This window comes from Crotalus tigris, unplaced genomic scaffold (assembly GCF_016545835.1).
Source record: "Crotalus tigris isolate CLP2741 ecotype Arizona unplaced genomic scaffold, ASM1654583v1 scf7180000018055.714482, whole genome shotgun sequence".
Lineage (NCBI taxonomy): Eukaryota > Metazoa > Chordata > Lepidosauria > Squamata > Viperidae > Crotalus > Crotalus tigris.
Genome location: NW_024096798.1, coordinates 559,498 through 702,251, shown reverse-complemented (window position 1 = coordinate 702,251; position 142,754 = coordinate 559,498). Strand labels below are relative to the sequence as shown.

Genomic DNA, 142,754 nt, shown 5'->3' with positions numbered 1-142,754 from the left:
ACTGGTGCAGCACCATTTGCAGAAGGGGACTTTTGGCGGGCTCAGCAGGGCAGAGACAGCCTGGACCATTCCTATTGGCTTTGGAAAGCCAATAGAATTAGACTCTATTCAAGAGAGTCTATTCTATTGGCTTTCAAAAGCCAATAGAATAAAAGGGAGTAGCACAGCTAAGGAAAAGGGGAAAAAAATGGTGAACTGCATTGTTTGGTGACCCCCGTGAAATGGTCGTTCGACCCCAAATGGGGTCCCGACCCACAGGTCGAGAACCACTGAACTAGGCCAAGCAGAATGGGCATGCTGCAGATACCATCAGCCAGAATTATATAGAATGAGTTAGAAGGGACCTTGTCGTTCATCTTCTAGTCCAACCCCCTGCTCAAGGAGGAGACACTACACCATTTCTGACAAGTCCAGTCTCTTCTTGAAAACTACTGGTGATAAAGCCCCTATAAGTTCTGAAGGCAAGCTGTTCCATTGGTTGATTGTTCTCATTGTCAGAAAATTTCTCCTTATTTCTAGGTTCAATCTCTCCTTGATCAGTTCCCATCCATTGTTCCTTGTCTGGCCTTCAGGTGCTTTGGAAAATAGATTGACCCCCATAGTCTGCTTCTTGGTGCTTCTGTAGTTGTTGTATTCATTTCTCCATTCTTGTTCTGCAGACAAAAAACCAACCCAAATCACCTTATGATGAAAAGACCCTGGTTCAGAACATTTTTGATCTCTTTGTGGGAGGAACAGAGACACCGGGCACCACTCTCTACTGGGCACTTCTCTGTGACAGCACCTCACTTATTGGAACACTGCTATCATGTCTCCCCTGGTCCTTCTCTTCACTAAACTAGCCATGCCCAGTTCTTGTAACCATTCTTCATATGTTTTAGCCTGTAGTCCCCTAATCATCTTTGTTGCTCTTCTCTGCACTGATGATTCTTTTCTCACCTTGAATGTCAGGATAAAGCACCATATACACCGAGTACCAAACATAACAATTATCCTTTACACCACACCAGACATGTGATCACACTTTGGGAGCTCAGCAATTAGGCCACATCAGCATCCCACATGGCCTTTTACGATGTTTTTGCTAAAAAAAAAACCCCAGCATTTACTTCTATTTTTTGGGCAAAATCATGCCCAAATTGAACCATTGCTTTGCTTAATGTTGCTAGCGTTTGCTTTAATGATGGTGGAATTGGTTAATGATTGCCACAAAAAATAGTGTAAAATCGTGTGGCCGACCCGTTTTATAACTAACACAAGTTATGACCATGATGGGTCAGCACCATTCTGGTCGTAACTGTTAGGATCCTTACCGGAACCGCGAGGAGCCGCGAGGCACGAAGAACACAAAGACGCTTCTTACTTGGGTACAACGGTTTAATCAGCGCTGTTCAAATACATTTTCAGCTTCACCCCACCCTTCACCCAATTATCCACTAATTACAACCTCACCTAGTGATTTCCAATCCCACCCATTCACCCTCCTAGACCTCGCCTACTACCACCCAACCAGCACTCTCCCCCACTTAATGGTTACTCTCTTCCGTCTTTTCTCCATGAACACCCTAAAGTCCTCCTGCAACACTCTGAAATCTTTGGCTTCCTCCTGTCAGCTGAGTGTCAGATAGCCGCCAAACAGCTGCTTGGCAGTTCAAAATTCTTCTGCGCATGCACTTCCTTCGTTTGTCACAGGCAAAGCGTCTCAGCTCTTTAGAACTGCCCGTTCCTCTTTACTGGCAGGACGCCCGTCGGAGGATCTCCGGCTTGTATTCCCAAGACAGTAAGCCTTGACTTCATGCTGGTTCCCCCCTCTTCATGTGTCAAGCCCAGAAGGGCTTGACATGCAGCCCCCCTACCAGGTGTCCTCCTGGAAGTGGGTAAAACATATAGTTAGCTGGGTGTTGTGGCTGGTGGTATACCTCCCCTTCCCCCTGACTTATTGGGATACTTGCGATGGTATCTACATATTAACCGAGGGACATTCACATCTGCCTCCCCTACTCATGATGCCTCAGACACTGGGTAGCCCCTCCACTGCACTAGGTATTGCAATCGAGTCTGCCTATACCGTGAATCAAGTATCTTTCGTATTTCATAATGACTCCCTATTATCGGACCCTGAGGTTGTTGTGCCTGCCTAAATGATGGTTTCGTTACCGGTTTTAGTAAACTGCTATGGAAGACCGGCTACACTTTACCAAGGTTGCAAGGGAGTTGTAGTCGTACAGTTACTGATTGATGACTCGTTCAATTTTGAATGGCCTGATATATTTTGGACTCAACTTTTTACATGGTCTACGTAATTTTAAATATTTTGTGGATAGGTAGACTTTGTCGCCAATCTGGAACGGTTTTTGTGGATTCCGTTTCTTGTCTGCTTGTCTTTTTGAAGTCTGTTCTGTTTTTACCAATGCTTTCTTTACTGTTTTCCATATATCTTTGAACTGAAGCATCCATTCGTGGGGTTGGTGTGGTCTATTATCCTCCTGAGGGCATTCGGGTATAGGAACGAATTCCATTCCATGTACGACTTGGAAGGGAGTAAACCCAGTGCTACTATGGACGGTGTTATTATATGCCATCTCAGCAAACGGTATCAACTCCGCCCAATTCATCTGTTGGTAATTGACGTAACACCGTAGGTACCGTTCGATCATGCCATTGGCGCGTTCAGCTGCTCCATTGGTGCTGGGATGAAATGCAGAACTAAGACCTTGTGAAGAGCCAATTGATGTGATGAACTCCTTCCAGAACCTAGCAGTGAACTGTACACCCCTATCAGATATTATACGTCGGGGTACTCCATGTAGCCTGTAAACATGGGTTATAAATAATTTGGCTAGTCGCCGAAGGTAACCCCTTGCAGGGTATAAAGCGTGCTTGTTTGGAGAATAAATCTATTACTGTCCATATGACGGTATTTCCATGACTTGCTGGTAAATCAACTATGAAATCCATACCGATTTTTTCCCATGGACATGAGGGGTCTGATACTTGTTGTAGTAAACCAGATGGCCTTCCTACTTGGGGTTTTGTCGTGGCACAGACGGAACATTCTCAAACATAAATTTCTACGTCTTTTTTCATACCTGGCCACCAGAATTGCCTTTTTACCAGGTGTAGAGTTTTCAGGAATCCATAATGACCAGCCATCTTCACATCATGGCCTCTCCGAAGCACCTCTACCCGTACAGATGATGGGACATATATCCTACTACCCTTCCATACTAATTCATCTCTCATAGTCAAAACATGGGGATGGGCTATTAACCAAGGATCCGCTATAAGTGCGCCTTGTAAATTATGTACCAGGTCTTCCATAGGCCGTATTATCGCAGTTATATCTTTTGATTGTTCAGGGGAAGGTATTAGGGCTTGTACCACCTCCTCCCGTTTGCTGTTATATTGAGGTTTTCGTGACAACACATCTGCAAGGAAATTCCTCCCCCTGGTACGTATTTCAATCAGAAGTGGAACCGCTGAAAATACAATGCCCACCGTACATGTTTTGGCGCTAATCGCCAAGGGGTTTGTAATGCTTCAAGGTTTTTGTGGTCTGTCCACATCTTGAAAACCTCTTTTGCTCCCTCTAAAAAATGGCGCCATGTGCTTAATGCCCACTTCACAGCAAACGCCTCCTTCTCCCAAACCGCCCACCTACATTCGGCAGTTGTAAACTTACGTGAGGTGAACGCACATGGTTATAATGTCCCCTTTTCACTTCTTTGTAAGAGCATCGCTCCTACTGCCACATCACTAGCATCTGTCTGCACTATGAAGGGGTCCTCTGGATTTGGATGTCTTAGAATTGGTTCCCTTGAAAATAACACTTTTAAAGCTTCAAATGCCTTTTGGCATTGCAGTGACCAGGGTAACAGTTGGTGTGGTTGTGGTTTGTTGCCCGTCAATTTAGTATGAAGTAACTCAGTTAAACACAAAGCTATCTCAGCAAAAGATGGGACAAATTGCCTATAAAAATTTGCAAAACCGAGAAAGCTTTGCAACTGACGTCGTGTTCATGGTGCTTGCCAATCTAGTACAGCCTGTACTTTTGCAGGATCCATTTCCACACCCTCTCCAGATATCCTGTACCCAAGATAGTCCAATTTGGCTTGATGGAAAGCGCATTTTGATAATCTTACGTATAACCGAGCCTTGAGAAGTTTTTGTAGCACTTGCTGCACTAATTGTACATGATCTTCTTCGTTTGCAAAATAAATGAGAATGTCATCCAGGTACACAAGGACTCCTTTGTACAGATGTTCATGCAACACCTCATTTATAAGCTACATGAACACAGCAGGAGCCCCCTTTACCCAAATGGCATTACTTTATACTGGAAACTCCCTAATGGACTATTAAATGTGGTCTTCCATTCATCCCCTTTTTTTAATACGTACTCTATAATAGGCTTCCACAAATCAAGTTTGGTAAATATTTACCCTTGAGTTAAATGGGCCAAGAGGTCCTCATAAGGGAAAGGGGATATAACTTTTCTACACATATCCCATTCAGGCCCCAAAAGTCCACACAGAGACGTAACCCTCCATCTTTTTTTTCTTTAAATAACACAGGGGCAGCGACCTGTGACCGGGCAGGTTGGATAAAACCCCTTGCCAGATTTTTGTCAATGTACCTCCTCAGTTCATTCATTTTGTTTGGGGTCATGGCATACATTCGGGGTTTCGGGAGTTTTGCCCCTTCCATTATCTTGATGGCACAATCAGTTGACTGATGAGGTGATAACATATTGCATTCATGCTCATCAAATACCTCTGTGAGGTCAACATACTCCATTGGAATGACCACATCCCCCTCCTCCCTGGTTTGTTGGGTTGTCTCACTCTCTTTTCCTAATTTGCTCTGTTCATGGGATGGTGGCTGGGGACCCACACTGATACGTACTCTTCTATACCCTCCTTCCCACCAAATTGTTGACCCCATTTGTCTAACCAGGCCAACCCCAAAATTATGGCTTCCGTCATGGATGGTATCACCACAAACTGTATCATTTCCCAATGATCCCCTAACTCCATCCGTACTGGCTCAGTAATATATGTGGCAGGCACACCTCCTAGTAGGGACCCGTCCACTTGCTCAAACCGTACTGGAGTATGCAAGGGCTTTACTTTAATGCCCGCTTGCCGCACCACCTGCTCACTGATTAAACATCGCGTACATCCTGTGTCTATGAGAGCATTATATTCATTCCTACACACCGAATGTGAATCAGTGATTTCTATAGGTAGGATAAATAGGTGAATGGGCTCACTTACCATAGGATCCTCCGCCGTTTCTTTGTCGCAGATTACCAACTGGATCCTTGTACTGGGTTTTCCCTCCTCAGGTTCCGTCCCTTCTCCTTGGATCTTAGGCCCCTTAGTCTTTTGTTGTACCGCTCGGGATTTCTCCAAGGGTTTCCTTGGTACACTTTTATCAGAGAGTTCTGGCCTTCCTTTAGGGAGGAGTTCAGGACATTCAGCAGCCCGATGACCCAGTTGATTACACCGGAAGCAGCGAAACACAGGACGGACTGCCCTGACAGGCAGATGAGGTGCTGGACCTGGGGTCGTCTGTCGTTCAAAATTCCTTTGTGGAGCCAACGGACCATCAGGTTTTGGATGCAATTCTTGCAATCCTGCGTCCAGATCTACGACCATCTGGTACCACTCTTGCAGTTTAATAGGCATACCTCAGTAAATGCATGCTTATCTAAGATCTTTATCTAATCCAGTTCTAAACTGATGTATTAACAGGCGTTCTGGCCATGTTCTTAATTTATTGGCCACCCGCCGGAACTCCCGAACATAATCTGCAGCCGTCCTGCCTCTCTGTTTGAGCTCTAGCATGTCTCCCTCAGCTTGCCTAATTCTTGACACGTCTTCAAACCGAGTATGAAGGGCACCCAAAAATGTTCCTATATTGGCCAGTTCTCGGGCATGATCAGTGTGAAGATCAGCTACCCACTCTAGGGCCTCTCCCTGTAGGGCCACTGTTACAGCCCCTACCATCGCCCACTGGGATGGATAGAGCTGGCCATACCTATCCATATGGCCTATAGTTTGGCTAAGGAACAGAGCTAACCGATCTGAGTTTCCGTCAAACATGACACTAAGGGGTGGAGGACCCCAAACTGGTCTCTGGCCCCATGGTCCTGTACTCCATCCTGCCCCAGATGGAGGACCTATCAAAGCCCTTGTCCCAGAGGCTGTCATATCCTGTCCTCTCGCCAGTTGAGTCCCAACCCCCACTCCAGATCCCCTCGAATGAACTGTCAGCGAAGCAGCTGAAGGCTTCCCAGTATCTCCTAGTTATGGTTTATCCATATGATGACTAGGATCCTGACTCCCACCCTTTCTCTGATAAACAACTCCCCCACAGTTAGGGTCCAACTTTAACTTTGGACTCGCCAATCTGAACCTTCCTGTTGTTGACTGAGCCAAGGAGGAACGCCCTGTGACCAGGCTGTTGATTCCACACCCTGATCCCAACGTTGCCAGGATGAAGAGTCTTGATAAGCTCCTTCCCCGAACTGCTCCTGCAACAAGTCCATAGTAGTTTGCCCAGGGGCGGTGGCATAACTCCAGTCTTCATCATCCTCCTCGGTGACACGTCGCTCTCACCATTGAGACGAAGTTCGCCCTTCCTTCACAAACCCAGACCCATATCCTTCTCACATGCCAGTAATTGCAGGACTATGCCACCATTCTCCAGACAAGGTGTTTCCACTAGTTGTTATTCCCTGGGATCCCACAATGTCCCCTGGCAGTCCACCTAGCTGGCCTCAATCACTTTAGGGTGTACTACTGGCTGGTCCAGACAGAAGGGTCTGGTTCTACTGCTTCTGCTTCTACTTGAGGTTCCTCTGACTCTGAGAACACAGGGACCACCTCCTTAGTACCTCCTGCCATATTCCAATAATAGTCCAACCAATGTCCAGAATATCTTGCAAACCAAGCCCAAGGAGAAGCCAAATCCAACTTAACCACCAAACCAAAAGAACTCTTTAGATGAAAAGGTGAAGCGCAAACATTCTGTTAGGATCCTTACCAGAACCGCGAGGAGCCGCAAGGCACGAAGAACACAAGGACGCTTCTTACTCGGGTACAACGATGCCTGTCTTTAAGATTCGGGGCCTAGACTGCTGACTATTTTATTTTATTTTCATTCAAATAAAATGAAATGAAATGAAAAGGCAGTTCTCAAGGCAAGGCAAGGCAAAAGGCGAAAGGCACAAGTCAAAGCTGGCGGAGTGTAAGCCAAAACGAACAGTTGTTCCTGGAAAAGACTAACTCCCCACGGCTTCTCCTTAACTCACTCCGCTCCAGATGTTCCTTGTGAGGAGTGGTGGGGCGACCTCCTCCCGAGTAGCCTTGTAGCCCTTCTCTAAGTTTGCCTCCGCTCCGCTCTCCGTGCCCTTGGATCGAGCGGGGGAGGCAGCTGTTCCTCATCAGAGGGGATCTGCTGCCTATCAGCCCTACAGCCTGTCAGCAGCCGATCCTCCCCTGCATCTATGAGGGCAGGCAGATCTCCGTCTGGACAACCATCTCTCCCAATGCCTGAGGATCTGGGAGACCATCTTTCTTGGCCCTTGGCCTCTCCAAACAGGCCAAGGGAGACATGCCATCCCTGTCGGACAGTCCCAGTTCCAACTCCTCCTTCGAACCGGGCTCCGATGGGGCCATGACAACTTATGACAGTTGCAGCATCCCCATGGTGATACGAACAAAATTCAAACACTTGGCCCTTGTCTCCTATTTATGATGGTTGCAGTGTCCTGGGATCGTGTGATCCCCTTTTGCGACCTTCTGACAAGCAAGGTCAAGTACTGGGTCCTAATTTTAGCCAATCCTTCTTGATTTTAAGGTTTTTTTAAAAAAAAATTTTTTAACGTTTTCCATTCTTGCTTCTATCCTGTTGTGAGACACCCCAGAGTCACACTAATAGTGAAAGGGGCAGCATATTCATTTAATAAATAAATAAGTTAAGCAGATATTCAAAGATCTTAAAAATACGGAGGATCAGAGATGCAAGTTGGGGAAATTATTTTTTTTTATTCATTCATTCATTCACTTGTTCATTTGTTCATTCAATTCCTCCCTCTCAAACCCATTACTCTAGGGCAGGGGTAAACAACCTTGGCTCTTTTATGACTAGTAGACTTCAACTCCCAGAATTCCTGAGCCAGCCATGCTGAGGAGAAAGAGAGAGGTTTCCAAGCTGAGCCATGCTGGCTCAGGAATTCTGGGAGTTGAAGTCCACAAGTCATGAAGGGGCCAAGGTTGCCTACCCCTGGTTTAGGTCTGTATTTCTCAACCTTGGCCACTTGGAAATGGGTGGACTTCAACTCCCAGAATTCCTGAGCCAGCATGGGGGAATTATGGTCCACTTTATGACTCATGGACTTCAACTCCCAGAATTCCTGAGCCAGCATGGGGGAACTATGGCCCCTTCGTGACTCGTGGACTTCAACTCCCAGAATTCCTGAGCCAGCATGGCTCAGCTTGAAAACCTCTCCCTTTCCTCTCAGCATGGCTGGCTCAGGAATTCTGGGAGTTGAAGTCATGAGTCATAAAAGGGCCAAGGTGGTCTAGGGCATGGGGGTCTCCAATTTCAATTCCCAGAGACTGCTGAGGAATTCTGGGAGTTGAAGTCCACAAATCTCAGAGTTGTCAAGTTTGGAGACACACACACACACCCCGCTCTAGGGTGCTAACAAGGAATAAAACCCAGTAGAAACATCCCAAAAGAACAACAAAACCTATAGCAAGCAACAACAACAAACAACACCCGACACTATCAGCATAGTCATGATACAGCTATTTGTGTCCCTCGAATCAAGTTCAACTCTAGATAACATCCGTGTTGTGGTTTTTTGGCAACAGGGGAGAGAGTTTGGCCCTGTCTCTCGCAAAAACTGATCACATGATCCTGGCGCACTGTAACCGTCATAAAGTATGAACCAGTTGCCAAGCGTCTGAATTTTGATCACATGACCTTGGGGATGCTGTAATGATCGCAAGTTTGAAAAACATAAGTCAGTGGTTCTCAACCTGTGGGTCAGGACCCCATTTGGGATCGAACAACCATTTCATGGGGGTCGCCAAACAATGCAGTCCGCCATTTTTTTCCCCTTTTCCTTAACTATGCTACTCCCTTTTATTCTATTGGCTTTTGAAAGCCATTAGAATAGACTCTCTTGAATAGAGTCTAATTCTATTGGCTTTCAAAAGCCAATAGGAATTGTCCAGGCTGTCTCTGTCCTGCTGAGCCCGCCAAAAGTCCCATTCTGCAAACGGTGCTGCACCAGTTGAGTAGTCCTCGACTTACGACCGGTTGAGTAGTCCTCGACTTACGACCGGTTGGGGGGTCACGGCACTAAAAAGGTTGAGAACCACTGACATAAGTCTCTTTTTTCATTGCCATTGTAACTTTAGAAGGTCACTAAATGGACTGTTGTAAGTCGAGGACTTCCTTTATCAAGCAATCTGATCAGAAAAAAATAAGGTTTTTCTAGCAGCTTCTAAGTTTGGCAAACCTATCTCACTCATCTCTGCCTGGTTACCGAGAGACTCACACATTAAGGTCTTTGGAATTTTTTTCTGATTTCTTTCTATTGCCTAAGTTTAGACCTACCAATCTGAAGTTTCCACAAATCTTCCAATTATTTTGCTAATCGCCATTCCACTTACCTCCAGACTGATTACTTCTGAGAATTTTCACATTGTTCCTCAAGAATGAACATTTTTATGCATTCCGTATTAGAGTACATGCTGCACATGTTCCAGTGTACAAAATCCTTGACCAGAGATATTGTTGTTGGAAGAGCTAAAAATGTATTTATTTATTTATTTTGTTATTATTGGGTAATGTGTTATCAAGAAAGATCAACATTTGTCCAATTAGAAGACATGGTGAGCACAAACAATAGGTCTTACAAAAACAAAGAAAGATTTGACCGCAAAAATCTTTGGCCATGCAAAAGCCACAATGTCACTTAGCAATATTCTCCAAAGCAGTAGAAGGCAGGACAAGAAGCAATAGACGGAAACTAATCAAAGAGAGAAGCAACCTAGAATAAAGGAGAGACTTCCTAACAGTGAGAACAATTAACCAGTGGAACAACCTGCCTCCAGAAGTTGTGAATGCTCCAAAGCTGGAAGTTTTAAGAAGAGATTGGACAACCATTTATCTGAAATGGTACAGGGTTTCCTGCCTGAGCAGTGGGTTATAAAAGATCCCTTCCAACTCTCGTATTGTATTGTATTGTATTGTATTGTATTGTATTGTATTGTACTGTACTGTACTGTACTGTACTATACTGTATTGTATTATACTGTATTATACTGTTGTTGTTAATTGCGAAGTTGTGTCCGACCCATCACGACCCCATGGACAACATTCCTCCAGGTCTTCCTGTCCTCTACCATCTTCTGGAGTCCATTTAAGTTCACACCTACTGCTTCAGTGACTCCATCCAGCCATCTCATTCTCTGTCGTCCCCTTCTTCTATTGCCCTCAATCTTTCCCAGTATTAGGCCCTTCTCTAGTGAGTCCTTCCTTCTCATTAGGTGGCCAAAGTACTTGAGTTTCAACTTCAGGATCTGGCCTTTTAAAGAGCAGTCGGGGTTGATCTCTTTATTGTACTGTATTGTACTGTGTTGTACTGCATTGTACTGTATTGAATTCTATTCTATTCTATTCTATTCTATTCTATTCTATTCTATTCTATTCTATTCTATTCTATTCATTATCTGTGCATCTCTCCAAATAATAATTTGTTCTTTGATCCGTGTCAATCAGCTGATGAAAGGGATAGAAAACTCATACCTCATTCAAGTGTTCCCGGTTTAGTCGAAGAAATTTGAGGCGCCATAAGCATCCGATGAAAGGCAGAGGTGTTGGCCCTGGTGGATAGCGCCTTCTTTGAAACTGCAGCCTCACCAGTTGGACAACCAGGAGGCAGAGCACAAGCGAGAAGAAAATGAAGCTTAGCTCCAACATTTCTGTGCAGCTTCTCAAAAGAGTGTGCTGGGACTTTGCTTGCAGAATCCCTTTTGTTCTTCTGAGTTTGTTCCCATGGGCGGGATCCTACACAGAGGATTTCAATCTGCCCTCCTTCTTTGGCAAGTCTGCTTCCAGTTCCACCTCTCTGCTTCAGGGCATTTGTGTCTTTGGATCCCATTTAGAAAATTATGTTATAAGGTTAATGGAAGGAATGACGTGCCTAGCTGAGTGACTTCCCTTACAGTGGTGCGGCTTGTGTGAAAGATTAAGCTGGCATGGCCTGGTAGTCTTTGACTTACAAGCACAATGGAGCCCAATATTTCTGTTGTTAAGCGAGAAAAGCTATTAAGTGAGTTTTGCCCCAATTTACGACCTTCCTTGAACCCATGGACTTTCTTGTTTTTTCTTTGAAGATGTTTCGCTTCTCATCCCAGGAGCTTCTTCCGCTCTGACTGGATGGTGGGGAATGGAAAGATTTATACTCCTTTCAGACAGCTGGTCATTTGCCTTCTTTTAGAGAGTTGTTGAGGCCACTTGGAGGTTTATTTATTGAGGAAACAAAACAACCACTTCATATACGGATGGCACAACATAGAAGAACAAGCCCATCAGGATCAGATTCAGCCGTCCATCTGCATTTAATTTAAAAGACAAAGGCTGCTCTTTTGAAGACAGCAAAGTTCACATTTTGGACAGAGAAGATGGCTGGTTTGAAAGAGGGGTCAAAAAGGCTATCTATGTCAAAATTGAACAGAGGGGGTGGGATACGAAACCATCTATCTCCAGTCTACAACACACAGTCCTTTCAGCGGTCCCAAGAAGGCTCTACACCCATTTGCAACACTCACGTGACCCTGAGGACACAGACAAGCCTCCAGGTAGCTTTAACGACTCTCTGAAAGAAGGCAAATGACCAGCTATCCGTAAGGATTATAAATCCTTCCATTTCCCCACCATCCAGTCAGAGCTGAAGAAGCTTCTTGAATGAGAAGCGAAACGTCTTCAAAGAAAAAGCAAGAAAGTCCAGTTGCCTGGTGAAAAAGCATCTTTGAGGCTCAAATACTTTGGCCACCTCATGAAAAGCGAACACTCCTTGAAAAAGACCCTGATTTAAGATTTAAGGAAAAAGGAGAATGGCAAGAGGATGAGATGGGTAGATAGTGTCATCGACACAAAGAACATGAATTTGGGGAAGGTCCAGGAGACAATGGAGGACAGGAGGGACTGGCGTGCAGTGGCCCACACAGTCGCGAAGAATCAGACACGACTTAGTGACTGAACAACAGACAACAATAAATAGGTTAAGCATAAAGAACAGTAATAAAATGAAAAAAAATCTATAATTCCCAGTATTCGTATATGGGTAGTCCTTGACTTACAACCGTTCATTTAGTGACTGTTCAGAAGTTGTGGGTGCTCCATCACGGGAGGTTTTTAAGAAGAAACTAGACAGCCATGTCTGAAATGGTTAATAGGGTCTCCTGTTTGAGCAGGGGGCTGGACTAGAGGACCTTAAGAGGGAATTAAGCTATTCTCCAAAGCCCCTGAAGGCAGGACAAGAAGCAATGGATGGAAACTAACCAAGGAGAGAAGCAACCTAGAACTAAGGAGAAATTTCCTGACAGTGAGAACAATTAACCAGTGGAACAAACTGCCTCCAGAAGCAGTAAATGCTCCAACACTGGAAGTTTTTAAGAAGAGACTGGACAGCCGTTTGTCCGAAATGGTGTAGGGTTTCCTGTCTGAGCAGGGGGTTGGACTAGATGACCTCCAAGGTCCCTTCCAACTTTACTACTATTACTATTACCTCCAAGGTCCCTTCCAGCTCTACTCTGATTGGTAGATTAATAGAGAAAAATGCAAAGATCTTCATTTAGGCAAAAGAAATAAAATGACGGGTTTCCTAAGATGGCTTGTGAGAAAGGTCTTGGAATGTAGGTGGTGATAAATGAAATACAAGCCAGCAATTTGCTATTGCTGCAGAAATGACACGTCCTATTTTTACATTGCATCATCAGGAATATATTTTCCAAATCATGGCAATTAGTGGGAGAAGCGGTATATCGTATGTCTGATGCACACATGTAAAAAATAAAAAAAAAGCCAAGGGAAGGGTTTGATCGCACTGTTGCAGCAGCCACATGATTTTAATTAATCAACCCTGTGGACATTCTTGGCAATGGCTTGGACCTACCTTGAATATTTGGGCCATCAAGGACTCAAACAGGAACAGCTTTGGAGAAAAACAACAAGGAGTAAAATAGGACTCCGCCTGCTTCGATAATGGCGCAGAGACGATGCTTCGCGCTTGCACAGCGCCAACACAGCCTGAAAGTGACTTCTGGCTTGCTATGACCTGAAGCTGCCTTTCAGGACCCATCCTCTTGAATGAACTCCATGTCCGTCCTAGTCCACTGCTACAACATCCTAAGACCATCCTCAGATATCCTGGTTTGGGAATATTTGTTCTCCTTCTTCACTATATTCAAGGCTGCCCATCCCAACATTGTAACAAGGTGAAGAACCTGGTGGGGATGACCATCTGGGCAAAGGGATCCATCTCGGCTCCAAACTTGGCCTAAGGCTCAGGCAAGCTTGTGTTGTCCCCAACTCAGGGGATGAAGAACACCAGACACAAGGTGCAGGTTTTATTGAAGCACTTCAGCAAAAGGGGCCCCGGCCCTCAAAATGCCAGGACCCAGAACAAAGGATTCAACAAGCTTTTCTACAGGTTTTCAAGGCGGGATAAAGAAGCGTGGTCTAATAGGCATTCTGAAAGTTATCTAAAGCAGGGGTGTCAAATTGTCGGCCCGCGGGCCGGATGCATCATAGCAAAACTGCGCCCACCCCATTGGCGGCAATGGCAAACAAAAGTCGTGATATGTCGCAACATATCAAGTGACGTTTCGAGTTTGACACCCCTGATTATAGGATCTTCTATTGGCGCCATCCCTATTTCTAAGTCTTAACTCTTAAACATTTCAAAAGTTATCTAACAAGTCTTCTGTTGGCTCTAATTCAGTCCTATTCCTAAAAGTTAACTACGGTAATAGGCATCCTGGAAGACATTTAGCAGGTCTTCCATTGACTCTGCCTTAGTCCTATTCTTTATCTTCGCAATATGTCTCCTATGATGTGCCTGACAGTCAACTCCTGTTTTCTACACTGAAAGGGGCCTCACCTGTCCACACTCCCTTTTCCTTTATCTGTGTTATACAGGCCTTGCAGACACACACCTCCTCCCTTCCTTCTGAGTTCAAGCCACAACTTTGCATTTTTACAGCAAACGGCCCATCACCTATCACATGGAAACAACCAATGATTTACACTCAACACTGGCAGACAGCCTTGAATTAACCTTGGATGGCCTTGAATTTCTGTCCTTAATCGTTCAGTAACATGGCCGCTTTCAACAGCGCAGGCCTCAAATGGGATCCTGTCTTCGCCTTGATCTTCCTTTGCTCCCGGAGGGGCAGGGAAACGGGTCTCGGACAACTCTTGGCTGCCAACTCACCACAGTAAAGTTCTACATTTAGGCAAGAAAAACCAAATGAACAGGTATAGTATAGGTGGTACCTTGCTCGATAGTAGCAACTGTGAGAGGGATCTCAGAGTCCTGGTGGACAATCACTTAGACATGAGCCAGCTGTGTGCTGCAGCTGCCAAAAAAGCCAACACAGTGATAGGCTGCATTAACAGAGGGACAGAATCAAGATCACATGAAGTTTCTAAAGTATGCGGTTTAAAAAAAGGATGCTTTTTTTCCCTAATTTACTTCTGCAAAATCTTTTGCTTCAAGACCTTGCCTCATCTTCAAGGTGGGACAAGTTACTCTTCAAATGTGTGTTTGTGTATTTTTAGTTCCATATTCGGGGCTAACTGCTCAAAAAAAAAAAAAAGCTGCCAGAGCAATTTGTAAGATTGCACAATCAGCTGGGTAAGAGTAAAGTTGCAATTGTGAGATGACACCAATGCACAGAACAGCGATGGTATGAAATTTTTCCAGCTTTAATTATTACTAATTTATAGAACTACAAATCATTATGCAATAAAGATCTGAATGCTTTATTTCTTCAGAGTCGTTTTAAAGTCTGGCTGTATATTCTCATGTCACAGACAAAATCTTGCAAAAGGTTGCAAAGAGTAAGAAACATATTGATGGCACAATATAAATTACAGAATTGGAAGGGACCTTGGAGGTCATCTAGTCCAACCCCCTGCTCAAGCCAGAAACCCTATACCTTTTCAGACAAATGGTTGTCCAGTCTCTTCTTTAAAACTTCCAGGGTTGGAGCATTCACAACTTCTGGAGGCAGGTTGTTCCACTGGTTAATTGTTCTAACTGTCAGGAAGTTTCTCCTTAGTTCTAAGTTGCTTCTCTCCTTGATTGGTTTCCATCCGTTGCTTCTTATCCGGCCTTCAGGTACTTTGGCGAACAGGTTGACCCCTTCTTGTTTGTGGCAAGATGTTGGAACTTTGCTATCTTGTGAACCCTAATCCTTCTTTTTATTAAACTAGACATACCCAATTCCAGCAACCGCTATTGCAGAGAAAATTTGACACTGATGGGAATTTTTTTCCTATAAAACTCCAATCAATCTAGGAAGGACAAGATTTTTAGTTGGGCTACGACTTGAGATCTGAAGGATCAGTTTTCATGCTGTACAATGCAGTCAGAGTTATAATTAATCAAGGAACACCTTCTCCCTAATTATTCTGCATTATAAGACACGCTATGCAACTCAAATATACGCTCACCTATAACTACAGGTTTCACCCTGAAATTCAAGGTTGGAAATCAATCCTAGCCGAGCAGATTTAGGAGATAATTATTGCTTAGGAGCAGAAATCAGTTCAGAAAAGCCAACAATGACAAAAGGGAAAAATATCCTGGATTAAAAGGTTCAGATTTATGTCGTTATCCCTGAGAATGGAAACCAGCTCATCAGTTTAGCAAAACTTTTCTTTGCAAGATGCATTAGGCTCCATCTCCAGCGTCTCCAGAAGACTTTTTGAAATTCTGTGAACATGGCCACAAAGCCAGCACACCAGTGGTGGGATTCAAATAGGTGAACAACCAGTTCTCTGTGTGGATGCCGCTTCCGGAAGTCCATTCTTGTCCTGGGCAACAAAAAATTAGCTACCGGTTCTGCCGAAGTAGTGCGAACCAGCTGAATCCCACCACTGTTCCTTTTCTTTATTCCCATTCTTATTTTATTTTCTTTTTGCTTATGATGAAAAGAAAAAATCTGCTGTCTTGTGCACCACACTTACCTTGGTGACCTGCTCTGTGGGTTTTGTTCAACACTGATACGTCAATAAAACAATGGAGCTGAAAAACCTCAAAAATCAGACCTACGACATTCTAATTAATACTAACCATGCTTAGTACACAATGCGAATGCCTCTGTCCAGATTTTACCTGACAATCTGAGTATATTGTGACTGGAGAAACGCAACTTTGGCGACAAAGGCCTCAGTTTGATAGATTTTTCTACTGGGCTGGGTGAAAGGTCTCCGTTCCATGACATTTGACTCACATAAATCCTCTTTTACTGGAGCTGTTTACAAAAAAAAAAAAGATCGGTTATCGCATCATCTTACATCTGGATAAGGGCAGAATCCAAACCAGGAAAGGCAGCAGAAACCCAAAAAATTGCGGTCTCCCAATGTGAAGTGGAACATGAGATCTTTTAAAGGCAGAAAAAAAAAATATAGACCACCAGGTGAATATCTGCTGGGAGGAGAGAAAAAGACATTTTAATAACCTTGATGGATCATTCACCCAACCGTTGTTTTATTAGCAGACATTCAATCACTCTTTGAAGAAAAGCAGCATTAAATAGCCTTAGTAGCACTGTATTAAATATCTGTCCTTGGGGAGGCGTAAGATTAAAGACTGCTCTGAGGGAAATGTAAAATTTTAAGCTGGCTTCTAAACAAGAAACAGTTCCAGAAAGCTGTTTGTTGAAAGCTTTAGATGTATGCAATTGCTTTTCTTTTTACAGTACTAGCTTCTTCTCTGGGACGGTATCGGTAGTTCAAAATTGGCCCCCAAATTTCCACTGCTAAACGAGACCATTGTTAAGTGAGTCTTGTCCCATTTTATGACCTGGCTTGCCACAGTTGTTAAGTGAGTCACTGAAATTGCTATGTTAGTAACATAGTTGTTAAGTGAATCTGGCTTCCCCATTGATTGTAAGAGGGTCACAAAAGAGGATTACATGACCCCCGGGACACTGCAACCGTCATAAATATGAGCCGGTTGCCAAGCGTCTGAATTTTGATCCTGTGACCATGGAGACGTGCAATGGCCGTTAAGTATGAAAAATGGTCAGTTTTTTCAGTACCATTGTGTTGAAGGAAAAGTCTTCATCATGGTTCAGTCCAAGCTGGGAATAAACAACATGGCGACTGCTTTAGAAAGAAGGTTGCAGTTTATTGAAGAGGGGAGCCAGACAGAAAGATGGCTCTGGAAGAAAAGAGAGAGAGCACATGTAGGGAGTGGGTTTTTATACCCTCTGGAGCCTTTTGTTTGGAGTTGTTTCCTGTTCCTGTTTGAGGCTTTGAATTTCCTGTGTCATGTATTCTGACCCGAGTCTGGGTATGCCCTTTGGCATCTGTGAGTTAATCCTATTATGTCCTGTCTTAGATTTTGGGTGTCTTTGTCTTCTTAATCTTCTAGCTGGGGGCTTCCAACCTTCCTGGATGGTTTACATCTGCATAGAGTTGGTTTCAGCTTGGGGGAGGGAGACTTGGGGCTATTAAGAAATCTGGGCCATTAAAACTAAATACTCTTAGAAAACTTAAAGTAAATACATATTTCCTTCAATCTTCATAATCTTCTCACCTATCCAAAAAAAAAAAAAAAAAAAAACTTAAAAATCCTAAACAAATCTAGACACATTTAGTTAAACAAATTATTTTCTCTTAAAAATATTAATAATAATATTTAAAAGCTTGAAACACTTTTAAATCCTAAACAAATCTAAATACAATCATCATTCTATATAAACTTTCTCCAAAAAAACAGATTTAAGCATTACTTTCTTTCCTAAACAAATCTAGACATTTAATTAAGCAAATTATTTTCTCTTAGAAATATTAATAATAATATTTAAAAACCAAATTTAAGCATTACTTAAAACTTAAACAAATTATACTCCCTTCGAAACACAAATTTATTAGAATCCCCTCACTGAAATAAACAAATTATAATCCCTTCAAAACACAGGTTTAAACAATATTATCATTAAAGGTTTAAAACTTAAAACTAAAATATATTATTATCCCAAAACACATATTTAGACATTACATAAGACTTTTTCCAAAAACGATATAAGTTTTACTTCTCCCACAATCTCAATAGTAAACTTCTTGTCTAAAGTTCAGTTGCATCTACTATAAGCACAATCCATATCGGTCTCTCTTGCCCGCAAGCATCGAAAAAAATGCGTGGAATTCTGCCCTTGAAGATCGCTCCAAAGAGTTTGTAAGTCCTGGTTGACCCACCAGCTCAGGAATCAGTACCTGTGAAACTTCCTCAACCTCCTTCTTCTGTTGGTCTTTCTCTTTACATTTATATGTTACTTTTTCTTTACATTTATATGTTGCACAAGTCTCAGGGACCAATACCTGTAAAACTTCCTCAGTGAATTCCTCCTTGTGTTGATCTTCACAGTTGTAAATTGTACAAGTTATCCTCTGCCCGTTCCTCTCTTGTTGGTGCCCCTCAAACTGAAATTTCCCAATTTCCATTTCAGGCAGCAATTCCACCCTTGAAGATTGATCCAAAGACTTTGTAGGTCTAACTTCTCCCAGAGCCACCCTTGAAGATTGCTCCAAAGACTTTGTAGGTCCAACATCTCCCAGAGATTCAGAGACCGTACAACAAAGGTTTATATGTTTATTTTTTTGTATTAGGATAAAGAAAGAGGGAGAAATTAGATTTTACATTATAGCTATAGATATTCAAAGAAAGTAATGTTTAAATTTGCGTTTTTGGAGGGAGTTTATATAGAATGATGATTGTATTTAAATTTGTTTAGGTTTTAAAAGTGTTTTAAGTTTTTTTCTCAATTAAGCCTGTACTCAGCTCTGGGAAGTCTAGGGGAGGGTTTGGGAGGTTGGGGAGGAGGGGGGTGAGGTAGGGTTGGGGGGGGTATGGGAAGGGGATTTGTTTTTGTAAAAATTTAAAAATTTTCAATAAAAAAATAAATAAATAAATAAATAAAATAAAATAAAAAAAAGAAATCTGGGCATGCTTTTCTGCTTCTTTAATATTTCCTTCTCGGGGAGAGGGGCCTGACTTCCCACAATTGTAAACTTTGAAAGGTCACTAAACAAACCGTTGTAAGTCAAGGACTACATGAATTGTCCCCAGGCTTGGAGGTGAGATGGAAATGTGACATCTCTCCTTTCTCCTAAGATGGCCGTCGAAGTTCAGTGGTGAGGGAAGAACTGTGAATTTAATTTTTAAACTGGTGTTTAGTTTTGCCTTTTAATGCATATAGTAAGGCACAGATCCTCAAGCCTGGTTTACACATGACACAAAGTTAGCATGTTGTTTAACTCTGGCTTAGCAGGCTGCCCAAGCCCAGGCTGTGGTTAGTAAACCAACATTTGACGCTTCACACACTTCCAGCGCAATGAATGGAATTAACAAATCCTATTTAAAAAAAATAAAAATATGATGTAATAATTTGAGGTGAAACTAAAGTCCACCCATCTTAAACTTGCCAAATTTGAAAAACAAACAAATTGTGGAATGGCTTGCTTCATCCAACACGGTATAATAACAGAATAGTAGAGTTGGAAGGGACTCTGGAGGTCTTCTAGTCCACCCCACTGCTCAAGCAGGAAGCCCTATACCATTCCAATCTGGACTGGCTGTCCAATCTCTCCTTAAAAGCCTCCAGTGTTGGAGCACCCACAACTTCTGGAGGCAAGTAGTTCCACTGGTTAATTATTCTTCTTGTCAGGAAATTTCTCCTTAGTTCTAGGTTGTTTTTCTCCTTCATAAGTTGCCATCTGTTGCTTCTTGTCCTGCCTTCTGATGCTTTGGAGAATAGATGCACACACACCCCTTCTTTGTGGCAGCCTCTCAAATACTGAAAGACTGCTATCATGTCACCCCAATCCTCCTTTTCATTAAACCAGTGGTTCTCAACCTTTTTAATGCTGCGACCCCCAACCGGTCGTAAGTCGAGGACTACTCAACCGGTCGTAAGTCAAGGACTACTCAACTGGTGCAGCACCATTTGCAGAATGGGACTTTTGGCGGACTCAGCAGGGCAGAGACAGCCTAGACAATTCCTACTGGCTTTTGAAAGCCAATAGAATTAGACTCTATTCAAGAGAGTCTATTCTATTGGCTTTCAAAAGCCAATAGAATAAAAGGGAGTAGCACAGCTAAGGAAAAGGGGAAAAAATGGCGGACTGCGTTGTTTGGCCACCCCCGTGAAATGGTCGTTCGACCCCAAATGGGGTCCTGACCCACAGGTTGAGAACCACTGCACTAAACAGTCCTTTGCATTCAGTAATAGCACAGGTTTACTTCTGCAACAAACTGAATCAGATAACAAAATATTTAAACCCACTTTATCCTTGTCTAGAGTATTGCAGTTCTAAATCCCATGAGACTTAAAGTCTGAGTACTGTAGACAGATTCCGGCTTACAATCCCAGACTGGGTTGGATGAGCACATCTTTTACTCATTAGATATCAGTCAGACAAGCAGAGAAGAGAAAGAAAAGATTACGGGAGCCACATTTTAAATAAAATAAAATAAAATAATCAATTACAGGTCGTTCTCAATTTACAACAGTTCATTTAGTGACTGTTTGAAGCTTCAACGGCATTGAAAAAAAGGGACTTATGACCATTTTCACACTTACGACCACTGCATGGTCACATGATCCAAATTCAGACACTTAGTAATAGTAATAGTAGTAAAGTTGGAAGGGACCTTGGAGGTCATCTAGTCCAACCCCCTGCTCGTATTTACGACAGTTGTAGCATCATAAATGACCACTTTTTGTGACCTTATGACAAGCGAAGACCATGGGGAAGCCGGATTCACTTAACAACCGTGGGACGAATTTAACAACTGCAGCGATTCGCTTAGCGACGGTGGCAAGAAAAGTCGTCAACTGGGGCAAAAGTCACGTAACCTATGTCTCACTTAGCAACAGAAATGTTGGGCTCAACTGTGGTCATAAGTCAAGGACTACCTGTATTAATCCAGTCCTCCACTTACAATCGAAAATGGGACGGGCGCTTCCTTAGCTGAGCAAAGCAGCAATTAAGAGAGTTGTGCCAAATTTTATGAGCTTTTCTTCCTGTGGTCATTAAGAGAATCACCAGGGTTGTTAAGTGACTCCCCCAGTTATCAACTTTCCCCATTGACTTGTTGGAAGCCAGCTGGGAAGATCTCAAATGCGGATCATATGACCCCGGGATGCTGCAACTGTCGTAAGTTCATGCCAGTTTCCAAGCATCCAGAATTTTGATCACATGAATACAGAGATGCTGCAACAGTTATACTTGCAAGGATCAATTATAAGTGCAGGGACCAGATTTTCTTTCAGCTCTGGTGTAACTTTGAGCAGTTGCTAAACAAATGGTCATAAATTGAGGACTACCTACTTAAATGGCCCCTGATTTTGGAGGCATCTTTCTATGCCTCCAAGCAAAGCAGTGCAGCGTTTGCAACGAGCCTTGGTGGGCAACGAACATGAAAATGCAGACGAGTATAGTAATAACCAATCAAACTGTATTCGTACGGGTAGTCCTCAACTTACGACAGTTCATTTAGTGACTGTTCAAAGTTACAACGGCACTGAAAAAGGGACTTGTGACCCTCTTTCCCAGTTATCACCCTTGAAGCATCCCCATAGTCGCGTGATCCAAATTCAGACACTTGGCCACTGACTCTTATTTATGACGGTTGCAGTGTTCCAGGGATCACGTGGATTCATTTAACACCCTTGTGACTAGCTTAACAACTGCAATGATCCACTTAACAATTGTGGTATGAAAGTTATCAAACGGGGCAAAATTCACTTGACATATGTCTCGCTTAGCAACAACAGTTGTGGTCATAAGCTGAGGACCTACCTGTAATCACTGATTAAATTTCAAGGGAATATTTTATTTATTTATTTATTTCTAAAATTTATATGCCGCCCAATCCCAAGGGACTCAGGGTGGCGTACAAAATTAAAACAATAATATGACAATAAAACAATAAAATAAATACATTCATACAGCGTGTCTGATCATATCCTGCCCCCCCCCCCGGGGACATCAGCCCCAGGCCTGCCGGAACAGGAGAGTTTTAATGGCTTTCTTAAAGGCCGGCAGGGTGGGAGTAGTTCGAACCTCGGGGGGAAGTTGATTCCACCAGGTCGGAGCCACCACAGAAAAGGCCCTTCCCCGAGGGCTCGCCAACTGACATTGTCTGGCCGACGGGACCTGAAGGAGGCCCAATCTGTGGGACCTCACCGGTCTCTGGGAACTGTGCGGCAGTATGCGGTCCTGTAAGTAACCTGGCCCTATGCCATGAAGGGCTTTAAAGGTGATAACCAACACCTTGAATTGCATCCGGAGACCCACAGGAAGCCAGTGCAGCTCGCGGAGGATAGGTGACACGTGGGCATACCTTTTGCACCATGCTCCGGATTGTCCCTTTTTTATGCAAGCGTGCCCTTTGAGGGCAATGCCCCCAGCGCCTTTAAACTCTCCAGTTGGGCCTGGCTCATCATCCTTCCGGATCCAAAATTTTACCACCAGGCGACAAGGAAAAGGGCAGGGGGGTTCATCTGTCCTGCAGACCTGTTGCAAACAGTTTTCATCGAAAACAGCTAAAAAAACACTGGAAATCACCACCAGAGAAGGAGTGGCTTGGCCAAATTAAGAGGAAAAAAAAACTGCTTATTTCTAAGCCATAAATAGAAGGGAGAGGGGGAAAAAAAGAGGAAACGAGGGAATAGAAGCGATGTGAAGGGACGTCTGCAGTTTCCAATAATTAAAACCAGAAGATCTGCAGAGACGGGGTCGCGTCGAAGATGCTGGTTGAAGGGTTTCTGCTTTTCGCCCTCTTTTTGGTGGCTTGGCAATTTCTACAGTTGCAATGGGCACGCCGTCAGCTTCCCCCTGGCCCGGTTCCTCTTCCCATCCTCGGCAATTTATGGCTGCTGGATTTTGCTCTGAAACGAGAGCCGTTGATGAAGGTAATTTTTGTGTTTTCCCCCCCCCCAAAAAATGTATTTATTTTTGCAGGAGAGGGGAGGGGAGGGAGAAAAAGAAAGAGGTTATGTTAGCAAGGATCGTCCCCTCTCACCCAAACGCACATCCCTACAGTTATACGTTAAAGGTGATTGCAACAGGATCAAGTAACCTTCTGGTGGGGTTCAATTTTATTTTACCTTTTCCTGCTCTGTTTTGAAAAATCAACCCCATTTTTAAAACAAGAGGCGAGCCTCGATTCTTTAGCTAGAACAAACAGCAGAGTTTGTGGACTTTGGAAGAAAGCAAACACAGGAATGCCTGCCAAGTAGTGTGCCAATTCAAATGGATAAAACCATATTCAACCGTCAACAATAGATGCCTTACTGTGGACTCTACAAACACAAGCAGGAACTAAATCTCCACACAACCCTTGGAGATGAGTTCAGTCTACCCAGGTAAGTTCAGGGGATTCGGTCAGAGGTTAAATGGCCTTCCCTAATCTCAGGTCCACTGAATGGCAAGTAAACCGAAATGGTTGGATTCGCACAACACCCCAATGTAATATGTGGTGTGAAATGTAGCATTGAACGGACTAGGCCAGGGGTAGAGGCAACCTTGGCTCTTTTATGACTCATGGACTTCAACTCCCAGAATTCCTGAGCCAGCCCTGCTGAGGGGAAAGGGAGAGGTTTCAAGCTGAGCCAGGCTGGCTCAGGAATTCTGAAGGAGTTGATAGTCCATGCTGGCTCGAGTCTGGGAGTTGAAGTCCACGAGTCATGAAGGGGCCATAGTTCCCCCATGCTGGCTGAGAAATTCTGGGAGTTGAAGTCCAGAAGTCATGAAGAGGCCATAGTTCGCCCATGCTGGCTCAGGAATTCTGGGAGTTGAAGTCCACGAGTCATGAGGGGGCCATAGTTCCTCCACGCTGGCTCAGGAATTCTGGGAGTTGAAGTCCAAGAGTCATGAAGGGGCCATAGTTCCCCCATGCTGGCTGAGGAATTCTGGGAGTTGAAGTCCAGAAGTCATGAAGAGGCCATAGTTCGCCCATGATGGCTCAGGAATTCTGGGAGTTGAAGTCCACGAGTCATGAGGGGGCCATAGTTCCCCCACGCTGGCTCAGGAATTCTGGGAGTTGAAGTCCACGAGTCATAAAAGAGCCAAGGTTGCCTACCCCTGGACTAGAGAGTAGATGTTGTGTGAATGCTGTCTCTTTGTGGCCACCCACAAAAGGATACACCAAGAGCTTTTTGTGATGCTCTAGCACAGTGCTTCTCAATCTGTGGGTCGGGACCCCATTTGGGGTCGAACGACCATTTCACGGGGGTCGCCAAACAATGCAGTTCGCCATTTTTTTCCCCTTTTCCTTAGCTGTGCTACTCCCTTTTATTCTATTGGCTTTTGAAAGCCAATAGAACAGACTCTCTTGAATAGAGTCTAATTCTATTGACTTTCAAAAGCCAATAGGAATTGTCCAGGCTGTCTCTGCCCTGCTGAGCCCGCCAAAAGTCCCATTCTGCAAACGGTGCTGCTGCACCAGTTGAGTAGTCCTGGACTTACGACCGGTTGGGGGTTGCGGCATTAAAAAGGTTGAGACCACTGCTTAGCAACTGCCCATTTTATTTCTGGGTTTATTTTTGCGCTGTAATATGTTCTTATTTGTTTTTAATGTTGTGAGCTGCCGAGAGTCCTATACTTGAAATGGACAGCCATATAAAACAAATAGGGGAGAAAATATGTTTCAAGTTTAAATAAACTAGAATATTCCTATATATTTAGGATGGTTGCAGCGTTCCGGGTTCACGTGATCCCCTTTTGCAACTTTCTGATAAGCAAAATCCATGGGGGAGCCAGATTCACGTAACAATAGTGTTACTAACAACTGCAGTGATTCATTTAACAACTGTGGAAGGAAGGTCGCAAAATGGAATAAAGCTCACTTAACAACGGTCTCGCTTAGCAATAGAAATTTTCTGCTCCATTGTGGTCGTACCTGGAGGACTTGCTGTATGGCCAGTTGTGGGGGTGTGTGCACGTGTGTTTAGTGCAGGCACAGACCTGAAACAGACATACTGGACCGTGCTGTCTTTCTGGCAAATTGTTCTGAGAAGCCCTGAGAACAATGTTATGCCAGTAAAAACCAGGCAGTGTAGCAAGTTAGCAAAACTGGGTCTAAGAGAAATGTCACAATCTCCGGAGATTGAAATAGAACTGAGAAATATGGAGAGAAGGAGGCAGAACCAGAAGGCAAGCTGCCAAATGCTACATTTCCCAACGGTGGTGTGGAAGCTTCAATTCCCAGCAAATAAAGAAGGAAGGAAGGAAGGAAGGAAGGAAGGAAGGAAGGAAGGAAGGAAGGAAGGAAGGAAGGAAGGAAGGAAATTGTGTGTGGATGGATGGATGAATGGGAGGAGGCAAGGAAAGAAAGAAGATGGATGGAAGAATGAGGAAAGGAGAGGGAAGAGGGAAAGAAGGAGAGGAGGGAGGGAGGGAGGGAGGAAGGAAGGAAGGAGTGTGGATGGATGGGTCGATGGACGGATGGATGGATGGATGGATAGGAGGAAGCAAGGAAAGAAAGATGAATGGAAGAAGCAAGGAAGGAAGGAAAGAAGGAAGGAAGGAAGGAAGGAAGGAAGGAAGGAAGGAAGGAAGGAAGGAAGGAAGGAAGGAAGGAAGGAAATTGTGTGTGGATGGATGGATGAATGGGAGGAGGCAAGGAAAAAAAGAAGATGGATGGAAGAATGAAGAAAGGAGAGGGAAGAGGGAAAGAAGGAGAGGAGGGAGGGAGGGAGGAAGGAGTGTGGATGGATGGGTCGATGGATGGATGGATGGATGGATAGGAGGAAGCAAGGAAAGAAAGATGAATGGAAGAAGCAAGGAAGGAAGGAAAGAAGGAAGGAAGGAAGGAAGGAAGGGTGTGGATGGATGGATGAATGGGAGGAGGCAAGAAAAGAAAGAAGATGGATGGAAGAATGAAGAAAGGAGAGGGAAGAGGGAAAGAAGGAGAGGAGGGAGGGAGGAAGGAAGGAAGGAAGGAAGGAGTGTGGATGGATGGGTCGATGGATGGATAGATGGATGGATGGGAGGAAGCAAGGAAAGAAAGATGAATGGAAGAAGCAAGCAAGGAAGGAAGGAAGGAAGCCCATGGGCAATGACATCCTAAGAGATGGTCTTTAGTACTCCTAAAATATCGCCACTTCCTGCATTTGAATATCAGAGCTGTTACCCAGTGTTCTGGAAAGAAAGAAAGAGAGAGAGAGAGAGAGAGAGAGAGAGAGAGAGAGAGAGAGAGAGAGAGAGGGAGAGGAGGGGGGAGACAGGACAGGACAATAGAGTTGGAAGGGACCTTGGAGGTCTTCTTGTCCAAGTAAAGTCCACCCATCTTAAAACTTGCCAAATTTGAAAAAAAATAACCACTTCTAATCCAATGGGAGTTGGAAGGGATCTTGGCGGTAGTCTAGTGCAATCTCCTGCTCAAGTAGGAAGCCCTATAACATCTCAGCCAAATGGTTATCCAATCTCTTCTTTAAAATCTCCAGCGCTGGAGATTTGGAGGCAAGTCGTTCCACTGGTTCGTGGTTCTCACAGTCAGGAAATTCCTCCTTAGTTCTCGGTTAGATCTCTCTTTGATTCGTTTCCGTCCAGTTGCTTCTTGTCTGGCCTTCAGGTGCTTTGGAAATAAATAAATAATCCTCTCTCCCTCCCTCCCTCTCTCAAACCATTACACCGTTTTTTCTCCGTGACTCTTTCGTTCCTTCCTTCAGTTAACAAGCATCTATGGAAACATCTACACCATTTGGCTGGGGGCAGCTCCCGTGGTTGTGCTGAATGGCTGCAAGGCCGTGAAAGAAGGACTCGTCACTTACTCAGAGGAGACCTCTGGAAGGCCACTGCTGCCTCTGTTTAAGGATCTGATGGGCGAGAAAGGTCAGCTGTGAACATTTTCCCGTAGAAATTGTACCAACCCAGATTTGGGGGCACGTCTGTAATGCCTTGAACCACAATTATTTTTAAACGTTGCTGCTTGGCTGTCTTTCCTCTAAGATGACACCGATGAGGGGGGGTCCCCTTTAACTGATCCCAGAAAAACAGCAACCCCTTTGTTGAAATGTCGGGCTGAGAGGAAGTCCTCAACTTACAACAGTGTTACAACGATGTTCAAAGTTACAACGGTACTGACAAAAGAGACTTATAACCCTTGCCCACACTCACAACTGTTGCAGCATCCCCGTGGTCATGTGCTCAAAATTCAGACACTTGGCGACGGGGCTCGTATTTATGACGGTCGCCGGGTCCCGGGGTCACGTGATCCCCTTTTGCGACCGTATGACGAGCAAAGTCAACGGGGGAAGCCAGCTTCACTTAACAAGCGTGTTACTAACTTCACAACTGCAGTGATTCACTCTAACACCTGTGGCAAGGAAGGTGATAAAATGGTTCAAAATTCACTGAACATATGTCTCACTTAGTAACGGAAACTTGGCTTTCAATAGTGGTCGTAAGCCAAGGACTACCTATAATGGATAAATAGCTATCTCAGAGTTGGGCCCACCAAATCATAGGCTTATTGAATTAACCTACTTTCTGGGTTTACCCTAAATACCGAAGGATTGGCGAATGAGGTGTAGGGTTCCTGCCTAAGCAGGGGGTTGGACTCGTTGACCTCCAAGATCTCTTCCAACTTTATTATTATTATTATGGATCATCGCACAGTCAGCCAGATGTTCAGACTGGATTTGGCATTTTGTCTACCTATCGAGTCCTTACCCAGGACCTGGGATAGGCAGATTTGGATGTTTGATGGTATTACAGGTATCGTCGCAGGATGGAAGCAGTTCCTAATAAGGCCGCCTTTTGCAATTGACTAATAGCAAATTTGTCAATGCCAATGGTGTTCAAGTTGTGCTCCAGTTGTTTTGGGATTGCACCCAAGGAGCCTATTACTATTGGTACTACCCTTGCTTGCTTTTGCCACAGTCTTTCTATTTCTATTTGTAGGTCTTTGTATTTTGTTATCTTCTCCAGTTCTTTCTTGTCTATTCTGCTGTCTCCAGACACTGCCATGTCCACTATCCGACTTTTTTGTCTTTCTTATCGACAATTGTTAAGTCTGGGGTGTTATGTTGCAGGTGCTTGTCTGTTTGAATTCTGAAGTCCCAGAGCAGTTTAATTTTATCATTTTCTATGACTTTCTCTATTTTATGATCCCACCAGTTTTTGCTTACAGGCAAATGATATTTTTTTGCAGATCTTCCAATGCACCATTGTTGCTACTTTGTCATGCCGCTGCTTGTAGTCAATCTGTGCAATCTTCTTGCAACAGCTTACCAGGTGGTCCACTGTTTCTTCAACTTCTTTGCATAGGCAGCACTTACTGTCTGTTGCTGTCTTCTCAATTTTGACTTTATATGCATTTGTCCTAAAGGCTTGGTCTTGTGCAGCCAGAATTAGTCCCTTGGTCTCTTTCTTCAATTTTCCTGTTCTTAGCCATTGCCAAGTCTTGTTATTGTATGCTTTCCCAGCTATTTTTTTTAATGTATTGGCCATGTAGTGTTTTGTCTTCCCGTGCCTCTATTCTGTTCTTCATTTGGTCTTTCTTGTAGGCCAGTTTGGTCTCTCCAGTAATCAGTAAGCCTTCCTGATATACTAATTTCAATGCGTCTTCATCATTGTTCTTCAGATATTCTTCCAAAGCCATTTTTTCTTCTTCAACCATCTGATGTACTTGTAGCATTCCACGCCCACCTATTTGCCTTGGTAGATAAGTCTGTCAATGTCACTGTGTGGATGAAGGGCATGATTCATTGTCATTATTATTATTATGGATCATCGCACAGTCAGCCGGATGTTCAGACTGGATTTGGCATTTTGTCTACCTATCGAGTCCTTACCCAGGACCTGGGATAGGCAGATGTGGATGTTTGATGGTATTACAGATATCGTTGCAGGATGGAAGCAGTTCCTAGTAAGGCCGCCTTTTGCAATTGAGTAAGGCCGCCTTTTGCAATTGATGTTTTCCATTACTATTATTGTTGTTGTTGTTGTTGTTGTTATTATTATTATTATTATCATGCTAAAGACATCAAATTAATTTTTAAAAAATGATTTCTTTTCTCCTTAGAAAGCAACTTAATAATGATAATAAAGTTGGAAGGGACCTTGGAGGTCATCTAGTCCAACCCCCTGCTCAGGCAGGAAACCCTATACCATTTTAAACAGATGACTGTCCAGTCTCTTCTTAAAAACTTCCAGTGTTGGAGCATTTACCACTTCTGCAGGCAGGTTGGTCCACTGGCTAATTGTTCTAAATGTCAGGAAGTTTCTCCTTAGTTCTAGGTTGCTTCTCTCCTTGCTTAGTTTCCATCCGTTGCTTCTTGTCCTGCCTTCAGGTGCTTTAGAGAAGAACTTGACTCCCTCTTCTTTGGGGCAGCCCCTGAGATACTGGAAGGCTGCTATCCTGTCCCCCCTCATCCTTCTCTTCATTAAACTAGACATACCCAATTCCAGCAACCGTCCGTTATATGTTTTACCCTGCCTGACAGTTAGAACAATTAACCAGTGGAACAACCTGCCTCTAGAAGTGGTGAATGCTCCAACACTGGAAGTTTTTAAGAAGAGTCTGGACAGGCCAAAATGGTATAGGGCTTCCTGCCTGAGCAGGTTGGATTAGATGATCTCCAAGATCCCTTCCAACCTTATTATTATTATTATTATTATTATTATTATTATTATTATTATTATTATTATTATTCCAGAATTCCCCAGTCATCGTGTTTAGGATGAATTGAAGCCCACTCATCTTAAAGTTGTCAAGGTAGAGAAACACTGCAACGGAGCACGGTTACGACAATTATAGTTAGTCACAGTTGAAACAAACTTGAGATAAAATCACCCAGCTGTTGTCCATGGAATCCTCCGTCATCCAGGTCCTGGTTGTCCCAAAGCTGTTTTTTCAAGAGGCGACTGGACTTTCTTGATTTTCCCTTGAAGATGTTTCGCTTCTCATCCAAGAAGCTTCCTCAGTTCTGAAGAAGAAAATCCAGCTGTCTCTTGAAAAAGCACCTTGGGGAATCCAGCGGTTGTACCATGATATTATGCTCAAAGATAAAGTGTCCCAACTTTGTCCCGCAGGTGTTTTTATGACCACCGGCCCCGTCTGGAAGCAGCAGAAGCGCTTTGTCATGTTGACGTTGCGAAACCTGGGTGTGGGAAAGAAGAGCCTGGAGAACCGGATCCAGGAGGAGGCGCAGAATCTTCTGAAGGTGTTTACAAGCAAGAAAGGTGACCCCCCCTTTTTTTTTCTCCCTGCACAATAAATCAGCAATGAACAACCTTGTAATGGTCCAGTGTGATGTTGGGATTTTTTTTTTCTCCATCGCTCTTCTTTTCAACTTTATTATTCTAATTTATGCCTGGTCGAGTGGCAGCAGGTAGCCATAGCTTGTGGAATCTAAGCATATTTGAGGTTAGTTAATATTTGGAAAGGAGACCACCAGGATACATCTGGCTCTCTCAGGTAGAGACTGGGACATTAGAAAACCATTCAAGGGGAGGAAAATGCAATATACGTGTTGTTTTCCACTAAATGCTTGGAGATTAGATAGACGAGAGATGATGAGAGAGAGAGAGAGAGAGAGAGAGAGAGAGAGAGAGAGAGAGAGAGAGAGAGAGAGAGAGAGAGAGAGAGATGAGATAGATAGATAGATAGATAGATAGATAGATAGATAGATAGATAGATAGATAGATAGATAGAGATAAGGGGTGGACGGATGGATAGATGAATAGATGAAAGGTAGACAGAGATAAATAGATGAAATGAGAAAGAGACAGAGACAGAGAGAAGAGAGACACAGATGATAGATAGATGAGAGAGAGAGAGAGAGAGAGGGAGAGATAGAGAAAGATAGAATGAGATAAGTGGTGGATGGATGGATGGATAGATAGATGGATGGATGAAAGGTAGACAGATAAATAGACGAGAGAGAGAGACAGAGACAGAGAGATGATATAGATAGATAGATAGATAGATAGATAGATAGATAGATAGATAGATAGAGAATGAGATAAAGGGTGGATGGATGGATGGATAGAAGGATGGATGATAGGTAGACAGAGATAAATAGATGAGAGAGAGAGGGAGGGAGGGAGAGAGGGGGAGAGAGAGAGAGAGAGACTGTATGCAGCTGTATGTTGATGTATGTATGAATCCAGCCTAGCATGCTATATAGCAGAGGTCCCCAACCCCCATGCTGCAAACTGGTACTGGTCCGCAGCCTGTCAGGAACCAGGCCACACAAGTGAGCGAAGCTTCATTGGCGCATGCACAAGATCTAAGTAGTGCACAAAACCATCCCCCCCCCCCCCAGTCCATGGAAAAATTGTCTTCCACAAAACCGGTCCCTGTTGCCAAAAAGATTGGGGACCGCTGCTATACAGATTCCACCTCTGGGTCTTTACTCTCTCTGATTAAGCCTCCTGTGTGAACCCAGCTCCATTTTCTCCCTTTGCAGGATCACCCTTTGATCCCCGGACTGCTCTAGGCCATGCTGTTGCAAACATCATATGCAGTTTTGTGTTCGGTCAACGCTTTCCCGAAGAGGATGCCCATTTCAACAAATTGTTAAAAACTATCCACATGATTGTCTACGTTCCTGGTAGCGTCTGGGGCAGGGTAAGTGCTGTTTTTCTCTTTATTATTATGTGGATGTCTCTCAGTTGGAGTTGGCCCACTTCGGGGCTGGCAAGTCCTGAGGCTGTGGGGATTGTGACCACAGATGGTTCTGTACTACCGTCCATGCTCCTCGCATTTCCTGATGGTCTGTATAAAAAATAGTGGTGGGTTTTGTTTTTTTGTTTTTTTTAAAAAAATCCAAATACTTGGTTTGCTCTCCTGGTCATTTTATAGAATGTTTGATCACCTGTTTACCTCACTTAGTCTTTCTAGAGAAGCATAAAACGAAAGGCTTCGAAATGGCTTTAAATAACATCTCATTCAGGGCAAACCTCAACATCTTTAAGATGTATGGACTTCAACTCCCAGAATCCCTCAGCCAGGCCTCCAACCTTGGCAAATTTACGACTTGTGGACTTCAACTCCCAGCTTGGCATGGCTGGCTAAGGAATGCTGGGAAGTCCACAAAGGATAAAGGGGTCTCCTGTTTCAAATGAAATAAATCCCCCACCTGTGAAGAAGCATTGCAGGATGTGGAGATCACCCAATAGCCTGCTGATCAATTCTCACCTCATGTCATTCTGCATTGTGTCCATTTTGCTGCCTTGCTACAGGTCTACGACTCTTTCCCCACAATCATGTGCAAATTTCCGGGGCCTTACCAGCAGTTGTTTGAACACAACGAATTCATGCACAATTTCGTCAAGGACAAGATCCAGAGTCACAAGGAGAGATGGAAAGAAGGCAGCGAACCGCAGGATCTGATTGATTTCTATCTGGATTTCATAGCCAAGGCAAGCGAGAAGGTTTTTGCATAGTTTTTTGCTCAGCTCAACCTTCCCGTGACTAGTCATCTTGGCTAGGAACAGGCTAGCCAGGGCATGTAGTGAGGGACACAGGTCAAGAAGGTGTTTGTAATCGCAGAGTTCTGGCCACCATCTTTACTGTGGAGTCCTTAGTGTTCTCTGAACTTGGTTGTTTTCTTGCAGATGTTTCATTACCAAACAGGTAACATCAGTGTTCCTAGCCGGGTAATGAAATGTCTGCAAGAAAACAACCAAGCTCAGAGAGCACCAAGGACTCTACAGTAGTCCTCTTCCTCTTCTTCTTCTTCCTCCTCCTCCTCCTCTCTACAAACTTCACTCCTTACTTGCACTGATTATGTTTTACCTAGCTGGGTAATGAAACGTCTGCAAGAAAACAACTCAGAGAGCACCAGGGATTCCACAGTTGAACCATGAGCTACAAAGATTCTCTTCTATTGCTACCATCTTGACTTTTGCACACGCGTGCGCGCGCGCACGCGCGCACACACACACACACACACACACACACACACACACACCTCCATTCTCCAGACACCTTGAAAGTAGCCAGTATCCAAATGATGACTCCCTGTTCTGTGTAGGACCAGCCTCTCATACGTAACACCAGCCTCTTTCTTGACTTCATAAGTTAATGGGTGCAATGGTATAATGCAGGGGTAGGCCACCTTGGCTCTTTTAGGACTCGTGGACTTCAACTCCCAGAATTCCTGAGCCAGCATGGGAGAACTATGGCCTCTTCATGACTCGTGGACTTCAACTCCCATGATTCCTGAGCCAGCCTGGCTCAGCTTGGAAATCTCTCCCTTTCCCCTCAGCATGGCTGGCTCAGGAGTTCTGGGAGTTGAAGTCCACGAGTCAGAAAAGAGCCCAGGTTGCCTACCCCTGTTCTATACCATACCATCTCAGACAAGTGACTGTCTAGCCCAGAGGTAGGCAAACCTTGGCTCTTTTATGACTCGTGGACTTCAACTCCCAGAATTCCTGAGCCAGCCATGCTGAGGGGAAAGGGAGAAGCTTCCAAGCTGAGCTATGCTGGCTCAGGAATTCTGGGAGTTGAAGTCCACGAGTCATAAAAGAGCCAAGGTTGCCTACCCCTGGTATAATAGATAGATCTTGGGAGACTGATGAAGAGGGGCTGCCTGGGGAACTGTCAGATAAGAGGGCGTGTAGCCCTCAGCTGCACAGTCAATGGATCAAGAGGCTTAGAAGAGCTATAAAGATGATGGTGGGAAAACAGTACCGACACTTTCAGAGTTGCAAAAACCTGTTAATGTAACCTGAAAACGAAGCAGAATTAGTTTACAAGTAGTCCTTGACTTACAGCAGTTCCTTTAGTGACTGTTCGAAATTTCAACGAAAAAGTGCTTTATGACTCGTTTTCAAACTGACAACCGTTGCAGCATCCCCCGCGCTCAGGTGAGCCAAATTCAGACACTTAGCAACGGACTCATTTTGGTAACGGTTGCGGCGTCCCAGGGGTGTCACGTGAATCCCTTTGGTGCCCTTCTGACGAGCCAAGTCAAATGGGGAAGCCAGATTCACTTAACAACCATATTACTAACTGCGGCAAGACAGTGGTAAGACAGGGCAATGTTCACTTAACTGTCTCAACTTTGGGCTCAAAGGTTGTCGTACGTCGAGGACTAACCTGCATCAGGGCAATGTCTGGTCTACCTGGGGAGGCTGAGAGTGAGAAAGAGAAGAACCCAGAACAGAGCTGATTCGACGGGAAAACTTTTAGCCTTCCGACAGGCGGATCTCACGAAAAAGCTCCCGCTTTACGTCCCTTTTCTCCTATATTCCATCTCCAGAGCAAAGACGACTCAACTTCCATTTCAAGGGAGGACAACATGGTCCAAACCATTGTTGACCTCTTGATTGGAGGAGCAGAAACCAGCACCATCACTTTGTACTGGGGTCTACTTTATTTGCTGAAATATCCTGATGTGCAAGGTAGGTGACTGCAGCTGCCAGGGCTTTGGAAATGTGGGTGTCTGTTCACTGGGTGAAAATGATCCACAGATCGTCCTCAACCTACAACAATTCATTTACTGGCCATTCAAAGTGACAATGGCACTGAAAAAAAGTAACTTATGACCGTTTTTCAGAGATAACAATAACAACAACAAAACAACAACAACAACAATAATAATAATAATAGTTGGAAGGTACATTGGAGGTCATCTAGTCCACTCAGGCAGGAAACCTTATACCATTTCAGACAAATGGCTGTCCAGTCTCTTCTTAAAAACTTCCAGTGTTGGAGCATTCACCGCTTCTGGAGGCAGGTTGTTCCACTGGTTAATTGTTCTAACTGTCAGGAAGTTTCTCCTTAGTTCTAGGTTGCTTCTCTCCTTGGTTAGTTTCCATCCGTTGCTTCTTGTCCTGCCTTCAGGTGCTTTGGAGAAGAGCTTGACTCCCTCTTTTTTGTGACAGCCCCTGAGATATTGGAACACTGCTATCATGTCCCCCCTCGTCCTTCTCTTCGTTAAACTAGACATACCCAATTCCAGCAGCCATTCCTCATATGTTTTAGCCTCCAGTTCACTGATCATCTTTGTTGCTCTTCTCTGTACTCTTTCTAGAGTCTCAACATCTTTTTTACATCGCGGTGACCAAAACTGGATGCAGTATTCCAAGTGTGGCCTTACCAAGGCCTTGTAAAGTGGTATTAACACTTCACTTGATCTTGATTCTATCCTTCTGTTAATGCAGCCTAACACTGGTTGGCTTTTTTGGCAGCTGCAGCACACTGCTGGCTCATATTTAGGTGATTGTCCACTAGGACTCTGAGATCCGAGTTAAAACCTTTGTAGCCTCCCCCATGATCATGCCGCAAAAGGGGATCACGTGACCACGGGACACGGCAACTGTCATAAATACGAGACAGTTGACAGTAAGAACAATTAACCAATGGAAGGACTTCCCTCCAGAAGTTGTGTCTGCTCCAACACTGGAGGTTTTTAAGAAGAGACTGGACAACCATTTGACACACACACACCCCGGGATACCGCAACCATAATAAATATGAGCCAGATGCCAAGCATCTGAATTTTAATCATGTGACGCTGCAATGGTCGTAAGTGTGAAAAATGGTGCTGTCACTTTGTTTCCAGTGCCATTGGATCTTTGAACGGTCGCTGAATAAACTGTTGTAAGTTGAGGACTACCTGTACTTTCAAGCAAAAATCCTGTCTCGATACGTGTTGTTTTTCTTGGGTACTCAACCTTGTCGGTGTTGGCTACTTCGTGGCAAAGGCCAGATTAAGATAACTCCTGTAACGTATTTATCTATAGAAAAAGTCCAGCATGAAATAGATGCCATTCTGGGACCTTCTCAAACGATCACGTACGAGGATCGGAACAGATTACCCTACACGAACGCCGTGCTACATGAAATTGTTCGCTACAGCAATATTACGATCACTGGACCCTTGCGGAAATGCCTGAAGGACTTTGATATGTTGGGATTCCCAATTAGAAAGGTAAAAGTCTTTCTTCTCTCCCTCCCTCCCTCTCCCTCTCTCTCTCTTCCTCCCTCCCTCGCTCCCTCCCTTCCTCTTTCTCCCTCTCTTCCTCCCTCCCTCCCTTCCTCTCTCTCCCTCCCTCCCTTCTCCTCCCTCTCTCTCTTCCTCCCTCCCTCCCTCCCTCCCTTCCTCTCTCTCCCTCCCTCCCTTCTTCTCCCTCTCTCTCTTCCTCCCTCCATCCCTCCCTTCCTCTTTCTCCCTCTCTTCCTCCCTCCCTCCCTTCCTCTCTCTCCCTCCCTCCCTTCTCCTCCCTCTCTCTCTTCCTCCCTCCCTCCCTCGCTCCCTCCCTTCCTCTTTCTCCCTCTCTCCCTCTCTTCCTCCCTCCCTCCCTTCCTCTCTCTCCCTCCCTCCCTTCTCCTCCCTCTCTATTCCTCCCTCCCTTCCTCTTCCCTCCCTCCCTCCTCCTCCCTCTCTCTCTTCCTCCCCCCTCTCGCCCCCTCCCTTTCTCTCTCCCTCTCTCCCTCTCTCCCCCCTCCCTTCCTCTCTCTCCCTCCCTTCCTCTCTCTCCCTCCCTCCTCTCCCTCCCTCCTCTTCTCCCTCTCTCCCTCCTCTCTCCCTCCTCTCTCCTCTCCCTCTCTCTCTCCTCCTCTCTCTCTCTCTCCTCTCCTCTCTCTCCCTCCCTCTCCCTCTCTCTCTCCCTCTCTCTCCCCCTCTCCTCCCTCTCTCTCCCTCCCTCCCTCTCCCTCCTCTCTCCCTCTCTTCCTCCCTCCTCCCTTCCTCTCTCTCCCTCCCTCTCCTTCTCTCTCTCTTCTCTCTCCCTCTCTCTCTCCCTCCTCTCCCTTGCTCCCTCCCTTCCTCTTTCTCCCTCTCTCCCTCTCTTCCTCCCTCCCTCCCTTCCTTCCTCTCTCTCCCTCCCTTCTCCTCCCTCTCCCTCTTCCTCCCTCCCTTCCTCTTTCTCCCTCTCTCCCTCCATCTCTCCCTCTCCCCTGCTCACTCTCAGCAGCTTGTGGGAGACTTATTGGCAAAAGTTAAGAGCTCAGGCCTTGCAGAATAAGGGCTAAATTTACATTCCGCTTAGTGACGCAAGGACTGTTTTCTTACTTGTTGCAATACACTGAATCCCAAACAAGCCACAGAGGCTGGGTTTGCAAAACACTAAGCCAGAGAAATAGGTTAAAAGTAAGCAGCACCAGTGTGTTCTGTAAGGGCAGGTAATCCTCAATTGACAACTGTTTGTAAGTTTGTAGTGACCATTTGTAATCAGTGGAACAACCTGCCTCCAGATGTTGTGGGTGCTCCAACACTGGAGGACTTTAAGAAGAGACTGGACAGCCATTTGTCTGAAATGGCATAGGATTTCCTGCCTGAGCTGGGGGTTGGACTAGAAGACCACCAACGTCCCTTCCAACAGTCTGATGATGATGTGATAATTTAAATTGTCAAAATTTAAATTGTACCTTTGGTACAGCTTTCATATATAAAAACAAAGTTCCATGTTTTTCCCCCCCAGTAGCTTATCCATCAGTCCCCCCCAAAAGGTCTCTGCTTTCAGTTGTATATGAATCTTTAACATCTTTTGCATTATTATATTGATTGATCATATATATATATATATATATATATATATATATATATATATATGTAGGTCTTTGGTTGTTCGGGTTTTCTCCCGCGTAAAATTGGAAGTGTCTTGGCAACGTTTCAACAAAGTCACATTCGTCATCTTCAGGCTGGTGTTTTCAGCTTCGTGCTTTGAGCAGCAATGTGTGGTCTTAGCTGCTTCTTCCTTTTAACTGCCAGTGGGGGTATGAACTGATTGGGTGGGAGCTTGGCTGTGTTCTGATTGGGTGGAGGTGTGTTCTGAATGGTTAGGGGCTTGGCTGTGCTCTGATTGGCTGGGGGAGTGTTCTGTTTGGTTGTGCTCAGGTTAGTCTGAGTTGCAGAGGGGTTTAAGATTTTGGGCTGCCTTGCTATTTTTTGGCTTCTCGTTCGTGGTCGTGCCTCCTCTTCATGGAGGGTGTCAGTTTGCTTCATGTATGGATTGGAGGGGTTTAAAGTGGCTAATGATGCAGCTGTGGTCTGGCTTCTGGTTTGTGGTCGTGCCTCATCATCGGTGTGGCTTTGGGTTTGTTTTTTGCGTGGATGTGTGGTGGTGACATCCTGTGTGGTTTTTGTGAGTGTGGGTCTGGTATCATTTTTTGTGTTAGGGAGTTGTTTGTCAATAAGGGCGGGTTTCCAAAACGGCTGGTAGGCGGGAGGTATCATCTCGCTTGTTCATGCTGTGTGGGCGTTTTTCTATCTCGATGGCTTCTCTGATTATTCTGTTATTAAAATGTTCACTTTTGGCAATGGTTCTGGTATTTTTAAAGTCAATTTCATGTCCTGTGGCTTTAAGGTGTTGGACCAGGGAAGATGTTGGTTCCTCTTTTTTGACTGAGTTCTTATGTTCTTCAACCCCGACGACGCTAACAGAATCAGACTCGAAATCACCAACATCCTCTGCACCAGCAAGCCACCCAAAAGCAACTTACCCAAAGAGGAACAGACAGCACTACGTAACCTGAAAGAAGACACCAGCATAATAATCCTACCAGCAGACAAGGGCAACGCCACGGTGGTTATGAACACATCTGACTACCAAACCAAATTAACCAACCTACTCCAAGACTCCACATACAAACCCCTAAATACAGATCCCACCACCTACCTGGAAAAAACCACCAGATCCAAAATAAAAGCCTCCCCCATTAGCGAAGAGATCCAGCAAAGAATCATTCCCAGAGAGAAATCATCCAGATGCCCTAAACTCTATGGTCTCCCCAAGATACACAAAGAAGGAACCCCACTCAGACCTATAGTCAGCTCCATAGGCTCACCTCTACAAAACCTAGCCAAATTTCTCGCCAAACAACTACAGCCCTATGCAGAATCCATCACCTCACACGTAAAAAACTCATTCCAGTTTATAGAGATCATAAAGAAACAAAACTTACAGCCCAGCGACCTACTAGTGAGCTTCGATGTCATATCCCTCTTCACCCAAGTGCCTATCAAAGAAGCCTTGACAGCTATTCAAAACAAATATAACCCCCCCAAACACATCTTAGATCTGACCAACCACTGCCTATCCAACACATACTTCATCTATAATGGACAAAAATACAAACAAACAGAAGGAGCACCCATGGGATCACCCCTCTCACCTGTCATTGCCAACCTCTACATGGAACACTTTGAAACCCAAGCTCTAGAAAAATCGGATCACAAACCCAAACTCTGGCTCAGATATGTAGACGACACCTTCATAATCTGGCCACATGGGAAAGAAAAACTGGACAACTTCCTCACACACCTCAACAGCCTACACCCCAAAATACAGTTCACCATGGAAACAGAAGCTAACAACCAACTTCCCTTCCTGGATGTCTTAGTCTACAAGAAATCCAATGGCTCCCTAGGACACACCATCTACCAGAAGAAAACACACACAAACCGCTATCTGCACGCTCTCTCACACCACCACCCAGCACAGATCAACTCTGTAGCCAAGACACTCATCTCCAGAACAAAACGCTTAGCTGACGAACAACACCTAAAACCCGAACTACACACTCTCACCAATGTACTAACATCCAATGGATTCCATAGAAATAAGATTACAAACCTAATCCAAAAAGAAACCCCCACTAAAATCCAAGACAAAGAACAAGAAAACGGCAAAGCCCTCCTCCCATACATAAAAGGCACCACAGACAGAATCAGTAAGATCCTCCATAAACACAACATCAAAACAGCATTCTGCACAAACAGAAAAATATCCACCATCCTTAGAAACCCCAAAGATAAAATTGAATTAGAAAATCAAGGAGTATACGAAATCCCATGCACCACTTGTCCCACCACATACATCGGACAAACCAACAGAAGAATAAGTGCACGCATTGAAGAACATAAGAACTCAGTCAAAAAAGAGGAACCAACATCTTCCCTGGTCCAACACCTTAAAGCCACAGGACATGAAATTGACTTTAAAAATACCAGAACCATTGCCAAAAGTGAACATTTTAATAACAGAATAATCAGAGAAGCCATCGAGATAGAAAAACGCCCACACAGCATGAACAAGCGAGATGATACCTCCCGCCTACCAGCCATTTGGAAACCCGCCCTTATTGACAAACGACTCCCTAACACAAAAAATGATACCAGACCCACACTCACAAAAACCACACAGGATGTCACCACCACACATCCACGCAAAAAACAAACCCAAAGCCACACCGATGACGAGGCACGACCACAAACCAGAAGCCAGACCACAGCTGCATCATTAGCCACTTTAAACCCCTCCAATCCATACATGAAGCAAACTGACACCCTCCATGAAGAGGAGGCACGACCACGAACGAGAAGCCAAAAAATAGCAAGGCAGCCCAAAATCTTAAACCCCTCTGCAACTCAGACTAACCTGAGCACAACCAAACAGAACACTCCCCCAGCCAATCAGAGCACAGCCAAGCCCCTAACCATTCAGAACACACCTCCACCCAATCAGAACACAGCCAAGCTCCCACCCAATCAGTTCATACCCCCACTGGCAGTTAAAAGGAAGAAACAGCTAAGACCACACATTGCTGCTCAAAGCACGAAGCTGAAAACACCAGCCTGAAGATGACGAATGTGACTTCGTCGAAACGTTGCCAAGACACTTCCAATTTTACGCGGGAGAAAACCCGAACAACCAAAGACCTACATACAAATACCCGCGAAAACCTCAGAAAATATATATATATATATATATGTGTGTGTGTGTGTGTGTGTGTGTGTGTGTGTGTGTGTGTGTGTCTTTGGTTATTCGGGTTTTCTCCCGCGTCAAATTGGAAGTGTCTTGGCGACATTTTGACAAAGTCCAATTCGTCATCTTCAGGCTGGTGTTTCGGCTTCTTGCTTCTAGGAGACTAGGAGGACACTATAAGTTCTTCCAGCTCTATTCTATTCTAATTCAACTGGCCCACATTTACAATTGTTTGCAGCATTCTGTGGTCACATGACCATGATTTATGACTTTTTTTGCCCAAAACTGACATTTAATTCCAGTTTACAGCAAAAAAAGGGGGGGCATAGCAAACAATTAACTTAAAGAACACAGCATTTGCTTTTAACAGCCACAGCTGGTTAAGTGGCGACGGCTTTAAAACCAGGACAACTTATAAACGTAATTGCCAAGCTCAGTTGCAGTCATAAGTTGAGGACTACCTTTTCACATCCTGGCGAGGGAATGCTGGGAAGTCCACCGCCTTAAAGTTACTGAGATCGATAAATTCTGTTCTAGCCTGTATGCCATATTCTGAATTTCAGCTTATTCAGCTGGGTCTTTGCCCTTCCCTAAGCTGACCAACTTTTTTACAATGAAAAGGAGGACACAAATAAATTGAAGAAAAAAAATATTGTACATAAAAGAAACATTTTATTCATTGCAACAATAATACAGAATACACTACAATATAATAAATGCAGAGCGGGCCCCGCGGCTCCCAAAGCACCAGCCACGCCGGCTCTGGCCCTCGGGGGCAGCCCGCCATCGACACACCCCACCTGCAGCCGCCCCGCCAGCACCACCGCCCACCCTGCGCAGCCCCGTGTAGAACCGGCCCTGCAGCTCCCACAGCATGGGGAGCAGCCGGCCACTGCTACCCCTCACATCCCCGCCCGCAGCAGCCCCGCCACCCCTGCCTCTTGCGCCCGCAGCCATTATTGCCCTAGCAGGGCCGAAGATCAAGAGAAACTTACCGTGGCCTTGCCGCTCCCGTCTCCTCCAGGTATCTTTGAGACTAACTAGGAGATGGTGTAGTTGGGTAGCAGGGAGGGGTGCAAAGTTCCTGCCAATTTGCCTTTGCTGCAGACAACTTGCATGTGCAAAGTTTGCCGGCTGCGCTCAGCAGCAATTCCTATTGGCTTTCGAAAGCCAATAGGGGGAGTAGCACAGCTCATGCAAAAGTTGAAAAAAAAAAAAAGATCAAAAAAAGGTACCAGAATGCCATTCTGAGCATTCTATGAGGGAAAAAAAAAGCCCTGCAGATTAGTCTTCAACTATCGAAAAGGAGGACATGTAGGAGGACACTTTTTGAGGGAGGACAGAACTTACAAAAGGAGGACTGTCCTCCCTAAAGGAGGACGGTTGGTCACCTTACCTTCCCACCACTGTTGGGAAAGAGAAAACATGCAGAATTTTTGGCCTCCTTCTCAGGATGGTTGAACAGATAATTTATAAAACAAGAACTCACCTTTCCTTTTTCTCCCCCCTCCCCACACTTCCAGGGAACCCTACTGCTGCCCAATGCTCATTCAGTGCTGTATGACCCAGAGTACTGGGAGACTCCTTGGAAATTCAATCCGGCGCATTTCCTTGATTCTGAAGGCAATTTTGTGAACAATGAAGCTTACTTGCCATTCTCAACAGGTAAAGAAGGGGTCAATATGATTCTTCTTTCCAGAACCCAGCTGAACTGATTTTTTTAAAAACCATACAACAGGGGTCTTCAAACTTGGCCCTTTTATGACTTGTGGACTTCAACTCCCAGCATTCCTCAGCCACTCATACGTGCCTGGCTGAGGAATTCTAGGAGTTGAAGTCCACAAGTCATAAAAGGGCCAAGTTTGAAGACCCCTGTTCTTAAATCTAACAAACAAAATGGAGGCTGGCTGAGGAATTCTAGGAGTTGAAGTCCACAGGTCATAAAAGGGCCACGTTTGAAGACCCCTGCTCTAGAGCAATGTTTCTCAACCTTGGCAACTTTAAGAAGTATTGACTTCAATTCCCAGAATTCCCCCGCCTGCACACTGGCTAGAGCAGTGGTTCTCAACCTGTGGGTCGGGACCCCATTTGGGGTCAAACGACCATTTCACGGGGGTCACCAAACAAGGCTGTCCGCCATTTTTTCCCCCTTTTCTTTGGCCAGGCCCCTGGCACCCGATGATGTATAAGTGGTTGGGGGTCACCACAACATGGGGAACTGTATTATGGGATCGCGGCATTAGAAAGGTTGAGAACCACTGGGCTAGAGAATTCTGGCACTTGAAGTCCAAGCTTCTTAAAGTTGCCAGGAATGATAAATACAGATAGTCCTCGACTTGCAAAGAACAATTGAAGCCAAAAATTTTGTTGTTAAGCCAGACAGTTGTTAAGTAGGTTTTGTCCCATTTTATGACTTTTCTTGCCACAGTTGTTAAGTAAATCACTACAGTTTTAAGTTAGTAACACAGTTGTTAAGTTGTTAAGCTTCCCCGTTGACTTTGCTGGTCAGAAAGTCACAAAAGATGATCACATGATCCCGGGACACTGCGACCGTCATAAATATGAGCCAGTTGCCAAGCAGTCAGTTTTGATCATGTGACCATGGGCTGCTGGAATGGCCATATGAGAAACGGTCATAGGTCACTTTTTACAGTTCTATTGTAACTTTGAATGGTCACTAAATGAATGGTTGCAAGTCAAGGACTATAATAGATAAAGGAAGGAAGGAAGGAAGGAAGGAAGGAAGGAAGGAAGGAAGGAAGGAAGGAAGGAAGGAAGGAAGGAAGGAAGATGATAGAAAGGATTGTAGATAGATTAGATAGATAGATAGATAGATAGATAGATAGATAGATAGATAGATAGATAGAGTGATGCTAGATTAATAGATGATGATGATAGATATAGAGAGATGCTAGATAGATGATGCTAGATAGAGATAGATAAATAAATACAGAGATACAGAGACGATAGGTAATGGATGGATAGATGAGAGAGACATGGAGAGAGGGGGGGAGGGAGGGAGAGAGAGAGAGATCCAGCCACCATTGTAAGTACTAATTCTTCTCTAGAAGTTTGGCTCTTTTCCCCCATCTATGCTTCATTTAAGGTGGCCGTCCTTAATTCATAGTCATTATTCCTTGGCAGCTATGTAAAAAGGCAAATATCTAGGTAGAGTACTATTTCATTTGAAATTTGCTTCCTTTTGTTTTTAAACCCTCCCTTAAACCAATGGCTTTTGCTTCCTCCTTCCCTCACAGGGCGCCGTGCCTGTGTGGGGGAGTCCCTGGCCCGAGTTGAGCTCTTCATTTTCTTCGCCAACCTTCTCCATTCGTTCAAGTACCAGCTCCCACCAGGAGTAAAGGACATCAGCTTTGGAGAAATCACAGGGACCACCCGCCAGCCCTTCCCGTATAACCTCTGCGCTTTTCCACGCTAAGTCACCAGATGAAGTTGATGGAGCAAGAGAGAAAGATTTTGGAACCATTTCACATCTTCTCACTTAAGCTCTTAGATGTCCTCAATCTTCCTGGACCATCTTTGTCCATCTTATTTGTCTCCAAAATGCATAAAACTGTTGAAGGAAAAGTCTTCATCATGGTTCAGTCCAAGCCGGGAATAAACAACATGGTGACTGCTTTAGAAAGAAGGTTGCAGTTTATTGAAGAGGAGAGATAGACAGGAAGATGGCTCTGGAAGAAAAGGGAGCGAGCACATGTAGGGAGTGGATTTTTATACCCTGTGGAGCCTTTTGTTTGGAGTTGTTTCCTGTTTGTATTTCCTGTGTCATGTATTCTGACCTGAGTCTGGGTGTGCCCTTTGGAATCTGTGAGTTAATCCTATTATGTCCTATCTTAGAGGTAGGGTGGGGTATGTAGATTTTAGGTGTCTTTGTCTTCTTAATCTTCTAGCTTCAACCTTCCTGAATGGATTATTTACATCTGCATTTCTACAAAGCTGGTTTCTGCTTGGGGGAGGGAGACTTGGGGCTATTAAGAAAAACTGGGCCTGCTTTTCTGCTTCTTTAAGATCTTTTGAGGAAATATATTTTTCTGCCCTTTTAATATTTCCTTTTCGGGGGGGCTGACTTCCCACAAAATGAAGCTACTCAGAAGCAAATGTCTATCCATTCAAGCTTATTACAATACAGATACTCCTCGACTTAACAACCATTCATTTTGTGGTGTTCGAAGTTGCGACGATTTATGACAGTTTTTCACAGTTACAACCGTCGCAGCATCCCCATGGTGATGTGAACAAAATTCAAAGGCTTGGCAACAGGATCATAGATACGGTGGTCGCTGTGTCCTGGGGCGGGGGGTCACGTGATCCCTTTTTGAGACCTTCTGACAAGCCAAGTCAAAGGGGAAGTCAGATTCACTTGATAACCATGTTAGTAACTTCACAGCCGCAGCGATTCACTTAACAATCGTTGACAAGAAAGGTCGTAAAATGTGGCCAAGCTCTCTTCTAAAAATATCTTGCTTAGTAACGGAAATGTTGGGCTCAATTATGGTCATAGGTATGGTATGGTATGTTGTACAATTGAAATTCTACAAGCTTGGTTTGGGGGCTGCAAACATGTCATTATTAACAGCCTCCGGGTCATTTAAGTGCATAGGTCAAGAGTGTCAAACTCAATTTCATTGAGGGCCGCATCAGCATTCCGGTTGTCCTCGGGGGGGCGGGTGGGTGTGGCCTGGGTGGGTGTGAATGGAGTGGGTGTGGCCTACTGGGTGGGCATGGCCAGCTCTACATCGTTTGTGTCAAGGGTGCCTGTGGGGGCCTGGGCAGGAGTGGGACAGATCTGAGGGTCTCTGGCAGAAGGGGGTGGGACTGGGGCAAGCACCAAGGCATGGTCCATTTCTTCATTCCTCACAAAGGGTGACACCTCCCCAGCATGCATCCAGGGGGCGGGGCCGATACAGCAGGGGCTGGTTCCTCGCTGTTTCTAGATGGCCTTGTGGAGCTAAGACTGAATGTGTTTCAGCATAGAAGGCCACCACAAAATTGTACATTGGCTCCCGGCCGGCCTGGGCCAGAGCCAAGGCAGTGAGGGCCATTCCCTCACTCTTTCCACTGCTTTGCGGGCCACATGAAACCACTTCCTGTCACCTGTCTGAGATGGTGTAGGTTGTCCTGCTTAAGCAAGGAGCTGGACTAGGTCCCTTCCAGCTCTATTCTGTTCTAAAACCCACAAAAGCTCATGCTTTTGAACCAAACTGGTGACAGGTAGTCCTCGACCTAATGACCGTAACTGAGCCCAAACTTTCTGTTGCTAAGCAAGACAGTTGTTAAGTGAGTTTTTTAAGGTCTCCTCCTTTAAGCAGGCAGTTGGACTAGAAGACCTCCAAGGTCCCTTCTAACTCAAATTATTCTGTGTTGTGTTGTATAAACAATAATGTGCATTTGTTTTATTTCTGGTGTACCTGCTTTCTGGTCCTGCTTCTGTGAGATGTAAAAACTCCAAATTTTGGTACTCACAATACGAAGACAAGTCTGGTTAACAAAACAAAGTTTTATTGGAGAAAAACATAAAAATAATAAGAAAAAAAAAGAAAGGCGTTTGCAAACGCGCCCTCCTGGACGCTTCCCAAAGTGGATTGGGTTCCACGAGCGCAAAGAGCAGTTTCCAAGATATACAATTTATACCTTTTCCAATGCAGTCATGCTTAAGAAACCCTCCCATTCCCTTTCTCCATTTTCTTTGAAGCTGCTTTACATTTTAAAAGGTCATCCTGGCCATTTCCGTCCATCTGCTGTGGTCTTATCTTTGTTTATTTGTAATTTCCACTTTGTGATCTTATCTTTGTTTATTTGTAACCTCTACTCAAGTAGGTCATAATTCATTGTCTTTGCCGATTACTTTTTTGTGGTCACTTTACATACTGTAGGCAGGAAGCAGTAGACAGACTTTCTCACACATTTGGCAGTACATTGCTACACTTGCATTACAGCGTTACCATATTTTCCGGCATATAAGATGAGTTTCTAAAGCATGGAAATTGGCGTCGAAGTCGGGGGTCGTCTTATATGCCGAGTCATCTTATACGCCGGAAATTATGGTAGTTTCTGGCGTATAAGATGACTTTCTAGGCATGGAAATTGGTGCCAAAGTCGGGAGTCATCTTATACGCTGAGTCGTCCTATACACTGGAAAATACGGTACATTGGTGCTAAATAGACAGTCTCATATAATGGCATTACATTTCTACAATTACATTTCTACAATTTATAAAAGAATAACTTTTTTTTGAAAATATTTTATTAGTTTTTTAATTTTTTTAAAAAAGTACTCAGGACACACTGTGGTGTTTGGGTAATCAGACATTCCAAAGTAAAAACATAAATAAACAACTCAACTCAATACATTCACTGTCTCCTTTCTATTTCCCTCAAATAACATAATACGTTTAAAATATTCCATTTCTAAATTAAATTTCTATTACTACTAAACCTGTTTTAAAACTTTATCAGTTTACAATTACCAAAATCAAATTTCACTTTAACTCAACAAGTTATCAAGTCAGGTATCCCTTCCAGATATATTCTAGTTCTTAATTTCTCTCATCCCTCCTTTTATCACCAATTTCATTTATTTCTTCTTCCATTACACAATAGCTATCTTAATTAAAAAATAATGTTAATTCACTTCAATTCATTACAGAAACTTCAAATTTCATCCAATTGATTGTCATACCTTATCACATCTATGTTATTGTACAAAAAAAATCATCTAAGTTAAAACACTCCATTATTAAAACCATCCCAATCTAAAAAAATCAACATTTTTTCAATTCCAATACATAATTTTCATCAAATAAATCTGTTATTCCAGAAAGTATTCTTAATCTATTTAAAATATCTTTTCTAAAAATCACCCTCATATATATATGTTTATATTTTTTCTTGCTTCTAACTCTAAATCATAATCCTTAAAACAAACCATAAATCAAAAATTGCCTTTAAATCCATTACACAATTTTAAATTTCTCTTTTCAGTCTAATTCTGCCTTTTTTCCTGTGCCAAGCAGGTTTCCATAGGGACGCTTCCCTTTCAGCCAGTAGATCTGTCTTTGTTGCTTGCGGTAGCCTTTGCAATAATAGCAATCCCATCCTCTGCATTAGACGTCTGTATATCTCCTCCCTGAAGGGTCGTTGTTTTGTAGTTTGAAGTCTCAGTCTTTGCTTCTTCAGTTCCTCTAAGTTGCAGATGCTCTCCTCCTTGAAGCATCGTTGCTTTGTAGTTTGAAATCTCAGTCTTTGCTTCTTCTGTTCCTCAAAGTTGCAGATGGAAGGTTTGTAAGATAGAATAAGTTCCTCTTTTATCTCTGTTGAGTCCTCTTCTAATATATTTTGATTTATACCATAGTCAGATATAGCCTGGACGTCAATTTGAACAATTGAAGTGAAATCCCTAGATCTTAGTTCTGTAGTAAACCTTTTCATTGTAGCACATATTTCTGCAGTAGCCTCATAGATCTTTTCCAATATAAGTGTACAGTTTAAATGTGACTGAGGTTTCTCCATTTTGATAGTAATTAAAAAGAGTCTCTTTTTTCTTTTTGGTGGAGGCTATATTTAATATAATTTAGGCAATATCCACCCCCACAGTTCCCACAGTTACCCAGCTTATCATAAAAGAATAACTTTTATTCCCTTCCCTTCCCTGACTGTATTCCTTAATAAATACTCATGTTTTTTTATTTTAGCTGAATTTATGGCAGTGTCTGATATGATCCACAAGAATGGATCATATCAGACATCATCCCCTCCCAGCATCATCTAAGTTAACTCTAAAAATACCACACAATGCTTTGTGCCACAGGGCAATTTACAGAGAAAAAGGAAGAGCCGGTCTACTTACCAGCTATTCATTCTGCCATCGTTCGTCATTTCTTCTTCCAGAGGTCAAGACATGGGGATTTTCAATTCCCAGCATTCCCAACCAGGAGTTCTAAAATCTTGCTGCTTGAGGCAGAATCTGACAAGTTTGGAGGTTTTAGCATTCGCGGTACAGTGGTCCTCGACTTACAACAGTTCATTTAGTAACCATTCAAAGTTACCACAGCACTGAAAAAAGGGACTTCTCATTTTTCACATGGCCATTGCAGCATCTTCTGTGGTCATGTGATCAAAATTCGGACACTTGGCAACTGATTCATATTCATGACGGTTGCAGTGTCCCCCGGGGTCATGTGATCCCGTTTTGCGACCTCCTGACAAGCAAAGTCAATGAGGGAAGCCAGATTGCGTTACTAACTTAACAGCTGCAGTGATTCGCTTAATAACTGTGGCCAGAAAGGTGCATGGCCCCATCAGAGCCCAGTTTGGAGAAGGAGTTGGAACCGGGACCGTCTGACGTGAATGGCCCGTCTCCCTTGGCCTGTTTGGAGAGGCCAGGTGTCATGGTTCCGACGAATGGAACACTTCAAAGAACTTCCAGGCATTGTTTATCCTAAAAAGTCTTTAATGATGTAACAAAGTGTCGGCACAGCATGGAGGATGCCAAGATCTGAATTCCCCTCCCCTGAGCACATATTTTGCCAGCATATTTCCCTCCCTTAATTTGCTGTAATAAATCACGTTCTCTAATCAGTTTGAAGGGCAAAGGTTCTCTGTAGCCTGCAGTTTCCTTATCTTGACTAATCCCCACACACATTCTTTCTCCTCCCCTCCCAGCATCATCTAAGTTAACTCTAAAAATACCACACAGCTCTGCATATTTTGTCAAAGCAAGAATATCCAATGTTAGCAGCGTTGACACCAGAGGCTGAGGACGATGCTGTCCCAGGCCCCTCAGGCATTGGGGGAGGTGGTTGACCGGACAGAGAGCTGCGTGCCCTCACAGACGCAGGGGAGGATCGGCTGCTGACAGGTAGTAGGGCTGATAGGCAGCAGATCCCCTCTGATGAGGAACAGCTGCCTCCCCCGCTCGATCCAAGGGCACGGAGAGCGGAGCGGAGGCAAGCTCAGAGAAGGGCTGCCAAGCTAGTCAGGAGGAGGTCGCCCCACCACTCCTCACAAGGAACACTGGAGCGGAGTGACTTAAGGAGAAGCCGTGGGGACTTAGTCTTTTCCAGGAACAACTGTACGGCTTTGACTCGTACCTTTTTGCCTTGCCTCGAGGAGCCCTTGTCGCCTTTTGCCTTGCCTAGCTGTGAGGAGTGTCTCGTTTTTTTGTCTTGTGCCTTGCCCGTGCCTTGTGGGCTGCCATTTGCCTCATGGACTCACTTAGCCGGGTGGACTGGACCTGGGACTCTGGACCTTGCCCTGTGAGCATGCTCCTAGCCCAGGGCAACCTTGGCTCTTTTATGGCTCATGGACTTCAACTCCCAGAATTCCTGAGCCAGCCATGCTGAGGGGAAAGGGAGAGGTTTCCAAGCTGAGCCATGCTGGCTGAGGAATTCTGGGAGTTGAAGTCCACCAGTCATAAAAGAGCCAAGGTTGCCTACCCCTGGCCTAGTCTGTGGACTTGTTATTATAGGGGCTGTTGGGGCAGAGGTCCCCAACCTGTGGACCCCAGCCCACTACCAGTCTGTGGCCTATTCGCAACCCGGCCATGGGAGTGGCTGGCTGGTGTGCGCAAGTGTTGCAGGCACTCGGGTCCTCCCTTGTGTGAGCGTTGCAGGGCTCTTGGCCCATCATGCAATGGATGCTCGTGTGCATGCATGCATGCACGTGTGCACAAACTACCCCTCCCACAAAACCATCCCCTCTTTCCCACCTCCAGACCACCAACCTGGAAAGGTTGGGGAATTCTGGTTTGGGGGACTGGCTGCCTTCAGGAAAGTGTGGAGTGGATCCTTACGGATCATTGGAGGGCTGTTTATGGGACCTTTATTGAGAGCAATAAAGGACTCTCTAGAACAACCTGCTTCCAGAAGTTGTGGATGCTCCAACACTGGAGGTTTTTAAGAAGATATTGGACAGCCATTTATTTGAATTGGCTTAGGGTCTCCTCCTTCAGCAGGGGGTTGGACTAGAACAGCGGTTCTCAACCTGTGGGTCGGGACCCCATTTGGGGTCGAACGACCATTTCACGGGGGTCACCAAATAACCCAGTCCGCCATTTTTCCCCCTTTTCCTTAGCTGTGCTACTCTCTTTTATTCTATTGGCTTTTGAAAACCAATAGAATAGACTCTCTTGAATAGAGTCTAATTCTATTGGCTTTCAAAAGCCAATAGGAATTGTCCAGGCTGTCTCTGCCCTGCTGAGCCCTCCAAAAGTCCCATTCTGCAAACAGTGCTGCAAGTTGTCTGCAGCGAAGGTGAGCTGTCTGGAAGCTTCCACCCCTCCCTGCTGAGCAACTACTAAAAATGTAAGTAAAAGAGGGCCAGGGTGGGAGGTGGGAGGCCGGCGGGCGCAGGGAGGGATGCTGGCGTGCGTGGGGCCCGGCGGGTGCCTTACCTCCCTTGGGCTGGGCCAGCTGGTGGCCCAGCCGGTGGCCGGCCTGCGCCATCTCTGCCGCTTGCCAGCTACGCCTCGGCCAGCGCAGGGGGCGGCACCACGCATGTGTGGCGCTCCCGGGCAAGGAAAGTCCTTGACTTACGACCGGTTGGGTAGTCCTCGACTTACAACCGGTTGGGGGTCGCGGCATTAAAAAGGTTGAGAACCACTGGACTAGAAGATCTCCAAGGTCCCCCCTTCCAATTCTGCTATTCTGCTTACATTCTGCTTCAAATGTTATCAACCTGCCGTGCAAATGTTCTCACATAACACATGAGATTATCAGAAATCAGACAGTTCCCCCGCCCCCCAAAAAAACCGCTCTTGTTTTTTCATATTGCTAGTCCACATTTTTATTTTTTTATTTCAAAAGACATTTCAACACCACCTCACATATTTGGAAACAAAACGAAACAGTTTTTCCAAATCTTAATTTAAAAAAAAAAAAAATCTCTCCAAGGATACTCAGGCAAATGAAACCAATACTGTATGAGCTACTGGAAGAAGGAAAAGTCGGAATAGCAAAATAATGATCCGGATTTACATTTTGCTGGAAATCGTATTTCCTCCCTATTGCTTTTATAAAACTTTTCCAACCCTCCTGGCTCATCTCCTGACAGAAACGCCATAAAAATCTTTGCCTATTGCGTGGAATATAATCTTTTCCACAAATTATTTCCCTGAATGGCTGCATTTTAACTCTCAATTACCTAGACAACAAAGGGAAAAACGGGACCATGTCTTTTGGCAAGGATGGGAAACAGACCACTTTTTTTTCCCAGATGTTCTTTGACCAGTAAATGAAGCTCTCTTTAAATAACAAATATAAGGAAAAAGTTGGAATAAAGAAAGGAAAACTTAAAGAAATGGAGAGATAAAATTTAAATAAAAAGGGGCAAAAAGTAAAGAAACAAAAGGGGAAGAAAACAGAGAGACGAAACGGGATAGAGGTTGAAAAAATGTCAAGAAAACACACGCTAAAGCAGGGGTCTTCAAACTTGGCCCTTTTATGACTTGTGGACTTCAACTCCCAGAATTCCTCAGCCAGGCACATGCCTGGCTGAGGAATTCTGGGAATGAAGTCTACAAGTCATAAAAGGGCCAAGTTTGAAGACCCCTGTCTTAAATCTAACAAACAAAATGGAGGCTGGCTGAGGAATTCTGGGAGCTGAAGTCCATAAGTCATAAAGGGTCAAGTTTGAAGACCCCTGTCTTAAATCTAACAAACAAAATGGAGGCTGGCTGAGGAATTCTGGGAGCTGAAGTCCATAAGTCATAAAGGGTCAAGTTTGAAGACCCCTGTCTTAAATCTAACAAACAAAATGGAGGCTGGCTGAGGAATTCTGGGAGTTGAAGTCCACAAGTCATAAAAGGTCCACGTTTGAAGATCCTTGCCCTAAAGTAGTATTTCTCAACTTTGGCAACACAAGACCTTGGCCACTTTAAGACAGGTAGACTTCAACTCCCAGAATCCCACAGGCTGGCTGGGGAATTCTGGGAGTTGACGTCCACCCATCTTCAATTTGCCAAGGTCGAGAAACACTGTCCTAAAGAAAGACCATTCATAATTCTTTTCCAACAATCATCAGTTCAACTCAATTTCTGGGCCATCTTTTTCTTGGGGAACATTCGAACGTTTATCATTTGACACAAGAATCGGTGGCAAATAAATTTCATAATAAATAAATAAATAAATAAAAATTAAGAGCTGAGCAGGGGACAAAGAATCAGGGAGATTGAGTGGTACAAATCTCTTCTCTGCCAATTTGCCATGTTGTCTCCCACTTCGGTCATGCTCCTGTGGGGAATGTAAGGTGCTCTACGTGCTGTTTGACAACATCTCGTAAGAGTTTGACATTGACAGTAAGGAATATTTCTTTAAAATTACCGTGTGGGGGATGCCCAAAAGGAAAAACGCAACATAAATGACGAACTAAAATCCACAGTGGAGAAACAATGCGCCAGTTCAGAAGTATCTGGAGAGCTAGGATCTCTGGGCTGGCCTAGGCCAGGTTTACACAGGCCCAGAACCTGGTTTAGAGCAGACCTATCATGTGACAAGAGTCCAGCACAAGCCATGATGTCCTGCGCAAATAACCCAACTGAAGTTTTTGATAAATGACGTCATTTATATACACCACAGAATTCACAAATTCACTTACCCTGTTTTGACCATATCATGCAGACACGGATGTTCATAAGCCGCAGAAACACCGAAAACCAAATTTATGCCTTAATTTTATTGCTCTCAAGCCTTACAAAATAGAGGAACTCAGCACCGGTGGTGTGCAAAACCCATTAATTTTGACCGCTCTTGACTGAAAAATGTCTCTCTTTGAACACAAAATGGCTGACTCGCGTTTCAGAAGGACGTCTTGATTGTTTAGGAGACGGGTGGCAACCTTGGCTCTTTTATGACTCGTGGACTTCAACTCCCAGAATTCCTGAGCCAGCCACGCTGAGGAGAAAGGGAGAAGTTTCCAAGCTGAGCCATGCTGGCTCAGGAATTCTGGGAGTTAAAGTCCACAAGTCATAAAGTTGCCAAGGTTGAGGACCCCTGATATAGGGCAGGGGTGGGGAACCTTGGCTCTTTTATGACTCGTGGACTTCAACTCCCAGAATTCCTGAGCCAGCCATGCTGAGGGGAAAGGGAGAGGTTTCCAAGCTGAGCCATGCTGGCTAAGGAATTCTGGGAGTTGAAGCCAAGGTTGCCTACCTCTGGCCTAGGCCTAGGCCGCTTTATGACTCGTGGACTTCAACTCCCAGAATTCCTGAGCCAGCATGGCTCAGCTTGGAAACCTCTCCCTTTCCCCTCAGCATGGCTGGCTCAGGAATTCTGGGAGTTGAAGTCCACGAGTCATAAAAGAGCCAAGGTTGCCTACCCCTGGTTTAGGAAATATTTCCAGCTCAAAGCGTCTTTGGTTCATATTCAAAAACCCTCACTTTTGAGCCCAAAACACTTCGTAAATAATCAAAACATCTCATTTTTCAACTCAAGATGAGGCCAGAGAGGAAAAGTGGAATAGTTCAAATTCAAACTATTTTTGATAGCCAAAGCACCAACTGTAGCACATCCCAACCTTTTGCTTCTTAAAACTTTCTGAAACTTACAATCTCGTCTTTTTCTACCATCATTCCTTCTGTTTTCGTTGGCAAATGTATCCTTCTGCAGAAGTGCCGATCACTATGGAAATATTAAGCACGTACACCACACGGAGGGAATATTATCGCCACGGACCAAAAACCAATGTGAACACCATCACATGTACATAAATTTTCATTGATGTTTAAAGGTGGCCGGAATGAAAAAAAAGAAAGGAATACAGACGCAGGCAAAAACAGGAAGAAATTTTGAAGATTTCCACATTATTTGAAATTCAGATACATATTTTTTAAAAAAAAATAATAATAATAAATGGGAGGGAAACTTGAGCTGGGATGTTGCTCAAGTTTGTTCCTACAGAAAAGCTGGTTAAAAGTCACAGATGTTCCTCTTAACCCAAGAAGCTCTGAGGTCCAACATACATTTGGAATGATTTCAGTTTAAACTAAAACAAGTTGGGCGTCCTTTTAAAGGTCTCCGTTATATCTGCCTACAGCAAAAGCGCCGATTCCAAATTACATTTTCATCACAGCCTTGAAAGACACCTGCAGAAACCGAGAGGAGGGGAAAGGAAGAGATTAAAAACAAATAACTTGAGTAAGCCACAAAGAAAAATAAAATAGGTTATCGACTTCAGGATGTTGTTTTTTTACAGAACAGGAATTTTGACACAGAAGCTTGAGATACTCATCTTATCCAAGAAAAATGAGAAGCAAAAGAATTCTTAACAATATACAGACAGTCCTCAGCTTACAATTGTAACCGAGGCCAAAAATTTCCACTGCTAAGCAAGGCAGTCGTTGCGTGAGTGGTGCCACATTTTATGACTGTTGTGCCACAATCGTTAAACGGTTCATTGCAGTTGTAAAGTGGATCACCCGAATTTTAAACAAATGACCCCAGGGATGCTGCAAGGTGTGAAAAATGGTCATTAAGTCACTTTTTTCGGTGCTGTTGTAACTTCAAACGGTCACTAAATCAATGGTCGTTAAGTTGAGGACTACCTGTATTTGATAATTAGAGAAAAGACTTATTGAGGCTTTTAGTGATGGATCCAATTGGATGCAGGAGGATATTCAATGCAGATTTTAATCTCTGAATCTCAATCAGCATTTCTCAACCTTGGCGACTTTAACACTTATGGACTTCAGTTCTCAGAATTCCTCAGCCAGCACGAGAGAAACTGGAGCTGGGATGTCACTCAATTTACTTTTATAGAAATATTGGCTACAAGTCATAGATGTTCCGCTAATTCAGGGGTGGGGAACTGTGGCCCTTTTATGATCTGTGGATTTCAACTCCCAGAATATCTGAGCCAGCCGTGGTGTCATGGTTCCGACTAATAAACACCTCAAAGAACTTCCAGGCATTTTATTCTAAAAAGTCTCTTTATTTATGTGACAAAATGTCGGCACAGGCATGAAGAAAGGCAATGCTAAGATCTGAATTCCCCACCCACCGAGCAGTTATTTTTGCTAGCATTTCCACTCCCTGTTTTGCTGTCATGATTTACATTCTCCAATTAGTGTGAAGGACAAAGGTTCCCTTCCTTTCCCTTTCATAGGCTTTTCCCTCCTCCCTCCTTCTACTCTGCATTAACTCTAAAAATACCAGACAGTTCGGCATATTTTGTCAAAGCAAGAATAATCAATATTAGCACCGTTGACACATGGCTAGGTCAGGAATTCTGGCAGTTGAAGTCCATACGTCATAAAGGGGCCATAATTGCCCGTCCTTTTTACAACCTGTGGACTTCAACTCCCAGAATTCCTGGGACAGCCATGGCTGGCTTAGGAATTCTGGGAGTTGAAGTCCACAGGTCATAAAGGAGCCATCATTCCCCACCTCTGCTCTAACCCAAGAAACTCCAAGATCCAACGTACATTTGGAATTATTTCAACTTACCTGAAACAAATTTTGTTTCCTTCTAAAGCTTTCCGTGGCTGGCTGGGGAATCAGCACAATCGTCAAAATGGGATCCAGTCATGTGGGGGCCTGAACTTACAACTGTTGTGACTTAACGACCAAAATTCCCATCCCAACTGTGGGTTATAAATTGAGGATCATCTGCAAGGATTTCAACTTCAGAATTCCTGAGCCAGTTGGGAAATTTTGAGAGCTGTAGTTGAGATATGCTAGCTGGGCAATTACTGGAGCTGAAATCACCACATGTTAAAACTGCAAAGGTTGAGAAATATTGTTTTAGGCAACTACTCAGTTAGCTTCTTACGGGCGTCAGATCAAGCAGTCAAGAAAGTAGCTGATTCAGGATGCAATGGGAATTTACCCACTGTGTGAGTAAGAAACAGAACAGCACATTTGTTTATTTACAGGTAATCCACGACTTATGACGGCATTGGAGCCCAAAATTTCTGTTGCTAATTGAGACAGTTTTAAGCGAGCTTAAAGTGTGTGTGATGTGAATCAGACCCCAAAGAATAAGTCAAAAAGCAAAATGAAGCTTCTCTAGTAAATTCTTGCCCAGAGCAAGCAACTGGATTAGATGATCTCAAAGTCCTTTTAATCTTTACCTCCATGATTCTAAGAAAGAATTCAAAATTATCAGGAATGTTTTCTGCTTCGTTTTCTGTTCCCCCCCCCCCCTTTCCCTGGCATTTCTTTTGGAAGTTTTAGCAGGCCCAATAAAAAAAGCCTTGTGATCTTGCTCATAAACTCATAGGCTCGTAAATTTAAAAAGCCTATTTTATTGCTTTTTAAATGAAAAAAGAAATGGGAAGAGCGAAAGAGAAGCCAGGGGAATGTTCTGAAATGAGGAGCAGAAAGGGGAATTTTTTAAAAAAATTCGCTTACTGTGGGCCAGGCAGGAAAGTAGTGGATTCCTATAGCATGAGGCACTTACAGGAGAATTGTTTGCAAAATAGGCATCACGATAGCGCATTCACTGATCGAATTTATACATTGTCCATCTCACTGTGTAAGTGAGTCTGACGAGATACAAAAATATATAAAGGTAAAAAAAGATGAAGAGAGCCAGCAACCACCCCCCCAGGTGTTGCCAATCTCAAATCTCCATGCTTAGTTGGCTTATTAGATTATCTGGCTTCCCCATTGACTTTGCTTGTCAAAAGGTCGCAAAAGGGGATCACACAGCCCCCAGGACGGTGCAATTGTCATAAATATGAATCAATTGCCAAGTGTTCGAATTTGAATCAGGTGATGTTGCAACAGCTGTGTGAAAAACGATCGTTAAGTCATTTTTTTTAATACCGTTGTAACTTTGAACCGTCACTCAATGAAATGTCGTAAGTCGAGGATTCCCTGTAGCTCAATATATTTCAGACTTGCAAAAAGTATGCAGTATAAGTTTTGTATTTCTGGACTTCTGAGCAAGAAGGTGTGAAATGTTTTACTTTCTATATTTTTTTCCCCCCAGGTTTGGGCTAAAAGGGAAAAAAGTCCTTAATTATAGAAGGGCCAAAAATTCCCGAGACAGACTCAAATGTGCCAAAGGTTTAGCCTAGGCCAGGGCTAGGCAACCTTGGCCCTTTTATGACTCGTGGACTTCAACTCCCAGAATTCCTGAGCCATCCATGCTGAGGGGAAAGGGAGAGGTTTCCAAGCTGAGACATGCTGGCTCAGGAATTCTGGGAGTTGAAGTCCACGAGCCATAAAAGAGCCAAGTTGCCTACCCCTGGCTTATACACTAAACCAGGGGTCTTCAAACTTGGCCCTTTTATGACTTGTGGACTTCAACTCCCAGAATTCTTGAGCCAGCCACGTTGAGGGGAAAGGGAGAGGTTTCCAAGCTGAGTGTAAGGACCCACCCCACTTTGCATCTTAAGAAGACAGAACTCTTGGAATAGCTCTTCCAACAGGAATCCTTTATTAAGAGAAAATGGTTGCAGGCATGCTAGACAGGACTTGGGGTTCAAGCTCTCCCATTCAAGGTTTTAGGGGTTCCCCAGTAGTCCCACCCAATCAACCCCCCTTCCAGTGATAGTTTCAAGTATCACCATTCCATCCCCTTTCTTCTTTCTTCCGTCTGGATGGAGACTTCAGATAACTACATGAAAGGCAATTACTCTTCTTTGATATGTTAACGCTTAGAGGCCACAATAAACACACATTCAGTCCTTTGAAGTGTGCTGAAGGAAGTGAGGGCCATAAAGCCCCTTTGCTCTCCCCCTTTCTCCCTCTTATGGCAGAATCCAGAGAAGGCAGAATTGGGAGTTTCTATGTTTGATAATTAAAGATGAAATATAATTGGATTCTGACATCCGGCCCCTCTTAACAATAAGAGAGATCCACCTGAAAGAAAACACAAGTAAAAAATTTAGTTAGGCTTGTTAGGATACTCTGTGTGAAACTTCTTCAATAGCTTCGGGGCTCTGACGTGACGTTTATGGACCCACTCATTTTGTGAGGCAGGGAGGTGTTTCCAGGCAACTAGGTACTGAGTTGTTCCATGATATCTCCTAGAGTCAAGGATCTCTTTTATTTCGAAGTGTTGTTCCCCCTCCACCATGATTGGAGGTGGTGGGGGGGGGATTTTTGGCCGTAGAGGTGACTGATGCTCTCTTTTCAGCAAGCTGCAATGAAAAACTGGGTGTATTTGCCTGAGGTTTTTGGGTAATTCTAATTCTACTGTTACTGGATTTATGATCCTTTTAATTGGAAAAGGTCCTATATATTTTGGTCCAAGTTTTTTACAGGGCTGTAGGGACTTTAGGTATTTTGTAGATAAGTACACCATTTCTCCTATAATGAATGGTGTAGGCTCAACCCTTTTTTTATCGGCTTGTGCTTTGTATGCCCGCCTAGCTTCATCTAGTGATTTTCTGACTATTGGCCAGGTGTTTTGTAGGTTTTCCATCCATTCTTTCAGTGAAGGGATCGTTGGTTCTTTTGGGGTTAACTCTGGCATAGGGTTGAAACTTTGGCCGTTGGCTATTTGAAAAGGAGTGTAGCCTGTGCTGGAGTGGACTGCATTATTGTAGGCAACTTCTGCAAAAGGAAGTAAGTCCGTCCAATCACTCTGTTGGAAATTTAAAAAACATCTCAAATATTGCTCAAGTACCGACTGGCACCGTTCCGCTTGTCCATCTCCTTGAGGGTGGTGGCTAGATGTCAATCCCTGAGTGGTCCCTAAGAGGGATAAAAATTCCTTCCAAAATGCAGACGTAAATTGCACTCCCCTATCAGAGATGATGCGTTGGGGTGCCCCGTGCAATCTGTAAATGTGCTGGATGAAAAGTTTTGCTAAGGCCTTTGCAGTGGGAATCTTTTGGCAAGGGATAAAGTGCACCTGTTTGGAAAATAAGTCCGTGACTGTCCAGATAACAGTATTCCCATTGCTTTCTGGCAATTCCACTATAAAATCCATGGCTATTTCCCTCCAGGGGGCTGAGGGACTTGCCACTGGTTGTAACAGCCCTGGCGATTTCCCTTGCAACCTCTTTGCTGATGCACAGGTTGGGCAGCTGGCAACATAACTTTCTATGTCCTTTTTTATTGATGGCCACCAAAATTGCCGTTTAATTAAGTGTAAAGTTTTTACAAATCCAAAATGCCCTGCTGATTTTGTGTCATGGCAAAGTTGCATGAAAGTTAGTCTTTGAGTTGTTGGTATATATAACTTTTCCCCTACCCAAGGCAATCCGTCTCTCATTGTGCACACATGTTTGTTTTTCTGGAACCAATCATCTGTTTCCAAACTTTTTCTGAATTCAATCCCAGTTTGGCTGTCCAGTTGTGGTTTTATTTTGGCTTGGGTTCTTGTGGTTACTGGCGCTGCCAGTTGTGACTCTGCCATTATTGGTCTAGAGTCTGTGGTTCGTGCGCTGTTATATTGGGGCATGCGAGATAGTGCATCTGCCAGGAAGTTCTTTCTTCCTGGTAAATGTTTGAGCTTAAATTGGAATTGGTGAAAATGCTGGGACCAGCGGGCTTGTTTGGGATTGAGTTTCCTGGAAGTTTTCAGGGCTTCTAAATTTTTGTGATCAGTCCATACCTGGAAGGGGATTTTGTTGCCTTCCAGGAACTGTCGCCACGTGAGTAATGCCCAACGTATCCCATAAGCCTCCTTCTCCCATACGGGCCAGCGCTGTTCTGTTTCCGTGAGTTTCTTAGATGTATATGCACAGGGTTGCAATACTGCATCATCATTTTCTTGTAATAGCACAGCCCCCACTGCCACATCACTTGCATCTGCCTGTATTATGAAGGGCTTGTCCATATCTGGGTGCCTTAGTACTGGTTCGGCAGAAAAAAGTCTCTTTAGTCTCTCAAACGCTGCTTGGCACTCCATTGTCCATGTTAGTGGCTGGCTAGGTTTTACTGAGGATGTTCCCTTCGTTTTTAGTAAGTTGGTGAGGGGCAAGGCTATCTGTGCAAATGAGGGGATGAATTGGCGGTAAAAATTTGCAAAGCCCAGGAAACTTTGTAGTTGCTTTCTTGTGCGGGGTGGTGCCCATTCTAATACTGCTCTGACCTTCTCTGGGTCCATTTCAATGCCCTGTGGGGATATGCGATAGCCTAGGTAGTCTATCCTTTCCTGGTGGAATTCGCATTTTGAGAGTTTGGCATATAGGTGAGCGGCTCGCAGCTTCTTTAAAACCGCTCTGACAAGTTTGACGTGTTCTTCTTTTGTTTCGGTAAAGATAAGAATGTCGTCCAAGTAAACAAGGACCCCCTTAAACAGGTGCTCCCTTAGAACGTCATTGATTAATTGCATAAAGACTGCAGGGCCCCCTTGTAATCCAAATGGCAAGACTTTGAATTGATAGCACCCCATGGGGCAGTTAAATGCAGTCTTCCATTCGTCCCCTTCCTTGATTCTCACGCGATAGTAAGCTTCCCTTAAGGTCTAGTTTAGAAAAAAATTTTCCCTTTCGATAGGTGTGACAGCATGTCTTTCATGAGGGGCAGCGGGTATAGGTTGCTTTCACTGATTGTATTCAGGGCCCTATAATCCACGCATAAACGTAAAGAGCCATCCTTCTTCTCTCTAAAAAGGACCGGGGCAGCCACTTTAGGCTTAGCTGGTTCAATGAAACCTCTCTCCAGGTTTTTTTTTATAAATCTTTCCATTTCCTCCTTCTCCTTTGGGCTCATGGAGTATAATCTGGGCTTCGGGAGTTTTGCCCCAGGCTTGAATTCAATGGTACAGTCTGTGGGTCGGTGGGGGGGAAGCTCATTCGCCCTCTCCTCACTGAAGACTTCAGCAAGGTCCCCATATTCCTCTGGTATTTCTGTTAATCTTTTTTCCTCTCCTATGGATGCTTTTTCTATTCTTGATTCTGGTAGCCTCTCTTGGGGTTTTAAGTCCATAGGGTCCCCCTTCGGGAATTTGATTTCTGTCGTCCTCCAATTTACCCAGGGGTTCCATTTTTTCAACCATTCCATCCCTAGAATCATTGGGCATTCCATACCTGGGGTCACCACAAACGTTAAGTCCTCTTCATGGTTGCCCAGGGAGAGGTGTATTGGCAGAGTGGCTAGGGTAGCTGGCACCCCCCCTGCTATGGATCCATCTAGCTGGCCAAATGAGATTGGTTGTTCCAGTCTCCTGGATGGGATGCCCAGATTCCCCACTAGTGTTGGGCTAATGAGGCAGCGGGTGCAGCCAGAGTCTATTAAGGCTTTCACCTTCACAGCTTCGGGCATGGGGGGGATTAATATAGTCACTGTTTTGAAGATGGGTGTGATGCGTCCACTTACCAGGGGTTCGCCTTCCGAGCTGTCATCTGAGGCATCCACCGTCCCTGTGGTGTAGGCTGGAGTTCTTTCCCCTTGGTGAGCAGAGGTGGGGTTTTCTGCAATTTCCATCATTTTCATGGCTGTTTCTTTTGGCTTAGCTGAATACCCTCTGGGTTTGTTGATTGGGGATCTGTCTGGGTTGTGCTGGGGGGCCTTTGAGCGGCATTCTACAGCTCGATGCCCTTCTCTTCCGCACTTGAAACACCCCATCTGCTTCTTGGCTGTATCCGATGATTTCACCGGTTGGTGTGTCAGCTCAGGCGGGGGGCGGCTCCATTGTTTTCCTCGGCGATGCCTCTTCAATATGTCGATCTCTGCTTCCTCTGCCAAGACGTACCATTCCTCAAGTCGATGTGGGTCTCCTCGGGGCAGGCAAGCATCATATAGATCATAGTTTAGTCCGTCTTTGAAACGGCCAAGGAGGATGTCTTCTGGCCAATTCAGTTTGCTGGCAATGGCTCGGAATTCTTGTGTATACTCAGCCACTGGGCGTTTGCCCTGCCTCATCGTTGTTATTCTTTCACGGGCTTTGCGATCAGCCAGGGGGTCTTCAAATCGTCTTCTCAACGAGGACATGAAACGGTTGAAGTTACTGAGTTCTGGGGCATTGGAGTCATGCAGGTTCACCACCCAATCTGCAGCTGGTCCATCCAGGGCAGATTGCACGATCCGGATGCGGGCTTTGTCGCTGGGGATGTCCTGCCCATATTCCTCCATGTAGCTGAGGACTTGGGTTAGGAAAAACCCCAAGCGTGTTGGCTCCCCTTTGAATTTCACCTCCAACGGTGGACGTCTTGGAATGGATCGGTGCCTCCATTGTGGGTGGTAGTGTCTTCCGTCCAGATTTCCATCTGTGGTCCGGTAGGGGGTGGGAGCTCCTGGATCAGTAAATGTCCCTGGGGTTGCAGGTTCCACGTCCCCCTCGGTGTCTCTCCCTTTGTGGCTCCAGGAACTGGGGCGGGCGTAGGGCTCAGGAATCTCCTCTCCTAGGGAGCTGAGAGTTCTCTTCATCAGGTCAATAGCTCTCTCTAGGATCCAGTCTGAGTACGGCATACAGCTTCCTCCCTCTTCACTTGCGTGCAGGGATTTCTCCATCTCCTGCTTCCATTCTGGTTGCTTGGTTCCCCGTCTCAGGGTCACTTTTCTTGATTCCTTTCCCCACTCGCTTTTCTTTCCAACGCCCATCGACCAGCGAGGCTTGTGGTCCTGTGTCTCCACCACTTCTTCTTCTGAGAAATCTGGCCTCTCGGATCCCAACATCTGGCAAGGTTCCAACTGGGTCAGCGGCTCTCTTTCCAGGGAGTTTTCTCCCTCTCTTGCTTCGTTGTCTGACATGGTAAATTTTTGCAAAATCCCCCGGCAAGGGTCTACCTTCCAGGTGGATTAATTTTGCAAGTCCTGTCTAATGTAAGGACCCACCCCACTTTGCATCTTAAGAAGACAGAACTCTTGGAATAGCTCTTCCAACAGGAATCCTTTATTAAGAGAAAATGGTTGCAGGCATGCTAGACAGGACTTGGGGTTCAAGCTCTCCCATTCAAGGTTTTAAGGGGTTCCCCAGTAGTCCCACCCAATCAACCCCCCTTCCAGTGATAGTTTCAAGTATCACAATTCCATCCCCTTTCTTCTTCCGTCTGGATGGAGACTTCAGATAACTACATGAAAGGCAATTACTCTTCTTTGATATGTTAACGCTTAGAGGCCACAATAAACACACATTCAGTCCTTTGAAGTGTGCTGAAGGAAGTGAGGGCCATAAAGCCCCTTTGCTCTCCCCCTTTTCTCCCTCTTATGGCAGAATCCAGAGAAGGCAGAATTGGGAGTTTCTATGTTTGATAATTAAAGATGAAATATAATTGGATTCTGACACTGAGCCATGCTGGCTCAGGAATTCTGGGAGTTGAAGTCCACAAGTCATAAAAGACCCAAGGTTGCCTACCCCTGGCCTAGTGGAAATGTCCTTTGGGGGAGGGGGCTTGAAAGAAGCGCTTTTAAATAATTTAAATTTAAATTTAAAAAAAAATTATTATTCTCTTACAGTTTTTTTAACACAGTGGCAATGGAGCTGCACCCTTCTCGACATGCCTGTAATTTCCTTTTCCCACCCGCTATTATTCTGATCTTTGCTGATCTTTTTAAAAAAATTTCTCTTTGGTAAATGACTTTTTTGGTTACTTAATGCGGTCAAGCATGTTGTTTTCTTTGGAAGGATAAAATTGCCTGGGTGGAACCGCACGCTGCCAAATCCCAAACAAAGGAAGGGCTCACCTCTTGCAGTCTTTGCCCCAAAGTCTCCTTGCTCCAAATGCTCTTCCTGTATAAAAGCAAACACAATTTTGTGAGAAGAGCCAAAAACAGAGAATGGGGCCTATCAGGGGCTTCCCTGGAGAATCCCTCGGAGCTTCAGGCTTTTTCTTCATTACTAAGAGCAGAAAAAGGACATTGGATCTTCACAGAGCAGAACGCAGGATAACAGCTCCGATGTTCAAATGCAGGAAGTGGCGATTTTTTTTAGGAGCACTAAAGATGATCTCTTAGGATGTCATTGCCATCCACCTATCCATCTACTCACACTTCCTTCTTTCCTTCTTCCTTTCCTTCTTCCATCCATCTTTCTTTTCTTCCTTCCTTCCTTCCTTCCTTCCCTCCCTTTCTTCCTTCCTTCTTCCATCCATCTCTTTCCTTGCTTCCTCCCATCCATCCACCTATCCATCTAATCACACTTCCTTCCTTCTCCTTCCTTTCCTTCTTCCATCCATCTTTCTTTCCTTGCTTCCTCCCATCCATCCATCCACTCACTCTCCTTCCTTCTTTCCTCCTCTCCTTCCTTTCCTCCCCTTCCTTCCTTCCTTCTCCTTCCTTCTTCCATCCATCCTTTCCTTGCTTCCTCCCATTCATTCATCCATCCACTCAATTTACTTCCTTCCTTCCTTCCTTCCTTCCCTCCCTCCTTCCTTCTTCCATCTCTTTCCTTGCTTCCTCCCATCCATTCATCTACTCTCTCCTTCCTTCCTTCTTCCATCCATCTCTTTCCTTGTTTCCTATCCTTCCTTCCATCCACCCTTCCTTCCTTTCCTCCCCCTTCTTCCTTCCTTCCCTCTTCCCCCTCCTTCCTTCCTTCTTCCATCCATCTTTCCTTGCTTCCTCCCATCCATCCATCCACTCACACAATTTCCTTCCTTCCTTCCATCTGTCCATCCATCCACTAAGTACAAATGAGGGATTATGACAAATACCTCAGCTAAGGCTTGAAAAGGCCCAGTGGGGTCCTCAAGTCCAATCTCCTGTTCAGGGGTAGAATCAAATGAGATCCTTTGTCTACCTGCAGGTTGGCTGGGGAATTCTGGGCAACTCCCAGAATTCCCTAGCCAACCTGCAGGTAGACAAAGTCCATGCACATTAAAAGCTCCCAAGGCCGAGAAACTCTGATCTAGAATGGCTTTCAAACAACTTGCTGTGCTCCAGAAAAAAATTGGAATTAAAATCCCCTAAATTCTCAGCCAGGTTGGCTGGATGAAATTCTGAAGAGTTGCAGCCAGATATGGTTGAAGAAGGTTGGATGGCTGAGTGGCTAGGAAGCATTTTTTTTTTTCTCCTCACCTGTCTATCTTCCGTGCTACAATCACCGTGAAACTGCCCTCCGTGTCAGGCAAGTACGTGGAGGGGACAATGGCGTAATTTCCTGAAGGCAGCCGGCAGGTCTGACTTATTTCCTGAGAGTAGCAATGAGGCACGCAACTAACTACCGGCTCCAATTGCAGGAAAGCTGTGGAAGGCATTTTCACCCGGTTGTTGTCACTGGGAACCTGAGAAGGAATAAAAAAAAGTCTTCCCTATAATCTCATTTTATGTTTCGGATATCCACGGCCTTTATAACTTTATAATTATGTAATAAAGTAAGTGTAATTATATTATAAGCATAAATAAAAAAATAAATAAAAATATAATTATTTTATAATTAAAGAACTATAACATCTCTATGGCTCCATATTATCGTGATTTTATTATAGTTTTATCTTAATATATTAGGCAGCCTTGGCTCTTTGATGACTCGTGGACTCCAACTCCCAGAATTCCTGAGCCAGCCATGCTGAGGGGAAAAGGAGAGATTTACAAGCTGAGCCATGCTGGCTCAGGAATTCTGGGAGTTGAAGTCCATGAGTCATAAAGCGGCCTAGGCCTAGGCCAGAGGTAGGCAACCTTGGCTGTTTTATGACTTGTGGACTTCAACTCCCAGAATTCCTGAGCCAGCATGGGGGAACTATGGCCCCTTCATGACTGGTGGACTTCAACTCCCAGAATTCCTGAGCCAGCATGGCTCAGCTTGGAAACCTCTCCCTTTCCCCTCAGCATGGCTCGCTCAGGAATTCTGGGAGTTGAAGTCCACGAGTCATAAAAGAGCCAAGGTTCCCCACCCCTGGCCTAGGCTTTGCAGCACCTCCAAGGTCACATGATCAAAATCTGAACGCTTGGCAACTGGTTCATATTTATGACTGTTGCATTGTCCAGGGGGTCACGTGATCCCCTTTTGCAACCTCCTGACAAACAAACTCAATGGGGAAAACCAGATTCACTTAACAACCACGTTACTAACTTAACACCTGCAGCGATTCAGTTAACACTTGTGACAAGAAAGGTTGTAACATGGGGCAAAACTCGCTTAACAATTACCTCGCTTAGCAACAGAAATTTTGGGCTCAATTGTGTTCGTAAGTTGAGAGTGAGAGTGTGTGTGTGTGTGTGTGTGTGTGTGTGTGTGTGTATTTGCTGATGCTTTATTTAAACTAAATGTATATGTCAGTGACTGCATGACTCTGTAGGTGCCATACACTTATAAAATACATCGACACCCCTTCCATCAAAGGGTGGGTTGACTTAGAACTCGAACTCAGATCTTGGCCACAGATAGCTAGCATTCCGGGTTTGAAGCCTTGGTTCGAAACTGATTTGAAAACCACAGATTACATGTTTCGTTGTTATGTCTGAATAAACAGACCAATACCTGTGCACAGGGCAGTCAAGTATTTCCCCATAACAAAGATGAGGATGCTGAGGAGAAGAGGAATCAAAGTAGAAAAGTCCAGATTATGGGATGGTTCGCGAATCTCAGGCAGTTCTCGACTTAAAACAATTCATTTAGTTATGACAGCGCTGAGAAAAGTGACTTACGGCCATTTTTCACACTTGCGACCACGGCAGCATCTCCACGGTGATGTGATCAAAACTTGGATACTTGGCAACTGTCTCATGTTTATGACGAACACCGCCATGCTGGCTGGGGAATTCTGGGAGTTGAAGTCCAGAACACCTTCAAGTGACCACGGTTGAGAGACACTGGTGTATCTCCATAGAGATTCTCAATCATCTAGGTCATGTTTGTCCCAAAGATGCTTTTTTCAAGAGGCAACTGGACTTTCTTGTTGTTGTTTTTCTTTGAAGACGTATTGCTTCACATTCAAGAAGCTTCTTCAGCTCTGACTGGATGAATGGTGGGGAATTGAAGGATTTATATTCCTTGCAGACAGCTGGTCATTTGCCTTCTTTTAGAGCAGTGGTTCTCAACCTTTTTAATGCTGTGACCCACAACCGGTCGTAAGTCGAGGACTACTCAACCGGTCATAAGTCGAGGACTACTCAACTGGTGCAGCACCGTTTGCAGAATGGGACTTTTGCCGGGCTCAGCAGGGCAGAGACAGCCTGGACAATTCCTATTGGCTTTTGAAAGCCAACAGAATTAGACTCTATTCAAGAGAGTCTATTTTATTGGCTTTAAAAAGCCAATAGAATAAAAGGGAGTAGCACAGCTAAGGAAAAGGGGGAAAAAATTGGCGGACTGCGTTGTTTGATGACCCCCGTGAAATAGTCGTTCGACCCCAAATGGGGTCCCGATCCACAGGTGGAGAACCACTGTATTAGAGTTTGGTTGAGGCCCTTTGGAGGTTGACCTGTCTCCTCGGGATCACCTGCGTAGAGCAAATGGGTGTGGAGCCTTCTTGGATGCAGGATAGACATTTAGCTGTGCACTTTGGGAGGAACACCCTTCAAATGGTGCAGGAACATGAATGGATTTCGAGAAACACTGCAGACTATGGGAAACCATTTGCGCTTCAGTTTGAGATGCGGACAACGTGGACTCATCCCCAACAGCCTGTGTGCGCGTCTTCAACAGTGAAGGGACAAAGGGCAGAAAACATCCTGCAGCCAAGAAGGCTCCACACACCCATTTGCATCACTCAGGTGATCCTGAGGACACAGGTAAACCTCCAAGTGGCTTCAACGACTCTCTAAAAGGAGGCAAATGACCAGCTGTCTGCAAGGAGTATAAATCCTTCCATTCTCCACCCTCCAGTCAGAGCTGAAGAAGCTTCTGGGATGAGAAGCGAAATGTCTTCAAAAGGAAAACAAGAAAGTCCAGTTGCCTCCTGAAAAGGCACCTGTGGGACAACCATGACCTGGACGACTGAGAATCGCCGTTGAGGCCACTTGGAGGTCATCTATGTTGAGGGGGAGGGATACGATGCCATCTATCTCCCATCTACAACAGAGTCCTTTCGACAGTGCCAAGAAGGCTCCACACCTGTTTGCAATGCTCAGATGACCCTGAGGACACAGATAAAACCTCCAGGTGGCCTCAACAACTCTCTGAAAAGAGGCAAATGACCAGCTGTCTGCAAGCAATATAAATCTTTCCATTCCCCACCATCCAGTCAGAGCTGAAGAAGCTTCCTTGCTTCTTTATATTCCTTGCAGACGGCTGGTCATTTGCATTCTTTCAGAGGGTCGTTAAAGCCACCTGGAGGCCTATGTCAAACTTGAACAGCCCTCTCTCAACAGAGGGGAGGGATATGACACCATCTATCTCCAGTCTACAACACGGTCCTTTCAGCCGTTCCAAGAAGGCTCCACACCCATTTGCACCACTCAGGTAACCCTGACGACACAGGTAAACCTTCAAGTGGCCTCAACGACTCTCTGAAAGAAGGCAAATGACCAGCTGTCTGCAAGCAGTATAAATCTTTCAATTCCCCACCATCCAGTCAGAGCTGAAAAAGCTTCCGGGATGAGAAGCGAAACGCCTTCAAAAGAAAAACAAGAGAGTCCAGTTGCCTCCTGAAAAAAAGCCCCTGTGGGGCGGACGCTGGTGTGATTCAATCAGCGAGTGTGAACCTAAATATTACCTGGAAGATATGAAACCCAATTGGACGGCACTTGTTATCCGGGCAGTGCTGATGGAGAGAGACCTTGATGCTTCTTTGTCCCAACCCGGCAGGAACCGACAAAGGGAAGCAAGGATTGGTATGGAAGGAAGGGAAGTTCCGGCTGCCTCCGGCACTGTGGCCTTTTTTCCACGATCCCTCCAGCTGCGCCGTCTCCCACTCGCCTCCCGGGAATTCTTCGTGGATGGTGTTGTCCAGCACAGACAGCTTGATCTCACTGGCAAGAGACCAAGTACAGAGAAGAGCAACAAAGATGATCAGGGGACTGGAGGTTAAAACATACAAGGAACGGTTGCTGGAATTGAGTATGTCTAGTTTAATGAAGAGAAGGATGAGGGGGGACATGATAGCAGTGTTCCAATATCTCAGGGGCTGCCCCAAAGAAGAGGGAGTCAAGCTCTTCTCCAAAGCGCCTGAACGCAGGACAAGAAGCAACGGATGGAAACTGACCAAAGAGAGAAGCAACCTGGAACTAAGGAGAAACTTCCTGACAGTTAGAACAATTAACCAGTGGAACAACCTGCCTCCAGAAGCGGTGAATGCTCCAACACTGGAGGTTTGTAAGAAGAGACTGGACAGCCATTTGTCCGAAATGGTGTAGGGCAGTGGTTCTCAACCTGTGGGTCGGGACCCCATTTGGGGTCGAACGACCATTTCACGGGGGTCGCCAAACAACACAGTCCGCCATTTTTTTCCCCCTTTTCCTTAGCTATGCTACTCCCTTTTATTCTATTGGCTTTTGAAAGCCAATAGAACAGACTCTCTTGAATAGAGTCTAATTCTATTGGCTTTCAAAAGCCAATAGGAATTGTCCAGGCTGTCTCTGCCCTGCTGAGCCCGCCAAAAGTCCCATTCTGAAAACGGTGCTGCACCAGTTGAGTAGTCCTCGACTTACAACCAGTTGAGTAGTCCTCGACTTACGACCGGTTGGGGGTCGCGGCATTAAAAAGGTTGAGAACCATTGGTATAGGGTTTCCTGCCTGAGCAGGGGGTTGGACTAGATGACCTCCAAGGTCCCTTCCAACTTTATTATTATGACCACAACTGAGCCCAACATTTCTATGGCTAAACAAGATAGTTATGAAGTGAGTTTGTCTCCATCTTATGACCTTTCTTATCCCTGCAGATGTTAAGTTAGTAACACAGTTGTGAAGTGAATCTGGCTTCCTCATTGACTTTGCTTGCCAGAAGGTTGTGAAAGGGGATCACGTCACCCTCGAGACATTGCAACTGTCATAAGTAGTTCAGATAAAGTAGAAATAGTCTTATTGTGTATAATATTAATGTTTTAATTTTGAGAGAGGAACTGCTCGGGCATTTCCCCTGGACCGCATCAAGAGGGAGAAGAAGAAGGGGAGAAGTAAGTAGGAAGGTGGAGGTGAGGGAGGAGAGGGGTGAGTGAAGAAAAAGAGGGAAAGAAGTAAGTTGGTTTCAGGTGGGATGCGGTTTGGGGGGAAATGGGCGGGCAAGACCGAATGTGGTGTGTATCAATTTGTTTTATTTTTTATCTGAGGTAATTTGTAAGATTGTTATGTATTGTAAAATTGAAAATAAAAATTTTTACAAAAAAAAAAAGGAGAGAAGCAACCTAGAACTAAGGAGAAACTTCCTGACAGTTAGAACAATTAACCAGTGGAATAACCTGCCTCCAGAAGCGGTGAATGCTCCAACACTGGAAGTTTTTGGAAGAGACTGGACAGCCATTTGTCCGAAATGGTGTAGGGTTTCCTGCCTCAGCAGGGGGTTGGACTCGATGACCTCCAAGGTCCCTTCCATCATCATCATCATCATCATTATTATTATTATGAAAAAAAGTTTATCTACTATGAGGCTTTTCTTGTCAGAGTTACTGTACAGGGAGCCCTTGATTTACAACCGTTCATTTAGTGACCGTTCAAAGTGACCACGGACGCCACTGAAAAAAGTGACCTGCGGCCTTTCCCCCCCACACTTACAAACTATTGCAGCAGTGATCAAATATGTGGCAACTGATTCCTATTTGTGACGGTTGCTGTATCCCGGGATCATGTGATCCCTTTTTGTGACCTCCTCTTGTGACAAGAAACCATCAACGAGGAGGCCGGATTCGCTTAACAACCGTGTCACTGGTTTAAGAAATGCAGGGATTTGCCTTAACTGCTGTGGCGAGAAAGGTCGTAAAATGGGACGAAACCAATGTCTCACTTAACCACTAAAATTTCGGGCCCCGTTGTGCTCGCAAGCCGAGGACCTGCCTGTAGCTTCTCCCGATTCAAGGGTCCGCCTGCCTCTTTCCCAGTTCCGCCCTCGCCCACCCTGGGGGGGTACCTGAGAGAAATTCTTCCGCTGGAGAAGACCCGGAGCAGGAAGTTCCCTTCAGTGTTATTCAGGAAAGTGCTGGGCACCACCAGGTAGTATCCAGGAGACAGGTCACAACGGAGGTGTACCTCTCGGTTGAAGGAATGACAGGCCGTGCTCACAACTGGGGGAGCCGAGAGGGTCTTGGGAAGGTTGAACTGCTTCTTCTCAATCTGGAAGGCAAGAGAGCAGCAGAGAGCTGTGCCAGAGCATGCACGGTCTTATCACGCTGAGGTAAACCCAGGAATAAATACAGTAAACAGTGGCTTGTATTAAAGGGTGGTTTATCATATACTATCTACAAATATACACTAGTAACAAAATACACATGAAGTTTACAAGGCCTTGTTAAGGCCACACTTGGAATACTGCATCCGGTTTTGGTCACCACGATGTAAAAAAGATATTGAGACTCTGGAAAGAGTGCAGAGAAGAGCAACAAAGATGATTAGGGGACTGGAGGCTAAAACAGATAAGGAACGGTTGCTGGAATTGGGTTTGTCTAGTTTAATGAAGAGAAGGATTAAGGGAGACATGATAGCAGCCTTCCAATCTCTCAGGGGCTGCCACAAAGAAGAGGGAGTCAAGCTATTCTCCAAAGCACCTGAAGGCAGGACAAGAAGCAACGGATGGAAACTAACCAAGGAGAGAAACAACCTAGAACTAACAAGAAACTTCCTGACAGTTAGAACAATTAACCAGTGGAACAGCCTGCCTCCAGAAGCGGTGAATGCTCCAACACTGGAAGTTTTTAAGAAGAGACTGGATAGCTATTTGTTTGAAATGGTATAGGGTTTTCTGCCTGAATAGGGGGTTGGACTAGAAGACCTCCAAGGTCCCCTCCAACGTTGTTGTTGTTGTTGTTGTTACACACACATGGTGATACAGCAAACTCCAACACACAGCAATTACAGCAGAAAACGGGAGGGAGGGAGGGGGAGAGAGAGAGAGAGAGAGAGAGAGGGAGGGAGAGAGAGAGAGAGAGACTCCAGCAAGGCCTTCCCTTTTATACTCAAGTTCTTAAAGGGATACAGACTCCTGCTGAGTCATTCCTAACATTGCATCATTCATCTCACATTATACAAGCTGGTTAGACTTTAAATCAAGTCGAGGACCACCTGTATGTAGGAGGGAAAGCTCGCGTCGCTTTACAAATTGAGAAACCCAGACACTGGATTTTCAAAGTACATCGGGAATACAAGGAGCTCTTTCAACTTTGCAAAAGCTACTTTGGTGCTGAATTCCAATCCAGCTTTGTCACCAAAGCATTCTTTGGAAACACAAAGATCATCTGAGCAGTGACATCAACTATCTCCAGTCTATAACACACAGTCCTTTCAGCAAGTCCAAGAAGGCTCCACACCCATTTGCACCACTCAGATGACCCCGAGGACACAGATAAGCCTCCAAGTGGCCTCAACGACTCTCTAAAAGAATGCAAATGAACAGCTGTCTGCAAGGAGTATAAATCTTTCCATTTCCCACCATCCAGTCAGAGCAGAAGCAGCTTCTTGGATGAGAAGCGAAACTTCTTCAAAGAAAAAACAAGAAGGTCCAGTTGCCTCCTGAAAAAAAAAAACACCTTTGGGAGTTTGACCATTAGAATTCCCAGCTAGCACAGAGTTGAAGTCCACACATCTTAAAAGTTGCCGAGTTCAAGAAAGGCTGCCTCTTGAAAAAGCACCTTTGGAACAACCGTGGCCTGGATGACTAAGAATCTCCAGAATGAAAGAGACCATGATCAACCATGCATTCACTGAAGCAGCAGCCCTGGATGCTTCTGGAGATGGCGGATGGATGGAGGCCACTGTAGTTTTTCCAACTGTGTTGGAGTTTGTCTTGCACTGGATGGAGTTATGTTTCCTCCAAGATCAGGGTCCCCGATGGTGTTGTGAGTCCATGCCAGCCACTGGACCCGGCAGCTGAGTCCAGGGAACCAAAGGAGGAGGAGGAGGGGCCTGGAGAGCCATCAGAGTCGGAGGAAGGCTCTGATGAGCTCCAGAACTTACACTCTGATGAAGAGCTTGGCCCTTCCAATCGTGCTCAGGCTGAGACTCAGCCGTGCGGGGAAGCTGAGTCAGACTCTGAGGACTCACATCTGGAAGACATTATAGATGCTCATAAACGCAGACAGGCAACAAGAGCAGGACAGAGGGAGGCGATGGGGCGACTCCAAGGGAGGATGAGAAGGCATTGAGAAGCCATGCCTGGGGGATGCATAATAAAAAGGGAAGATGTGGGCGGTGCTGGTTGCTGAAGGCAACCATTTGCAAAGGACTCAAGTTTCATGGAATCCTGTTTTGTTTGCCTTGCTTGTGAACAATTCTCCGTTTGAATCGTGGTTTGGTTGCCTTGGACAATTCTCCGTTTGCATCGTGTTTTGTTTGCCTTTGCTTTGGGGACATTTTGCAGGTCTGTACCTAACTAATAAAAGGGGTTTGTTTTCCCTGCATTTCCAGCCTACTTGTTAAAAGAGGGGTTGATCCTTGTGCATTAACAAGGACTCACCTAGGCTGGGACAGAACAGTTGGTCAGATAAGAGGCAGCTAAGCCCACAGAAGGAAAAGGGATGTGAGAAGCATCTCGGAAGAATCCTTCCCTAGTTTCTTGAACTGTAAAGGTGAGAGGGAAGAGATGTGCAGGCAGGCCTTGACTTAAGACCCAATTTCTGTTGCTAAGTGAGACATTTATTAAGGGAGTTTGCTCCCCGTTTTATCACCTTTCTTGCCACGCTTGTGAAGTGAATCCCTGCAGTTGGTAAGTTAGTAACCTGGTTGTTAAGCGAATCTGGCTTGCCCCATTGACTTTGCTTGTCAGAAGGTCGCAAAAGTGGATCATGTGACACGCCCGGGACACTGCGACCGTCCTAAAGATGAGCCAGTTCCCGCGACCGCGAGGATGCTGCAACGGTCGTATGAAAAACGGTCACAAATTGTTTTTTTTTAGTGCTGTTGTAACTTCAAACGGGCACGAAACGAATTGGACCACCTAATATGTCGGTTTAATTTTCTTATGCTGTTCTGTTGTTGTTAGTTGCGAAGTCGTGTCCGACCCATTGCGACCCCATGGACAACGTTCCTCCAAGTCTTCCTGTCCTCTACCATCTTCTGGAGTCCATTTAAGCTCACACCTACCGTTTCAGTGACTCCATCCAGCCACCTCATTCTCTGTTGTCCCCTTCTTCTCTTGCCCTCCATCTTTCCCAGCATCAGGCTCTTCTCCAGTGAGTCCTTCTTTCTCATTAGGTGGCCAAAGTACTTGAGTTTCAACTTCAGGATCTGGCCTTCTAAAAAGCAGTTGGTGTTGATCTCCTGTAGGACTGACCGGTTGGATCGCCTTGCAGTCCAGGGGACTCGCAGGAGTCTTCTCCAGCACCAGAGTTCAAAGGCCTCCATTCTTTGGCGCTCAGCCTTTCTTATGGTATGCTGTTCTAGTGAGATGCATAATCTGATGGATTGCATTTTGGGGGGATCTTTTAAGTTGGCGACCTGCCACCTTCAGAGAAAAGTTAGTGGGTGGTACAGAAAAACCTTTTCTATGAAAAAAAACTCCCCAAATTAAATACCGCACAAGCTAGCTTCCTGCTGAGTGTGTGGAGATCGCCAGTCAAATCACAAGCCAAAGTCTTGCAAGGAAGTTTAGGAGAGACCCAAATGACATCGCATTCTTTGGACGCTTCCCCTGGTCCTTTAGGCATTTTATTTTCCTATAAAAAATCCATTAAGGAAGGGTGGGGGGAAAGGATTTGTTGTTCAGCACCATTTAATTTTAATGCGAGCAACAGTCCAACTTGCCGCGTCTCCAATTTTACAAGGCAGACCACACCGCTTCAAGGAGAAAAGGCATCCACTTGGCAAAATTTGTGGGTGGAGTAAAGCCATGATTTGCCCAGGATAGGGGGCAGCTAAGAAGTAGATAACAGAATACAGATAGTCCTCGACTTACAACAGTTCATTTAGTGACCGTTCAAAGTTACAATAGCACTGAAAAAAGTGATTTATGACCATCTTTCAGTTACAATCTTTGGAGTATCCCCATGAGCATGTGATCAAAATCCAGATGCTTGGCAACTGGTTAATATTTATGATGGTTGCTGTGTCCCCCAGGGTCCTGTGGTCACCGTTTATGACTTTCTGACAAGCAAAGTCAGTGGGGAAGCCATGATCCATGTAACAACCAGGCTACAAATTTAACAACTGCAGTGATCCACTTAAAAACTCTGTCAAGGACAGTTTGTATAATGGGGCAAAACTCATTTAACAAATGTCTCATTTAACCACAGAAATGTTTGGCTCAGTTGTGGCCGGACGTTGAGGGAGTACGTGGAACAGAATCACAGAGCTGGAAGGGACCTTGGAGGTCATCTAGTCCAACCCTCTGCTCAGGCAGGAAACCTTATACCATTTCGGACAAATGGCTGTCCAGTCTCTTCTTAAAAACTTCCAGTGTTGGAGCATTTACTGCTTCTGGAGGCAGGCTGTTCCACTGGTTAATTGTTCTCACTGTCAGGAAATTTCGCCTCAGTTCTAGGTTGCTTCTCTCCTTGCTTAGTTTCCACCCGTTGCTTCTTGTCCTGCCTTCAGGCGCTTTGGGGAATAAGTTGACCCCCGCCCCTCTTCTTTGTGGCAGCCACTGAAATACTGGAAGACTGCTCTCATGTCCCCCTTAGTCCTTCTTTTCTAAAGACTGACCATAGCCAGTTCCTGCAACCGTTCTTCATACTTTCTCAGAGGTTTTACCAGTGTATAAGGAGCAAAACGGAAAAGGCCAGCGCATAGCACAATTCAATATGTGGCTAAAGGAGTGGTGTAAAGGGGAAGGCTTCGGATATATTAGTCACGATGTCAGTAGCTGGTCCAATCAAAAGATGTACAAAAGAGATGGTTTGCATCCATCAAAAAAAGGACTGAGTTACTCGGCTATAAATTCACAGATTTTCTGGAGGGAAATTTAAACTAAACAGCGGGGACAGGGAGTTAATTGATACGGAACAACCCTGTCCCCGGCAATTTAAAAACTATAGGGCTATCAGTGCATGTAGCATAGATGTGTGTGTGGACAAGAATACCAACCTTGCTATCAATCAAAATGAAGCCTCTAATAGCGAGTGCCACATAAAGTGCACTAACCAAATAGGTGGTAAGACAATAGGGGAACTCAGGCACCACACAGGTTATGTAGAAAGGAAACACAGGGCCACCCACAAAGGACTCAAATGTTTATACACCAATGCACAGAGTATGAACAGCAAACAGGGTGAACTAGAAATTCAGGTTAACGAGGGCAGATACGATATTGTTGCCATTACGGAAACATGGTGGGATGAAACTCACACATGGAACACACAGCTAGAGGGATTTAAATTATTTAAAAGAAACAGACCAAATAAAAGAGGAGGTGGAGTTGCTCTCTATATAAGAAATAACTACATCTCCACAGAAATAGAGTACAACAATGATAAAAACTCTCTTGAATGCATTTGGGTCAATATAAAAGGGGGGGGGAAATGACATTGCCATAGGTGTATACTACAGACCACCCAACCAAACAGAGGAAATAGATGAACTTTTTGCTAGTCAGCTAACTAAGGTATGTAGGAAGCACACCACAATAGTAATGGGGGACTTTAACTACCCTGACATCAACTGGGAGACAAACTCCGCACCAAGTGGAAGATCAAACAGGTTCCTGGCAAACCTAGCAGACAACTTTGTCTCCCAAAAAGTAGAGAAGGGAACTAGGGGATTAGCCATTTTGGATCTAATTCTCACTAACAGAGATGAAATGATAGACGGTGTTGAAGCCATAGGAACCCTGGAGGAAGTGATCATGCAATATTAGAATTCAACATTATAGAAGCACAACCAATAGAACACAGTCAAACTAGAGTCTTGGACTTCAAGAGAGCTAATTTCAATAAACTTAGAGAGGGCTTGGGAAGGATTCCATGGATGAGAATCCTCAAGGGGAAAACAACTCAAGAAGCTTGGGAAATTTTGAAAAATGAGATAATAAAAGCACAGTCTAGAACAATACCAACAAAGAGGAAAAATAACAGCTCTCAAAAGAAACCAGCATGGCTGCATAAAGAACTCTCTGACAAATTGAAAGATAAAAAGGACAAGTACAGAAAGTGGAAAGAGGGGAACATAACTAAGTCAGAATATCAGCAAATAGCCCGAGCCTGCAAAGATGAAGTGAAGAAAGCCAAGGCTCAAAATGAACTAAGGCTTGCGACCAAAGTCAAAAATAACAAAAAAAGCTTCTTTCAACATGTAAAAAACAAGAAAAAAGTGAAGGAAATGATTGGTCCATTAGTGGGTGGAAGTGGCAAGAAGGTGACAAGCAACAGGGAGAAAGCAGAACTATTTAACTCATTTTTTGCATCTGTCTTTACACAAAGGGAAAAAACAGACCAACCTATCAAAAATAGTGCCATAAAAAACAAAACAGAAACACAAGCTAAGATAGGCAAGAAAATGGTTAGGGAGCACCTGTCCAGCCTAGATGAGTTCAAATCGCCAGGACCAGATGGATTACACCCCAGAGTTCTCAAGGAACTGGCAGATGTGATATCGGAGCCACTGAACTATATTTTTCAAAGATCCTGGAACACAGGGGAACTACCAGAGGACTGGAAAAGAGCTGATGTAGTTCCCATCCTCAAAAAAGGAAAAAAAATGAATCCAGGAAATTACAGACCTATCAGCCTGACCTCAATACCTGGGAAGATCCTGGAAAAGATAATCAAACAACGAATCAACGAACACCTAGAGGCAAACAAAGTCATTACTAAAAGCCAACATGGGTTTGTCAAAAATAGATCATGCCAGACAAATCTTATTGCATTCTTTGACCAAGTGACAAAATTAGTGGATCAGAGGAATGCTGTGGACATAATTTACTTGGACTTCAGTAAGGCATTTGATAAAGTAGATCACAACCTACTACTTGACAAGATAGAAAAATGTGGGGTAGACAGAACCACCACCAGATGGATCCGTAGCTGGCTGACCGGCCGTACTCAGCGAGTGGTCCTCAATGGAACTGCATCTATATGGAGGGAAGTGTGTAGTGGGGTGCCCCAGGGCTCTGTTCTGGGCCCAGTACTCTTCAACATCTTCATCAACGATTTGGATGAAGGGATAGATGGGGAACTCATCAAATTTGCAGATGACACCAAGCTGGCAGGAATAGCCAACACTCCAGAAGACAGGCTTCAGATACAGAAGGATCTGGACAGACTTGAACACTGGGCACTAACTAACAAAATGAAATTCAATGGTGAAAAAAGCAAGGTTCTACATTTAGGCAAGAAAAACCAAATGCACAAGTACAGCATAGGTGGCACCATGCTCAATAGTAGTAACTGTGAGAGGGACCTCGGAGTCCTAGTAGACAATCACTTAAATATGAGCCAGCAGTGTGCTGCAGCTGCCAAAAAGGCCAACACAGTGCTAGGCTGCATTAACAGAGGGATAGAATCAAGATCACGTGAAGTATTAATACCACTCTTCAATGCCTTGGTAAGGCCACACTTGGAATACTGCATCCAGTTTTGGTCACCACGATGTAAAAAAGATGTTGAGACTCTAGAAAGAGTACAGAGAAGAGCAACAAAGATGATTAGGGGACTGGAGGCTAAAACATATAAGGAACGGTTGCTAGAATTGGGTATGTCTAGTTTAACGAAGAGAAGGACAAGGGGGGACATGATAGCAGTATTCCAATATCTCAGGGGCTGCCATAAAGAAGAGGGAATTAAGCTATTTTCCAAAGCACCTGAAGGCAGGACAAGAAGCAACGGGTGGAAACTAATCAAGGAGAGAAGCAACCTAGAACTAAGGAGAAACTTCCTGACAGTGAGAACAATTAATCAGTGGAACAGCTTGCCTCCAGAAGCAGTAAATGCTCCAACACTGGAAGTTTTTAAGAAGAGACTGACAGCCATTTGTCCAAAATGGTATAGGGTTTCCTGCCTGAGCAGGGGGTTGGACTAGATGACCTCCAAGGTCCCTTCCAACTTTATTATTATTATTATTATTATTATTATTATTATTATTATTATTATTATTATTATTATTATTATTATGTTTTTGTTTCCAGGTTTTAAGTCATCTTAGTTGCTCTTCTTTGCACTTTTTTTTTCAAAACCAATCAATCAGAATAGAGCTGGAAGGGGCCTTGGAGGTCTTCTAATCCAGCCCCCTGCTCAGGCAGGAAACCCTATACCAGTGGTTCTCAACCTTTTTAATGCCGCGACCCCCAATTGGTCGTAAGTTGAGGACTACTCAACTGGTCGTAAGTCGAGGACTACTCAACTGGTGCAGCACCGTTTGCAGAATGGGACTTTTGGCGGGCTCAGCAGGGCAGAGACAGCCTGGACAATTCCTATTGGCTTTTGAAAGCCAATAGAATTAGACTCTGTTCAACAGAGTCTATTCTATTGGCTTTCAAAAGCCAATAGAATAAAAGCGAATAGCACAGCTAAGGAAAAGGGGGAAAAAAATGGCGGACTGCATTGTTTGGCGACCTCCGTGAAATGGTTGTTCGACCCCAAATGGGGTCCCGACCCACAGGTTGAGAACCACTGCTCTATACCATTTCGGACAAAGGGCTGTCCAGTCTCTTCTTAAAAACTTCCAGTGTTGGAGCATTCACCGCTTCTGGAGGCAAGTTGTTCCACTGGTTAATTGTTCTAACTGTCAGGAAGTTTCTCCTTAATTCCAGGTTGGTTCTCTCCTTGATGAGTTCCCATCCGTTGCTTCTTGTCCTGCCTTCAGGCGCTTTGGAGCCATCTTGACTTTTTTTATTCTCCTGCCCCCCACCCCACCCGCAGCCTGGAAGATTGAAGTTACTTTGTGCATCTTAGGTAGCTTTGGATCAGCTTAACTCAAACCATATAACTAGATTCAGTTGTTCCTGGGCTGCAAAATTCATTTGATTAGTCAAGTCCTCCAGTTCACTTACCCACTTATAAGAAAAAGTAAAATTTATTAGTGAAGCGTGCAAACCAGCACCTGCATTTCCTGCGTGTCTTTCTCCTTCTGTTCTGGCCACTTTTTAACAGAGGCACGATTGACATTGTCTTAACAAGAGCCGAGGTGGCGTAGCAGTTAGAGTGCAGTACTGCAGGCCACTTTAGCTGACTGTGTTCAGCAGGTCAGCGGTTCAAATCTCACCGGCTCAAGGTTGACTCAGCCTTCCATCCTTCTTGGGTAGGTAAAATGAGGACCCAGATTGTTGGGGGCAATGTAAATATATATATATATATATATACATTGCTTACTGGTGTACACCGCTTAGAGGGTGCTTGCACTTAAAGCGGTATATAAGTCTCATAAATAAATAAAATAAATAAATAAACAAACCGCCTCACTGTCTGGTTTGGTGGCAGCCGTGCCTCAGACAGAAGCTCCAGGAGACATCACAACAATCTTATTCCCATTTCCTCCGGAAACCGGAAAGGCCAACCGAGAGCTTCACGCCACAGAGAGAGATTCATTTCTCTCAGAAATCTTGAGGACTAGAATCTTACTTCCCGGGGGACAAAAAAAAAAAAAAACTCCGAAAGGGCTCGTCTACCTGTAGGCCCGGCTCATCTCTCCTACCTTCCAGATGTGCAAGCCCAGGGCGTGGTAATTCTTCCCTCGGACGTTATCCACCAAGGAGGGATCCGCTTCCGGGAGGCGAGGCCAGGCGCGAATCCTGCCGGCCCAATCTGCGCTGTGCTTCCGGGGCTTCTGCAGGAGGGCGATGCAGACCTCGCTCTGCTCACAGACTCTCAGCCAGAATTTGGGGTTCGTGGGGAAGGTGCTGTTGTTACGGCAACCGCCGGCCGACTGCCCTCGCACCCAGGATCCGTACAGCTTCTGCGTGTGGCTGAGCACTTTGTCTGTCGGGGGGGGGGGAAAGGATACGCGTCACGACTCTGCTGCTGCGGCTTGAGACCCACGCGGCTTTTGATTGGGGTAAGCAGAAACAGAATAGCAGAACAAAAGAACTGAAAGGGACCTTGGAAATCCTGCGGTCCAACCCCCTACTCAAGCCGGAAACCCTACACAAGCCGTACGCAACTTACAACCGTTGGTTTGGTCACCGTTTGACGTTACCACGGCACTGAAAAAAGTGACTTACGACCGCTTTTCACACTTACGACCGTTGCAGCTTCCCCCAGGGGTCACGTGATTAGCATTCGGAGGCTTGACAGATGGGCTCATACTTATGACGGTCGCAGCGTCCCAGAGTCACGTGATCCCTTTTTGGGACCTTCTGACATGCAAAGTCAACGGGGGGGAGCCAGATTCCCTTAACAACTGTCTTATTCACTTAACAACTGCAGTGATTTGCTTAAAAACGGTGACAAGAACGGTCGTAAAAGGGGCAAACTGCACTTAACAAATGTCGCACATAGAGATGGATATTTCGGGCTCAATTGTGGTCATAAGTTGAGGACTACAGATAGTCCTTAAGAAAAGGAGAAGGAACAAGGAGGCTCTGCCTAGCAACATCTGAACATGAGGCCGAGGTGACCCTTCTCGGACCACCCTTCTCTTCGTGAACTCTGAGCATGTGCAGAAAGAAAGATCTGAGGCAAGAGACGTTTTTTGGAAACCTTCCCCTAGCTGCATCTTGGCTATTCAACTGTAGGAAGTTCTCTACTTATGACCACAGTTGAGCCCAAAGGTTAAGACAGTAGCTAAGTGAATTTTGCCCCATTTTACGACTGTTCTTGCCACCGCTCTTAAGCGAATCCCTGCAGTTGTTAAGTGAGAAACACGGTTGTAAAGTGAATCCGGCTTCCCCATGAACGTTGCTGGTCAGAAGGGGATCACGCGATCCCGGGAGACTGCGACTGTCATAAATATGAGTCAGTATGCCAAGTGCCTGAATTTGGATCGTGTGACCACACGGACGTTGCAACGGTCGTGTGAAAAACAGTCATAAGTTTTGCTAGGAATAATAGGAGCTAATTAGGAGAAAGACTGCAGATATTTAATACTACACCTACAAACAGCAGCAAGAACTGTATTTGCCCAACATTGGAAAAATGAAAACTTACCAGCTGAAGAAGTACTATGATGTGGTTCCGGCTAATGAAACATTCCAAAGAACTTCCAGGCATTTATTTTCCTAAAAGTCTTTTAATGTTACAAAATGTCCGCACAGGCACAATGGAGGGATGCTAGGATCTAAGTTCTCTTCCTCTGAGCAGTTATCAGCATGTTCCCTCCCTAAATTAGCCCTCATATCTCACACTATCCAATTAGTATGAAGGTCAAATGTTTTCTTCCTCTTTCATTCCCGGGGGTTTACCCCCAACGCCCCTTCTGCTCTTTATTAACCCCATATTTACCAGACAATTCTGCATATTGTCAAAAGCAAGAATATACAATATTTGCAGCGTTGACATACTAATTAAGAAAATTCTGGAGCAGTGGTGATGAACCTGTGGCACGCATGCCAGAGGCGGCACTCAGACCCTCTCTGTGGGCACGCGCACCGTTGCCCCAGCAGAGTTTGCCAGAGTAGTGAGTACGTGGCATTTGGAAGGGACAGGGCAGGAAGTGAGTGAGCAAGCGGTGTTGCCCCCCCCCCCAGGGATGCTCTGGAGATGGCGAGGGACTGGTACCCACCGCTCTGGCCCTGGCCACGCCCACCCCGTCTTCCGTGACCACTGCAGCCACGCCCACCCAGTGGACTACGCCCCCATGCCCCCCCCCCCCGCGAGGGCACCACAATGCTGATGCAGCCCTGCAACTTTGCAATAAATAAGTGGGTTTAGGGCTGCAGTTTGGGCACTCGGTCTCTAAAAGGTTCGCCATCACTCTTCTAGAGTGTGCAGAAATGGATAGATTGACTTTAGAGATTAAAGAGAAAGAAGACTCGGTGTACTTTATAACATGGGATAATTTCTACCAATGGCTAGAAAAACGGGTTAGAGAGAAAGGAATGTGATATGTAATTTTGAATATATATATTAGCAAGAAGGCGGCTATTGAGTGATGAATTAACATCTTGTTTATGATAATTAACTACAGCTATTATTGTTTGTTAAACACATGAACCCAGACATTATGCTGTTTCCTAAATATTGAAAATGTTATTTGGAAAACCCCCAACCCCAACCCTAACCTTAACTCTAACCCAAATCCCAACCCTAACCCTGACCCACCTTATTCCTAACCCTATAAAAACTAATACAATCTATCTATCTATCTATCTATCTATCTATCTATCTATCTATCTATCTATCTATCTATCTATCTATCTATCATCTATCTTTACCTCTCTCTTTCAATCTATCTATCATCTATACCTATCTGTCTGTCTGTCTGTCTATCTATCTATCTATCTATCTATCTATCTATCTATCTATCTATCTATCTATCTATCTATCTATCTATCTCTATCCTACCTATCTTTCTCTATCTCTCTATCTCTCTATCTATCTCCTACCTATCTTTCTATCTTTCTATATCTATCTATCTATCTATCTATCTATCTCTATCCTACTTATCTCTCTATCTATCTCTCTATCTATCTATCTATCTATCTATCTATCTATCTATCTATCTATCTATCTATCTCCTACCTATCTTTCTATCTTTCTATATCTATCTATCTATCTATCTATCTATCTATCTATCTATCTATCTATCTATCTATCTCTATCCTACCTATCTTTCTCTATCTCTCTATCTCTATCTCTCTATCTATCTATCTCCTACCTATCTTTCTATCACTATCTATCTATCTATCTATCTATCTATCTATCTATCTATCTATCTCTATCCTACCTATCTTTCTCTCTCTCTCTCTCTCTATCTATCTATCTATCTATCTATCTATCTATCTATCTAAACAGTCATAAGTCACTTTTTTCAATGCAGTTGTACCTTCGAACAGTCACTAAATGAGCTGTTATAAGTCAAGGATTATTTGTCCTTGTATTTTGCAAAAGGGTTTTTCCCTTTAAAAACTGGCTTTTTTCCAGCACCACCTACCTGTGTAAAGACTCTGAAGCTGTCCTTCTTCCGTGACCGGATACCCGGTGATGACCTCGTCAAATTCCGTGAAAAATTCCTCTTCTTCAGCCCAAAAATCTCCTTCCTGTAGCTGGGATAAAAGTTCAGCGCCCACCACTGGATCTAGCTGACTCCACCCTGGACCTCTGAAGACCAAAAAAACCACAGTGAATATTAATACGGTTACAAAAAAATGAACCGGTTTTGGCAGCTTGCAATACTGTAAATATTGTACAATATCATAAATATGCCAGAGTCATCTCGAAGCTATACAGAATCGTTTGTTACGAGATGGGCAGCAAATAAATTCAATAGGTCAGGAATAGCCAACCTGGGGTCTTTGATGACTCGTGGACTTCAACTCCCAGAATTCCTGAGCCAGCCATGCTGAGGGGAAAGGGAGAGGTTTCCAAGCTGAGCCATGCTGGCTCAGGAATTCTGGGAGTTGAAGTCCATGAGTCATGAGGGGGCCATAGTTCCCCCATGCTGGCTCAGGAATTCTGGGAGTTGAAGTCCACCAGTCATGAAGGGGCCATAGTTCCCCCATGCTGTTTCAGGAAATCTGGGAGTTGAAGTCCATGAGTCATAAAAGAGCCAAGGTTGCCCACCCCTGCACTAGTAAATAAATAAACAGTGTAAAACAATTAAAAGGTCAAAAACGTCGGGCGGCTGAAAGTTAAAACATTAAAACTGAGAACGAAATGGATAAAATGAACACATGGAGCTCCATACGTGCTGTTTGGGAAATCCTGGGTATTGAACTCCATACCTGCAGGATAGGGAATTCTGGGATTTGAAGTCCACATGCTTTAAACTAGCCAAAATTGGGAAATTGTCAGCTGCCACCTTATGCTTGCTTGTGCTTCGCTACCGTGCAGTGACAATCTGCAGTGAACTCTGGGGAAGGTGGGTGGGAATGAGGATGCTTGGGGGGGAAATGAAAGTAACAGCCGTATATCCCTGAGATGCTGCCTCAAGGTCATCCGGCTGGGAGAAGAAGGCAGTTGGACACTGTTCTGTCCCAGCCTACTTATGTCCTTGTTACTTCACAAAGACAACCCCTCTTTTAACAGTAGACTGGAAAATAAACCCTTTTTATTTGAGTTACAGACCTGATAATTGTCCCAGAAAACCAAAGCAACAGAACACTTTTCCAATGGAGATCTTGTCCAAAAGCAAAACGAACGGAGCATGAGTCAAACAGGAAATAACTCACAAGCAAAAATAAACAGACCGTGATCTCTTGACTCTGAAGTTCTTTGCAAATGGTTGCCTTCAGCAACCAGCCTTGCCCACACATTCCCTTTTTGTTACGCAGCCCCCAAGGCGTGGCTTCTCATTGCTTTCTCCTCTTCCCCTGGAGTCGCCCTATTGCCTCCCTCTGTCCTACTCGTGTGACCTGCCTACGTTTATGAGCGTCTCTGAGGTTTTCCAGCTGTGCTTCTTCCGAGTCCGACTCAGCTTCCCAGCACAGCTGGCTCTCAGCTGAATCACGAGTGGAAGGAGCAGGTTTCATTAGTTTGTAAGTCCTGCAGCTCATCGGAGCCTCCCTCCGACTCTGATGGCTCTCCAGGCCCCTCCTCCTCCTCCTCCTCCTCCGATTCCTCAGACTCAACTACTGGGATCACAGGCTGGCACAGAATCACAACAGATACCAACCTGCGTTTGATGTGACCGTTCTGAAAAAATCTTGTTGAACCTGATTGGTGATGAGAGTGTGTGTGTGTGTGTGTGTGTGTGTGTGTGTGTGTGTGTGTGTGTGTGTTAGCGATGGGAGGCAACTAGGGGAGGGAAAAGTTTCTGGCTACGCTTGATCGCAATGCATTTGACTTCTAATTAAAACTATTCCTTTCCCAACGGATGGTGCAAAGGATCGTTTTTACTTAAAGATTTAAGTAGGGGCGGGTTTGACAGAAACACTGTTGTAGATGCTGGAGTCAACACCTGGTCCACTCACCCTTCCCTCCAGGGGCCTTTCCAACAGCGCCTCCCCCAGGGATTCCGAATCCGCAGCAGGATTGTCTCTTTCCTGGACACCTTGGAAAGATCCTGCATGTCGACCACAATGAAGGCGTGGAATTCCCCCAGCTGGCTGGTTCCTGAAGGGCAGAAAAAAGATAACGTGGTAAACCACCATTTCATCCCATTTCGGAGAGCTTTCATTAGGCTCAGCAGCTCCTGGGAAGGTAGGTGAGGGTGGTGGGTGGGGCTTCAAAGAGGGGGAGTGGCTTCAGGGATGATGGGTCTCCATCACCTGGCCATTTCCTGGTCTGCCCTGCTCGGTGGGACCGTGCCAGGCATTTGTGGGTCCCGGTCCGAGCAAAGGAGGTGTTGCAAAAAGGGCATCGACACGCTGCCCGGAAAGCAGTTGGTTTATCTCAAGAGCGCAGAATATAAGCCTTACAAATGGGGTCCAGAAATTAGACATTTTTACGGAAACGTGGTCCTTTCTGAGGCAAGGAGTTTGAGTGTCGTCTGCGATGTTCATTCTGTGGTTGTGTGATTGTGTGGTTCAACCTGGGAGACAGTTTTAATTCAGCTTACTTGCGTTTACAGATCTTTTTTGATGTCTGAATTAAGTCTGGGTAACTTATTTGGAGATTTTGAGGACGTCTGAGGAAAAGATTTTTCCATCTGCTCTTTTTACTGAGCTTATGACAGGTAGTCCTCAATTTACGACCGCAACGGAGACCCAAAATTTCTATTGCTAAGCAAAACGGTTGCTAAGTGAATTCTGTCCCATTTTACGACCTTTCATGCCATAGTGGTTGAGTGAGCCGCTGCCGTTGTTAAGTTAGTAACACAATTGTTTTAAGTGAATCTGGCTTCCCCATTTGACTTTGCTTGTCCGAAGGTCGCAAAAGGGGATCAGATGACCCCAGGACGCTGCAACCGTCATAAATGTGAGTCAGTTGCCAAGCGTCCAAATTCTGATCCTGCAAAGGTCATCAGTGTGAAAATGATCATAAGTTGCTTTTTTTCAGCGCGGCTGTAATTTTGAACGGTCACTAAATGAATGGTTGAAAATTGAGGACTACCTGGAAACTAATCAAGGAGAGAACCTGGAACTAAGGAGAAACTTCCTGATGGTGAGAACAATTAACCAGTGGAACAACCTGCCTCCAGAAGCGATGAATGCGCCAACACTGGACCTCTAAGGTCCCTTCCAACTTTATTATTATTATTATTATTATTGATCATCGCACAGTCAGCCAGATGTTCAGACTGGATTTGGCATTTTGTCTACCTATCGAGTCCTTACCCAGGACCTGGGATAGGCAGATGTGGATGTTTGATGGTATTACAGGTATCGTAGCAGGATGGAAGCAGTTCCTAATAAGGCCGCCTTTTGCAATTGACTAATAGCAAATTTGTCAATGCCAATGGTGTTCAAGTGGTGCTCCAGTTGTTTTGGAATTGCACCCAAGGAGCCTATGACTATTGGTACTACCCTTGCTTGCTTTTGCCACAGTCTTTCTATTTCTATTTGTAGGTCTTGGTATTTTGTTATCTTCTCCAGTTCTTTCTTGTCTATTCTGCTGTCTCCAGGCACTGCCACGTCCACTATCCAGACTTTTTTGTCTTTCTTATCAACAATTGTTAAGTCTGGGGTGTTATGTTGCAGGTGCTTGTCTGTTTGAATTCTGAAGTCCCAGAGCAGTTAATTTTATCATTTTCTATGACTTTCTCTATTTTATGATCCCACCAGTTTTTGCTTACAGGCAAATGATATTTTTTGCAGATCTTCCAATGCACCATTGTTGCTACTTTGTCATGCCGCTGCTTGTAATCAGTTTGTGCAATCTTCTTGCAACAGCTTACCAAGTGGTCCACTGTTTCTTCAGCTTCTTTGCATAGGCGGCACGTACTGTCTGTTGCTGTCTTCTCAATTTTGACTTTGTATGCATTTGTCCTTAAGGCTTGGTCTTGTGCAGCCAGAATTAGTCCCTCGGTCTCTTTCTTCAATTGTCCTGCTCTTAGCCATTGCCAGGTTTTATTATTATCTGCTTTCCCAGCTATTTTTTTCATGTATTGGCCATGTAGTGCTTTGTCTTCCCATGCGTCTATTCTGTTCTTCATTTGGTCTTTCTTGTAGGCCAGTTTGGTCTCTCCAGTAGTTAGTAAGCCTTCCTGATATACTAATTTCAGTGCATCTTCATCATTGTTCTTCAGATATTCTTCCAAAGCAATTTTTTCTTCTTCAACCATCTGATGTACTTGTAGCATTCCACGCCCACCTATTTGCCTTGGTAGATAAGTCTATCAATGTCACTGCGTGGATGAAGGGCATGATTCATTGTCATTATTTTTCTGGTCTTCCTATCCATTGCTTTTAGTTCTGCTTGAGTCCAGTCCACTATTCAGCTGTGTACCTAATGACTGGAATTGCCCAGGTGTTGATTGCCTTTATGGTATTTCCTCCATTGAGTTTGGACTTTAAGATCTTCTTCACTCTCTTGATGTATTCACCTCTAATCTTGTTCTTGACTTCAGTGTGCTTGATGTTGTCAGCTTGAAGGATACCCAAGTATTTGTAGTACTCTTCCTAATCCAGACTCTTAATGTTATTTTCGTGGGGCATCTTGATTCCTTCAGTTTTCATTATTTTTCCTTGTTTGATAGTAAGTGTGGCACATTTGTCCAAGCCAAACTCCATCACAATATCTTGGCTATATATACGGACAGTGTTGAGCAGCGATTCTATTTCAGATGATGTTTTTCCATACAGCTTCAGATCCTCCATGTAAAGGAGGTGGGATAGTCTAGCAGATGTTTTTGATGTTTGATAGCCATGTCCTGAGTTATTCAGTATTGTTGACAGAGGAAACAGTGCAATAAAAAAATAGTAATGGTGATAATGAATCTCCTTGAAATATTATTATTATTATTATTATTATTATTATTTCTAAGTCAGGGGTGTATTGTGTTAATGGTTGAGGGAAATTAGAGACAGTTTACGGAATGAAACCTTCCCACGGGAGAACGATGAGACGGAAGCGGCTGTGTAAAATTCTCCCCTTCCCCTACCTTGCCGTGAACTGAAGACGGAACAGCTCATGACACTTTTCTCCTTCAGGTCCATGAACCGTCTGAACACGGTTTTCTCCAGGACTTTGCCGGCCCGCTCGCGTTCTGGGTTTTGGCTCAGGTCTTTGAGCGACCAGCGTTCTGCAAGGCCTCCGGTCAGGTCAACTAAGGCATCGGCAACCTGGCCTGCCCAGAGCTGCTCGTAAGATCCGTGAACCCTGAAAGCAGAAAGAGCCGAACACCTGTTGTCACGGTATGTGGGGATGACCTTGGGAGACGGGAGACAAAGAGATGCAGCCAAGGGGGAAAAAAAATCACAGCAATAGCACTTAGATTTCTATACTGCTTCACAGTGCTTTACGGTACTCTCTAAGCCAGAGGTCCCCAACTTTGGGGGCATCAGGAACCAGTTCCGTGGAGGGAGGTTTTTCCACAGACCGGAAAGTGCATGGTTTTTGTGTGCTGCCTGCATCCCGCGGGTGGGGCTTTGCTTGTTTGTGCGGACCGGTTGCAGGCATGCCGCGGCCCAATACCGGTCCACCGACCGGGGACTGGGGACCCCTGCTCTAAGCGGTTTGCAAAGTCAGCCTCTTGCCCCCAACAATCTGGGTCCTCATTTTACCAACCTCGGGAGGATGGAAAGCTGAGTCAACCTGGAGCGGGTTTGGATCGAACTGCTGGCAGTGGGCAGCAAATTAGCCTGCAATACTGCATTCTAACCACTGGGAAGAAGGAAGGGAGGGAGGGAGGGAGGGAGGGGGGAGGGAAAGGGAGGGAGGAGGAGGGAGGGAAGGAGGGAGGCAGGGTGGGAGGGAGGGAGGAAGGAGGAAGGAAGGGGAGGGAGGGAGGGGGAGGAAGGAAGGAGGGAGGGAAGGAGGGAGGGAGGGTGGAAAGAAGGAAGGGAGAGGGAGGGAGGGAGGGAGGAAGGAACCGGGGAGGGAGGCAGGAAGGGGGGAGGGAGGGAAGAAGGAGAGAGGGAGGCAGGGACGGAGGGAGGAAGGGGAGGGAGGGAGGGGGAAGGAAGGAAGGAGGGAGGGAAGGAGGGAGGGAGGGTGGAAAGAAGGAAGGAAGGGAGAGGGAGGGAGGGAGGAAGGAACCGGGGAGGGAGGCAGGAAGGGGGGAGGGAAGAAGGAGAGAGGGAGGCAGGGACGGAAGGAGGAAGGGGAGGGAGGGAGGGGGAAGGAAGGAGGGAGGCAGGGAAGGAGGGAGGAATGGAGGGAGGGAGGAGAGAGGGAGGCAGGGATGGATGGATAGATGGATGGAGGAAGGAAGGAAGGAAGGAAGGAAGGAAGGAAGGAAGGAAGGAAGGAAGGAAGGAAGGAAGGAAGGAAGGAAGGGCAATACCAATAGCACTGATACACCGCTCCACGGTGCTTTACAGCACTCTCTGAGCAGTTTACAATGTCAGCATTACTTGCATTACTTGCATATGCCGCTCCCCCCCCCAGAACAATCTGGGTCCTCATTTTACAGACCTGGGAAGGATGGAAGGCTGAGTCGACCTTGAGCCGGTCAGGATCGAACTCCTGGCAATGGGCAGAGAGTCAGCCTGCAACGCTGCGTTCTAACCACTGCGCCTCCACGGCTCTCAGTGTAGCCCAGAGCAGGGATGAAGAAGCTCAAAAGGGACTTTCCCTCCTTTCTCGGGCTGTACAGAGAGTCCTCGACTTACGACGACAATTGAGGCCAAGATTTCTGTGGCTAAAGCGGGACACTTGCGATGTGAGCTTTGCCCCATGTCATGACCTTTCTTGCCACAGTGGTTCGGGGAATCCCTGCAGTCGTTAAGTGAGGAACCCAGCTGTTAAGCGAACCCGGCTTCCCCCGTTGACTTTGCTCGTCATAAGGTCACAAATGGCGATCGCACGACACCACCCCCCCCAGGGACGCTACAACGGTCACAAAGCCAGTTACGGCAACGGTGCTCAGCTTCTGGCGAGCAAAGTCAATGGGGGGGAGTCAGATTCACTTAACGACCGTGTTACTAACCTCACCACTGCAGCGATTCACTTAACAACTGCGGTTAAAAAAAAAGTCAGAAAAATCCATCCATCCATCCGAATAGAGCTGTGAAAGGCCTGGGAGGTCAATTAGTCCAGGGCTTTTCAACCAGTGGTACGAGTACCACCTGTGGTACATTGGCACCTGGCAGGTGGTACGTGACCATCCTAGAAAAGTGGTAGCGGGGGAGGGGAATGAGCTGAACCGGTGGCAGCATCGCACAAGCCTGAGCGAGAGACGGCTGGAGCTGCAGGGCTGTCAGGGCTCAGCGGAAGCGCCAGGATCAGCGCCAGGCTCCAGCTGGAGCTCAGCACTGATCCTGGCGCTTCTGCTGAGCCCCAAAGAAGCACCAATCAGCTGGAAAGCAGCACTGATCCTGGCACTTCTGCTGAGCCCCGAAGAAGTGCCGATCAGCTGGAATGTTGCAGCCTCTCCAGGGTCTTGTGATTTACTTTCAGATGCTTGGCAACTGATTCATATTTATGACGGTCACAGTGTCCCAGGGTCATGGGAAGTGACCAAAACCTGCTGCAACCACCCGGCAGACGGGGGGGGGGGGGAATAAAAACCAAACACCCCCCACCCCACCCCCGCTGCCAATCCTCAACAGAAATGCTCACAACAATGAAAACCTCGGACAGGAGGAAGAGCGCCGCCGGGCGGGCAGGCAGGTGTCTTGCTCGGCTGTGGCTTGGGGGGCACTTTTTTCAGTGCCATTGTAACTTCAAACAGTCACTAAGCGAACTGTTGTAAGTCGAGGACTACCTGTACTTTATCACTTTTTTCCTTCTTTTTTTGGGGGGGGGGTCACCAAGTTTTTGACACCTTGCTAGGCGACTGGTGGTACTCGGATACTGCCATATCCTAAAAGTGGTACAACGGGTGAAAAGATTGAAAAGCCCTATTCTATTCCAACCCCCTGAGCATGCAAGCTTAATGGCTGTCTTGCTTAGCAAAGGAAAATTCAGGCTCAGCTGTTGGTCGTAAAGCAAGGACTAACTGTGATCGGAATGAAGATGGAAACTCATCAAGGAAAGAAGCAACCTGGAACTAAGGAGAAACTTCCTGACAGTTAGAACAATTAACCAGTGGAACAACCTGCCTCCAGAAGAGGGGAATGCTCCAACACTGGAAGCTTTTAAGAAGAGACTGGACAGCCATTTGTCTGAAATGGTATAAGGTTTCCTGCCTGAGCAGGGGGTTGGACTCGATGACCTCCAAGGTCCCTTCCAACTTTATTATTATTATTATGGATCATCGCACAATCAGCCAGATGTTCAGACTGGATTTGGCATTTTGTCTACCTATCGAGTCCTTACCCAGGACCTGGGATAGGCAGATGTGGATGTTTGATGGTATTACAGATATCGTCGCAGGATGGAAGCAGTTCCTAGTGAGGCCGCCTTTTGCAATTGACTAATAGCGAATTTGTCAATGCCAATGGTGTTCAAGTGGTGCTCCAGTTGTTTTGGGATTGCACCCAAGGAGCCTATGACTATTGGTACTACCCTTGCTTGCTTTTGCCACAGTCTTTCTATTTCTATTTGTAGGTCTTTGTATTTTGTGATCTTCTCCAGTTCTTTCTCTTCTATTCTGCTATCTCCAGGCACTGCCACGTCCACTATCCAGACTTTTTTGTCTTTCTTATCGACAATTGTTAAGTCTGGGGTGTTATGTTGCAGGTGCTTGTCTGTTTGAATTCTGAAGTCCCAGAGCAGTTTAATTTTATCATTTTAAATTATTATTATTATTATTATTACTACTACTACTACTGCTACTACTATTATTATCACACGTACTTGGCGTAAGCTTTCTCCAGCAGGGGGAGCCAAAAGACGCCTTCCGTCTGGCACTGCGAGAAACAGAGCTTGCCCCCCAGACAAGGCAGCCGGTCGTCGATGGTCACCTCCACCCAGTGGCCAAACTGCCAGATGCGACAGGTGAAACATCCTCGGTATTTCTCATCCTTCCAGCTGGGCTGACCTGGAGGGATAACCTGGGATAAGAGAAGAAACCGCTCGTTGGCACGAAGACTATTGGTCGAAACAGCCATCAGTCTCCTACGCCATCCAACCTTTCTGAATATCCCAAGGTTCTAGTCCTTAGGGAGGGCAGAGGGCCTTTGAAAATGCACATAGAGCAGGATCCAGGGAGGAGGATGTTTTCCCCCCAAAACATTCTCCTCCTGCTCCAGCTCCAGAAATCTTCCAGGGAATGCACGCTTTCGCTTAATTTGAATTGTTTCGCTTGGTTGCGTAGCTGCGGCTTCGGCGAGGCCTCGGGTGCAGGGAGGCAGGTTTTGTGACGGCGAAATAAAACGGAATGGATGCAATAGGTTTCGCTCAGAGATCTCGCCTTCTGAGTGACGTGCACCCCGTGTGGCGGGAGAGTCTTTACCTTGGTTAGCAGGTATTTATTTTTCTGCAGAGCGGCGCAGGCACAGAGAAACCAGCAATCCCCCAGCATGCCTTGCTTGACCTGCCATTCATGTTGATTGTCTGAAAATAATCGAGGTGAAGAGCAGATCTCCTGATGGGGGAGAAGAAGGGACTTTAGAAAGGAAACGCGCTAGGTTTGCAATATTCTTCCTCCCTTCCTTCCTCCCTCCCACCCGCCCTCCCTTTCCTTCTTTCCATCTCTCCCTCCCCTCCCTTTCTCCCTCTCCTTCCTTCCTCCCTCCCTCCCTCCCATTCCCTTCCATATCTTCCTCCCTCCGTCCCTCTCCTCCCTCCCTGCCTCCTCCCTCCCTCCCTCCCCTCCCTCCCTCTCTTCCCTTCTTCCCTCCATCCCTCCCATTCCTTCCTTCCCTCCAGCTCTCCCTCCCTTCCTTCCTCCCTCTCCTTCCTTCCTTCCTCCCTCCCTCCCATTCCTTCCTTCCTCCCTCTCCTTCCTTCCTTCCTCCCTCCCATTCCTTCCTTCCATCTCTTCTTCCCCTCCTTTTCTCCCTCCATCCCTTTCTCCCTCCCTCCATCCCCTCCCTCCCTTTTCCCTTCCTCCCTCCATCCCTCCCATTCCTTCCTTCCTTCCCTCCAGCTCTCCCTCCCTCCCATTCCTTCCTTCCCACCATTCCTCCCCTCCCTCTCTTCTCTCCCTCCCTCCCATTCCTTCTTTCCTTCCCTCCCTCCATCTCTTCCTCCCCTCCTTTCCTCCCTCTGACCCTCTCCTCCCTTCCCCTCTTTCATCCTTCCTAAATTTATATGGCACCTGACTCCCAGGGACTCTAAATCTAGAACAGTGGTTCTCAACCTTTTTAATGCCGCGACCCCCAACCGGTCGTAAGTCGAGGACTACTCAGCCGGTCATAAGTCCAGGACTACTCAACTGGTGCAACAGCACCGTTTGCAGAATGGGACTTTTGGCGGGCTCAGCAGGGCAGAGACAGCCTGGACAATTCCTATTGGCTTTTGAAAGCCAATAGAATTAGACTCTATTCAAGAGAGTCTATTCTATTGGCTTTCAAAAGCCAATAGAATAAAAGGGAGTAGCACAGCTAAGGAAAAGGGGGAAAAAATGGCGGACTGCGTTGTTTGGCGACCCCCGTGAAATGGTCGTTCGACCCCAAATGGGGTCCCGACCCACAGGTTGAAAACCACTGATCGACAGTTATTAATGGTGCAAAGAAAGATTGGTTTTTATTGTATTGTTACACTGCCCTGACTTCTGCACTATTGTTTTTATATACACCACTCATTGTCTCTTTAGAATGGGGCAGCCCATACATTTTATAAATAAAGAGATGAAATAACAATGGCATTCATCTCCCACAACTGCGTTCTCAGAGTATTTTCATCATCCAATGTGCGTTTTTTTTTTTAAAAAAAAGCTGACCAAGAGGTGAAGATGTATGTACGCAGTTGAACTATCAAACTATTAAAACAAGAAACTAGCCCAGTAAAAGCATGACGGTGGGAACCAAGATGGATCTAGCATTCCAGCTGGAGAGAAAGTTGTTTATAAATGTCTACAATGGAGATGGGGAATTTCCTGAGCTGGAAATTCTAGGAAGATTGAATTCTGGTAAATAGTAAGGTTATCACCATGTTCAATCAAACGCACTTAGAATTCCCCTGAAGATTTTCTGCTTTACAGGCAAACTTCCCTTTTTACAGTAGTTCATTTAGTGACCGTTCGAAGTCACCACGGCCCTGAAAAAAGTGACTTATGACCATTTTTCACACTGACGACTGTTGCGGCCTCCCCCCGTGGTCATGTGACCCAAATTCAGACGTTTGGCAACTGACTCGTACTTATGATGGTTGCAATGTCCTGAGGTCGTGCCATCCCTTTTTGCAACCTTCTTATAAACAAAGTCGACGGGGAAGGCAGATTCGCTTAACGACCGTGTAACTAACGGAGCAACCACAGCAATTCCCTTAACAACTGTGGGAAGAAAGGTCCAAAATGCTATAAGGCAGGGGCAGGCAACCTGGGGTCTTTTATGACTCGTGGACTCCAACTCCCAGAATTCCTGAGCCAGCCACGCTGAGGGGAAGGGGAGAGGTTTCCAAGCTGAGCCAGGCTAACTCAGGAATTCTGGGAGTTGAAGTCCACGAGTCATGAAGGGGTCATAGTTCCCCCATGCTGGCTCAGGAATTCTGGGAGTTGAAGTCCACGAGTCATGAAAGGGCCATAGTTCCCCCATGCTGGCTCAGGAATTCTGGGAGTTGAACGAGTCATGAAGGGGTCATAGTTCCCCCATGCTGGCTCAGGAATTCTGGGAGTTGAAGTCCACGAGTCATGAAAGGGCCATAGTTCCCCCATGCTGGCTCAGGAATTCTGGGAGTTGAAGTCCTCGAGTCATGAAGGGGCCATAGTTCCCCCATGCTGGCTCAGGAATTCTGGGAGTTGAAGTCCACGAGTCATGAAGGGGCTATATTTCCCCCATGCTGGCTCAAGAATTCTGGGAATTGAAGTCCTCGAGTCATGAAGGGGCCATAGTTCCCCCATGCTGGCTCAGGAATTCTGGGAGTTGAAGTCCTCGAGTCATGAAGGGGCCATAGTTCCCCCATGCTGGCTCAGGAATTCTGGGAGTTGAAGTCCTCGAGTCATGAAGGGGCCATAGTTCCCCCATGCTGGCTCAGGAATTCTGGGAGCTGAAGTCCTCAAGTCATGAAGGGGCCATAGTTCCCCCATGCTGGCTCAGGAATTCTGGGAGTAGAAGTCCACGAGTCATGAGGGGGCCATAGTTTCCCCATGCTGGCTCAGGAATTCTGGGAGTTGAAGTCCACGAGTCATGAAGGGGCTATATTTCCCCCATGCTGGCTCAAGAATTCTGGGAATTGAAGTCCTCAAGTCATGAAGGGGCCATAGTTCCCCCATGCAGGCTCAGGAATTCTGGGAGTTGAAGTCCTCGAGTCATGAAGGGGCCATAGTTCCCCTATGCTGGCTCAGGAATTCTGGGAGTAGAAGTCCACGAGTCATGAGGGGGCCATAGTTTCCCCATGCTGGCTCAGGAATTCTGGGAGTTGAAGTCCACGAGTCATGAAGGGGCTATATTTCCCCCATGCTGGCTCAAGAATTCTGGGAATTGAAGTCCTCAAGTCATGAAGGGGCCATAGTTCCCCCATGCAGGCTCAGGAATTCTGGGAGTTGAAGTCCACAAGTCATAAAAGAGCCAAGTTGCCTACCCCTGGTATAGGGTTTCCTGCCTGAGCAGGGGGTTGGACTAGAGGACCTCCAAGGTCCCTTTCAACTTTATTATTATTATTAATGGGGCAAAATTCACTTAACAACCGTCTACTTAGCAACAGAAATCATGGGCTCCATTGTGGCGCTAGGACCCCTGTCCTAAATCAAGGACTACCTATATATGGGAAGGTCTTTGCAGGCGTGCATCTCATTTCTGCTTTCTAAAATATGGAAATCTGCTTTTGGACAGCTGTCTAGATAGGAAAGCGCTACTTTCACCCACCCTGACTTTCAAAAACAAACCTGGGGTCTCAGCCAATAAATTTCTCCTTTGAACTGAGCCAACGGAGTAGAACAGTTGAAAAACAGAGAATCGTCACTAGCCGGAAACGCCAAGTCCTTGTACAAGTCTCCTTTCCGATCTGCCGAGATCCCGACTCCCAGCATCTTTTACAAATCTGCAAGGACCTGCAGCCCCATCAGAGGCAATGGGGATCTGACTTAAATCTGCAAAACAGGCCAGGAGAGAGAAACCGCTTTAAAATGGCGGCTTTGAAGAAAGGAGGCACAGCTGGAAAAAAGCCAAAGAGAGCAGCAAAGGGAGAAGGAGAGAGTTTTTGAATAAGCCAACATAGAATAGGGGTGAAAAAAAGATGAGAACCTGCAGTTATATTTCATTTTTCTTCTTCTCTACATATTTAAAATGTGCTTTTTTTTTTAACCGAACAAAGCATAGGATAATTTATAAAGGACAGAGGAAAAAAGGAGGATGCAATTTCAAAGAGAAGGCCAACCTTGAAATAGCCATACTTAGTACCGGTGATATTTAAGGAAAAATATCATTCAAAAGAATTAAGCTGCACAATTCCACACCACAAGACGAGAGATGTTTCAGAAAAGAGGCCTATCGGTGGTGGTGGGCCTGGCCTCAAAATCAACATTTCTCAAACTAAGTATTGTCAACCAACAATGGGGGCTTCTAGGAATTGAAGTCCTCCCATCTTAAAATGGCCAAGTTTAAGAAACATTGCACTAAGCCAGGGGTCTTCAAACTTGGCCCTTTTATGACTTGTGGACTTCAACTCCCAGAATTCCTCAGCCAGGCATGCTGAGTTGAAGTCCTCAAGTCATGAAGGGGCCAAGTTTGAAGATCCCTGGCTTAAATCTAACAACAAAATGGAGGCTGGCTGAGGAATTCTGAGAATCGAAGTCCACAAGTCATAAAAGGGCCAAGTTTGAAGACCCCTGTCTTAAATCTAACAAACAAAATGGAGGCTGGCTGAGGAATTCTGGGCGTTGAAGTCCACAAGTCATAAAAGGGCCAAGTTTGAAGACCCCTGTCTTAAATCTAACAAACAAAATGGAGGCTGGCTGAGGAATTCTGGGCGTTGAAATCCACAAGTCATAAAAGGGCCAAGTTTAAAGACCCCTGCACCTAAACTGACTTTTCAGGTTCAAGGCACCTTGTTCCCACCTAAATTAGAAACAAACTCCATGTGAACTTATTTATTAAATTTATTTGCGGCCCATCTCGTTTCAAAGTGACATCACAAATATGGCTGGTTGGTTTGTTAAAAATAAAAATCTGGTCTGCTCTAACAAAAGCCTTCTAGCAAACAGGTAATTCTCAACTTGCAACAGTCCGTTTCGTGACCAAACTTAACAATGGCGCTGAAAAAAGTAATTTATAACCTTTTTTCACATTTACAGCCATTGCAGCATCTCCATGGTCACGTGATCAGCTGCTTGGCAACTGGCTCATACTTATGACGGTCAGTGTGCTGGGGTCACGTGATCCCCTTTTGCAACCTTCGGACAAGGAAAGTCAATGGGGAAGCCAGAGTGCAGTACTGCAGGCCACTGTAGCTGACTGTGTTCAGCAGGTCAGCGGTTCAAATCTCACCGGCTCAAGGTTGACTCAGCCTTCCATCCTTCTGGGGTAGGTAAAATGAGGACCCAGATTGTTGGGGGCAATGTAAATATATATATACATTGCTTACTGGTGTACACCGCTTAGAGAGTGCTTGCACTTAAAGCGGTATATAAGTCTCATAAATAAATAAATAAATAAATTTACTTAACCACCATGTGACTAACTTAACAACTGCAGTGATTCACTTAACAACGGTGGAAAGAAAAGTCGTACCATGGGGCAAAACTCACTCTCACTTAGCAACGGAAATTTTGGGCTCAGTTGTGGTTGTAAATCGAGAACTACTTGTATTTAAACGGGGTGGTAAACCATGATCTTGACATTGCCTTTAAAACTGCAGATTTATTTTAGGTTTTAATCCAAGGTGGATCGTGTGCTTTTTCACTTCTGCACTGAAGATTACACTGGTTTAATTGCATCCTCTAATAATACATACAGGTCAGCTAATTTGCTTACCATGTCGGTCCTCGCTTTTCATCAGCTGTAGTTGCTAAACTCTCCGGACGCCCCAGCTACATCCTAATTAATCGACAAATAGAGCAGATAGAAAAGGTGACAGATAAAACACAATTCATAAGCAATCAAAGGCTGGTTGTGGAGAGGAATAGCTGGAGTTGTGATCATCATCAAACTGTGCATGTTCTGCCAACGTGGCTCCCAGATCTTTAAGCGACCTAGCCAAACCCATGATGGTGGGAATGCAGCCACAGCCACAGCTGGTGACTCACAACTTCAGGGACAGAGCAGCCAACTGAATAACAGAATAGCAGAGTTGGAAGAGACCTTGAAGGTCATCTAGTCCAGGGGCCCCCAGCCCCCGGTCCATGGACCGGTACCGATCCGCAGCATGCCAGCAACTGGTCCGCACAAACAAGCAAAGCCCCATCCAGGCAGCACACAAAACCACACACCCTCCGGTCCGCGGAAAAACCTTTCTGCACGGAACCGGTCCCTGGTGCCCAAAAGGTTGGAGACCTCTGTTCTAGTCCAACCCCTTGCTCAAGCAGGAGACCCTATACCACTTCAGACAAGTCATTGTCCGATCTCTTCTTAAGAATCTCCAGTTTTGGAGCTCCCACAACTCTTGAAGGCAAGCCGTACCGCTGGGTCAACTCAACTCAAAATCTGAGGCTGTCTTGCAGCCACCTGGGCCATTTATGAACCAAGACCCATACCGCTATGGCCACAGGTGCCCTGTTCCTTCCCGGGGTCTGGCAGAAAACCTGCCCTGTACTGCAGAATCAGAAGCCAGATTTAGTTGCTGGAATTGGGTACGTCTAGTTGAATGAAAAGAAGGACCAGGGTTGACATGATAGTCATGTTCCAATATCTCAGGGGCTGCCCCAAAGAAGAGGGAGTCAAGCTATTCTCCAAGGTGCCTGAAGGCAGGACAAGAAGCAACAGATGGAAACCAATCCAGGAGAGAAGCCACCTAAGGAGAAATTTCCTGACAGTGAGAACAATTAATCGGTGGAACTACTTGCAACCAGAAACTGTGAGCGCTCCAACACTGGAAGTTTTGAAGAAGAGACTGGACAGCCATTTGTCTGAAATGGTATAGGGCAGGGGTAGGCAACCTTGGCTCTTTTATGACTCGTGGACTTCAACTCCCAGAATTCATGAGCCAGCTATGCTGGCTCAGGAATTCTGGGAGTAGAAGTCCACGAGTCATAAAAGAGCCAAGGTTGCCTACCCCTGGTATAGGGTCTGCTGTCTGAGCAAGGGGTTAGACTAGAAGACCTCCAAGGTCCCTTTTAACTCTTGTTATTCTGTTACTCTGTTATTTCCTTGGGCTGTTTGGTCACAAGCGCTCCTGCTGCTGATCGTGGCCGAGGCCCCTCCGGTCCGCATCCCGTCTCTGCTACGGGGACGGAATGAACCCGGCAGGGTTGTATCCCACCATCCCATAGGGATAGACTGCTCCTAGGCAAGGAGGCTCTCTTAGGGACCCGCATCTTCCCCGACTTCTGAAGCTCCTGCGTGCATCTCATTCGACCCCTCCCTTCCCCGTAACCCTTCTCCCTCCTCTCCAGCTTCACGGGCAGACAAAGCTGGCGGCCCCCTCCCCATCCCCACGCCCACCTTTTTCCCAAATCGCGCCAGAGGAGTCGCCTCTCTCCAGCCGGCCCGATCCGCGCCAGCCCCGCGGCCGAGCCTCGGATGCCGCCGCCGCCGCCGAGCTCAAACACCGGACGCGCATCTGTCCAAGGCACCACCTTGGGGGACTAAGGAAACTACCGTTCCCAGCATGCAGCGGGAGCAAGGAGCCTCCCAGGCCCCCAGCGTCCTTTGCCGAAGGAAAAGAACTACATCTCCCAGCAGCCCCTAGGAGCCCGCCTCCCCGCTTGCTTTGCAGGGGCTGAATTCGGGCGTAGTGCGCAGGCGCAGGCGGTGTCCGTGTCTCAACCTCCGTTCCTGCTTTTTCTAGTTCGCACGTGGCGATCCCCACCAGTTGCTCCTGAATTTTCCTTGAAGCCAGGTGTTGGCCAGTTTTCAACTCTATACTTTTATATGTGGTTTTGTGTGTGTGTGTGTGTATGTGTGTGTATATATATATATATGTATATGTATATATATATACACATATACACATACAGATATACACATATATACATATATATATACACCCACACATATATAGGTGTGTAGAAAAAAAATCACATGACCAGTTTTGCCACTGTTGCAACATCCCCATGGTCACAGGATCTAAATTTGGGTGCCTGGCAACCAGTATCGTCTTTTTGATGGTGTTGCATTGTCCCTTGATCTACTGATCACCATTTGTAATCTTCCCAGCCAGCTTCTGACAATCAGGCAAGCTAGATTCACTTAATGACTGCATCAATTAATAATTGCACTGATCCGCTTAACAACTTCGGTGAAAAACTTTTAAAAGTAAGTAACGGGTTCAATTAACTGCCTTGCTTAGCAGTGGAAATTCTGACCCCGATTGTGGCCGTAACACGAGGCCTACCCGTATTGTAGATTTCTCGAGAAATTGTTTCCGGGCAAAGTTTCATTATTTTTGCAAGAATGCTTCTAAAGCAGGCTTCCTCGAACTCGGCAACTTTTAAGATGTGTGGACTTCAACTCTGTGCTAGCTGAGAACTCTAGCAGTCGACGTCCCAAAAGTGCTTTTTTCAGGAGGCAACTGGACCTTCTTGCTTTTTCTTTGAAGACGTTTCGCTTCTCATTCCAGAAGCTTCTTCAGCTCTGACTGGATGGTGGGGAAATGGAAGGATTTATACTCCTTGCAGACAGCTGGTCATTTGCATTCTTTTAGAGAGTCGTTGAGGCCACTTGGAGGTCATCTATGTTGAGGTGGAGGAATACGATACCACCTATCTCCAGTCTACAACAGAGTCCTTTGACAGTGCCAATAAGGCTCCACACCCATTTGCACCACTCAGGTGATCCTGAGGACACAGATAAAACTTCCAGGTGGCCTCAACGACTCTCTAAAAGGCAAATGACCAGCTGTCTGCAAGGCGTATAAATCCTTCCATTCCCCACCATTCTGTCAGCGCTGAAGAAGCTTCTGGGATGAGAAGCAAAACATCTTCAAAAAAAATAACAATGGAAATCCAGTCGTCTCCTGAAAAAGCATCTTTGGGACAAACTATGACTTGGGCAATTGAGAATCTCCGCATTTGGCAGGCAAAGTCTATATATCACGAAGTTGCCGAGTATGAGAAACACTGTTCTGAAGGGAGGTTTGTTAAGAACAGAGAATCTTCTAAGGCAGTGTTTCTCAACCTTGACAATTTTAAGGCATGAGGACTTCAACTCCCAGAATTCCACAGCCAGCAATGCTGGCTGTGGAATTCTGGGAGTTGAAGTCCACATGCCTTAAAATTGTCAAGGTTGAGAAACACTGTTCTAAGGTATGTTAGTACAGGTAGTCCTTACCTTAACAGTTTGTTTAGTGACCAAAGTTACGGCGCTTGAAAAAGTGACTTATGACCATTTTCCGCACTTACGACCTCTGCTGCGGGCGATTTACATTTGGATGCTTGACAACTGTTTTGTATTTACGACGGTCGCAGTGTCCCGGGGTCACGTGATCCCCTCCTGACGAGCCAAGTCAAATGGGGAAGCCAGAGTCACTTAACCATGGTGTCGCTAATTTAACTGCAGTGATTCACTTCACGAGCGTGGCAAGGAAAGTCGTAAAATGGGGCAACAATCAATTCACACATTTCTCACTAAGGTACAATTTTGGGCTCAATTGTGCTCGTAAGCTGAGGACTCCCTGTATTGGGGAAGACGCAGGCATGCAACCGGGCACATAGCCCCTCTCCGTGGATCAATGCTCTTCCTTCTGCTCCCCCTTACCTTTTCAGGTGCACGCATTACCTGGGCTTCCCACTTTCCAGAGGTTCAAGCTCTTAACTAGAGGTTCTCACAAAAATCAGTCTACAGGGAATGTGTCATTGACAGGCCCTGCCTTTCCACCTCAGCGATTTAGCGCCTCATTTGGTGTCACTCAACACTGGTGACAAGAGAACACCTTTACTGTCATTGTATAACTCACAACAAAATTAAATGTGACAGTAAGGAAGGCGAAGCTTAACCTCAAACGGTGGTTGGGGTCCTTTACATGATGGTGATCCAAATTTTTGGGATACAAAGGCAGGGATACACCTCAACTGATGTGCACTGTGTACTGCAGGGGTGTCAAACTGCCGCCCTGCGGGCCAGACGCATCACCAGGAAACTGCGTCCACCCCATTGCCGGCAGTGGGGGAAAAAGCTCCGAGACGTCGCGCGACGTCGCGAGTTTGACATGTCTAGTGTACTGTATTGTCATGTGAAAAAAATCTACTAAAAAGCTTGCTTTGAAACAGCAGTTGGAAAAAAAAACCAGATGTCACACAATGAGTTTTCCAAATATGGTGTCGGGTCTGCCCATGGGAGGTCACAAAAGTCAAGATGGCTGCCACACAAAGCCCCACCCTTTCTGTGTGCTCGGATGCAGCAGCTCAGTTTCGGCAACTTATGACCGTCGTGGGATCCCCTTTTTGCAATCTTCTGACAAGCAAAGTCAATGGGGGAATCCAGATTCACTTAACAACTGGGTTACTAACTTAACTGCAGCGATTCACTTAACGTCGGCAAGAAAGGTTGTAAAATGGGGCAAAGCTCGTCTTGCTTAGCAACAGAAAGCTTGGGCTTGATTGCGATCGTATGTCGAAAACTATTTGTCATATCCTAGGGCAGTGGTGGCGAACCTATGGCACGGGTGCCAGAGCCCTCTCTGTGGGCACACGTGCTATTGCCCCAGCCTCATCTCCCCCCATGACCCCCTTCTCACCAGTAGCCCCCCTGGAGGAGAGTCGCCCCCGAGCATGGCCCACACAGAGCAGCACAGCCAAGGACACGGCAGCCAGGCAGCGTAGACAAGACTTTGCCCTCACAGCCCATCGCGCACAGTTGATGCTGTGGGGCGCGGGCAGAGGGCGTGGCCGCCATGGTGCTGCTGGGCTGCCTGGGCGATCTGCGGCGGGCCCTGGAGGCGGTGAGTGGCCCTGCGGGCAGGTGGGGTGGGGGGGCAGAGCGGGGGTAGGGCAGGGGGGGTGGAACGGGGCAAGGCCAGTTTTTGGGCACTCGGTCTCTAAAAGGTTCACCATCACTGTCCTAGGGATACCATCAATGGCCAGGGGGTGGGGGGGTGGGGGGGAGAAAATTACGAAACCTCCCCAAGTCACAAACTTTAGTTTAATTCAACATTTATAAGTGATGTTATTGTAAGGCATCCAGGTACATCTCCAAGGGATTTCCACCCTGGTTGCATACATTCTCCTGGAAGAAAAAAAAAATAAAAATGCAGGATAACAGAGTGTGTAGTGGTTGCGGTCTATCGGCCGGACTGGAGCGGGTGTCAAAAGTGCTGCCAATCAAACACCTTAAAAGCGGAAGGTGCTTCTGGGGAGACAGGAGCCCCGGGCGTTGCCAAATAACGGAGGGATCCCAGAGCCGCTATGCCAAATGATCGCAGCCCAAGTCAAGCAACTTTGGAGTCTGACTTCGTTATTGCTTCTCCTCCTTTTGTCTGAAGCCCCAAGTCTCTCCAGGTGGAAAATATATTTCGGGGGGAACGAAGGAAGGGGGCTGGAGACAGAGAATTTAAGCACCGTGGTGGTTCTGGAACCAGTTTTCCCCAAATAGGAGGCAGTGAGACAGGCATCCCTCTCTGCCAGAGCTGGACACAAGAGTGGTACCTAAGGGGGGTTTCTGAACATCTTTTCTGGGTACAGAGAATAAATATTACTCTTGAACGAGGGAGGTACACACAGAAAGAAATCCCAGAGTTGGCTTTAGTAAAAACACACGAAAAAGGTTGTGTGAGCTTGTGTGCGCAGGGAAAATTGGACGAAGGGGCTGGAAACCACCAGTGGCACCATCCACAGATGTGAAGGATGTGCAAGGATGTGAAGACAAGTCAGTATGCTTACAGCAGTCTCAGGACAGGCTTTTGTGTTGTTGGGTTGTTGTTTTTTTTTGCAAAAAATTAACCACTCCTCTTTTACCTTGGTGGAAAGAAAAGGACATCGCAGTGCTGCATTTGGTGATTGGCCACTGACGTCCGCGGCGCAATCTTGCAAGGCCTTTCCCATCCCTGTTGGGCAGAGTGTGCCTACTACACTGTAACCACTGCGCTTGCTGGTCTCCAAGGAAAGCAAAGCACTGTTAACACCCATGTTCCTACCATACCCCCCTGCCCCAAGGATTGGCTTCTCCCCCTCCCCATCTCTATAGAAGCACACCCTCAGCCCAATCTCTTTTTAATACCTGACCCTTAACCACTTACACCAGTTTCCTGAAATCTGGACGCTGCTTGGAAGAAAACATTCCGTTTTTTAGGATTCCGGGTCACGAGCGCCGTGGCGTATAACGGGACAAATCCCGCCCTTCCAACATTTACCATGATCCTGATCAGTTTTTTCCTTTCTTTCCTTCGTGCGTGGACGGCCTGGGACCAGGTGAAGGTTCTGCCCCCTTCCAGGCATGGAGAGCGACAAAGGAAAAACTCATCGCGTGCTGGAAATGCGGCTTTTGTTGGCAGACACAAAAATCAATCTGATGTCCACATCCATGATGCAACGAGGCCGAACGGTCGCTTGCTCCCGGTCGCTGCGTGGAGTTAGAAAAAGATACATCCCTGATATCTCGCTGTGCCTAAGGGGGGGGGGGTGTCAGGCACCTGAAGGCACGTAGGACTCTCGATGTACACGTGGGGAGGAATTTTTTTAAAAAATAATAATCCAGCCCCCCTCTGGCCGTCCCCCCCCCAGCAGTGGCACCAAGGGCCAGAGGGCAGTCCTAGCTCGCCATTCTGGCTGGCTCTTCCAGCTTCCAAGATCCCGCGTGAGCTGGAGAGCTAAGCAGACACATTGACGTCCCTGAGAGAAACGGCATTGTGCGGGGCACCCCTGTCCTCGAGCTCGGCGGGCGGAGGGTCCACCACCATGGCAGCCATGTCCGTCGTGGCAAGAAGCGGCGGGTTCAAGCCCTGGGTCAGGATCTGATGAATGGTTTTCCTCAGGTTTGGGTGGAGCTGGGTCTGGGTCTGGAAAAAAACCTCTAGGGCGAAGGACTTGAGGGTGCCAGTGCAGAGGTCCTCGTAGAGTGGAATTGTGTACATCCGGGACATCTATAATACAAGCAGAAGGAGCCCGGGGTCATCCCAAGAGTCTCGTATTGATCATCGTAGTAGCAGAAATCTGGGACCAGGGATAGATTAAGTCAAGGGTCTTCAAACCTGGCCCTTTGATGACTTGTGGACTTCAGAATTCCTCAGCCAGCCTCCATTTTGTTTGTTAAATTTAAGACAGGGGTCTTCAAACCTGGCCCTTTGATGACTTGTGGACTTCAACTCCCAGAATTCCTCAGCCAGCCTCCATTTTGTTTGTTAGATTTAAGACAGGGGTCTTCAAACTTGGCCCTTTGATGACTTGCGGACTCCAACTGCCAGAGTTCCTCAGCGTGCATGCTGGCTGAGGAATTCTGAGAGTTGAAGTCCACGAGTCATCAAAAGGCCAAGTTTGAAGACCCCTGGATTAAGTAGTCAAAGGCTGATTTTTCCCCCCTAAAACTCCCAACCAAAGTTCCTTATCAGCCATAGCCATCAGTCATAAAGCTGGCTTTCCTAGCTGGGCTGTGGTCCAATAATGTCCGCTAGGCCCCAGAAATCTCTCTGCTGCCACCTAGCGGAGAACTCCCCAAGGAAAAGCCAGGAAGCATACAAGTAGACTTTGGTTTACAACAGTTCGTTTAGTGCAGCGGTTCTCAACCTGTGGGTCGGGACCCCATTTGGGGTCAAATGACCATTTCATGGGGTCGCCAAACAACGCAGTCCGCCATTTTTCCCCCCTTTTCTTTAGCTGTGCTACTCCCTTTTATTCTATTGGCTTTTGAAAGCCAATAGAATAGACCCTCTTGAATAGAGTCTAATTCTATTGGCTTTCCAAAGCCAATAGGAATTGTCCGGGCTGTCTTTGCCCTGCTGAGCCCGCCAAAAGTCCCAGTCTGCAAACGGTGCTGCAAGTTGTCTGCTGCGAAGGCGAGCTGTCTGGAAGCTTCCACCCCTCCCTGCTGAGCAACTACTAAAAATGTAAGTAAAAGAGGGCCAGGGGTGGGAGGTGGGAGGCCGGCAGGCGCAGGGAGGGTTGCTGGTGCGTGTGGGGCCCAGCGGGTGTCTTACCTCCCTTGGGCTGGGCCAGCTGGTGGCCCAGCCGGTGGTCGGCCTGCGCCATCTCTGCCGCTTGCCAGCTACGCCTTAGCCGGCGCAGGGGGCGGCATCACGCATGCGCGGCGCTCCCGGGCAGGGAAAGTCCTCGACTTACGACCGGTTGAGTAGTCCTCGACTTACGACCGGTTGGGTAGCCTTCGACTTACGACCGGTTGGGGGGTTGCGGCATTAAAAAGGTTGAGAACCACTGGTTTAGTGACTCATTCCAAGTTACAACGTCACTTATGACTGACTGTTGGAGCATCTCCATGCTCATATGATGTCAACATTCAGATGCTTGGCAACTGACTTGTATTTATGACGGTTGCAGTGTCCCAGGATCGTGTGATCCCTTTTGGTGACTTTCTGACAAGTCAAGTCCATGGGGAAGCCGGAATCATTTAATTAAGCATGTTACCCACTTAACAACTGTAGTGATTCACTTAACCACTGTGGCAAGAAAGATTACTGTCAGCTGTCCCAAGCTGCTCAACAGAAAAGAAATACTCCCCAAACTGCTGAAAGGACTGTGTTGTAGACCTGAGATAGATGGTGTTGTTCAGTCTACAACAGCCCTTTCAGCGGTTCCAAGGCTCCCCACCCATTTGCGCCACTCAGGTGACCTTTGAGGACACAGATAAACCTCCAAGTGGCCTCAACGCCTCTCTGAAAGAAGGCAAATGACCAGCTGTCTGCAAGCAGTATAAATCCTTCCATTCCCCACCCTCCAGTCAGAGCTGAAGAAGCTTCTGGGATGAGAAGCAAAACGTTAAAAAAGTTAAGGAAAATGGATATAAAGTGCTATGGAAGCGGTACCTAACACCACGTAAATTAAATCAAATAGATGTTAAATATACAAATATTTGCTGGAGGTGTGAGAAAGGGATTGGAATATATAAACATATGTGGTGGGATTGTGACAGCGCACAAAAGATATGGGGCATGGTGTTTAAGGAAATTAGAGAACTTTTGAAGGTAAATTTAGATACGTCACCGAGGATTGCATTACTGTTACTGGTGGAAAAACGAGATATAAATGAAGCAAAAAAAGGAATTGATTGTAAATTTGATAATAGTAGCTAGATTAGTGATGGCTAAATATTGGAGACGGAATTGGGTTATTCAAAGAAATGAGTGGTATAATGAAATATGGAATATGGCAATAAATGATAAATTAACAAGAGAAATTAAATTTTAAAAAGGGACGATGAAAGTAAATAATTATAATGAAATATGGGATTGATTTTATAAAAAACAGTTTTGGTGGAAGGCAAAGGGAATAAACCTGCTCAAGAATATAGGCTGTTTTGGAGGGGATAAGGGCACAGTTGAAATATATTGTACATTGTTAGTTGTTATAGGAGAAGAAATATAGATAATAAAAATGGTCTCAGGGGTGGGGGTGCACTGTGGTACAGGGGTTCTCAACCTTGGCAACTTTAAGACTTGTGGACTTCAACTCCCAGAATTCCTCAGCCAGCTTTGCTGGGAGTTGAAGTCCACAAGTCTTAAAATTGCCAAGGTTGAGAACCTCTGCTGTAGTATTTGTATTTTTTTATATTGTTTTTTATTTAGATCTGTGTGTTATGTTTGTATTATTTGTATTTAAATAAAATAAAATTAAAAACAAAAACAAAACAAAAACCCAACAAGAAAGTCCAGCTGCCTCATGAAAAAAACACCTTTCGGATAACGATGATCAGGATGACTGAGAATCTCCATAGACATTTATATAAAACTGGTGTCCTGTCAGCGTCTCTGACTCCATTTGGACACCGGTTCTCCCAATTCCCTGACAAATATCTATTCCCAAGTCCAAGCATCAGAGTTTCCTGTGTCCTTTGTGTATCACCTGCTTTCCTGCCCACAATCTCACACCCTGAGCAGCACGAAGCTTTTCTGCCCAACAACTGGTACCTGATTTTCCAAGAAGCGGCGGACTTTATGAAGGTCGGGATAGTAATCGTTGCGGACGATGATCTGCAGCCAGCGGATACGAATCTCAGCATTCATGTTTTCCAGCTGGGTTGAGTAGCATTCAGACAACTTGGTTATCACCTCTGTGAAGGAGAGCATTTATCTGATTTGCTTGGGATTCAATTTGGAGGCCATTCAACGAAAACAATGCTCCCTCCATGAAGGGTGCAAGCCTGTTATGTTACTAATTTCGGGAAAGTCATTCCTTCAAATGGAATTGGGTATGCCTAATCTAATGAAGAGAAGGACGAGGGAGGACATGATAGCAGTGCTCTAAGATCTAAGGGGCTGCCACAAAGAAGAGGGGGTCAAGCTATTCTCCAAAGCACCTGAAGGCAGGAAAAAGAAAAAAAATGGATGGAAACTAATCAAGGAGAGAAGCAACCTAGAACTAAGGAGTAGTTTCCTAAGTGGGAACAATTAATTAGTGGAACGACTTGCCTCCAAAAACTGTGGGTGCTCCAACACTGGAGGCTTTTAAGAAGAGATTCATTTGACTGAAATGGTATAGGGAAGGGGGTAGGCAACCCTGGCTTTTTTATGACTCGTGGACTTCAACTCCCAGAATTCCTCAGCCAGCATGGGGGAACTATGGCCCCTTCATGGCTTGTGGACTTCAACTCCCAGAATTCCTCAGCCAGCATGGGAGAACTATGGCCCCTTCATGACTTGTGGACTTCAACTCCCAGAATTCCTGAGCCAGCCTGGCTCAGCTTGGAAACCTCTCCCTGTCCTCTCAGCATGGCTGGCTCAGGAATTCTGGGAGTTAAAGTCCACAAGTCATAAAAGAGCCAAGTTGGCCTACCCCTGGTATAGAGTCTCCTGCTTGAGCAGGGAGTTGGACTAGAACAGCAGTTCTCAATCTCCGTGTGACGGTGACCCCCGTCACACGGACGTGCCGCCCATGCGCGGCGGCGCCCCCATGCGCGGCGGCCCCATACGCAGCCCCATGTGCAGCGCACATGCGCGGCGGCACCCCTATGCACGCCGCCCCCTGGGGGGGAATGGCGGATCGCGTTGTTTCGCGACCCCCGTAAAATGGTCGATCGACCCCAAATGGGGTTGCGACCCATAGGTTGAGAACCGCTGGACTAGAAGACCTCCAAGGTCCCTTCCAAGTCTGTTATTCCGTGATTCTAAAACAATATGGATCTCATCCCACAGGATAGGCACCAGCTCAGAGAAGGAATGCTATCTCAGTCCCGCAAGATGACAGTGCTTCATCGACAGGACTTAAAGTGTGCCCACCCTGCCTGACTTCAATGGACAGCCAGAAATAACCAATAATCAAAGCAGCGGGGACAAGTGAGCAGCCATCAGACTTATAAAAAAGAAAATTTATGTAACTTTAGAGTTGAAACTCTGGGGTCCTTGGGGGCTCTCTGCACTTTGTTGTTTTCTTGCAGACGCTTCATTACCCAACGAGGCAATTAAACTCACCGTGTGGCAAGGGCGACCCATCCAGTAACCTATCCAGGAAAAGCACCGTTTGGAATGTTTGCCACTCGGCGATGTTGACGCTGTCCACAGCAGCTCCTGCGTCCAGAGGCTCCGTGGTCCAGAGATGGAACAGCGTCTCCACCGGCTGGGTCAAGCTGGATCCCTGAGATAAATCTGGTTCGACTAAAGGAGGCCCCGTGGCATTGAGCCAGCGGTCAAACTCGAGCCCTGCAACAGATTGGCCGACAAGGATCAACTTGGGAGAAACGTGCCACAGGTGCGCAGACTGAGTGCGATCTCCCAATCAGGGCTCATACGGAAAGCTTTCTCCAACAGATCATCTAGCTCAGTGGTTCTCAACCTTTTTAATGACGCGACCCCCCCCCAACCGGTCATAAGTTGAGAACTACTCAACCGGTCGTAAGTCGAGGACTACTCAACTGGTGCAGCACCGTTTGCAGAATGGGACTTTTGGCGGGCTCAGCAGGGCAGAGACAGCCTGGACAATTCCTATTGTCTTTTGAAATCCAATAGAATTAGACTCTATTCAAGAGAGTCTATTCTATTGGCTTTCAAAAGCCAATAGAATAAAAGGGAGTAGCACAGCTAAGGAAAAGGGGGGGAAAAATGGCGGACTGCGTTGTTTGGCGACCCCCGTGAAATGGTCGTTCGACCCCAAATGCGGTCCCGACCCACAGGTGGAGAACCACTGATCTAGCTGACATTTGTAGAACACAGTCAACAGGCCTGAGGTGGGCTTAGCGCAGTGGTGGCGAACCTATGGCATGCGTGCCAGAGGCAACACTCAGAGCCCTCTCTGTTGGCACGTGTGCCACCGCCACCAGCAGCAGGTCCATCAGGCCACCCCCGCCGCCCAGAGCAGGAGCCCCGCCGAGCACAAAGGAGGCGATAGCCAACTAGCAAGCTTGAGTAGAGGTGGTAGAGCAGAGGTCACCAACCATTGTCGATTGGTGGACTGGAAGAAAAGGGAGGGGGAAACATTGTGCATGCGTGCACGGGGCGAGCACGCATGTGCTGCAAATGGGGCGGGGCTGGTGCCTGCGTGATACTCACTAGCCCTGCCCCGTTCTTACGTGGTGCAGCGCCTTGTATCTGCACCCTGCGGCGTGGCGGCAGCCATTTTTGCGCCTTGCAGCACGGAGGCCCATTTTTGCGCCCCCAGTTTTTGCGTGCCAGAGGTGGCACTCACAGGTGCCTCCCTGTCGTCCCCCCCCCCCGAGGGCACCACAATGCCGATGCGGCCCTGGCACTTTGCAATAAATAAGTGGCTTTGGGGTTGCGGTTTGGGCACTCGGTCTCTAAAAGTGGCTTAGTGTTTTGCAGCTTGGCTAGTTGGGTATGCTGTCACGCCTGTCTACAGGGAGTCCTCGACTTACAACAGTTCGCTTAGTGAACAACGGCATTGAAAAAAAGTGACTTATGACAAGTGTTTTTCACACGACTAGTGTTGGGGCTGATAAGGCAGCAGGTGCACCTGGAATCAATTAATGCCGTAACTTCTACAACTTCGGGCATCCCCAGGTCACGTGATCAAAATTCAAGCGCTTAGCAACTGGTTCATATTTATGATGGTTGCAGTGTCCCGGGGTCACATGATCCCCTTTTGCGATCCATGGGGAAGCCAAGTTCATTTAACAACCACGTTGCCAACTTATCAACTGCGAGGATTCACTTTGCAAGTGTGGCAAGAAACTCACTGAACAAATGTCTCAGCTAACAACAGAGATTTTGGGCCCAGTTGTGGTTGTAAGCCAAGGACTACCTGCAGTTTGTCTCCCCCATCTGGGCAGCACTCCTAAGATTGCCTGTGTGTGTGTGTGTGTGTTTGTGTGTGTGTTTGTGTGTGTGTTACATTCTGTCAAGGTCCTCTTCCCCACCTGTTTTGCAATCAATGCATTGTTCTTTCAGGTCTGGAAAAAACGCCAAGAAAGAATCCAACAGATCTTGGGCTACAACGCTTGTGAACTTGTACTTCTCGATATAAGTCTGAAAGAGAGCAGGCAGAAACACGGGTTACAAAATTAATGTAAACAGCAAGATTGAGCGAGGTCACAGAAACTGGAGGGACACCCCCCCCAGTGGAAATTCTCAGAAAAGCAACAGAAATGAGGACAAATGCACTAGAGAACAAAGTAAAATATCACAAATGACGGAGAGCGGAAAAATGATCAAGGTTTAAATAAATCAAGACCAGCCGAACGCTCTGACACATGTAAATCCCACTGATGGAAAATTTCTAGAGGTCATTCATCCATCACAATATTTTTTTTTAAATTACAGCGGGCTCCAGTCCTTTGCAATAGCACAGTAATTCAGGAGACTAAATTCTGAAATAAAATCAGAAATGCGCCAGAGCTTTTAGCAAGCGTGCGTCACGTGCACTAGAGCAGGGGTCGGCAACCTTGGCTCTTTTATGACTGGTGGACTTCAACTCCCAGAATTCCTGAGCCAGCCATGCTGAGGGGAAAGGGAGAGGTTTCTAAGCTGAGCCAGGCTGGCTCAGGAATTCTGGGAGTTGAAGTCCACCAGTCATGAAGCGGCCTAGGCCTTGGCCAGGGGTAGGCAACCTTGGCTCTTTTATGACTGGTGGACTTCAACTCCCAGAATTCCTGAGCCAGCCATGCTGAGGGGAAAGGGAGAGGTTTCTAAGCTGAGCCATGCTGGCTCAGGAATTCTGGGAGCTGAAGTCCACGAGTCATGAAGGAGCCATAGTTCCCCCATGCTGGTTGAGGAATTCTGGGAGTTGAAGTCCACGAGTCATGAAGGAGCAATAGTTCCCCCATGCTGGTTGAGGAATTCTGGGAGTTGAAGTCCACGAGTCATAAAAGAGCCAAGGTTGCCTACCCCTGCCCTAGAACATCAGCCCCCAACCTTTTGGGCACCAGAGGCCGGTTCTGTGGAGAGAATTTTTCCACAGACTGGAGGGCCCATGTTTCGTGTGCTGCCTGCATCCCGCAGATGGGGCTTCACTTGTTTGTGCGGCCTGATTTCTGCATGCCGTGGACCGGAGCTGGTCCACGGTCCGGGGATTGGGGATTGGGGACCCCTGCATTAGAGGCCCTCAGATCTTTTCTCCGGCCTAATAGAGCTAGGAACCACTGCTGGAAAAGGAGAGGCATTTTCAGGAAAAATAGCAGAAAAACTCTTTGTGCTATAAAAGCTACATAACCATATCTCACTAAAAGGATTATAAACACATATACAGGTACACATGCACCCACCACCCTTCTCAACCTGTCTTGGTCTTTAAAAAAAAGCTTAGATGGGTTGAACTTAATTTATTCTCGGATGGGAGACCACCAGGTCTCAAATCCCAACTCTAGATTTAAGCTGGAAAAAAGGAGGCAATGACAAAACACTTTCCGACTGCCGCCAAAAGGTCTACATGGAAGTGACTATTAGCTAAGTTTTTTTTTTTCTTTTCTTTTTACCACCCGGTAATTCCTTGCTTCGGGATGGGAAGACTGAATGTAGCTGAGCCTTTATTGGCCAGATGCCCTTCCTGATGCCTATGTGGAGTTTGCAACAGATATTTTCTCTTTGTCCCGATAGAGAAAGATCCATCTTTGCAGAGGATTGACCTCTCAACCTTCTGAGTGGGAGGTGACTTTCTTCACCTCTAGGCCACCTGATCACTCAACTATCAACCAAGCATGAGTTAATGCAGGGGTCTTCAAACTTGGCCCCTTCATGACTCGTGGACTTCAACTCCCAGAATTCCTCAGCCAGCATGGGGAAACTATGGCCCCTTCATGACATGCGGACTTCAACTCCCAGAATTCCTCAGCCAGCGTGGGGAAATTATAGCCTCATGACTTGCGGACTTCAACTCCCAGAATTCCTCAGCCAGCATGCCTGGCTGAGGAATTCTGGAAGTTGAAGTCCACAAATCATAAAAGGGCCAAGTTTCAAGACCCGAGTTAATGAATTCTTGATTTTTGCTTCCCGTGTTCATGTTACTACACTTGTTCGCTTGTTACCCTCAGAAAAGTTTTACCCGGGTTTTGCCAGACTAATACACACCACGACACTTTGCTGGTATGTTCCACCTACATGTAGTCCTCGAGTTACCACCGTTCGTTTAGTGACTGTTCAAAGTTACAACGGGACTGAAGAAAGTGACCTGTGGCCATTTTTCACACTTAACGACCATCGCAGCATCGCCACGGTCACGCAATCAAAATTTGAACGCTTCCTATTTATGATGGTTACAGTGTCCCCGGCGGTCACGCGATTCCCTGTTGCGACCGTCTGACAAGCAAAGTCAATGGGGGGAAAAGCCAGATTCGCTTAACGACCGCGTTACTAATTGAACGACTGCAGTTAAGATTCCCTTCACCATGGTGGCGAGAAAGATTGTAAAATGGGGGAAGAATTCGCTTAGCAACTGCCTCGCTAAGGAACAGACATTTTGGAGCTCAACTGCGGTCGTAAGTCGAGAACCACCTGTAAGGATGCAACTTTCAAACAAGTGTCTGGGATCTAAAACGCCAAGCTTGTTTTTTGGATGGAGTCTTGATTTTTCTGAAGGATTCAGCTGAAAACGACCAGATTCAACTGAGATTCACTGGCAAAGTCGAAGGTGTAGGTAACTCCCCCCCTCCCCCGTGCCCAAACCAGGGTACTAACTCGGAGAAAGGCATCGAAATGGGTTGGGTCTCCGCACAGCTGAGACAGATAGTAAACAAAGCAGAACCCTTTCTCGTAGGTGAAGAGATTCATCAGGTTGCTGGGGTTCACACCTGGGGGGAAACAAAGGGAAGAGAGGAAGAACTTTAGATAAGAGTTATAGGGGGGAAAATAGCCATATAGGAGGTCCTCAATTTATGACCACAACTGAGCCCAAAATATCCATTGTTAAAGGAAGACAGTTGTTAAGTGAGTTCTGCCCCCATCTTAGGACCTTTCTCGCCACAGCTGTTAAGTGAATTGCTACAGTCACAAGTTAGTAACACGTTTATAAAGTGAGTCTGGCTTCCCCATTAATCAGTGGAACAACCTGCCTCCAAAAGCGGTGAATGCTCCAACACTGGAAGTTTTTAAGAAGAGACTGGACAGCCATTTGTACGAAATGGTGTAAGGTTTCCTGCCTGAGCAGGGGGTTGGACTAGCTGACCTCCAAGGTCCCTTCCAACTTTTTAATTATTGTTGTTGTTGTTATTGATCATTGCAGTCAGCCAGATGTTCAGATTGGATTTGGCATTTTTGTCTACCTATTGAGTCCTTAACAAGGACCTGGGATAGACAGATGTGGATGTTTAATGGTATTACAGATATCGTCGCAGGATGGAAGCAGTTCCTAGTAAGGCTGCCTTTTGCAATTGACTAATGGCGAATTTGTCAGTTCAAGTGGTGCTCCAGTTGTTTTGGGATTGCACCTAAGGCTTATTATTATTATTATTATTATTATTATTATTATTATTATTATTATTATTTTAGAGAAGCAACCTAGAACTAAGGAGAAACTTCCTGACAGTGAGAACAATTAACCAGTGGAACAGCTTGCCATCAGAAGCGGTGAATGCTCCAACACTGGAAGTTTTTAAGAAGAGACTGGACAGCCATTTGTCCGAAATGGTGTAGGGCAGTGGTTCTCAACCTGTGGGTCGGGACCCCATTTGGGGTCGAACGACCATTTAACGGGGGTCGCCAAACAACGCAGTCCGCCATTTTTTCCCCCTTTTCCTTAGCTGTGCTACTCCCTTTTATTCTATTGGCTTTTGAAAGCCAATAGAATAGACTCTCTTGAATAGAGTCTAATTCTATTGCTTTCAAAAGCCAATAGGAATTGTCCAGGCTGTCTCTGCCCTGCTGAGCCCGCCAAAAGTCCCATTCTGCAAAGGGTGCTGCACCAGTTGAGTAGTCCTCGACTTACGACCGGTTGAGTAGTCCTCGACTTACGACCGGTTGGGGATCGCAGCATTAAAAAGGTTGAGAACCACTGGTATAGGGTTTCCTGCCTGAGCAGGGGGTTGGACTCGATGGCCTCCAAGGTCCCTTCCAACTTTATTATTATTGTTGTTGTTGTTGATTTTGCTTGTCACAACATTGCAAAAGGGAAATCACATGACCCCCGGGGACACTGTCACCATCATAAATACAAATCAGTTGCCAAGCGTCCGAATTTTGATCACCTCACCATGTGGATGCTGTAACGGTTGTTTAAGTGTGAAAAAAAAAGGTCCTAAGTCACTTTTTTCAGTGTCCTTGTAACTTCAGACTTCAGTCACTAAACAACTGGCTGTAAGTCCAGGACTACCTTGAAATGTTTGGAGTGGGGCATGATCCTCTTCGAATTGTAATTTTCTTCAGAACGGACTTTTTAGACCCATCACTGTGGGTCTTATTCGACAAATGCAAAGCTGAGGGGCAAAGAGCTGACAAATCAGCTTCAAAATCAGAATCTGGGTTTTGCTTTGGAGCAGGGGTACTCAACCTGGGCAACTTTAAGAATGGCTGAGGAATTCTGGGAGTTGAAGTCCACAAGTCATAAAAGGTTCAAATTTGAAGACTCCTGTCTTAAATCTAACAAACAAAATGGAGGCTGGCTGAGGAATTCTGGGAGTTGAAGTCCACAAGTCATCAAAGGGCCAAGTTTGAAGACACCTGTCTTAAATCTAACAAACAAAATGGAGGCTGGCTGAGGAATTCTGGGAGTTGAAGTCCATAAGTCATCAAAGGGCCAAGTTTGAAGACCCCTGTCTTAAATCTAACAAACAAAATGGAGGCTGACTGAGGAATTCTGGGAGTTGAAGTCCACGAGTCTTAAAAGTTGCCCAGGTTGAGGACCCCTGCTTTAGAACAGCGGTCCCCAACTTTTCCATCTTTGTGGACCGGCGCTGGCAGTGGTAGCGGGGCCCCTCACTCAAATTGATCTTTGCGCGTGACCTCCCGCCACCCGGGCTATTCAGGTGTACCCTGCTCGCGTAGACCAGCTCCAAACAGACCGCAGACCGGTAGCGGTCCATGGCCCGGAGGTTGGGGACCCCTCTTTTAGGAGGCTTTATGAACCCAGCCAATCCGTGTTTATCTCATAAGCTATGATGAAACGAGACCTTGTTTGCTTTTTTTTTTTCACCTTCGGCGGTAGACAAACTGCAACTTTCATTTTGGCGATTCCGTGAAGAAGCTACCTCGAGGAGGCTGAATTTCCTAAAAGGCGAGACCCAGCTCCCTTCTTACCTGGTTCAAGTTTCACCTGAAGTTTGCTGACAGGATTGTCCTCCCCAAGGAGCTTCATTTGTCGGTGAAGGGCATCAAGGCGGAAGGCTGTCTCCAGGCATGTAAAAGCAGCACCTGTCCACACACACATATACACACACACCAAATGCATGGAATTTAATCGGAGATCTATAATATTTCCAGATTATGCGGAAGTTCAGATGACTCTGTCTTCCAGCATGTGACATCTACCCCGGGCTTTGGGGGGGGGGGCATCGAACAGTTGTCAACGCTGCAAATACTGTATATTCTTGCTTTGACAATATGCAGAACTGTCTGGTAGTTTTAGAGTTAATGCAGAGCATAAGAGAGAGGAAGGAAACCTTTGACCTTCACACTAATTGGATAATGTGACATATGACAGCTCATTTAGGGAGGGAACATGCTGATAATTTAACTGCTCAGAGGAAGAGAATTTAGATCTTAGCATAAAACTTCCATTATGCCTTTACCGACATTTTGAAGCAATAAAAGACTTTTAGGGAAATCCATGCCTGGAAGGTCTTTGAAGTGTTTCATTAGCCGGAACCATAATAACATGCTAAGACAGTGGTTCTCAACCTGTGGGTCGGGACCCCATTTGGGGTCGAATGACCATTTCACGGGGGTCGCCAAACCATGCTGTCCACCATTTTTTTCCCTTTTCCCTAGCTGTCCTACTCCCTCTTATTGGTGGCCACACCCACATGGGGGTCACCACAACATGGGGAACTGTATTATGGGGTCACGGCATTAGAAAGGTTGAGAATCACTGTGCTAAGATGTTGTTGGCAAACCTTTCAGAGACCGAATGCCCAAAAACTGGTCCCGCCTCCACTCCACCGCCCTGCCCCGCCCCTGCTCTGCCCCCCATCCCCCGCCCTGCCTGCCCACAGGACCACTCACCGCCTCCAGGGCCCACTCCAGGGCCCACTGCCTCCAGGCAGCCCAGCAGCGCTATGGCGGTGATGTCCTCTACACACGCCCCGCAGCATCAACTGTGCACGTTGGGGCGTGAGGGCAGAGTCTTGTCTACACTGCCTGGCTGCCATGTCCTTGGCTGCGCTGCTCTGTGTGGGCCATGCTTGAGGGCGACTCTCCTCCAGGGGGGCTGCTGGAGAGGAGGGGGCTATGGGGGGGAGGCAAGGCTGGGGCAACGGCATGTGTGCCCACAAAGAGGGCTCCGAGTATCGCCTCCGGCGCCCGTGCCATAGATTCGCCACCACTGTCATAGAACGCACCGGAAAAGAGTTCCAGCACCTTTTGTTCGATGGATTTTCCTATTGTTTCCCTTCCTATCCTCGTTTGTTTTTGAAAATGCCCCGCTGGCGGTACCGTGCAAGCGGGGTCCCCTCTGGCGCTATTTGCCTCCTCCAGGAGGAGCCATGAGGCGCCGGAGCACCGCAGCCAGAGCGTGGCTTGATCGGCTGGGTGGGACCATGTGGCGTGGAAGCCGATGGTGGCGGTGGGAGACACATAACCATGGAGGTCCTCTTTCACAAGAGGGCGAGCGAGCCTTTTGCCTTCCCCTACAGAAGGTAGGGTGCATGTGAGGTTAAAAAGAGGCGAAGCGAGAGGAAAGAAGGGCGGTTGGCATGGAAGTTTGCCCCCGACAGCAAAACTTTGCTGTTTCGGTTCCTTGGGTAGTTCAAAGGCTGGGACGTCTACGACAATCTCTTTTTAGTCTTTTATACTTTATTATTCCAACCGCAGAGGGGAAGAATAAGAATAAAGCCAATGTCTTGTGATTCGGAGGTATTATTATTAATAACAATATATATTAATTATGTATTGGTCAGACGTAAAGGTAGACCTACGGTATGAGGTTTAATCAGATCTATTTGTTAAACTGGGTTTAACTTAAAAGGTAAATTAAAAGTAATCTGTTCACTGACAAAGTTTCAACTTTCATTTGTTTCAAGCCAACATCCATATTAAACTCCAAATGTAAAATTTTTCCGCCTTGTTTGACAACCTCTTAAAAATAATTCAATCTTTTGCAAGCAACCAAATTTTCTTTTATTGGGCCAATTTCATTCCACATAGAAAGCTGACTTTTTCACTCGTTAAACTAAATAGGTATGCCAGCGGTAAATGTCCCGAAAGATTAATAAAATGCCTTCTTCTAATTTAAAGCCACACAGTGCATGGTAACATTAATAGCATTAACTTACCTCAAAAAAAAATCCTAGTCTTTTCAGATACCCTAAAAATTGAAGGTGTTTTTTTTTTCAACTACAAAGGTAAACCTTGTAGGGTAGGCAAGGTGGGTTGTGTGATGTGTGTGACTTCCTGCATCTACCTATATGTTTTCTCTCCATAATAAGTATTGTCCTGCTTTTATCTGATCCGTACTCTTCTGTGATCCACGCTCTCTGGCCTCATTCCCTGGAACCACCCAATCTTGCCTGCTGTCTGGCTGGATCTGAGCAGCTCAGCCATTGCTGGTCTCCTCCATCCCTCTGTGACATCATGGCAGCCCAATTAATCCCCGTCAGAGGGAATCTTACGCCCCGGAGTAGTGCTTCTCACCCTTGGCATCTTGAAGACGTGTGGACTGCAACTCCCAAAACATTTCCGTTGCTAAGTGAGACGGTTAAGTGAGCTTTCCCCCTTTTACGACCTCTCTCTTGCCAGAGTGGTTAAGGGAAACACTGCAGTTGTTAAGTTAGTGACACAGTTGTTAAGTGACTCTGGCCTCCCCTCCCCGAATTTACTGGTCAGAAGGTCGCAAAAGACGATCACGTGACCCCGGGCCGCAGCAACCGTCGTAAATACACGCCAGTTGCCAAGCGTCTAAATTCTGATCACGTGACCACGGGGGATGCTGCAATGGCTGTTAAGTCTGAAAAACTGTCAGTTCTGTTGTAACTCTGAATGTCACTAAGGGAATGGTCATAAGTCGAGGACTACCTGTTCAGAGTGTAGCATGCAGTGGATGGATGATGCTGGATTTCCCAAAAAGAGACCCAGAAGGCATTTTCAAATCATTTTGAGCAGCAACTCCTGAGATGTGGTGAATTGTTCAACTGCCTCAGGGGTCTTCAAACTTGGCCCTTTTATGACTTGTGGACTTCAACTCCCAGAATTCCTCAGCCAGGCACGTATAGAGCGTAATGGTATAAAGCGTAATCTTATTAAGAGCCTTCCAGAAACTGGAAGGTCACGGGTTCTAGTTCCATCTTAGGCATGAAGCCAACTGGGTGACCTTGGGCCAATCCTGTGCCAACGCAGTGCTGGGCTGCATTCACAGAGGAAGAGAATCAAGATCACGCGAAGTGTTAATACCACTTTACAAGGGCTTGGTAAGGCCACATTTGGAATACTGCATCCAGTTTTGGTCACCACAATGTAAAAAAGATGTAAAAAATTCCATTGCTGGCTGTGGAATCCTGGGAGTTGAAGTCCACATGCCTTAAAATTGTCAAGGTTGAGAAACACTGCTCTAGAAAGATCCAAGCTGCGCAAAGCTGGCCTTTGGCAACTGTCACAATGTGGAGGCGCAATACATAGCTCCAGGCAGGACTTACCATAGGTCTCCGTAGTGATGCGGCGCTGAGCATAAGTGGCCAGCCCCTCGCTCAACCACATCTCTTCCCAGGTGGCGTTGGTGACGGCATTGCCAAACCAGCTGTGGGCTACTTCGTGGATGATATCAATGATGAGAAACTCATCACTCTCCAAGATGGACGAGATCACAAAGGTCAAGCACGGGTTCTCCATGGCGACAATAGGGAACGAGGGAGGGAGGAAAACAATGTCGTACCTGAAAGCGAGGGGAGGCAGGGAGGGAGGGAGGGAGAACCCGGATCACTTTCTGAATCTTCAAGTCATAATTCTCAAAATAGATAGATAGATAAATAGATAGAGATAGATAGACGATACATACATGAGATAGATAGATAGATAGATAGATAGATAGATAATAATAGCTAGATAGCGATAGATGATCGATGATACAGATTGATGAGATGATAGATAGATAGATAGATAGATAGAGAGAGAGAAAGATAGATAGATATATGATAGGATAGAGATAGATAGATAGATAGATAGATAGATAGATAGAAATATACAGATAGCTAGATTAGAAATAGAGATATATACATAGATAGATAAGATAGAAATAGAGATATATACAGATATGGATAGATAGATAGATAGATAGATAGATAGATAGATAGATAGATAGATAGATAGATAGATAGATAGATAGACGATACATACATGAGATAGATAGATAGATAGATAGATAGATAGATAGATAGATAGATAGATAGATAGATAGATAATAATAGCTAGATAGCGATAGATGATCGATGATACAGATTGATGAGATGATAGATAGATAGATAGAGAGAGAAAGATAGATAGATATATGATAGGATAGAGATAGATAGATAGATAGATAGATAGATAGATAGATAGATAGATAGATAGATAGATAGAAATATACAGATAGATAGATTAGAAATAGAGATATATACATAGATAGATAAGATAGAAATAGAGATATATACAGATATGGATAGATAGATAGATAGATAGATAGATAGATAGATAGATAGATAGATAGATAGATAGATAGATAGACGATACATACTTGAGATAGATAGATAGATAGATAGATAGATAGATAGATAGATAGATAGATAGATATAGAGATATATACAGATATAGATAGATAAGATAGATAGAAATAGAGAGATATACAGAGAGATAGATAGATTAGATAGAAATAGAGATTTATACAGATAGATAGATAGAGAGAGAGAGAGACAGAGACAGAGACAGACAGATATAGGTAGGCAGGCAGAAAGACAGACTTAAAAATGCAGATGTACATCAATAAAATTGCCCATAATTTACAGGCAGACCTCCTCTTACAACCACAAGTGAGCCCAAAATTTCTGTTGCTGAGACATTTGTTAAGTGAATTTTGTCCCATTTTACGACCGTTCTTGCCTCACTTGTTAAGTGAACCACTGGAGTTGTTAAATTAGTAAGACAGTTGTTAAGTGAATATAGCTTCCCCCCGCTGACTTTGCCTGTCAGCAGGTCGCACGTGGTGATCACATGACCTGGGGGACACAGCGGCAACCACCATAAATTGGAACCAGCTGCCAAGTGTCTGAATTTTGATCACTGAATTTTGACCAGAGGGACGCTGCAATAGTTGTAAGGATGAAAAACGGTCATAAGTCACTTTTTTTCAATGCCATTGTAACTTCAAGCAGTCGCTAAATGAATGGTTGAAAGTTGAGGACTAACTGTATTAAAAGTTGTAATAAAAGAAAAAAGGAAGGGTTAAAAAGATCAGAGTTGGGGGTTAATGTAATTGGAGAACAACTCCTGTATGTCAAGAATCTCTCATAATCCAACAGTTTCCTTTCTCTCTTCCACATCCTGTTAGTAACCCTAACCAAGTAACTTAAGATGATAGGAAGAAACTGATTTTGCGGCTAAATGTGAAATATGATTCTTCTACTTCCCTCTCTTAGGTGTCTCTAGAATTAATTTATAATACCATTCCTTATTTCTACACCTTTCTGCTTATCTTGGGGAAATGAATGAGTGCCTCAATGATAGATAGATGGATGGATGGATGGATGGATGGATGGATGGATGGACAGACAGACAGACAGATATAGAGAAAGAAAGAAAGAAAGAAAGAAAGAAAGAAAGAAAGAAAGAAAGAAAGAAAGAAAGAAAGAAAGATATCGAGAGAGACAGACAGATAGATATGGAGAGAGAGATGGAGAGAGACAGACAGATAGACAGAGACAGACACAGAAATATAGGTAGGTGGGTAGGTAGGTAGGCAGGCAGATAGATATGGAGAGAGAGACAGAAAGATGGATGGATGGATAGCTAGATAGATAGCTAGAGATAGCTAGCTAGCTAGACAGCTAGACAGCTAGACAGACACAGACAGACAGACAGACAGACAGACGAGAGACAGACACACAGATAACCTTTATTGTCATTTTTTCCCTGTGGGCACAATGGCACACATTAGAAATGAAATTTAGTTGCTTCCTCTCCAAACGTGCACATACCCAACGCACATTTAAAACATACTACATACAACATATGTATAGACCTATACCCTTTACATATAAGTAACAAATAAATATTATTCACTGTCCATCTTGAAGGCATAACGGAAGAGTTGAGAGTTCACAAGGTTAACACTGTATGGAACAAAGCTGTGACTGAATCTGGATGTTCTGCTTCTGATACCACAGAGCCCCCCCCCCCCCCCAGACACAAGAAGGTAACAAGGAAAACAGGTCGTGAAGAGGATGTGTGGTGTCCCAGACAATCTTGCGGACCCTGCTCAAGCAGCGCTTCTGCGCTATGTCCTGGATGGGAGGGAAGGGAACTGCCAATGATCTTTTCGGCCATTCTCACCACTCTCTGCACCGCCTTCCTGTCTGAATTTTGCCATCGGTAGTAGATTTTCCCCTTCCTGGTTCCTTCTGTTCGTGCCTTCCCCCCCCCCCCAGCAAAGGCCTATGCATGCTATAAGGTGCTTACCTGCCCCAGATGTAGGGACCGTAGAGGCTCTCTGCGGCGCTCAGCCAGTGCTCCACCCGACCTGAGAGTTTGCCGATGGCGGTTGACAACAGGCACGGCTCGGCCCAGACTTTGCTCCTGTCGCAAAGAAGGCAGAAAAAGAGCAGAATTCGCAATGCGCCTAGCCCAGATTTGGCATTCTGTGCTGCGGAGGTGCAAACCGACACCTAACTGCACACGGTGGTTAAGATAACAGCCTAGCAATACCCCTGTACTCCATCCACCCTGCTCAATCAGACAACAGTGTCTTACCTGGGACCAACGTCTGCGGCGACAAGATCCCCAGCCACTAAAGCCACCAGGTAAGCAGGAATGGGGTACTCCATGCAGAACTGGTAGATGCCCTCTTCTTCCTCGTAGGTACTTTGGGTGGCGCTCATTAACACCTGCATACCTGAAGGGGCCTGTAAAACAAAACAAAACAAGAATAATAGAGTTGAATAGAATAGACCTAGAAGGGAATTTGGAGGCCTTTTAGTCCAGCCCCCTGTTCAAGCAGGAGACCATACACAATTTTAGATTGGTGGTTGTCCAGTCTCTTCTTAAAAACCTCCAGTGATGGAGCACATAACAGCATCTGACAGCAAGCTGTTGCATTGGTTAATTGTCCTCGCTGTTAGGAAGTTTCTCCTTCATTCCAGGTTGCTTCTCTCCTTGATCAGCTTCCATCCATTGTTTCTTGCCTTGCCTTCTGGTGCTTTGGAGAATAGTTAGACCCCCTCTTCTTTGTGGCAGCCCCTCAAATACTGGAACGCTGCTGTCATGTCACCCCTATTTCTTCTTTCCTTTATACTAGCCAAACCCAAGTCCTGCAGCCGTTCTTCATATGTTTTAGTCTCCAGGTCTTTGACCATCTTAGTTGTTCTTCTCTGAACTTTTTTCCAAAGTCTCAACATCTTTTTTGTGATATGGTGACCAAAACTGGTTGCCGTATTCCAGGTATGGTCTTTTACTACAGTTTTATAAAGGCCTCACTGTCAGGAAGTTTCTCCTTAATTTCAGGTTGCTCCTCTCCTTGATCAGTTTCCAACTGTTTGTTTCTCGTCCTTCCCTCTGGTGAACAAGTGACACTATGGAGTTTGCTTTCTCCGAAGGAAGCGATGACCACCAAGGGAGGCGATTCAGAAAGGGGATTAGGAGATTTGTGGAGAGAAAAAAAAACCAAAAAACAACAAACCCTGATACTGGTCATCAGGGCTTCTGGATCACAAGCTGAGTTCTGGCCGTTACTGAGCATGAGGTTCAGGTCTGATCACATTCAGGGGCTATGAAAAGTGTGTCTTACCTTGACAACCGCAGAGTAGGTGCACTTCACAGCCGGCGTGTCGAAACAAGGGAAGAAGGAGCGGTTGCACACCGAATGGCCTTGGGTGAAAACAAACGGCTTAGTGTTGCCGTAGGTGAGCTCAGGATCCAGCCACCAGACCTGACAGAAGGAATAGATAAGGAAGAAAAAAAAAAAAAAAGGCAAATTTTAGATACTCTTTGACTTATGATCACAATTAAGGCCAAAATTTCTGTTGCTAAGTGAGAGTTAACTTTTGCCCCACTATACCATCTTTTTTTGCCACGGTGGTTAAATGAAATGACTGCAGTAACACAGTTAGTAAGATGCCTCATTTAGTGACCGTTCAACGGCACCGGAAAAAAGGGACTTATGGCCACTTTTCACACTTATGACCATTGGAGGCTCCCCATAGTCACATGATTTACAGTTGGATGCTTGACAACTGACTCGCACATGTGAAGGTTGCCGTGTCCCAGAGTCATGCGATCCTCTTTTTGCAACGTTCTGACAAGCCAAGTCGAGGGGGAAGCTGGATTCACTTAGCAACCGTGTGACTAACTCTGGGGTAGGCAACCATGGCTCTTTTATGACTTGTGGACTTCAACTCCCAGAATTCCTGAGCCAGCCATGCTGAGGGGAAAGGGAGAGGTTTCCAAGCTGAGCCAGGCTGGCTGAGGAATTCTGGGAGTTGAAGTCCACCAGTCATAAAGGGGCCATAGTTCCTCATGCTGGCTCAGGAATTCTGGGAGTTGAAGTCCATGAGTCATGAAGGGGCCATAGTTCCCCCATGCTGGCTGAGGAATTCTGGGAGTTGAAGTCCATGAGTCATGAAGGGGCCATAGTTCCCCCATGCTGGCTGAGGAATTCTGGGAGTTGAAGTCCACGAGTCATAGAAGAGCCAAGGCTGCCTACCCCTAGACCAGTGATGGTGAATCTTTTAGAGACCGAGTGCTCAAATTGCAACCCAAAATCTACTTATGTATCGTCGGGTGCTGGGTGGGCATGGCCCATTGGGTGGGTGTGGCCAACTGGGTGGGCATGGCCTATTGAGTGGGCGTGGCTGCAGTGGTAACGGCAGACTGGCTGGGACTAAAATGTTCATTCAATCAATTCCAACTCTGCGAGATCTTTTTTTTCCCGCGAGAAGTTGAAATTGATTGATTGAACCATTTTTTTTTTTTGCACACGGCGGCGGAGGCCTAAAGCGAAAAGGTTTTATAAAACCCAACTGAAGGCCTAGGACTGGGGCGATGGCGCGCGTGCCCACAGAGAGGGCTCTGCAAGCCATAGGTTCGCCACCATGGCCCTAGACTAACTCTGCAGTGAGTCACTTAACAAATGTGGCCAAAAAAAAAAAAGAAAGGTTGTAAAATGGGGCAACATTCCCTTAACAAATGTCTCACTTAGCAATAGAAATTTTGGGTTCCATTATGGTCGTTAAGTCAAGGACGACCTGTAGCATGCAAAGGCAGAATATAAGAAAATAAGAGAAGAAAATCAAACAATCTCTAGTTTACACCCCAAATATACAGCATTCACGATATTTCTCTTACATCAGCATCACTCACTGTATCTTTCCAGGAACTGGGAACCGAGAAAAAAAACATGAATTTTCTATTCTGATGCACTTTTTTGCTGGAGAGGTAAAGCCGGGAAACCAAGTCAAAAGAGTAAAAACCACAAGCCGACAGCATGTGTTTCTTTAAGACTTTTTTTTTTAAAAAAAAAGAGGGCTTCTTCTGTCATTTTGGAGGGTGGGCACAGCACAGCCACCCAGAGTATAAAGATCTCTGCTGTAGGCAGTCCTCGACTTATGAAAAGTGAAAATGAAATTCAGTGGTGAAGAAAAGTAAGGTTCTACTTTTAAACAAGAAAAACCAAATGCACAGTAGAGGTCAGGGGTCTGAGGAATTCTGGGAGTTGAAGTCCACAACTCATAAAAGGGCCAAGTTTGAAGACCCCTGGTATAGGTGGTACCTTACTCAATAGTAGTAACTGTGAGAGGGATCTCGGAGTCCTAGTGGACAATCACTTAAATATGAGCCAGCTGTGTGCTGCAGCTGCCAAAAAAGCCAACACAGTGCTAGGCTGCATTAACAGAGGGATAGAATCAAGATCACGTGAAGTGTTAATACCACTTTACAAGGCCTTGGTAAGGCCACACTTGGAACACGGCATCCAGTTTTGGTCACCACGATGTAAAAAAGATGTTGAGGCTCTAGAAAGAGTGCAGAGAAGAGCAACAAAGAGGATCAGGGGACTGGAGGCTAAAACATATAAGGAAAGGTTGCTGGAATTGGGGATATCTAGTTTAATGAAGAGAAGGACGAGGGGGGACATAATAGCAGTGCCTGCCCCTGAACTAGATCAAACAACCATAGGATGCAAGTTCGCCTCCTTGCCTCATTTTAAAGACCCTCTCTAAAATTAATCTCCAAGTGTATGCTATGTATTGATAAAGTATCAGTCCTGCCTGAAGTAGATAATATAGAACAGTGGCTGGCTGAGGAATTCTGGGAATTGAAGTCCACCCATCTGAAAGCAGACAAGGTAGAGAAACACTGATATAGATGCATTAAAAATAGAATTTCATGTAACAATATGCTGCCACCTTAAAATATACCATCCCAGGGCAGCCTTTTTGATCTCCCCTAGACAGAGAGAATAGAAAAGCCGGCCAAGGCTGGCATATTTTAAAATGGTGGCATGCTGTTCCATGAAATTCTATTTTTAATGCATCTATATAAACTATTTCAGGCACGATGGGTAAAATGCTATCACCTAATAGAGAAGGACTTAACGGTGAAAGACAAATAACAGTTCATCTCAAATGGAAGATGACCATCTCATAGCCAGCTATTCCTCTGTGTCAAAGCATCTAAATTTCAGCACACTTATTTATTAAATTATTATTAGTGTTATTAATTCAAATTATATACTGCCCTGACCTACAGGGACACCTATATTTCACTGAAACAGGGGATATTCTTTTTTTTCCCCATTGTATTATATATCAACACCGGAAGCACCTGAAGGCAGGACAAGAAGCAACGGATGGAAACTAATCAAGGAGAGAAGCAACCTAGAACTAAGGAGAAATTTCCTGACAGTGAGAACAATTAACCAGTGGAACAACTTGCCACCAGAAGCTGTGAATGCTCCAACACAGCAGATTTCTAAGAAGAGAATGGACAGGCATTTGTCTGAAATGGTATAGGGCAGGGGTAGGCAACCTTGGCTCTTTTATGACTCGTGGACTTCAACTCCCAGAATTCCTGAGCCAGCTATGCTGAGGGGAAAGGGAGAGGTTTCCAAACTGAGCCATGCTGACTCAGGAATTCTGGGAGTGGAAGTCCATGAGTCATGAAGGGGCCATAGTTCCCCCATGCTGCCTCAGGGATTCTGGGAGTTGAAATCCATGAGTCACAAAAGAGCCAAGGTTGCCTACCCCTGGTATAGGGTTTCCTGCCTGAGCAGGGGGTTGGGCTAGATGACCTCCAAGGTCCCCTCCAACATTATTATTACTACTACTACTACTACTACTATTGTTGTTGTTACAGGCAAATGCTACACATATCCACAATATTTTACCTAACTAAAGGTGGTTTTTACTTATAGGTCTACATGCAATCAAATATTTAGTGAGAAAGTGTCTTAGACTGAGAAGCAATTTACTACAATCAAAAACAGGCAAATCCTCGTCTTACAGCCCCTTGTTTTGTGACCGTTCGAAGTTAACAATAGGACTGAAAAAAAGTGACTTCTGATGGTTTCTGACACAACTGTTGCAGCATCCTCATGGTCACGTGATCCAAATTCAGATGCTGGGCTCCCATTTATGACGGTCGTAGTGTCCCGGAGCCACGTGATTCTGCTTTTGCGACCTTCTGACAAGTAAAGTCAATGGGGGAAGCCGGATTCACTTAACGGCCGTGTTACTAACCTAACAACTGCAGTGATTCACTTAACAACGGTGTCAAGAAAGGTCATAAAATGGGAAAAAATCACTTAATTGTCTTGTTCAATGGGGAAGGCAGATTCCCCTCACAACCGTGTTACTAACTGGGCAACTGCAGTGATTCACTTAATAACCATGGAAAGGAAGGTCGCAAAATGGAGGCAGAACCCACTTAACAACTCTCGGGCATAGGAGCAGGAATTCCGGAGTCGGTACTACCTGTATTCCACTCCCTGAATGATGGAAAAAATTTAATACTGGAAAAGCTTTCTCCAAATAACATTCGTCAATTGTTCCATCTGTTGTTCCAAGGATCAGAGGCTCAGCCAATACCAAAAGAATTTCTCTGAAGAAACAAAAATATATTTATCCCTAAAACCATCTGGAAAAATGGGAAATTGAGGGGCCGAAGGCCAGTCCAGACATTGCTGACTAAAACAGAATTAAAATATGACATTCTCTGGGAAAAAAAGGATTTTTGTTCTTCCCTAAATACATTTTCTCCCTGCTGAAATATACAGGGAGGACTTCTCAACTCACTCTTTGTTTAGTGACCTTTTGAAGTTATAACGGCATTGAAAAAAGAGACTTATGACCGTTTTTCACCCTTACGACTATTGCAGCATCTCCGTGGTCACGTGATCAAAATTCAGACACTGGGCAACTGACTCCTATTTATGACGGTTGCCATGTCCCGGGGTCAGGTGATCCCCTTTTTCGACCTTCTAACAACTGTGCTACTAAATTAACTGCACTGATTCAGGTAACAAATACGGTTAAGAAAGGTCACAAAATGGGCCAAAACCCATTTAATAAATGTCTCATTTAGCAACAGAAAATTTGGCCTCAACTGTGATCGTAAATCGAGGTCTAACTGTATATCTTATTCCTCTCAGCCCAATCTTCCTTTCTGCCCGACTTAAACTGCACTTTCGTTTTTGACATGCTGGGTGTGGGCCAAATTATTTTTTTCTCCTGTTGTCCGTTTTCTGACTTTTACACAAAGGAAGTTTACCCTGTTCTCCCTTAGTAACCAAGTTTGCTGAGGGTGAGAAAATTCGTAAAGAACATTTTTGGAAAACCCAAGTAAATTTTGCTAAGTTATCCTCTGAGTAGTTTAAAAAAAAGAGAGAGAGAGAGAGAGAGATTACCCAGGGAGGCTTGTGAGTTTGCAGAATCTATATGAAACCTTCTTTGGCTAAATTTGTCCCTTTTTTGGGGTGATCAATTTATATTTATAAATGCTTCCACCAATTTATACCTGAAACCGTTAAGTCTGTAATTTTAGTGTTCCTATTGAAACTCACCGTTAAGACATTATATTGGCTACTTTCCAATCTTTAGACCAGTGGTTCTCAACCTGTGGGTCGGGACCCCATTTGGGGTCGAACGACCATTTCACGGGGGTCGCCAAACAACGCAGTCCGCCATTTTTTTCCCCTTTTCCTTAGCTGCGCTACTCTCTTTTATTCTATTGGCTTTTGAAAGCCAATAGAATAGACTCTCTTGAATAGAGTCTAACTCTATTGGCTTTCAAAAGCCAATAGGAATTGTCCAGGCTGTCTCTGCCCTGCTGAGCCCGCCAAAAGTCCCATTCTGCAAACGCTGCTGCACCAGTTGAGTAGTCCTCGACTTACGACCGGTTGAGTAGTCCTCGACTTATGACCGGTTGGGGGTCGCGGCATTAAAAAGGTTGAGAACCACTGCTTTAGACAGAGAGAGAGAGAGCAATTTTAGGGAGACCATGTATTTTTGTAGCAGGTCAAAAGTTTCACTGCTTGGAAAGTATCTGTGTCATCAATGATTAATCAAGGTGACCTCTCAATGGCTGATTATTCCAAATAAACCCTAAAACCTGATCCCCAATCCCCATAGGCCTCTCTGCCTCTTTCTAACCGCCTGCCCCCAAAGCCCTTTCAAGTTATCTGCCCCAAATTTTCTTTTTTTTTTTAATTACAAATTTTATTTATAATACAGTTAAAAACAAACATTGGATTCAACGTGACATTCCAGTATATACATTCTTATCAGATTATTCCACTTTTTACAATTAATTCTTCATCTCTACATGTACATCTACAGTTTTATATACAATACTTGTTCTAAAATAACATCTATTTCTATCTTAACATTCATCTTTAATCCCGACCTTCCTCTTCGAATTCCTCCAGAGGTAAAATTTATCCCAGGTTTCATAATAAACTGATCCACATTTGTCTTTTAATATCACTGTGAGCCTGTCCATTTCCGCACATGCTAATATTTTATGTATTAACTCTTCCTCTGTGGGAATTTCCTTGCTCTTCCATTTTTGCGCAAAAGCAAGCCTAGCTGCAGTCAGGATGTGTAGCAGCAGGTAGATTGTTCCCTTGTGGTATTTTTCTGTCGTTATTCCCAGCAAGAAGAGTTCAAGTTTTAACTCTTAAGTCCAGTGTTAATATATCCCTCAACCAGTTTCGTGTCCTGTTCCAATACTCACGAGTCTTTGATCTGCCCCAAATTTTCAACTGTGAAAACCGCTGTAAAGAATTTGTTAGGCCTCACTACAATCTGACTGACTGTCCTACTTTATATCTTTCTGCCTCCTGCTGTTTTTAAAGAGGGTGTGATTTACCTGCAGGGAAGGAAAGATTTTTTCGTTCACAACTTTTTTTGGGGGGGTCTCCCAGCTTGTATTAGCATTCCCAGATCTTTGTTGTGTGTGTGTGTGTGTGTGTGTGTACAGAGAAACGTAGAAAACTGACGACAGAAAAAGAGTGCTCCATCGAATCTGCCCTTTGAGGTTTTTCTAACTTTAATTTATTTTTATTTAATTTTAACTTTTTGATCATTTCTTTAGAGTGGCATGTGGCTTAGGGATATAAGACACTTGACACACACTCGGAAGGTTGAGAGTTCAATCCCAGACAGAGGCAGGTATTTCTCTCTCCGGGCGCAAAGAGAAAATATTTGCTGTGAACTCTGCATAGATGTCAGGAAGGGCATCTGGCCAGTAAATGCTCAGCTCCATCCAGTTGCCCCGACTCTATCCCAAACTAAGGGATGACAGCAGGCATGTCAAACTCGCGACGTCACATGACAACCTATCGTGACTTTTTCCCCATTTCCGGCAATGGGGCGGGTGTGGTTTCAGTATGATGCATCCCGCCCATGGGCCAGCAGTTTGAGATGCCTGGATTACAGGATCCTAAAAAAGGAGTTAATTAATCATGTAATTATTTCCTGCAAGAATCATCCTCCTTAGGCTGCTCGTTAACCAAGCTGGTAGCCTCTTAATGGGACCTCTGTTAATGTTGGCTATCCAGATTCTATGCTTGGGGCTTAGGTGGCTTTTCCCAATGGGTAGAGCTGTGCTGCTAAATCATGGGAATCCTTTTCTGGTGAATACCAAAGAGGGCTTGCAGGGGGGGTCTGGGGGGGAGTATTCCTCCATAGAAGAAGTGCACAAGATGAGTGAGAACAGAAAACCTTTTGGTCATTGGAGCTGTTTTAACTTCTTAAAAATGATGGAGGACCCCTAAGAGCAGTGGTTCTCAACCTTTTTAATGCCGCGACCCCCAACCGGTCATAAGTCGAGGACTACTCAACCGGTCGTAAGTCGAGGACTACTCAACTGGTGCAGCAGCGTTTGCAGAAGGGGACTTTTGGCGGGCTCAGCAGGGCAGAGACAGCCTGGACAATTCCTATTGGCTTTTGAAAGCCAATAGAATTAGACTCTATTCAAGAGAGTCTATTCTATTGGCTTTCGAAAGCCAATAGAATAAAAGGGAGTAGCACAGCTAAGGAAAAGGGGGGGGGGGGAAATGGCGGACTGCATTGTTTGGCGACCCCCGTGAAATGATCGTTCGACCCCAAATGGGGTCCCGACCCACAGGTTGAGAACCACTGCCTAAGAGCATTGGTTTGCATTTGCGTCTATTCGTGTTTACTGCAATAGATATGAAAACGGTTAGATTTCTAATAGAACAATAGAGATGGAAGGGACCCAGAGGTCTTATAGTCCAACCCCCTGCTCAAACTGGAGACCCTGTACCATTCCATACAAATGGCTATCTAATCTCTTCTTAAAGCCCTCCCGTGACGGAGCACCCACAACTTCTGAAGGGAAAAGTTTCCACTGATTAATTGTTCTAACTATTAGGAAGTTTCTACTTAGTTCTAGGTTGCTTCTCTCCTTAATTAGTTTCCATCCATTGCTTCTTGTCCTGCCTTCAGGTGCTTTGGAGAATAGTTTGACAACACACACACCTCTTTTTTTGTGGCAGCCCCTCAAATACTGCTATTATGTCACCCCTAATACTTCTCTTCATTAGATTAGACATACCCAATTCTTGTAACCATTCTTCATATGGTTTAATCATTAATCATCTTTAATCATTAATCATCTTTTATCGTCTTTGTTGCACTGTTTCTAGAATATCAACATCTTTTTTATTATTATTATTATGGTGTTGACCAAAACTGGATGCAGTATTCCAAGTATGGCATTATAAGACCACACAAGGGAAAGGAGGAGAGAAGAGGAACAATGGGAGAAGAAACAAGAGGAAAGCAACAGAAGGAGCCCGTGGAACAGCCTGCCACATGAAGCAATGAGTTCTTCTTCAAAGAGAAGTCGGACCCAACCCAAGCAAGGGTTGGACTGGATGACCTCCCTGATCTCTTCCACAGAGACAACCCCTCAGATATTGAACCGGCCCCGCTCGGTCCTCCCTTTAAGCGGCTGAAAACAGACCCCACTTACCGCGGGGGCATCCACGGCCGTGTAGCGGACGATGACCTGGAAGGGCTGCTGCGGCTCCAGCGAGGCCGGCAGGGAGATGCTGAGCGCCGAGCCGTAGTCGCTGAAGGGATCCAGGCGGAAGAAGAGCGGGCAGGGGGCGCGGGCGGCGGGCGCCGAGCGGGGGAAGGCGGGCAGCGGCGGCGAGGCAGCCTCGGCGCTCTCCAGCGGGGCGCAGGCCCAGGGCCCGGCCGGGGGAGGCTCGCCCCAAAACGGGGGCACCTCGGCCGAGGCGTCCGGGGAGGCGCCGGGGCCCAGCCGATCCCCCTCCGGCGGCGCCTGTCCCCCGAGGGCCGAAAGTGCGCTGGCGCTGCTGAGCGGGCCATGCGGGTGCGGGTGGCCGGCGGGGGCCGAGGACGGGCGGGCCAGCGGAGGGTTGACCCGGCCCGGCTCGCCCTCGCCGCCGGCGCTGGAGAAGACGAAGCCGCAGCGGGCTTCGCCGGCCGGGCAGGCCCGGAAAGCCACCGAGGCCACCCGCAGGGCCGGGTGCGCGTCCAACACCAGGACGCGGGCGCGGCGGGCCCGGCGCTCCCCCTCGGCCGCCTCCCCCTCGGCCCCGACGCCGGGCGCCGGTAGGGCGCACAGCTCCAGCACCAGGCAGCCGGCCAGGGCGCGGGCCTCGGGCCGCAGGTCCAGCCCGAGGCGGAGGTGGCGGAGGCGGAAGAGCGAGGCGCTGGAGGCCGAGGCCACGTCCGGGGGCGTCTCGGGGGCCGCCATGGGGCCTAGGTGAAATCCATGGGCGGCGGGCGAGGGAGGCCCGGCGGCGGCGGCGGCCGACGATTCACCCAGGCCGCCCGGGAAGCCGCTCGGCGGCGCCAGGAAGAGGCGAGGCCCAGCCGGCCTGCCCCGAGCGGGGCGCGCTGCGTGCGGCTGGCGGCGGCGGCGGAGGCTACGGGGGCGCTGGGCGGCGCCCGAGAGCGGCGCGGGGCGGCCGGAGCGGCCTTTGGATGCGCGCCTTGCTTGGCCGGCCGTTGGACGGGGACATCTGGCTGGGCCGGGCCCGGGGCTTTATCGACCCCGTGGCCGGAGGAGTTCAGCCTCGGGGCGGGAGAGACGCAGAGAATGAGGCCCGGCGCTCGGGAGAGCATGGCGCCGGGAGGCAGGAGCGATCCCCTCCTTGGATCTGGCCAAGGGATCTCGCGGGGGGGGGAGGGGGGAGAGGGATCGTGTGGTCCGCAGGAGGTGAGCAGGGAGGGGAGTTTCTTTGAGCAGGGATCTATTCGTTTGCCAGAAGGAGCTGGAAGGGACCTTGGAGGTCTTCTAGTCCAACCCGCTGCTCAGGCAGGAAACCCTGTATAGGTATTCCTCAACTTACAACAGTTTGCTTAGCGACCGTTTGAAGTTACAGGTGACTTGGCCGTTTTTCACACTTATGACCGTTGCAGCATCCCCATGGGCATGTAATTTACATGCAGATGCTTGACAAGTGACTCGCTTTTATGACGGTTGTAGGGTCATGAGACCCCCTTTTGCGACCTTCTGACAAGCAAAGTCAATGGGGAAGCCAGATTCACTTAAGAATCGTGTTACTCACTTAACAATGGCAGTGATTCACTTAACAAGTGTGGCAGGAAAAATTGTAGAATGGGGCAAAACTCACTTAATGAATTTCTCACTTGGCAACATAAATTTTGGGCTCAGATGGGGTCGTAAGTTGAGGACTACCTGTACTGTCTCAGGCAAATGGTTGCCCAATCTCTCCTTAAAGAACTTGCAGTGTTGTTAAGAAGGACCGTGAACATGATGGAGTGACTCCCATAGCTGGGTTTCTCAAACTGTTTTAACATGCGAGCACTTCCAACTCTCAGAATTCCCCGAGCATTGAAGTCGCTAGACCTCAACTTTCAACAGTTTGTTTACTGACCTTTGAACTTAGAACGGCACTGAAAAAAATGACTTATGACTGTTTTTCCCGTGTATGACCCCTGCAGCATCCCCATAGTCACATGATCAAAATTCAGACCTTTGGCAACTGACTCATGTTTGTGACCATTGCAGTTTCCCAGGGTCATGTGATCTGACTGTTCCTTGGAAGGACAGATCTGGAAGCTGAAGCTGAAATATTGGGAAGGCCTGAAGGCAAAAGGAGAAGGGGATGGCAGAGGATGAGATGTTTAGCTAGTGTCATCGACGCAATGAACATGAATTTGGGCAAACTCCATGAGACAGTGGAGGACATGGGGGGGGGGGTGCTGCAGTTCTATGGTCCATGGGGTCCCAAACAGTCAGACATGACTTAGCAACTGAACAACAATATAACAAACTCCATGCATTGTGTACATTTTGTAATCCCATTGTGTAATTTAAATAAATACAAACTTTGCATGTAGAAAAAATAAGCACAACCTCTAAATATATAGAATAGAATAGAGCTGGAAGGGACCTTGGAGGTCTTCTAGTCCAGCTTCTTGCTCAAGCTGGAGAAACCTGTACCGTTTCAGACAAGTGGCTGTCCAGTCTCCTCTTAAAAACCTCCAGTGATGGAGCGCCCATAAATTCTGAAGGCAAAGCTGTTCCACTGGTTAATTGTCCTCACTGTTAGGAAGTTTCTCCTTAATTCCAGGTCGCTTCTCTCCTTGATTAGTTTCCATTGTTTCTTGTCATGCCCTCTGTTGCTTTGGAAAATAATTTGACCCCCTCTTCTTTGTGGCAGCCCCTCAAATACTGGAAAACTGCCATCATGTCACCCCTAGTCCTTCTAGTCTCCAGACTAGCCAAACCCAAATCCTGCAACTGTTCTTCATATGTTTTAGTCTCCAGGCCTTTAATCATTTTAGTTGCTCTTCTCTGCGCTTTTTCCAGTCTCAATGTATTTTTTGTAGTGTGGCCAAAACTGGATGCAATATTCCAGGCGTGGCCTTACTAAGGCTTTATAAAGCGATATTAATACTTCACGTGATTTTCATTCTATGCCTGTTTATACAACCAGGTATTGTATTAGCTTGCTTGGCTGCCTCTGCACACTGCTAGCTCATATTCAAGTGATCGTCCACTGGGACTCCAAGGTCCTTCTCACAGTTGCTGTTTTTGAGTCAGGTTCCACCTAATCTGTACTTATGTTGTTTTTTTCCTGCGTAAATGTAAAACTTCGCTTTTCTCTACATTAAAATTCATTTTTTTGGATAGGCCCCAAGATACCACAATTTTAAATAACAGAGTTTGAAGGGATCTTGGACGTCTTCTACAGGAGTCCAACCCCCTGCTCAGGCAGGAAACCCTATACCATTTCAGACAAATGGCTGTCCAGTCTCTTCTTAAAAACTTCCAGTGTTGGAGCATCCATAGCTTCTGGAGGCAAGTACTTTCACTGATTAATTGTTCTCACTGTCAGGAAATTTCTCTTTTAATTCCAAGTTGCTTCTCTCCTTGATTAGTTTCCATCCGTTGTTTCTTTTCCTGCCTTCAGCTGCTTTGAAGAATAGGTTGACCCCTTCTTCTTTGTGGCAGCCCCTTAGATCTTGGAGCAGTGCTTTCCTTCTAGACTAGAATCCCAGGGGTAGGCAACCTCGGCTCTTTTATGACTCGTGGGCTTCAACTCCCAGAATTCCACAGCCAGCCTGGCTCAGCTTGGAAACCTCTCCCTGTCCCCTCAGCATGGCTGGCTCAGGAATTCTGGGAGTTGAAGTCCACGAGTCATAAAAGAGCTAAGGTTGCCTATCCCTGGCCTAGGCCTGTATTTTTCAACCTTGGCCACTCGGAGATGGGTAGACTTCAACTCCCAGAATTCCTGAGCCAGCATGGGGGAACTCTGGCCCCTTCATGACTGGTGGACTTCAACTCCCAGAATTCCTGAGCCAGCATGGCTCAGCTTGGAAACCTCTCCCTTTCCCCTCAGCATGGCTGGCTCAGGAATTCTGGGAGTTGGAGTCCACGAGTCATAAAAGAGCCAAGGTTGCCTACCCCGGCACTAGACATATCCAGAAACACCTCAAACAAACTGGAGAAACTGTCTCAAGCCAATGGGATTGGCCCGTCCCACACTCCCTGGCAGAAGGGACATGGGATGGACCCCTTCAGTCAAGGAACTTTGGCTGGCAGAAACATCGTTCCCCCCCCCTCCCCCAGATCTGTTCCCCTTCTGAAAGAGCCTGAAAACCTGGCTTTGCTAACTGGCTTGGGGGCCCAATGGGGCCTCCCACTCTGGAGGTGGTTAGTAAATTAGAACAGAGGTCCCCAGCCTTTTTGGCACCAGGGACTGGTTTCCTGGAAGACCATTTTTCCATGGACCTGTTGGGGGGGAGGAGTTTTCAGGATGATTTCAGTGCATTATGTTCTACATTTTCTAAACAAACAAACAAATAATGCACTTTATTTCTATTATTATTGTTATTACATTGTATTAGATCAGTGTTTCTCAACCTTGACAATTTTAAGGCATGTGGACTTCAACTCCCAGAATTCCTGAGCCAGCCATGGACTTCAACTCTTCAATTCTGGGAGTTGAAGTCCACATGCCGTAAAATTGTCAAGGTTGAGAAATACTGTATTAGATAGACCAGTGACTTTCTGCTTCTAAGAAAGTGGGAAGGAAAAGAGACAATCTTAAACTCAGCCTTTCAACAAAACAAACCAAAGACCCAGCAATGTTGAGGAAGTGCTGAGAAAACAGAGGGAGGGAGGGAGAGAGACCACATCCACTGTTTAGTTATTGGTCCCTTTTATCCAGTTTTCCATTAACTTTGAATGTTCTGATTTTAATGCTTAATGTTTTAAACATACTAATTGCTTTACATTATTGCTTTATATTATAAGCTGCCCAGTCACTTGACAGTGAGTTGGATGGTATATGAATTGAATGAGTGAGTTAAGTTAATTAATTAATTAATTAATTAATTAATGAAACAAACAAAACACTGCACAGCTGAAAAGAATTCCGCATGGCAGAGCAGGGAAAAATTTCCTCCCAATTGATGGTAGGCAGTTACTTGAGGTTTCTGCCAAAGCAAGTATTATGCCAAGTATTAGAACCACGGCTGTACTTTTTCCACGGAAGGAGATAGGATATCAAGTAACATTTTCTTGAATAAATTCCCATAGTTTTTTTTCGCAGCTACATCTTTTATCTCTGTACGTTGCTTCATTCAAAATAAAATGGTATGTCCGCGTATGTCAAAAATGAAAAGAAGTTTAGATGCAATTTACTTATTCACGTGATGGTAGATAAAAGAGAGCAGAGCAAGGGAGAGGGAAAAAGAGAGGAATGAAACTGGCTGCATGCTATACTCCAGGAGTCATCAAACTTGGCAACTTTAAGACTTGTGGACTTCAACTCCCAGAATTCCTCAGCCAGGCAAGTCTTAAAAGTTGCCAAGTTTGAAGACCCCTGCTATACTCCATCCATTTAGTACTAAATTCAACATCCACAAAATTTTAAAAATGTTATATTCTTTTCATTCTTCTTCTGACCCACAGAGATCTTTGACTTATTCTCCAAGTCACTCTCTTAATCAGTTGTGGAAATAGTGTAAACCAAGTCACTTTTCTTCCTGGTTCTGTAGTCGTATCGGTAGTCCTCAACTTATAACTGGTTCGTTACAACTTCCTTTGAAGTTACTGTGAACCTCTCCAGGCTACTTAACACTCTGAATTCAAATTTCCAGAGGCTTTCAAAAATGATTCAGAGAGACTAGAAGAGAACCAGACAGTGTTAGATGATGGTAGCCAAAAAAAAAAAAAAAAATCAGAAGTCTGGTAGAACAGGGGTCTCCAACTTTGCTAACTTTAAGACTAGTGGACTTCAATTCCCAGAATTCCTCAGTGGCAAAACTCACTTAACAGCTGTCTTGCTTAGCAACAGAAATTTTGGGCTCAGTTTCGGTCGAGAGCCGAGGACTACCTGAAACCGATTTGGTTCAAAAGCATGAACTTTTGTGGGTTTTAGAATAGAACAGAATAGAGTGGAAGGGACCTTGGAGATCTTCTAGTCCAGCTCCCTGCTCAAGCAGGAGGTCCTATACCATCTCAGTCAGATAATTGTCCAGTCTCTTTTTTAAAACTTCCAGTGAAGGCAAGCTGTTCCACTGGTTAATTATCCTCACTATCAGGAAGTTTCTCCTTAATTCCAGGTTGCTTCCCTCTTTGGTCAGTTTCCATCCATTGTTTCTTGTCCTTCCCTTTGGTGCTTTGGTGAACAACCTGACCCCCTCTTTTTTGTGGCAGCCCCTCAAATACCGGGACACTGCTATCATGTCTCCCCTATTTCTTCTTTTCTTTAGACTAGTCCAGTGGTTCTCAACCTGTGGGTCGAGACCCCATTTGGGGTCGAACGACCATTTCACGGGGGTCGCCAAACAACGCAGTCCGCCATTTTTCCCCCCTTTTCCTTAGCTGTGCTCCTCCCTTTTATTCTATTGGCTTTTGAAAGCCAATAAAATAGGCTCTCTTGAATAGAGTCTAATTCTATTGGCTTTCAAAAGCCAATAGGAATTGTCCAGGCTGTCTCTGCCCTGCTGAGCCCACCGAAAGTCCCATTCTGCAAACGGTGCTGCACCAGTTGAGTAGTCCTCGACTTACGACCGGTTGAGTAGTCCTCAACTTACAACCGGTTGGGGGTCGTGGCATTAAAAAGGTTGAGAACCACTGGACTAGTCAAACCCAAGTTCCCCAGCCTTCTTCGTACATTTTGGTCTCCAGGCCTTTGATCATCTTAGTTGCTCTTCTCTGAATGTTTTCTAGTCTCTCAATATCTTTTTTGTGATTATGGTGACCAAAATTGGCTGCAGGATTCCAGGCCTGGTCTTACTAGGGCTTTATAAAGCGGTACTAGTACTTTGCGTGGTCTTGATTCTGTGCCTCTGTTTATACAACCCAGGATTGAATTAGCTTTTTTTGGTCGTTGCTGCACACTGCTGGCTCATAGTCAGGTGATCGTCCGCCAGGACTCCAAAGTCCCTCTCACAGTTACATGACTGCTGGTCAGAAAAGGTGATCCTCCTGATTTTTAGAACAAAACTAGCCCATGTTTGGAGAAAGGTAATAAAATGAGGACAAGGAAGGGAGAGGAAGGATAGGGAGATGGAGACAGGCAACCTGAGAGAGGATCAAATGGGGATACAATAACGTTCGTCCAATGTCTAGATGGTGAGGATAACTTCCCAAATTGCAGGATGCAGAAGGATGGGTTTAATCTATGTGTAAGCAAGATTCTACTTGAACAATGGAAAAAAGTAAGAGTTACCTAGATCAGTGGTGGCGAACCTATGGCAGGGGTGCCAGAGGCAGCACTCGGAGCCCTCTCTGTGGGCGCACGCGCCATCGCCCCAGTCCTAGGCCTTCAGCTGGGTTTTATAAAACCTTTTCGCTTTAGGCCTCCGCCGCCATGTGCAAAAAAAAAAAGGTTCAATC

At 45.7% G+C, this 142,754-nt stretch overlaps 3 protein-coding genes across 5 annotated transcripts; 1 reads left to right on the top strand and 2 right to left on the bottom strand.

The window, feature by feature from the left end:
* The first annotated feature begins 22,671 nt into the window (after positions 1 to 22,671).
* LOC120309692 (cytochrome P450 2J2-like) lies at positions 22,672 to 44,678 on the top strand. The gene is made up of 9 exons (XM_039347190.1): positions 22,672 to 23,240; positions 27,000 to 27,162; positions 30,367 to 30,516; positions 31,746 to 31,906; positions 32,521 to 32,700; positions 34,545 to 34,686; positions 36,031 to 36,218; positions 42,519 to 42,660; positions 44,253 to 44,678. Exons 1-9 carry the CDS (start codon positions 23,076 to 23,078, stop codon positions 44,429 to 44,431), a joined length of 1,470 nt encoding a protein of 489 aa, XP_039203124.1. The 5' UTR covers positions 22,672 to 23,075; the 3' UTR covers positions 44,432 to 44,678.
* A 3,864-nt stretch (positions 44,679 to 48,542) lies between these two features.
* Positions 48,543 to 101,727, bottom strand: CAPN10 (calpain 10). 3 transcript variants are annotated; one of them, XM_039347220.1, is made up of 14 exons: positions 101,519 to 101,727; positions 99,893 to 99,955; positions 97,807 to 98,010; positions 94,273 to 94,404; positions 93,675 to 93,871; positions 89,875 to 90,092; positions 86,804 to 86,945; positions 84,826 to 84,992; positions 81,430 to 81,713; positions 71,789 to 71,991; positions 69,443 to 69,698; positions 65,865 to 66,070; positions 64,533 to 64,578; positions 48,543 to 48,976 (listed from the first exon to the last, which is right to left on the bottom strand). In XM_039347220.1, the coding sequence occupies exons 3-14, from the start codon at positions 97,948 to 97,950 to the stop codon at positions 48,950 to 48,952; spliced, it is 2,022 nt and encodes a 673-aa protein (XP_039203154.1). In that variant the 5' UTR covers positions 97,951 to 98,010; positions 99,893 to 99,955; positions 101,519 to 101,727; the 3' UTR covers positions 48,543 to 48,949. The 3 variants fall into 3 exon arrangements, with proteins under 3 accessions (XP_039203154.1, XP_039203153.1, XP_039203156.1); XM_039347219.1 differs by lacking the exon at positions 48,543 to 48,976 and adding an exon at positions 54,704 to 55,090 and having other exon boundaries at positions 101,519 to 101,726; XM_039347222.1 differs by lacking the exon at positions 48,543 to 48,976 and adding an exon at positions 58,774 to 58,814.
* A 3,407-nt stretch (positions 101,728 to 105,134) lies between these two features.
* Positions 105,135 to 136,479, bottom strand: RNPEPL1 (arginyl aminopeptidase like 1). Its single transcript, XM_039347218.1, has 11 exons — positions 135,375 to 136,479; positions 126,670 to 126,810; positions 125,637 to 125,788; positions 125,346 to 125,462; positions 122,336 to 122,571; positions 118,788 to 118,901; positions 116,235 to 116,347; positions 113,483 to 113,591; positions 111,585 to 111,812; positions 110,085 to 110,227; positions 105,135 to 107,090 (listed from the first exon to the last, which is right to left on the bottom strand). The coding sequence occupies exons 1-11, from the start codon at positions 136,125 to 136,127 to the stop codon at positions 106,818 to 106,820; spliced, it is 2,379 nt and encodes a 792-aa protein (XP_039203152.1). The 5' UTR covers positions 136,128 to 136,479; the 3' UTR covers positions 105,135 to 106,817.
* Between the last annotated feature and the right edge of the window lie 6,275 nt (positions 136,480 to 142,754).

What these genes read in the sequence shown, in the direction of transcription:
- LOC120309692 (XM_039347190.1), top strand. Translation starts at nt 23,076, where the DNA reads ATGCTGGTTGAAGGGTTTCTGCTTTTCGCCCTCTTTTTGGTGGCTTGG. An exon ending in GGATCTGATGGGCGAGAAAG is followed by an intron (nt 27,163 to 30,366) that starts GTCAGCTGTGAA and finishes TTTGTCCCGCAG; the next exon opens with GTGTTTTTATGACCACCGGC. An exon ending in TTACTTGCCATTCTCAACAG is followed by an intron (nt 42,661 to 44,252) that starts GTAAAGAAGGGG and finishes CTTCCCTCACAG; the next exon opens with GGCGCCGTGCCTGTGTGGGG.
- CAPN10 (XM_039347219.1), bottom strand. Translation starts at nt 97,950, where the DNA reads ATGCTGGGAGTCGGGATCTCGGCAGATCGGAAAGGAGACTTGTACAAG. An exon ending in CGTCTTCAGTTCACGGCAAG is followed by an intron (nt 86,946 to 89,874) that starts GTAGGGGAAGGG and finishes TCTGCCCTTCAG; the next exon opens with GAACCAGCCAGCTGGGGGAA. An exon ending in GTAGCACGGAAGATAGACAG is followed by an intron (nt 64,579 to 65,864) that starts GTGAGGAGAAAA and finishes GCTTTTATACAG; the next exon opens with GAAGAGCATTTGGAGCAAGG.
- RNPEPL1 (XM_039347218.1), bottom strand. Translation starts at nt 136,127, where the DNA reads ATGGCGGCCCCCGAGACGCCCCCGGACGTGGCCTCGGCCTCCAGCGCC. An exon ending in GGTCCCTACATCTGGGGCAG is followed by an intron (nt 122,572 to 125,345) that starts GTAAGCACCTTA and finishes CCTCGCTTTCAG; the next exon opens with GTACGACATTGTTTTCCTCC. An exon ending in CATCACTACGGAGACCTATG is followed by an intron (nt 118,902 to 122,335) that starts GTAAGTCCTGCC and finishes GTGTGTGGACAG; the next exon opens with GTGCTGCTTTTACATGCCTG.